This window comes from Bubalus bubalis, chromosome 2 (assembly GCF_019923935.1).
Source record: "Bubalus bubalis isolate 160015118507 breed Murrah chromosome 2, NDDB_SH_1, whole genome shotgun sequence".
Taxonomy (NCBI): Eukaryota; Metazoa; Chordata; class Mammalia; order Artiodactyla; family Bovidae; genus Bubalus; species Bubalus bubalis.
Window position 1 is genome coordinate 177,229,375 of NC_059158.1, and position 144,179 is coordinate 177,373,553.

General features: G+C 44.1%; 2 protein-coding genes and 3 pseudogenes across 8 annotated transcripts; 3 read left to right on the forward strand and 2 right to left on the reverse strand.

Moving 5' to 3' along the window:
• The first annotated feature begins 260 nt into the window (after window positions 1–260).
• Window positions 261–25,292, forward strand: DNAJC8 (DnaJ heat shock protein family (Hsp40) member C8). The gene is made up of 9 exons (XM_006049655.4): window positions 261–412; window positions 3,525–3,626; window positions 11,973–12,029; window positions 15,515–15,581; window positions 16,103–16,197; window positions 17,738–17,809; window positions 20,502–20,593; window positions 22,899–22,974; window positions 24,484–25,292. The coding sequence occupies exons 1-9, from the start codon at window positions 335–337 to the stop codon at window positions 24,604–24,606; spliced, it is 762 nt and encodes a 253-aa protein (XP_006049717.1). The 5' UTR covers window positions 261–334; the 3' UTR covers window positions 24,607–25,292.
• A 6,842-nt stretch (window positions 25,293–32,134) lies between these two features.
• On the forward strand, window positions 32,135–78,095 carry PTAFR (platelet activating factor receptor). 7 transcript variants are annotated; one of them, XM_025278617.3, is made up of 3 exons: window positions 50,479–51,080; window positions 64,857–64,970; window positions 74,897–78,095. In XM_025278617.3, exons 2-3 carry the CDS (start codon window positions 64,900–64,902, stop codon window positions 75,969–75,971), a joined length of 1,146 nt encoding a protein of 381 aa, XP_025134402.2. In that variant the 5' UTR covers window positions 50,479–51,080; window positions 64,857–64,899; the 3' UTR covers window positions 75,972–78,095. The 7 variants fall into 7 exon arrangements, with proteins under 7 accessions (XP_044793999.2, XP_025134402.2, XP_006049718.2 ...); XM_044938064.2 differs by lacking the exons at window positions 50,479–51,080; window positions 64,857–64,970 and adding an exon at window positions 32,135–32,158; XM_006049656.4 differs by lacking the exon at window positions 64,857–64,970 and having other exon boundaries at window positions 50,482–51,080.
• An 8,487-nt stretch (window positions 78,096–86,582) lies between these two features.
• LOC112582957 lies at window positions 86,583–88,129 on the reverse strand (annotated as a pseudogene).
• A 4,397-nt stretch (window positions 88,130–92,526) lies between these two features.
• On the reverse strand, window positions 92,527–94,875 carry LOC112582958 (annotated as a pseudogene).
• A 368-nt stretch (window positions 94,876–95,243) lies between these two features.
• Window positions 95,244–98,792, forward strand: LOC102389934 (annotated as a pseudogene).
• Window positions 98,793–144,179: the final 45,387 nt, after the last annotated feature.

The window sequence follows — 144,179 nt, forward strand, 5'->3', positions numbered from 1 at the left end:
GTGGGTTGCCATTTCCTTCTCCAATGCATGAAAGTGAAAAGTGAAAGTGAAGTCGCTCAGTCGTTGTCCGACTCTAGCGACCCCATGGACTCCAGCCTTCCCGGCTCCTCCATCCATGGGATTTTCCAGGCAAGAGTACTGGAGTCGGGTGCCATTGCCTTCTCCTCCAGCCACCTGGGGAACCCCAATTTAAAAGTTTCTTTAAAGGTATCTGGCTGGGCTGTGACCCCTTTAAGAAACGCAAGGAAGGGGCCGGGGCTAGAGAGGCGGGCCTGTAAGAATCACGTGAGGAGGCGCCTGCGCAGAAGAGTCACGTGGTTGCTGGGCCGGGGAAATGGCGGCTCCAGGAGAGAGCGGGGCTTCGGGTGGAGGAGGCAGCACGGAGGAAGCATTTATGACCTTCTACAGTGAGGTAAACACGGAGTGAGGAATGGCGGCACCGGGGCGACCCCGCCCGGGGCTATCCTCCCAGTGGGAGAAGGCAGTGATCCTCCTGGCCTGGACCGTTGGGCGGCCCCTCCTGTCTGGCCTTTTGGGCGGTGGGGGACTCAGGGTGTGTGTGTGTCTCCTCCTGATACTGCAGGGGGGATCCCCTGGAAAACTAAAAAGGGGCGGGGGTCTGACGTCTGTGAGGAGGCGTCGAGTTTGGCCAACGAAGTGCTTGGGCGCGCGCAGAGTTCCCCAAGTTCGCGTAGTCGGGTGCTTTCTGCGGCTGGGAGATTGGGTCTACCTGGGGGCGAGTTAAACGGCTTGGTCCCCGTTTGTATTCAAAAAGGAAGCACTCTCTACTTAGTCCTCTGTAGTGAGTTTTAGTAGTAGTTATTTCTACCATTCGAGAATGCGAGGCATTGTGCATCATGCCATGTAGGCACTGTCTCCATTTTACAGATGCCATACCTAGAGGTTTAGGGAGGTGAAATAATTTGTTCAGGGTCTTAGAGCAGATAATAGTTTGGTATCATGTTAGGACGGGAGTAAGTTTGGTTTGAGCCTCATTTACTGTCGCATCTCCATCGGGCCCTGCGTAGTAGTTACTCAGTATTTGTTGAGTGAATGAATGAGTGGATGAATGAATAAATGAAAGAAAAGGATGGTTCTTGGAGTCATAGGACCTCGGATTGGATTTTTGGATGGCTGTTAACATGACTGTGACTGAATTCTTTGAAGCCATTGATTTTTCTAATCAATTTTCACGTTTGTAGAACTAAGTTTATTATTAAAACAAGAGTTTTAATGAGGGTTAAAAGAAAGCTTCATAAAATATAAAGAAGAAGCTACTTTGTAAAAGTTAAAAACAAGGCTGAATGTGAACTTCTTTAGCTTGGCGTGGATTTGAGGAATGAATTTGCTCTGCACCTGGCTGTGATGTATTCAGAGTTAAGCACCATGTTAAATTCACCTTTTATCTCTGGTATTTGTAACAGTGCTCGCTGCATAGTTGGGCTTCCCTAATGGCTCAGAGGGTAAAGAGTCTTAACTGCAGTGCGGGAGACCCGGGTTCCATCCCTGAGTCGGGAAGATCCCCTGGAAAAGGAGGTCGCAACCCACTCCAGTATTCTTGCTCCGAAAATCCCATGGATGGAGGAGGCTGTCAGGCTACAGTCCATGGAGTCGAAAAGAATCGGACAGGACTGAACGACTTCACTTTTGTTACATAGTAGTTTATCCGAAATAATACATTTTAAAACAACGTAGTACATCCACTTATAGTCTACTTTCAAAATGCCTAATTCACTTTAAAGTGTTAATTTGCTGGTACCAGTGTTTTCTGGTGGCTCAGATGGTAAAGAATCTGCCTAGCATTTGCTGGTTATACAGAAGACTGGGGTTTGAACCCTGGGTGGGGAAGGTCCCCTGGCGAAGAGAATGGCTACTCTCCAATATTCTTGCCTGAAGAATTCCATAGACAGAGGAGCCTGGTGGGCTACAGTCCATGGGATCGCGAAGAGTCAGACACGACTGAGCGACTAACAATAATGGGTACTGAACAATTATAGGGGAACTTGTTTTAATTTCTTAGTTGTTGTTTTTTTTAAAGCAATCCTTGTTTGTTTAAATTTTAATGTCAATTTCATTTGTGAGCTGTATTGCACAGATGACTGTTTTTTGTTTTGTTTTTTTTTTGTGGGACGGAATATTTTCTCCTGGGGGCAGTGACTTATGACTGTTATGCTGTAGTTTGCTCTCATCTTAGCTACCCAGAGATTATGAACAGAAGGGTTTTCATGAAATGAGTTATATGCTCATGGGCTATGGGTTTCATATTAGGTACTGTACAAACATCATGGGTGTCTGATTTTCCCTTTTGTGGCCCCATTGAAATGAGGCATATCTCTTATGAAACTCCGGCAGTGCTAGAGCTTGCCCTGCAGACACCTTTTTTTTTTTTTAATCTACACATTCACTGGCATGGTTTGTTTAATGAGAGAAAATGCCTAAAGGAGGAGCATTTAATCATCATTCAACTAATGTTTGTTGAGCACCTGGAATGCACTTCGCCCTGTATTGTTTAGCTCCTTGGAGAAATGGTAGTTGACAGCAGAAAGAAGAATCCCATCTTCATAGGGCTTTCAATCTTATAGAGAAGGCTAAATAATGAACAGATGTACAATATAGTGTTAGGTAGTGGTAAGTGCTATGAGGAAAAATGAGACTGGGAAAAAGAGTATGGTGGAAGGTGCGGAGTGGTGTGCTGTTTTACAAGAGTTAAGAGGGAAGGTACTGAGAAGGATTAGCTTTTCCTGTTATTGAAATCCTTTCCAACACTGTTTTGGCCATAGAAATAAAGATAGTATATATAATATGCCAGAGGTTCATTCCAACTAAAATTTCAGTTCGACAGTGGCACCAAGGATGTTTTTCTGGGGCTAACCTGGTGCTTGTTCTCCTTGGTATCGTGTTCAGGTCAGGGATTTTCCTATTAGAGTTAGAAAGGTAGAGTTATTTGTTCCCTCCCACATATTTTTTAGGTGTATTTTTTTTAGTGTCTATTTCAGTGTAATTGTATTTTTCCTTTCTTAAAAAGTTGTGAATTAAGTTCGAACATTCACAAGTACATCTTCCATTGTTAGAGTAGAAACTCTTTGAAGGTAATAGCTGTGACATATTTATTTTTGAATCTTCTTGCTCCCTGCTCTGGAGTCAAACTGTTGGGGTTAAAATTCTGGTTTATAACTTGAGTGATTGGGCAAAAATCTGAGTGGTTACAAAAAAGTTGAGTGGTTACAAGTCAGTTGACCAAACTCTTAGATTTGTTATCTGAAAAATGTGGATAATGGTGGTACCTACCATAAGGGATTGTTGAGAGGAATAAACACCTGTAAAGTTTTTGTAATTTCACATTATATTAAAAGTCAGTAATTTGTAGCTGTTGTAATTATTCCTAAAGTGTTTATCAAAGTACCTTGAACATGTAGACACACAAATAAATGTTTGCTGACCATGTCAGTGAGTTATTGTTGAGATGACAATTTACAGTTCATTACTGAGCTTTACTAATGAGGTTTTTATTCCCTTTATTTTAGGTGAAACAAATAGAGAAGAGAGATTCAGTTCTAACATCCAAAAATCAGATTGAAAGATTGACTCGTCCTGGTTCCTCCTACTTCAATTTGAACCCGTTTGAGGTGAGCGTCTGATGTTAATGTGGCCTGCAGTAAGGAATTTTACCTAGCTGTGGGCAGACTTACTTCAAACACACACCTAATTGGTACTGTGCATAGTTGGAATTGAACTTGGGTGGCTTTTTTGTGAGCAGAGCTTGCTGTCATCTTTTAGTAACCCAGATATATATATAGATTTATTTTCAGGTGTGATGGAATAGCTGCTGCTGCTAAGTCGCTTCAGTCGTGTCTGACTCTGCGACCCCATAGATGGCAGCCCACCAGGCCCCGCCATCCCTGGGATTCTCCAGGCAAGATCACTGGAATGGGTTGCCATTTCCTCCTCCAATGCATGAAAGTGAAAAGTAAAAGTGAAGTCGCTCAGTCATGTCTGACTCCTAGCGACCCCATGGACTGCAGCCTACTAGGCCCCTCCGTCCATGGGATTTTCCAGGCAAGAGTACTGGAATGGGGTGCCATTGCCTTCTCCAATGGAATAGCTAGCCTTGGTAAATTTAGGGTCTTTGATTTAATTTATTTGTTAAAACTTTCCTGTTTCACCACGATAAAATAACTCAACAAACAAAAAATGATCATATGATTATAGACAGGCATGTACACTTTTGAATTTCCTTAGTTTTATAACTTCAAACATTTCCTGATGATAAATCATGTTTCTTATAAAAATTAGAAATATACAAACAGCAAGAATAGTTATGTATAATTCCATCTAAGAAAACACCTGTTTATTTAAAAAAATTTTTTTTTATTTGAAGTGTAGATTTTTTTAAAAAAGTATTATTTATTTATTTGGTTGTACTGGGTCTTCATTGCTGCAAGGGGTCTTTCTCTAGTTGTGGTGAGTGGGGACTACTCCTCAATGAAGTGTGCAGACTTCTTGTCATAGCGGCTTCTCGTTAGATTCAGTTTATGCAATGTTGACAAGAATAGCACAGAAGTGACACTGCATTCTCTCTGTCACTTGTGAAGTGGAACATGATTTTGATTTAGCCTATTACTAATGATGTTAAGTTGATCTCTTAAAGAAGTGCCTACTAGGTTTGCTTATGAAATTAACTTTTTCCCCCTTTCTAGGAACACTTTGAGAATGTGTGAATATACTGTCCTTGTTGAGGTTTCAGTTTATTCATTTGTCAGTGTAGACTTGGGGTTTCCTATTTTATTCAGTGGGTTATGATTCAATATTATTTATTCTGAAGCTCAGATATCCCAGCTTTGACCAGCAGGTTACTTTCAAGCTGGCGCTTGCCTTTTTTTTTTTTTTTTTTAATCATTCTTTGATTCATAGGCACTCTTGTACTTCTCTGAACCCAACCTTGAATTAACCATTTCTTTGAGGATCTCTTGAATTCCTTTTAATGAAGAATGATATTTAGAAGTCAAGATTTGGGTGCTGAGCATACCCATTGCCATTGTCATTACTCCCAGGCCCTGTTGGTAGATAGGGCTAAGGCGTGTGTGTGTCTATGTGTACACACACATACATGTATTACATAAAAGTTCAACCCAACACCAAAGGGTTTATTCTAGGATGTTTTTCTTCCATTGTTCATAGTTCCCTTCTCTGATAGCAGTCTGGCTCCTGTTATCTTAAAGTACTGGTATTTTATTTATGCATTTGGCTGCCTTGGGTCTTCATTGTGGCACACAAGATCTTCACTGTGTCGTATGGAATCTTTGGTTGCGTTGCATGGGCTCTCTAGCTGTGCCACGCAAGCTTGGTAGTTGTGGCACTCAGGCTTAGTCGCTCCTTGGCCTGTGGGAACTTAGTTCCCTGATCAGGGATCAAACCCTTGTTCCCTGCATTGCAAGGCAAATTCTTAACCAAGGTCCTCCCACTGTCTCAAATATATATGTTTACTTAATTGATCCCCGTGTATGAATCTGATCTCCCATCCCTTCCCTCGTGTGAATGCCCTCCTCTCCCTGCTTCACTCTCACACCAACCCCAGGTTGCCTCACTATGCAGAAACCCTTCTCCCCACCTCTGAACTCTCAACTCCACTGCCAGGTCACCTTCGCTATGGGTGTGGGTCTCACCTGGCTCTGCCCTCCGTGCCTGCCCTCCAGCCGCTGGGAACTGTCTTCATCCTTCCTGGGTCCAGCTTCCTCCCCACCAGGCAGGCATCCTTCCTGTCCTGCTGTGGCTTTGACACCCCGTGTTAGGCTACCTTCCTCTGGGAACACCCTCGTCACCTTTCTTGGGTTCTGACTTCATACTCCAGATCACTCCCTGCGTGGAGGTCCTCTTCACTCTGCTCATGTTCCAGCTCTCTGTGCCAGTAATACTTGGGCTCCTGGTCCCAGTTGGGCTGCTCTGTTACTTTGATGCCCTCCTCCATGGACACCCACCTCACTGTGCCTCGGCTTGCACACCCCATGCTAGGCTTGGGTTTCATGGAGATGTCCTTGTTGGGCTCTTGCACTCTATGCCCATCCATATTGGCAGTCTCACCCTGCTTAGATTCTGATACCATGGGGCAGGCTGCCTGTCCATAGAGAAGCCCTCTTCAACCCACTTTGGCACTTCCTGTCGAGTTACCCTTCTGTAGATGCTCTTCTCACCCAGTTTGGGTTCCAGCACCACATGACTGGCTGACACGCCTCCTGGGGTTCCTGTCTTCTTTGTCCCAGATAGACTCTGACGCTCTGCTTTGGCCATCTTGACTTCCTACCCAAAGTAGATGTCTACTTTGCTTGGTCCGACTTAACATATTTGAAAGAGAAGAAGAAAATGAAAAAGCTGAAACTTAATCATAACTAATCATTAATTAAGCATGACTTAACTGATCATTAATCATTTAGTTATGATTTTGGGGAGGACAGAGGGGATTTGAAAGGTGATAAAAGAATTTGACGGTATATCCATTCTGTTGTATTTTAAATTGAGATAGTATATATTGTGAAAAAAGTGAAAGAGGAGAGTGAAAAAGTTGGCTTAAAGCTCAACATTCAGAAAACGAAGATCATGGCATCTGGTCCCATCATTTCATGGGAAATAGATGGGGAAACAGTGGAAAAAGTGTCAGACTTTATTTTTTGGGGCTCCAAAATCACTGCAGATGGTGATTGCAGCCATGAAATTAAAAGACGCGTACTCCTTGGAAGGAAAGTTATGACCAACCTAGATAGCATATTCAAAAGCAGAGACATTACTTTGCCAACAAAGGTCCATCTAGTCAAGGCTATGGTTTTTCTTGTGGTTATGTATGGATGTGAGAGTTGGACTATGAAGAAAGCTGAGTGCTGAAGAATTGATGCTTTTGAACTGTGGTGTTGGAGAAGACTCTTGAGAGTCCCTTGGACTGCAAGCAGATCCAACCAGTCTGTTCTAAAAGAGATCATCCCTGGGTGTTCTTTGGAAGGAATGAAGCTGAAGCTGAAACTCCAGTACTTTGGCCACCTCATGCGAAGAGTTGACTCATTGGAAAAGACTCTGATGCTGGGAGGGATTGGGGGCAGGAGGAAAAGGGGATGATAGAGGATGAGATGGCTGGATGGCATCACCAACTCGATGGACGTGAATCTGAGTGAACTCCGGGAGTTGGTGATGGACAGGGAGGCCTGGCGTGCTGCGATTCATGGGGTCGCAAAGAATCAGACATGACTGAGCGACTGAACTGAACTGAACTGATACTGTGAAAGGGAATCACTTGATTGTATAGTTACCCGTTTATTCATTAAGATAATTCCTGTTTTCTGTGGAGATCTGATTGATGAGGAGTAACATTGTTGGGACTAGGGTGAATGCTAGGATTTTGCTCTCCTGCCAGTTAATGTGGTTCTGGAAGTGGAACTTACTGCTCCATAGCTCCTGTCCTGGTTGTAGGAAGTGTGTGTGAATGTGTAAAGAATACGGTAAGGTTGACACACTTGAGGAGGTGCAAGGTGGTGTTTAAGTGTGTAGGACTCCATGACTGTCCATTAGAACTTTTGTCTTTTCTCTTTTTTTACAAATACGCTGGCCACTTTATAGTATGATGTCATCATCATCGTCTTTTTAAATTGAAATGTAGGTGATGTACAGTGTTGTGCTCGTTTCAGGTGTATAGCAAGGTGATTCAGTCATGCATGTGTGTGTGTGTGTGTAAATATATATTATTCTTCAGATTCTTTTCCATTATAGCTTATTACAAGGTACTGAATATAGTTCCCTGTGCTATACAGTAGGTCCTTGTTGTTTATCTGTTTTGTATATAGAAGTGTGTATCTGTTAATCCCAAATTCCTAATTCATCCACCCTCCACCCTCATTGTCTCCTTGTAAAGTTGATTTTTGGCCCTAAGTCAGGATTAGGTATTCCTAGAAATTTAGGAAATCTTTCTGTTGAGGAAAAAAAAATCTTCCGTTTAGAAAAAAATCTTCAATTTAGGGAAATACTTCTGTTTCTTCATGCAACAACTCGAGACATCTAAATGAATCAGACTTTTCTCCAGAAGTAAGCAGACTGGTCTTTTCCTAGTAAGAAGAAGTGATGTCATAATAGCTGTCCTGTTGGCTGTAAATTGAAATGTGAGTAGTCGTGCGATGTACCATTTTACTGAGCAGCAGGTAGAAGAGGAACGCGGAGGGGTCTTATTACAGGAATTCTAATCCACAGGGCATTCCCTGCCCCCGCCTCCTGCCATCAGTGCAGCTCCCTATTTGGACGTATTTCTAACCTTCAGCTATTATCCGAGCATCTTTCTCTTATGCATCCTAAGAATGTTTCCTCCCCCACTTCCTTTCATAAGCTTAGATGAATCTGTGCTCCTGCTCAGTCCTGCCTTCTTCATGATCCTTTTTTCTATTTAACTTTAAAGCCCCAGAAGGCGGCACCACAGACTTTTGTTTTCTGTTTATCTTGTTTGGCACTTTGGAAAGAAAGATATTTGTCTCACAGGACTTGCACATTGTTCACAGGTCAGCGAGTTCAGATGTGACCTAAGACTGGATTTCTCTTTCAAGCAGAAGAGCCTACAGGTGACAGTTGCAGTTTATTTGAGTTCAGGAACTTACACTGATGTGAATGCCACAGTCAAGCATTCTCATTTCTGTGTGATGATTTATTCACTCGCTGAGGTCCAAGACTGTGGATTTGTCTTTGCAGCATCCCCAAAGCCTGAGACATAGTAGGAGCTCAGAAAAATCTCCCAAGAGTCTGAGCAGACCTGTGTGCTTCCTTAGAGTCATACTGATTGACACAGTATTTATCGTTTTGGTAAGAATTACTTGTGACTTGCCTCTTCCTTCCTTTGTGGACCTTAAATTCCAAGAGAACAGTAGTGAGCACCGTATCTGGCAATCCCAGTTGCTTATACATTTGTATTGAATGTATAAACTGGCTTCAAAGAGGTTTGGGCTGGTATAGGCCTCTTGTCTTGACTGTTTCATGGCTACATATGGCACCTCCAATGCTTAAAGATAGGAAAGGAGCTGGATTAGCTAACTTTGAAGGCACTCAGTGAATGTATGTTGCAGTGATCAGTGTATGTGTGATCTGAGTCTTGGAAAAATAACTTTTGGCGTGTGGTGTGGGTATGTGTATATTTATACATTTTTTGTTGTTGTTTAGTCGCTAAATCATGTCCACCTCTTTTGTGACCCCATGGATTGTAGCCCACCAGGCTCCTCTGTCCATGGGATTTCCCAGGCAGGAATACTGGAGCAGGTTGCCATTTCCTTCTCCAGGAATCTTCTCAACCCAAGGATCAAACCTGTGTCTCCTGCATTGGCAGGTGGATTCTTTACCATTGAGTGACTGGGAAGCCCTATATTTATACATACCTTTTTCATTTTTGCCAGATCATCTGAAAGTAAGCTGTAGACATTGATGCTTCATGCCTAAGTATCTTAGCATGCCTCTTCTCCAAACAAGAACATGTTTCCACATAACCACAACACTATTATCACACCTAGGAAAGACCACATTACTGCAATTCAGTAAACATCATCGGGCATAGAGTCCACACTCAAATAATTCTAATTGTCCTAAAAAAAAAAAACAAACAACAAAACCAAAACCCTCAGTTATAACTATTTTAGTTTTTAACCTGGGAACCAGTCAAGGTTTGTGAAATACATTTGGCATGATTGGTTCTAGACTGTAGCTTTATTGAGGCTTTTTTTTCTTTTTTGTGAAGGTGGGATGATTTCCATCCTTTCACATTCATCTGAACACCTTTTTGGGTGTGCTGGACTTCCATTTGTTTGCTCCAATGCATTCCTTTTTTTCAGAACCAGGAAAGGTAGGGTTCTCTAAATATTTGTGTGTGTACAGTTATCTCCCTTTGTCTGTAAATCTTATTTAGCTATATTTTTCCTTTTGAGTGACTCCCCCCACCCCCAGTTCCTTTCTCCCTTGGGGTGGTATGGTGGGGCACACTCATTCTTGAAAAGCCTTTGTTTAAAGATTTTGCTTTTCCCTCATCCCAGTTGTATGCCTGATATTTGAGAATGGGTATGCTCTTGTAGTAACCTTCAGAAGTCTCTTGAATGTAGGGGTGATTCAGCTTCCTTGTCTACCAATAACTCTGCTGCTGTAGGTGGGCTGTTTGAATGTTTGGACAGCTTGCTATAAATCTTGACATTACTTGTTGTCAAGTTTTTCTGAGACCCTGTAAGCATCTGACTAAGTTTGGCAGATTATTTTTCAGTTTAAACTTCTTTGGTATGTATTTTTCATTTCAAGATTTTTTTTTTCTCTTTATCCCCTTTAATGACTGATCATCAGTCTATTAACCTCAAACACACTTATTTCTGACCTCTGTCATCTTTCCTAACCAGGCATCTCAAGCTGTAATATGATTCAGATCACCTGGGCATCTTGTTGAACTCTTGATTCTGATTCAGTCACACTGATGTTGGGGCCTGCTCTTCTGAATTTCCAACAGACCTTCTCACCCTCTGCCCTTTAGCCCTTCCTTACGCCTTGAATACTAAGTAAATAAACAGATACTATGCTGAATCTATGGAGTAAACCGTGAAATCATCTGGTTTAATTGTATTTCTTATAATGAACTCTTCTTTAAAAAACTGTATTTATGGTAATTTAAAAAATGTTTTCCCTTATTTATCTTTGCATTTCTAAGTGTATAGCAGCATGTTCAGTAGGTGGTAGCTACTGTGTAAATGTTTGAATGAATCTACGTTGTGGTGGTGGGATCAGAATCCTTGATGAGGAATGTCAACACCGGGATACCCAGGGTTGGAGAAGAATGATAAAATTTGTTTTTAAACCGTATTGTGCCAAAAATAACAGATCTTCCTGCCATTTCGCTGTGCGCTAGTTCTGCTGAGCTGGAATCAGAGTTTCCTGGAGTGAGCCCCAGGCATTGCTCTCAGGTTGCCACTCCGGGTTGAGAACCATTGAGCTGTGTAAATTTTAACATGGAGCCAAGTCACATTTCTGAATTGAGGTGAAAATCAGGATATATTTAAAGTGATGAAAGGGAAGAACTTCCAACCAAGAATATGCTACCTGGCAAGACTCTTGTTCAGATTTGACAGAGAAATCAAAAGCTTTCCAAACACTCAAAAGTTAAGAGAATTCAGCACCACTGAACCAGCTTTACAGCAAATGCTAAAGGAACTTTTCTAGGCAGGAAACACAAGAGAAGGAAAAGACCTACACAAAATAAACCCCAAACAATTCAGAAAATGGTAATATGATCATACATATTGATAATTGCCTAAATGTAAATGGATTAAATGCACCAACCAAAAGACAAACTGCCTGGACGGATGAACACGTGTGCATGTACATGGATCTCCACTTACCACATCACTCTTCTTAAGCCTCCAAATTGTATGTAATAATTTTATAAATGTTTCCATTATGGCTTGAAGTTGTAATTATCTTTTATTTAGTTGATTGTGAAAACTGATAAACATCTTTTACTGTTGTTATAAAAAATCAGATAGTCTTGTGCGGGGGTGCTTTATTTGAAAATCGACAGTTTTCCCTCATTTAAAAAAACAAACAGGTAGCCAGCCTAATTATTTCCTTTTTGAGTTGCTATACTTTCTCCACATTTGCAAAGATAAGTAGAGGGTGGATGCTTTTCTTAATGAAAAGGAGTGAATGAAGGAGGAATGTAGCATTTTTCTCATGGTCTGGAAGCATGTGCTGGTTATAGGGTAATTTATTATTTTTCTGATGAAGTGAAAGTAACCACTGAATTAATTGAGAACCCTGAAACACTGTCACTGTTACTCTATTACAGGTTTACTCATTTCTGTTTCTTGAACATTTTTTAAAACTGTTCTAGAACACTGACAACTGTTAGATGCCAATTATAATTATTGGGGCTCTCTTAAACCTATAAATTCTTTTAATCTCTTTTACAATTTTGATTTTGATTCTTCCAGGTTCTTCAGATAGATCCTGAAGTGACAGATGAAGAAATAAAAAAGAGGTTTCGGCAGGTATGGTACTGTATTCCTGTAAGGGGTGGAGTTTGAGCCTTTTGAAAATGTGTTGAGCACATGATTTTCTTAGGATTTACTGTTACAACTTTTGGGTGAAATTTTAACCTTTTTTTTTTTTTCTTAAATTTTGTAATTCTTAAAAAAAATTACAGTGACTTAATCTTAAATAATTGAATGACCATGGCTTACCTATGATTGGAGAAGGAAATAGCAACCCACTCCAGTGTTCTTGCCTGGAGAATCCCAGGGACAGGGGAGGCTGGTGGGCTGCCATCTATGGGGTCGCACAGAGTCGGACACGACTGAAGCGACTTAGCAGCAGCAGCAGCTTACCTATGAATAGGATGAATTTAACATCCAAATAGAATCTCTCCAGCCCCTTAATTAAGAGCGGGAAGTACAAGGTAGAGTAGAAAGCTTTCACGGAGTCATACTGTACAGTACTTACCAAATCCCGTGGCTTCTAGGAGAGAACATGTTAAATGATTCATAGTAGTGATTTACTTTTAAGATCCCATTCCTCAATAATTCTGTCTTTTGTGAACCTATATGAATACTCAAAAGATACCTGATTTAATATAAAGAGTGCTTTCAGAAAGTTCTCTCAGAAAGGAGATCAAGACCTCTGATTATTGCTCATTCTAATATTTAATAACTCAGGCTGTAGAGTTTATAGTAGCCTTTTAAAACACCCTTCCAATCTGGGGCTTCTCTGTTGGATCAGACGGTAAAGAATCTGCCTGCAATGCAGGAGACCTGGGTTCGATCCCTGGGTTGGAAAGATCCCCTGGAGAAGGGAATGGCTACCCACTCCAGTATTCTTGCCTGGAGAATCCCATGGACAGAAGAGCTGGGTGGTCTACAGTCCATTGGGTCACAAAGAGTCAAACACAACTGAGCGACTAACACTTTGACTTTCAGACCAGTTTTGGCAGGTGAGTAACCCCCAGCGTTTTCCTCTATGAGCTGAATAATCATACTCCCTCTAATGTCTTTGGAAATTAAAATTTCTTTATATTTCATGTCTTTAAAATTTCTTTTTTCTTCAACTTACATCTTTTATATACTTTATTTTTAAAAAGTTTTTTTTTGGCCTCACTGTGAAGGATGGGGATCTTAGTTCCCCCACCAAGGATCAAACTTGCACCCCCTGCAGTAGAAGCATAGAGTCTTAACCACTGGACCACCAGGGAGTTCCCTGTGATTGCTTTTTCAACACAGCCATTGCCTTTCCATTGCTGACTCATAATTGTCTTCAGATCTATTATTAAGCCAAGGTGTTTTTAATCTTTGCCTACCCAGTCATTTCCCATGATATAACTTGATAGTTTTTTTTGGTTCCTGAGTTCTATTCTGCACTTATGTTCAGCGTTTGCCTCTTTTTCTAAAAATTCTAGTTTTCTAGTGTAGTACATTAGCAGTTTTCCCCAGTTAAATAAGCATTTATTCAAATTCATAGTCAAAACTTTTAGACTATTTATGTAACAATACAAAGAACTCAGATTTTTTATTTAGTTGTTAATAGGCCCTAATAACGGAGAAGGCAATGGTACCCACTCCACTACTCTTGCCTGGAAAATCCCATGGACAGAGGAGCCTGGTAGGCTGCAGTCCATGGGGTCATGAAGAGTCGGATACGACTGAGTGACTTCACTTGCACTTTTCACTTTCATGCATTGGAGAAGGAAATGGCAACCCACTCCAGTGTTCTTGCCTGGAGAATCCCAGGGACGGGGGAGCCTGGTGAGCTGCTGTCTGTGGGGTTGCACAGAGTCAGACACAACTGAAGCGACTTAGCAGCAGCAGGCCCTAACAGTTAAGAGTCTGTGCTGGAGCTGTATGACTTGAGTTTCAGTCTTGGCTGTACTTCTTACAGGCACTGTGAGCTCTGGCAACTTACTTTCAACTTTCTGTGCCCTGTTAGCTCATTTGTAGAATTCATGTAACACGAGTGACTACCTTGGGATTGTTAATAAGGATTTGAATGAGGTTACACACAAGCAGTTAGAATAGGTCTTTATGTGCTGTTGTTTATGTGTATTGGTATGCTAAGTTCTTTACTTGCATTATCTCATTTCATCTTTACAACTATCAGTGATCTAAAGGTATATAGTATTGTCCCACTCGCAGAGGAGGAAACTGAGGCGGAGATTAAGTGAACTGCTCAAGGTCTCACAGCTAGTTGGTGATTGCATTTGGAATTGGAACCCAGGGTTCTGGCTCCAGTAGTGCTGGGCTTAGGATTACATGCCCACTTGCTTTCCTGCCAACGCAATCCCTGTGTTCAAGCTGTTTCTGTCTTTCAGTGACAGGTCAGTGGTTCTGAAAGGGTCACCTGTGGAGGTTTTGTTTTTAATTTTTTAGTCATAAGAAGTTTTAATTATATTTTAAAAAGAAAGAATAAAACAGTGAGAGCCCATATATTCACCTTCAGTAGCTGTGTATTTTTGGCTGAATTGTAAATTACAGACACCATGATACTTAATAACTAAATACTGAAGCAGTTATCCCACCAAAGTAAAAGAGGACATTTTCTTTTTTCTTTTTTAATTGGAGTATAATTGCTTTACAGTGTTGTGTTTATGCTGTACAACAATGTGAATCAGCCATAAGTATACATATATCCCCCCCCAAAAGGACATTTTCTTGCATAACTGCCTGTTGCACCTAACAAATCAACACCAGTTCCTTTGTATAATATCATCTGATACCCAGTCTGTTGCTGTGCTATGCTCAGTCATGCCTGACTCTTTGCCACCCCATAGACTGTAGCCTGCCAGGCTGCCCTGTCCATGGAATTTTCCAGGCAAGAATACTGGAGTGGGTTGCCATTTCCTACTCCAGGGGATCTTCCCGACACAGGGAAGGAACCCACATCTTTTGTGTCTGCTGCATTGGCAGGCGGATTCTTTATCACAGAGCCACCTGGGAAGTCTGTGATACACAGTCTAGTAGAGATTTAAAAGAGATTTAAAAAGTACAGATGCCTGCGACTCATTCAGAAGGTCTCAGGCTGGAAAGTAGACCTCTGTATTCCTAAAAATCTTCACAAGGTTCAAGCATAGCTGGAACTGAGAGCTACTGCTTCGTATTAGAAATTCTTTCAGGAAAGAGATGATACCTCAGACCTGTTTAATCCTCTTTAGTGCTCCATACGAGAAACATAAAAGGAACTTGGTACTTTTCATTTTTCCCTTCCCTCACCCAAATTATCAGAGCATCTTCATGATGCCAGGCTGATATTTGTTCTCAACTACCTGTTTTCCACCTGTGTGCATTTACCTGTTGATATTTGAATTTTATTAAGGACTAATATAATACCTCTGGGCATTTTATGACGTTTATTAATTTTTTAAAAAATGCTTCTGGCTAACAGTTTTTGCCCTAGTGTCTTAGAGCTTTTGGTTTTAGAGAGGTGCAGTGCCGGTGAAGAGTTACTAAATGTTCCTCTTACTGAAAAACTAACTTTTCTCTGATTATAGTTGTCCATACTGGTGCATCCTGACAAAAATCAAGATGATGCTGACAGAGCACAAAAGGCTTTTGAAGGTATTTGTAAATTTACCTGCTTGTGAGTAACATTGTGTCAGTGCTGAGGACTAATTGTTCCTAGTCCTGGATCATGAAAAGAATGTTGTAGTTTTGTCTTCTGGTCAGGAAGAAGCTGTGGTTTTCAGAATAGTTGTCATTCAAAGCAGAATGTTACTGTTTAGAAATAGGCCTTAACTTTGCTTAGTTAAAACTTTTGTGTGCCAACAAAGACTACTTCTGCGTAGGCTCATTTTTTTTTTTTTTCCTTTGAACATAAAAAATAATTGGAAGAATTTGATCACTGAATTAAATCTAGATATGGTGTAATTAGCCTTGAGTGCATATTTAATTTTCTTCCAAGGCTCGCAAAGAAAGTCATTGCCGTAGTTGTATGTTTTTAAATTAGTGTAACAACAGTCAATAATTTAACAAAGTAGGGAATGCTTTTAGATGGCACAAGTCCATTTGCACTGCCTGAGTAGAGTTCAGACTTTGAGAGGGTGTTTGCAGAAACAGTTAATTTCAATGTTTTGCATTAGCTGTGGACAAAGCTTACAAGTTGCTACTGGATCAGGAACAAAAGAAGAGGGCCCTGGATGTAATTCAGGCAGGAAAAGAATACGTGGAACACACCGTAAGTATTTATAGTGCTGCTGTGTTTACAGGAAGTATTAGTGCGCCTCGGGCACCCTGCAGGAGGGTAAATGTTAGTGTTGCCATAGCAGCGCCTGCCTGGCCTGTCTGCCCCTGCGGTCTCCGCTCCTTTGCGGTGGCTGTGGTCATGCACAGTGCGTGCCTGAAGCTGGCCTTCACTCCTGGCGCTGAGGGTGCGTGGCCAAGACGCTGCACCTACCTCTTCCCCTAGCACTCCCGTGTGTGGAAAGCTCTTCTTGTCCTCTCAGCACTGTGCCCTGTTCTGAGAGTGGAACAGTAGAGCAGCCATGCTGCTGCTTGGCCCTGGACTGTTATCCTTGTCTCTCTGGAAGAGCTGAAACAGGGGCTTGAGAAAGTCGGGCAAGGGCATATGAGTACATTTTTACAAAAAAACAGGAGGAGGTACATGTCTGTGTTAATAGCAGGGTTGGGAAGGACTCAGCTGAAATGAATTCAGTTATAGCTGGCTTTATTTTTTTTGCAATACCTAAATCTCCTGAGTGGTAGGAAGTGTTAAGAAACTATCTTAACTATTTTCTAACTAGCTATCTTAAGAAAGGTCTTCATTTTAATTTTTCACCTGCTGGGGCAAAACTTTGAGGCTATTTTATAAGGGCAATTTCTATTGGGACTGAATATAGATGTGACGTTTTATTTGAAGAGCTTTGGTATCTGTAACAACTGTATAACCAATCATAGTGATGAGGCCAGTTTAGATGAAGGAAATGAGTAAAAAGAAGAGACAGACTGCCATAACTGTGTCTTGTTGGTCAGACGCTGGAATTCGAGGGCCAGATTCTGGTAGACACCCAGGAAAGGACCTGACGATTTGTCCACGAATTGTTGTAATAGTTACCCTTCCTCTGTATTTTGCCTGTAAAGGAGCCACCACTCTCAGGCTGTCTGACCACAGGGTGGCAGTAGGGCCTTTCTGAGCTTGGAAGGCACTTGGCGTTTTGCTGGACTGAATGGTAATTTATTGGAGTAAATGCCATTCTTATGTGAATGGATATATTTATTTTCTGGGGGGATCTCAATGGTGGCCAAAATGATGTGAAAATTGTTGGTTTAAGGAAGTTTCCCCGTAACAGTTACCCAGAATGCAGGTGTAGAAATGCCAGAAAACAGTCATATTTCATGCCACAAATTCTGTAGCTTCTTTAAAACTTGACAGATCTACTTTCTTTGCTGTAAACACATAACCACAAGCCCTGAAAGATACATGCATAATCTGTTCAATGTGTCAAAGACTCTTTGGATCTGGCCTGGGATGTGAGTTGGGGACAGCGCCCCTGTTTGTCCCCCGGTGTTGGATTTTAGATGAGATTGGAGAAGGGACCCTGGTTCCTTGTTTTCTTCGATTGCATTGCTGGTTTGGAGGGGAGGCAGGGGCTTATCTTTTTTCAATGCAGACTTTTTGTTACAACTGTAGAAAAGTGCACACATCATATGTGTGCAGCTTAATGGATATTCTCAAAGTATAAGTGCTCATTTTTTGATGGAAAAAAAATTCTTTTTAGGTGAAAGAGCGAAAAAAGCAATTAAAGAAGGAAGGAAAGCCTACAAATGTGGAGGAGGATGACCCTGAGCTGGTAGGTTTGAAACGGGAAAGGCCACGTCATCTCGTGTGAATGCTTCACAGCCGGTGGGTTAAAGAGAGGGAGTTGTGAAGACTGATGCGCGCATGCTGGAAGCAGTTTACCTTAAAATATTAACACGTACATTCATTCTGCCTTTTGAAAAATCCAGCTCTTTGGGGGACAGAGGACTACGGCTTTTCCTTTGAGGATGTGTCTGCTTGTTGGAGCTCACGCTTGACTTTATAAAACACACAAAGCATCGTCCATAGTTCCTGCTTTTAATTTCTCCTGAAGAACATTGCAAACTGCAGTACCTATGAAGCAGACCAAGAGCAGAATCCTAGATTGTTGTTTTCAGATACTCACCTGTACCTTGAATTCAACAGCAGTTATTTTTAGAGTCTTATGTTTGACTCTTTCTAAAGCATTCCACTTGGTTTTAAAAGAACCAACAAGGGCGTCCCTGGTGGCTCAGTGGTAAAGAATCCACCTGCCAGTGCAGGAGACTTGGGTTCGATCCCTGATCTGGGGAAATCCCACAGGCCTCGGAGTAACTAAGCAGGTGTGCCACGGCTACTGAGGCTGGAGCTCTAGAGTCCAGAAGCTGCAATTGCAGAGCCCACGCACAGCGGCTACTGAAGCCTGCGGGCCCTGGAGCCTGTGCTGTGCAACAAGAGAAGCCACCACAGTGAGAAGCCCGTGCGCTGCGGCCTGAGGGTAGTCCCTGCTCACCACAGCTAGAGAAAAGCCCATGCAGTAAGGAGGATCCAGCAAATAAACGCACCAACAAACATTTGTTTTTATAACCACATTCATCAATTTCTGTGATGTTTTAAATCACCTAAGTACAGTGCAGTTGCAGCTGGGATAGTCAGCTTGGGGAGCAGCCACAGTGACTCTGGGTGCACAGCTGTCTACCAGCTGTGGGTACCCGTTGTGCTTCAGGTTATAATATGCTTCTGGGGAAATGCCAAGCATCAGTCGATCCTGTGGGCTCTTCAGTGGGGATTGGTTAAGAGAGAGAGTCTACTTACATGTTTGTGTCTCATTGCCTCACTAGCCTGAAAAATTTCAGGTCATCTTAATCTTGCCTCAAGTTAGGTCAAGTAACTTGACCCACATGCTTATCTTAAAAGATTCATAGAGGGGCAGCTGTCTTGCTAGGGCTGCTTCCTATCAGCTTCTTCCATCAGCAGCTCATCCCTGCTTCTGTGTGGTAAAACTGCTTCTTGAGAACTGTTAGGCTATCTTTTCCGCTGAATTTTGGGTTTACTCCATTTCAGTATTGTAGTTCTTTCTCCTCAGCCCTACTTTCCCTTCTCTTTATCCTTTTTAGTCTTTTCTGAAGACTCTTATGTATATTCCTTGGTCCTTCTCTGTTGTTAAGAACCTTAACTTTTTTTTGGTTATTCCCCTCCCCCCACCGATTCTAAAGGAGCATATGCTAATGATAGAAAATTCAGAAAAAGCAGATAAATACAAAAAAATTAAAACCACCAGAAACGGTCCATCCAGGAACTTTTAAAAATACTGAAATATTCCTGTGGCTTCCATCACCTCTTTCATTGTCCTTTTTGGGGACTAGAGTTTGCCAGCATTGCTTTCCTTGAGCGCTGCCTGGCAGGTAACAGTGTTCGGAAGTGATAGTAATTTGAGGATTCCGTTATTCCCCTTTTTCTCTATATATCACCCTTTACTCTAGTGTTTTTGAATTTAGGATATAAACCCTCTGAAATCTGCATGATGGGTAATTTTTTTATATTTCTTTGTATATTGAAAATATACAAAGTGTTTATATTATGTTACAAATATAGTATGGTGTTACCTGTTTCTGTCAACGTGTGAGTCAGAATACAAGCTCAACTGCATGCAACTGAGACCCCACATGATGGTGGTTTGAACGAGTCGGTGCCCGTTCTCTCCCCAGTGTAGTCGTCTTTGGGAACATGGCTCCCGGACTGTGCGATTCAGGGCTCAGTGTCCTTTCTGTAGCTCTGCCACCAAGTCTGTCGACTTCATTCTCGCAGTCCAGGAGATGTGGTCACCGCTCACGGCAGGGTAGAAGGAGAGGCCAGGAAGGAAGAGGTGTGCTCCCTCCAAGAACATTCCAGAAAGTAGCTGCACTACTTTTCCTCACAACTCATTCGCTGAAACTTCAGTGACATGGCCACAACTAGCTACAGAGAAGCCTGGGAGATGCAGGCATTTATGCTGGGTGGCCATGTGCCTTGAGATAAGGGATAGTGCCAGAAGGGGGAAGAGATAATGGGGTGAGGATGGGGCTAACTAGTAGCTCTGCCTCAGTCGAGAGACTTCCGGGACCGGTCTGCTTGATGGCACCTGCGTGTCTCTAGTTGTACCTCAAGTGGTGCCTCACTCAGACTAATTATAAAATATGTGTACAAAGAAAAATTGGAGATTATTTTTGCAAGTTGGAAAGGGCCCTCTGAAATTTCAGTGGTTCTGATAAGCAGGTCGAGTTGCTTTTGTTTTCCTCATTGATGCTTTTTTACCAGAGCAAGGCTCCTCTGTATCATCCCCATGTGGAAGAGTTCATAGACGGATGTGTTATTTATCTCCCAGGAGAGAGCCAGCATCAGTTTTTCCTTGTTGGTCTAATTTGCTTTTGTCCTGGGCTCTATAAAAAAATTTAATTCAAATTGCTGATAAAATATTTTCTTTTTTTCTTTTTTTTTTTTTGTAGTTCAAACAAGCAGTATACAAACAGACAATGAAACTCTTTGCTGAGCTGGAAATTAAAAGGAAAGAGAGAGAAGCCAAAGAGATGCATGAAAGGTATATATTGGTATATTTGTTTAATGTTAATGTTAAGTCGCTTGCTCAGTTGTGTCCGACTCTTTGCGACCCTGTGGACTGTAGCCACGAGGTTCCTCCATCCATGGGATTCTCCAGGCAAGAATACTGGAGTGGGTTGCCATTTCCTTCTTAAGCCATGTCTAAATACCTAGATTAACCAAGATGGTCTTTGGGGATTTTTCTGATGAAGCAATTACTCTGCAGTACATCATTTAAGTACTTGAAATAGCAAAACTTTGGAATCACTAGGGTAAGGAATTCTGTCTGACTTCTGGGAAATGTTGAATAGGTTTGTTCTTAGAACGTTTATAATCAAGAGTGCTGTGTGTTTTCTTCCTGATTTCCTGGAGTGATGATGTTCAAGCTGGTTTTAGAAAAGGCAGAGGAACCAGAGATCAAATTGCCAACATCCGCTGGATCATGGAAAAAGCAAGAGAGTTCCAGAAAAGCATCTATTTCTGCTTTATTGACTATGCCAAAGCCTTCGACTGTGTGGATCACAATAAACTGTGGAAAATTCTTCAAGAGATGGGCAGACCACCTGATCTGCCTCTTGAGAAATTTGTATGCAGGTCGGGAAGCAACAGTTCGAACTGGACATGGAACAACAGACTGGTTCCAAATAGGAAAAGGAGTATGACAGGGCTGTATATTGTCACCCTGTTTATTTAACTTATATGCAGAGTACATCATGAGAAACGATGGACTGGAAGAAACACAAGCTGGAATCAAGATTGCCGGGAGAAATATCAATAACCTCAGATATGCAGATGACACCATCCTTATGGCAGAAAGTGAAGAGGAACCAAAAAGCCTCTTGATGAAAGTGAAAGTGGAGAGTGAAAAAGTTGGCTTAAAGCTCAACATTCAGGAAACGAAGATCATGGCATCCGGTCCCATTACTTCATGGGAAATAGATGGGGAAACAGTGGAAACAATTATTTTTCTGGGCTCCAAAATCACTGCAGATGGTGACTGCAGCCATGAGATTAAAAGATGCTTACTCCTTGGAAGGAAAGTTATGACCAACCTAGATAGCATATTCAAAAGCAGAGACATTACTTTGCCAACAAAGGTTCGTCTAGTCAAGGCTATGGTTTTTCCTGTGGTCATGTATGGATGTGAGAGTTGGACTGTGAAGAAAGCTGAGCGCCAAAGAATTGATGCTTTTGAACTGTGGTGTTGGAGAAGACTCTTGAGAGTCCCTTGGATTGCAAGGAGATCCAATCAGTCCATTCTGAAGGAGATCAGCCCTGGGATTTCTTTGGAAGGGATGCTAAAGCTGAAACTCCAGTACTTTGGCCACCTCATGCAAAGAGTTGACTCATTGGAAAAGACTCTGATGCTGGGAGGGATTGGGGGCAGGAGGATAAGGGGACGACAGAGGATGAGATGGCTGGATGGCATCACTGACTCGATGGACGTGAGTCTGAGTGAACTCCGGGAGTTGGTGATGGACAGGGAGGCCTGGCATGCAGCGATTCATGGGGTCGCAAAGAGTCGGACACGACTGAGCAGCTGATCTGATCTGAGGCCAGAGCCTTCTGTGTGCATGGTGGCTGCAATTTCGGTGAGGGTTTAGTACCGTGCAGTGCACTGTCTTAGAGTGTACTTACTGCCCTAAAGCATGATTTGTCTTCCTCATTGGAAATCTTAAGGCTGGGGCTTCCCTGATGGTTCAATGGTTAGAACTCCATGCTTTTCACTGCTGAGGTAGTCTGGTTCGATCCCTGGTCAGGGAACTAAATAAGATCCCAGAAGTCAAGCAGTGTGACCAAAAAAAATAAAAATAAAAAAATCTTGAGGTTAATTTAGTTTACATATTTTATAATGTTGATTGGTGTTCAGCAATAACTAGGTTTTGTTAGTTGGGATTGTGTGAAGTGGCTTGTTTGGGGATAGGGTTTTGTGCAGAAATCCTCTTGAACGAGAACTTTTGCTGTTGTGATGGTCACTGTCACAGAATTAAGGTGGCCTGGCTTCTCGGGATGGCTTTGTCAGGGTCTGAGCCCAGAACCTCCGGTTAGTGTTGGCTGGGCTTTGATGACCTGATCTGTCCATCTCTGTAACGGCAGTGCCTGTATTTTGCCCCACAGCCCTGCCCACGGTCTCATCTGCGTGTTTTAGAGTGAGACATTCGTGAAGTGCTCTGAGCCCTTTCCAGGAGAACCCTAGGAAGTTGGCTGACTTTGTATGCTGGCTTCTGTGGGGAAGATGCCTAACTTGTATGGTTAACACAGTCTCCAGGTACCATCTAAATCTTGTGGTTTGGTTTTCCTCCTAGGAAGCGACAACGGGAGGAAGAGATTGAAGCTCAAGAAAAAGCCAAACGAGAAAGGGAGTGGCAGAAAAATTTTGAGGTAAATTTCCAAGGTGACGGGGGACTCTTATTCCAGAGGGAGCAAGCTTCCCAGCTGAGAAACTTGATTGCTGGGCAGTCCCAGGACTGCCTGGGGCAGACTGTCAGGGAGATGGTGCGTGTGGGGAAGAGTAGGGGCTTTGGGGACCGAGTCCTGGTTCAGCCGCCTCTCTGCTCCGGAGCTTGTTGGCAGGGGTGCGACAGGCACAGCTGCCAAGTGGGCTCTAGACAGTGGTTCACACATTTAATTTAGGGATAAACGTGGAGCAGTGCCCCACTTAGAGGTCTGTGAGTAGAACCCGAGGTTCTTGTAACCCCTGGTGTCCTGCCTGCAGAGAGACTTCGGGCTTGATTCCTCTTTGACATCCTGGTTCATCATTCAGAGGCTCAGCCCAATTTCTTGAATTGAGCCACATTTGGTCTTATCTTCTGTTAACATTTAGGATTCAGGGTAGGGATAGGCTAACCAGAGATGCTGGCTTTGTTTCTGTCCCGCCACATGTGTGCAGAGAGAGAAAATGAGAGGGCCCCTCTGTAAGGGGGAAGGATTCCTGTGGTCCTCCCAGCACAGCTGGCCAGGCATTATGCTGGTTTCACACCTCCAGCCAAATTTTAAGGGGCAGAAGGAAGGTGTGGGGGAAAGAGGGACTGTACTGTTGGCCAGACAGGTGGCTTTGAGAAAAGGATGCAGCCTCTGAGCCCTGGTGTCTTTGTGAAGTGGCATGACACACCGCAGCTTTTTGTGAGGGTTAGAAATGTTGTTGTTGTTCAGTCACTAAGTTTTGTCTGACTCTGCATCTCCACAGACTGCAGCACACCAGGCTTCCGTCCTTCACTATCTCCCAGAGCTTGCTCAAGTTCATGTCCATTGAGTCGGTGATGCTATCTAACCATCTCATCCTCTGTCATCCCCATCTTTTCCTGCCCTTAAGTTTCCCTAGTATCAGGGTATTTTCTAGTGAGTCAGCTCTTCACATCAGGTGGCCAAAGTATTGGAGCTTCAGCTTCAGCATCAGTCCTTCCAGTGACTGTTCAGGGTTGATTTCCTTTAGGATTGACTGGTTTGATCTCCTTGCAGTCCAAGGGACTCTCAAGAGTCTTCTCCACAAGAGTGCTTCTCGTCAGCACAATTCGAAAGAATCAGTTCTTCAGTGCTCAGCCTTTTCGTTATGGTCCAACTCTCACATCCATACGTGAGGATTAGAAATAGCATGCACTGCTATTAGGAATAGCACTAAATATTTAGGCCAGAGGTCCCCAGCAAAGGATAGCCTCATTGTCATGAGTTTTACTTGTCTCCTCCTTCTTTTCAGCTTGTGGCTTCTTTTGTCTTCTAGGGGGTGGTATGACTCTTTCTTGGGCCCATGGAAGTAGGGGGAAACCTCTGCTTTGTTATACTGTGATTATTCCAGAGGACCAGGCCAGGTCAGCATACAAGGGGGATGGCAGAGCAGGTGTAGCCCTTCCTCTCTCCAACTGGTTTCCTCACCCAGACCCCTTTTGTGTTTAGGAAAGTCGAGATGGTCGCGTGGACAGCTGGCGAAACTTCCAAGCCAATACGAAAGGAAAGAAAGAGAAGAAAAACCGGACCTTCCTGAGACCACCAAAAGTAAAAATGGAGCAGCGTGAGTGACCGCCAAGGGTCACGGCCACAGAACCTTCCCCAACTGTCTCCCTCCTGCTTTGAAGGACTCATTCTTTCCTCCCATTTTCACCCCAACATAGAGTAGTATTTGCTTTTTAGTCCATTTTGTTTTCAGTACAATTTAATACCGATCAGAGTAATTCTTTTGTACATTGAAATGAGGGGCTCGGTTTAAACAGAAACCTCCCCCAATCCTCACCCCCCAGACCAACTGGGACCGGAAGGTGCTGCCTTCTCTTCCCACAGCCTGTAACTTAATGTTTTGTCCTTCACTGAAGTGTGATGGTTAGAAGCGTCGTGTGTGGTCCGTGGAAATCATCCAGTTCAACACACCACTGACACTGGTGTCGCCGTGACTCCAGAGGCGAGCCTGGCCACCTTAGGAGCCCCCTCGCCTCAGCTCCTTGCTTCTGGGCGTGGCGTCCTTCGAAGCCCCAGATCAGATGGGAAGGCCGCCGGCACCCAGAGTGGTCACTGGGCGCCCCGACGTCCCTGGAGTCCGGCATGTGCTTTCCCTTCTGACTGGCCAACCCGTGTGGCATGAGGCTCCAAGCCACCCGACCTGTTCACTTTCCAAAGAGCTAGCCGTGCTCCATCCTGTACCGTGGTGTCCTCGCCTGTCTGCATTTGTTAGTGGTAATATTCTGTATGTGTAATAAATTTTTATACCCTAACCACTCACGTACTATTGCTCAGGTATTATTCCACGGGTGGGTCTCTTGTTGGGCTTGGCCCAGCTGCAGAGTGCTTTGGATTTGGACAGACCTGGCTTCTGACCACTTACGTGCTGAGCCTTAGTTTTTTTCACCTGCAAATGGGAATATAGATCACTGGTAACTTGTAGGGAGGATTAGCTACAGCTTATATAAGGTGCTCAGCGGGTGTTGCCAGTGTTATTTCTGTGAGATGAAAATACTGATTCTTCTGAGGATTAAATAAAATAGTGTATGGATGCATCCTGTCAATGGTATATATACTCTGGTGTACTGCTGGCTGAGAGAGACAGGACTAGCCCTCGGGAGGGACAAAGGAGAAAGAAAGGTGACACCTGAAATGTGAAGATAGAAACTGGGTGACTTGAAGCTAGACTTTGACAAAGTTTTACAGTAAAGAGTTCCAGTAATCACCAAGGTATGATGTCTTGTAGTGTCAAGAGATCCTCCAACTTGTGACTTGCTTCTCTATGGGAGGGGACAGAAGCTTGGGTGTCTTACTGTCCTTCTAAGTACAGTTGAGCCCAAACTGCAGGTGATGAGACCACCAGGGTGGCTGGTGGGGTGGAGAGAGGAAACTGTTTAGTCACCCTGCGGAGTGACCCATCTGAGAAAATGCTGCGCCCCCTGCGCTGGGAACATCCGTATTGCCCCCTAGCTGGAGCGCCCCCACCTCACTCCAGGGTGGGTGTGTACTTGCCCACCCCTTCCCTGGAGGTTGTGTGGTGGTCACAGTTCAACTGGCTTTTGTAAGCTCGTGAGGACCAGGCCCTGTCTTTGTCCCCAAGGAGGCTGTGTCAGTGATCAGCTCCAGGTATGCTTGTGAACCCAACAAATATGCTGGCTTAGGAATAAAACGTGAACGCCATGGGCCTTTGGCACTGACCTCATCTTCCTGGAGCGTGTGGGTGATGAACCGGCATGAAAGGTTCGGTGCATCCACCCTCCAAGGAGGGGACCTTTGATCCTGTTCTAAGTAGTCAGGAGTGCTTCCTGGAGGAAGTGACCTTTTTGAAGTTGGACGCAAATGGGGCCTATCTTCTCACAGAAGTCTGGCGGCGGGCTGTTTCCGGGGTCGTACATGACCTCAGCAGTGCCACCGAGGAACCTGGCTCTTCCTTGGCCTCCCCTCTCTCCTCTCAGAAGCACTCATCACCTTACAGTTGCAGCGTGTCAGGCGGTGGTGGCAGGGCACACACCTGCCAAGCAGGTCGTTCCAGCAAAACTTTCCCCCGAAGGTGGCATTGGCCCAAAAGCGTACAATGTGGCCACCTCTAACTGTAAATCTGGGAAAACAGCAAAGGAGAATGGGCAGCCCGTAGACCAGGGCGTGCCCTTGGGACTGGATACCTACTATTTCCAGTAAAGTCTTGTTGGCAAGAAAGGAAGAAAGGCAGATTGACTGGCGTAGGACAGGACTTGAGGGGAAGATGTTTCCATCAGAGGGAACGGTGTGTGCAAAGCCCCGGAGGGAAGAGTGTAGAAAATTCATGGAACTGAACACCCTTTTGTCATGCTTGGAGCAGAGAAGTGGGGCGAGGTGAGACCAGAGAGATCAGAAAGTCATAATAAGAAATTTGGGTTTCAGCCACAACATCCTCTTTTCCCAGATGGACTAACGCCTTTCCATTTCCCTTCTGGCACAGGGTAGCCACAGACCCACTTGGGAGGTCAGCAGTGGTCCCAGCCCATTCCCATAACCCTGTTCAGAGCAATCTTTTCAACGATGACTTTTCCTGAGAGAGAGGTGTGCATTAGGCACTAAACCAGCTATGTTACTCAGGCCAGGCATGGCCATAGCAACTGGTCCAGCCCCTTCATCCGTGAATAGTGGAAGGGGCTCCTTGGGCAGGAAAGGCTGGCTGGAGGCACGCCAGGGTCCAGAAAGAATGGGAGGCTAGATGAACCACTTAACTCTTCTTCCTGCAGTTTGCTGTGAATAACGGGTGATCCCAGCACTGCCCATCTCCCAGCTTGCAGCTCACTGCTTGCTGCCTGTGGGCCACCCTGCACCGAGCCAGTTAGGGGTCGCACCCAGGCATTTAGGCCTTGGCTTCATCACATGTCAAGTGAGAACTATCCCTTTGAAACGAGGTGTAGCAATGGAATATTACTCAGCCATTAAAAAGAATACATTTGAATCAGTTCTAATGAGGTGATGAAACTGGAGCCTATTATACAGAGTGAAGTAAGCCAGAAAGAAAAACACCAATACAGTATACTAATGTATATATATGGAATTTAGAAAGATGGTAACGATAACCCTGTATGCGAGACAGCACAAGAGACACATGTATAGAACAGTCTTTTGGACTCTGTGGGAGAGGGCGAGGGCGGGATGATATGGGAGAATGGCATTGAAACATGTAAATTATCACATGTGAAACGAATCGCCAGTCCAGGTTTGATGCATGAGACAGGGTGCTCGGGGCTGGTGCACTGGGGGGGAGGTGGGAGGGGGGTTCAGGATGGGGAACACATGTACACCCATGGCAGATTCATGTCAATGTATGGCAATACCAATACAATATTGTAAAGTAAAAAAATAAAAAATAATAATAAATCAGTAAGATGGATAGCTGGTTAAAATAAATAAATAAATAAATAAAACGAGGTGTAGGACTTCCCTGGTGGTCCAGTGGCAGAGTCCTGCTGCCAGTGCAGAGGATGCAGTTTCCATCCTGATCCGGGAAGATCCCACCTGTTGCGTGTAACTAACCCTGTGTGTCCCAACTACTGAGTCCGCGCTCTGGAGCCTGCAAGAGGCAGTTACTGAAGCCCGCGTGCTCTAGAGCCCCTGCCCCGCAGCAAGAGAGGCCACCGTGATGAGAAGCCTGTGTATCGCAACAAAGAGTAGCCCCCAGTTGCCACAACTAAAGAAGGTCCGTGCACAGCAATGAAGACCTGGCGGAACCGAAAAATACATAAAAAATGAGGAGTAACCACTGAAAGCATCAGTCTGGACACTCAAAACTCCCCTCAAAATCCACCCCCCCAACCCCACGGCTGTGGACTCTTCGAGGCTGTCTGGGGCTGCCACAGATGGGCACCACCTTCTGCCCCTCTCAGACTCCAGGTTGGAGAGAGAGAGTGTGTGTGTGTGAGAGTGTGTTTGTGAGTGTGTGTGAGAGACTGTGTGCGTGAGACTGTGTGTGTGTGTGGGTGTGTGTGTGTGTGAGTGTGTGTGTGTATGTGAGTGTGTGTATGTGAGAGTGTGAGTGTGTGTGAGTGAGAGAGAGCATGTGTGTGTGTGTGTGTGTGTGGATGGGTCTGGGCCTGCCCTGGGTGGAACCTCAGTGACTCCTCACCCTAGCACATCCACCTCATCTCTCCCCTTGCAGGAGGTCACCGGCGCTTCTCACCAATGGGTTTGGGGATAGTGGGAACATATGGCCCTGAGTGTGGAGGAAAGAGCTCAGAAGGGGCTCAGGGTCACCTTGCTTTGTCCCTCCTTGGCTTTGTAATCCTGGCCAGTCCATTTTAGCTTCTCTGAGTTTTAGCTTCCTCTTCTTCTGTAAAATGAGGCTAAAAATACCTTCTGCGTCCCTGTTCCATGAACTCAAATGAGATCCTGTTTATTGGAAAACAGACCTTGCAAATGGGGGAGACAGACCTTGCAGGCAACAGGCCTGTGTTTGGCGTCAGGCAGACTGGAGCCTTGAAGCTTCTCTGAGCATCAGCTTCCTCATCTCTTAAATCTGCTGCCCTGAGGGTGAAGGAGATCAGAGAATCCACTGCCTGGCACAGTGGGGTGCAGGGTATTCTCCCCAAACCCTCCTCCAGGAGGGTGGTTCCTGCTCCAGGAATTGGGTGGAAAAGCAGAGGGTGGATGTTGCCTGGGAAACTTGTTAAAAAGCATTCTTTGGTTTCCCTGAAGATTTGGATTCAGGACTCAGGGTGGAGGAGACAGACAACTGGATCTTTAACAAGCTTCCGGGTTAATCCAGCCAGCATTGGAAACTCAGGCAGCGACAGAGAGTCCACTGGGAGGTAGACGGGGTGGAGAGAGCTTGGGGTTCCGCCAGAGATGTCAAAATCTTCGCCTTACACCTCTGGCTTAGAGCAAGTGAACCTAGCTAGAAAAAGCCTTTAGATAATCGGCCTCTCCTTGCCCTGGCTTCCTCCAGCCTCCCTCCAAGCCTGCTCTGCAACCACCTTCCTACCTTGGAATCATCTGGGTGCTTGTTAAAAATTCATTTCCCTGATTTCCCTAGTGGTCCAGTGGTTAAGAGTCTACCTCCCAATGAAGGGTACACGGTTTCGATCCCGGGTCCAGAAACTAAGATCCCACATGCCGTGGAGCAACTAAGCCCCTGAGCCTAAGCTCTAACCCGTGCTCTGAAATTAGAGAGAAGTCTGCAGGCCACCATGAAGGCCCAGCATAGCCAAGATAAAATAATAATGATAAAGTAGTCCTCGTCCCTCCTCACTCTAATAAAAAAAAAAAAATGCATTTCCTGGATCCCCTAACCAGCACTGCTGATTCAGAAACACTCTTGAAGTGGAATCTGAGAAACTGCTTTCCTTTTTTTTCAACAGTTAAAAACTGCTTTTCATTTTTAACAGTTTCTCCAATTGAGTCTGATACGGAGAATGGATTTGACTTCCAATTAGCAACACTAGGCAGGAACTTGGGTAAATAAAGTGGTTGTCACTTGTTCAGTCACTAAGTTGTGTCTGACTCTTTTCGAACCCATGGACTGCAGCATTCCAGGCTCCTCTGTCCTCTACTATCTCCTGGAGTTTGCTCAAATTCATGTCCATTGAGTCGGTGATGTTATCTAATCATCTCATCCTCTACCACCTCCTTCTCCTTTTGCCTTCAATCCTTCCCAGCATCAATCAGGGTCTTTTCCAATGAATCGGCTCTTCGCATCAGGTGGCCAAAATATTGGAGCTTCAGCTTCAGCATCAGTCCTTCTAATGAATATTCAAAGTTGATTTCCTTTAGGATTGACTGGTTTGATCTCCTTCCTCTCCAAGGGACTCTCAAGAGTCTTCTCCAGCACCACAGTTTGAAAGCATCAATTCTTCGGCGTTCAGCCTTCTTTATGATCCAACTCTTACATCTGTACATGACTACTGGAAAAACCATAGCTTTGAATATATGGACCTTTGTCGGCAAAGTGATGTCTTTGCTTTTTAAAGTGCTGTCTAGGTTAGTCATAGCTTTTCTTCCAAGGAGCAAGTGTCTTGTAATTTCATGGCTGCAGACAGGGTATGCAGTGATTTGGGAGCCCAAGAAAAGAAAATTTGTCACTGCTCCCACTTTTTCCCCTTCTATTTGCCATGAAGTAATGGGATAGGATGCCATGATCTTTGTTTTTTTTAATATTGAGTTTTAAGCTAGCTTTTCCACTCTTCTCTTTCACGCTCAGCAAGAGGTTCTTTAGTTCCTCTTCACTTTCTGCAAGAAGAGGGGTATCGTCCACATATCTGAGGTTGTTGATATTTGTCTTGGCAATCTTGATTCCAGCCTGTGATTCATCCAGCCTGGTATTTCCCATGATGCATAGAAGTTAAACAAGCATGGTGACAATATACAGCCTTGATGTAATCCTCTCCTAGTTTTGAACCAGTCGCTGTTCCATGTCGGGTTCTAAGTGCTGCTTCTTGACCCGCATACAGATTTCTCAGGGGACAGGTTCACTTACTGAGTTCCTATTATATGCCACGCGCTGTGTCAGGATAATGGAGGGAGTATGTGTGACTGTTACTGACCCAGGAAACTGAGGTTCTGAGCAGGCTCCAGCTGAAGGCCAGAGGCAGCAGTCAAACCTTAGTTTCATAGAGTTAGTATTTGAGAATGCCACTGCCCAGTTTTGCTTTCCTCTGTGGCCTGACAGCTTTGCTTCCTGCTAAGCCCCGTCAGATATTTCGGAAGGTCAGGTTCGGGACCGGGGGGGTGGGCAGTGGTGGTGAAGGTGGAGATAAAGAGTAACTCTCAGCACAGAATGTGCAAAGTTGGAGCCCAGGCAGAGTCCTAGGCTTTGACAGAACTGTGGTACTTTGCCATGGTCAGAGTAGACACTCCACAGAGCAAGGATCTTTCTTTTCCCTCAAACTGGGGGCTCATGAGGACAGACATGTGTCTTCTCTTACAAGGAGCTGGCTTCAGGAAGAAGAATTTCCTGTTCCCTAACAAATGGCATCCTTGAGGGCAGGCTGTCTCCTCCTTGGCTGGGAGCACTTGAGGGCAGGTTGTCACACCCAGTGGACAGTGGCTTCCTGTGGGCAAGACTGGCTGTGCATCCCCTCAGATGGGGGTATCTTCAGATAGCAGCTTTGGGCCTTTTCTAGCATCCTGGGGGTCACTGGAGTCGAGACTGCACCCACTGAAGCCTGGGCTCCTGAGACAGGGTTGGGACCTTTGTCAGGGCCCATCTTCCCCTGAGACAAGGGACCCAGTTCCTTCCTCCTCTGCCAGCCCAGGCCTAGCCCTCCCTCCCAGAGCAGTTCTGCACCGGATGGACCAGTCCAATGTTGTTGGCTGAGCTGATGTGCAGAGACAGAGAAAGACTCCCTGCAGGATGTGGGTATTTTTGGTAACCTTGGAGTTGGGGCCCCACCCAAGGACCTGGCGTCCTGGCCTTGTGCCCACCCAGTAGTGCCAGCAGCCAGGCCTTCCCTAATCCTTTATCCACCACTGCTCACTGGGGATTGGAGCGTAAAGTGAGTCATGCACCTGGGTCTGGGCCTGCCTTCTGCCTCCTCCCAGTTCCCGGCCCCGTTTCCTGAGTCCCCTGAGAAGCCGGCAGGATGGTGGCCCCCACCGCCCCCTCAGCCTCTTTGTCACCTCCTGGACCACTGTCCCTGCAGTTTCTCAGGTAAGAGGCTGGTGGTCTGGGTGAGAGGGTCAGGTTTGGCTGCTTTGTCTGGCTGCTCCTCAGGATCCTTGAGGCTGGTCAGGCTCTGGAGGGGCCTGCGGAGCTGGGTTACATCAGATTTCCCTCCCCTCAGCACCCCCTCATGGACACCCAACAGCCTTATGACTCACAGACAGAGGACACATCCTTTCACTCCTCACAGACATTTATCACACACAGTCACCAACAGACATGGCATTTCCTCACACACTTGATAGAAAACACAGCGTCATCCCACACAGACACCATCCACGGCCCTTCACAAATACACATCGTACGACAGACCCTTAGCATCTGCTGACTCAACCCGTGACTCCTCACGACACACAACACACACGCTGTCACAGTTGACACAACAGTCCCTCATGGGATGTATATCCCACAGAACGAAATACATCCTTACAGACACACAACGTGTACAATAGCACCAACTCATAACATGAGGGCTTCCCTGGTGGCTCAGAGGGGAAAGAATCTGCCTGCAATGCAGCAGACCTGGGTTTGATCCCTGGGTCGGGAAGATCCCCTGGAGGAGGGCATGGCAACTCACTCCAGTATTCTTGCCTGGAGAATCCACATGGACAGAGGAGCCTGGCGGGCTGCAGTCCGTGAGGTCGCAAAGAGTCAGACACGACTGAGCCACTAAAACTTTTACTTTCACACAACACATGAACCCTTGCAGGACGTAAGAAGCCCAGACATGAAAGACCCTCCACTCCTCACTCACAGCAAACTAACCTACTCCACACAGACACATGCACACATATATAGAGATCACTGCAATCACACACACATATCCTAGAAGCTCCTCACACCCCCAAACAGGGCCCCGAGATCCTTGGTGGCACTGCTCAGCTAAGGCGGGGGCTGGGTCCCAGTCAGCAATGCTATCCCCACTTCTCGCCTCCCACCTTGGGCTCTGCTTGTGCGCAGGGGCAGGGAGGGGGCAGCCAGGAGCAGAGCTGGGGGTCCTGGCCACATCATGGAGCATGATGGGCTGGGGGGACGCCTCTCCTGGCTGTCTGACTGCTGCTTCCTGATGATCCTGGGACTCTGCACAAGCTGATATTAAAAAATCTAGCTAACATTTATCACATGCCTACCGGGGGTCAGACACCAAGCTCACTGCTTTCCTGAGTACTATCTTATTTAATTATGTGATACCTTTATGAAGTAATACAATATTTCCCTCATAGCTCAGTCGGTAAAGAATCTGCCTGCAATGCAGGAGACCTGGGTTTGATTCCTGAGTCGGGCAGATCCCCTGGAGAAGGAAATGGCAACCCCCTCCAGTATTCTTGCCTGCAAAATCCCATGGAGAGAGGAGCCTGGCAGGCTATAGTCCGTGGGGTCACAAGAGTCAGACACGACTTAGCAACTAAACTACCACCACCTTTATGAAGTAGATAGATACTGTATTATAACCCTCATTTTGTAGCTATGTTTCCATAGATGTTCAGAGAGGTTAAGAAACTTGCCTGATATGCCACAGCTAGCAGGCAGCAATGGAATTTAGATCTAGGTAAGTCTTCAGAGAAGGTAATGGCACCCCACTCCAGTACTCTTGCCTGGAAAATCCCATGGATTGAGGAGCCTGGTAGGCTGTAGTCCATGGGGTCGCTAAGAGTCGGACACGACTGAGCAACTTCCTTTTCACTTTTCACTTTCATGCATTGGAGAAGGAAATGGCAACCCACTCCAGTATTCTTGCCTGGAGAATCCCAAGGACGGGGGAGCCTGGTGGGCTTCTGTCTATGGGGTCGCACAGACTCAGACACGACTGAAGCAACTTAGCAGCAAGTCTGAGTGACTAACAGTTTCACTTTTGGAGAAAGGAATGGCTACCCATTCCAGTATTCTTGCCTGGAGAATTCCATGGACAGAGGAGTCTGGCGGGCTACAGTTCATGGGATTGTGACGAGGCAGAGATGACTGAGCCACTACCACTTCAACTCTGACCTCAGACTCCATCTCTTTTTTATTTATTAAATTAAAAAAAAAGTTTTTATAAAGAGGTCACAAAGGAGCCAGTTAAAAGTTCGGTAGATATGAAAGAAAGAACGCACAGTGAAATGATTCCCTCTTATCCTTGTTCTCAGAACACCCGATTTCATTCTCTTCCCCAAACAGGGATTGAAACCGGGTCCTCAGCAGTGAAAGTGCCTAACCACGGGATCGCCAGGAAATTCCCAGCCTGGCTTTTAACGGGGCGGTCTAGCAGGGTGAGCAGTGGGGGCTGGAAAACGGAGGGCTCCTTCCAGCCTAAGTCCTCTCTTGCCCTAAATTGTCAGGGAGACCCGCTCCCTTGAGTCCCCTGAGCCTGAATCTTCTCCCCGTATCTCACCCCTGGGGGCCCTGCCCCACCCCTGAGGCTTCCTTTCAGGATCCAGTGCAGGATGAGGTGACCCCTCTTACAAGCGAGGGGAAGGGGAGCAGTTCTCACTGCTGTCCAAGTTGTGCCCAGGCTGGAGATGGGGAGCCCGTGGGACTCAGCCCTGACCAAAGGAGGGAGACAGAGAGAGAGAGGAGACAAGGGAGAGGAGTGAGGAGAGTCAGGATCCGCGGCCAGGCACGGACCCGCGGCCAGGCACAGTCCAGGAATTAGCTCCAGACCTAATTCCACGATGAGGTTGGAGGTGTCATTCCCGCTTCATAGATGAAGAGGCTCAGGGGACCATGTTAAGAGGCAGAGATGGGATTCAACCTCCCAAAGTTTGAGGGAAGGTGAGTAAGTGGGAGAGTCAGAGAGAGAAACTGAGGCTATGATGAGGAGTCATGGAGGTTTCAGGATGGCTGAGCATCAGGGCTGCCATCCCCGGGATGGTGAATGAGCCTGCCTCCCCAGTGACTTACAGGCTCTGAGGTCTCTGGTTTTGTAGTCATCCCCCTCCTCCAGTGATTCTTTCTCTATTCTGCCCATTTGCACTATTTGTCTAACCTTGTCCTATTTTTTTTTTTTTTTTTTTTGGCAGTACCGCTTGCGGGGCTAACTTGACAGATCTTAGTTCCCTGAAAGTGAAAGTCGCTCAGTCGTGACCGACTCTTTGCAACCCCATGGACTATACAGTCCATGGAATTCTTCAGGGCAGAATACTGGAGTAGGTAGCCTTTCCCTTCTCCAGGGGATCTTCCCAACCCAGAGATAGAACCTAGGTCTCCTGCATTGCAGGGGGATTCTTTACCAGCTAAGCCACAGGGAAGCCCAAGAATACTGGAGTAGGTAGCCTATCCCTTCTCCAGGGGATCTTCCCGACACAGGAATCGAACTGGGGTCTCCAGCCTTGCAGGTGGATTCTTTACCAACTGAGCTATGAGGGAGTATTAAATCCAGGCTCATGGCAGTGAAATCTCCAAGTCCTAACCACTGGATCACCAGGGAATTCCCCATCCTATTTTAATTACTGTAACTTTATTATAAATCTTGATATACAATTTCCTTTTTTCTTTTTATTAATTATTTTGGCTGCGCTGGGTCTTCGTTGCTGAGTGGACCCTCTTTAGTGGTGGGAACTGGGACCATCTCATTTTGGTGGCTTCTACTGCTGAAGATGTTGGGCTCTGGAGCACAGGCTCAGTAGTTATGGCCTACGGGCTTGATTGCTCCTTGACGTATGAGGTCTTCCAGAACCAGGGATCGAACTTATGTCCCCTGCACTGGCAAGTGGATTCTTAACCACTGAACCACCACCAACCGCTTTCTTGACTTCTCTTTCTCCAAATTATCTCTGCAAATCCTAGGCTCGGGTATATTTATAAATACCTATTACAAAATCCTGTGCACCTACTGCTGAGTTAACTAGAATATTGAAGATATAATAGAAGCCTTCTGTGTATCCTTACTAACCCTGCTCCCTCCCTCTCTCCCCAGACGTAATCATAACCTGAATCTGTCTTTATCTATTGATGCATCTGTATTGTGCCCACCAATAATAATAATGTTTAAAGTCTTAGGAAACAGTATCATGTTATATACATCCTTCTGCAGCTCGCTTTTTTAGTTTAGTATTATGTTTATTATCCAGGTTATTACATGTAGCTCTGTTCATTTTAACATATGTATAGGATTACACTGATGTACAGGATTACATTGAGAAACATACAAATATTAATATCTCCAGTGCGAACCTAAGAAGAATGTGCACATTAAACTTTAGTATGAAATTAATTTCCAAAATGGTGGCGCCATTTGTCATTTCTTTTTATCGGTGTAATGAGGGTTTCCACTGTTCTACATCCTCCTCAGTACTTGGAACTGGCAGACTTTCATTTTTTCCAACATGGTAGGTTTGTTTAAACTTGAACTCCCGATTTTTCTGAAACCATATTTTTGACCATATTTTGACCATATCTTTTGACCATTTTTTATGTTTGTTAGCCTTCAGGCTTTTTCTTTTGTAAACTGCCTACTTCTTTCTTTACCCATTTTTTCTATTGGGCTTTTCTTTAAGTTACTGGTTTTTAGGAATTACTATCATATTATGCTTGAAAATCCTTTGATACATATGATATAAATATCTTCTCCCGGTCTGTGACTTATCTCTTTACTACTTTTATAGTATCCTTTGAAGTATGCAGTTTTTAACTTTAGATGATCGCATTTATCCAGTTTTTCTTGTTATAATATTAATAATTTCTATGTCTTAATTTTTTCTTTTTTTAAAGATTTTTTTATGTGGGTAATTTTTAAAGTCTTTATTGAATTTATTACAATATTGTTTCTGTTTATGCTCTGGCTTTTTGGCTGTGAGGCATGTGGGATCTTAACTCCTTGACTAATGATCAAATCTGTACAATTTCCCTGACCCTTAGCTCATAAAGATATTTTCCTCTATACAAAGTTTTTTATCATCATAGCTAGTTCTTTATGTCAATAGAAGTTTAATTCTGGATATGGTGTGAGGTAGGAATCTAATTTTGTTGTATTTTCCCCCTAATGGATAGCCAATTATTTTCACAAGTATCTACTCTGCTGCTGCTGCTGCTAAGTCACTTCAGTCGTGTCCGACTCTGTGCAACCCCATAGATGGCAGCCCACCAGGCTCCCCCGTCCCTGGGATTCTCCAGGCAGGAACACTGGAGTGGGTTGCCATTTCCTTCTCCAATGCATGAAAGGGAAAAGTGAAAGTGAAGTCACTCAGTCGTGTCCAACTCTTAGCGACCCCATGGACTGCAGCCCACCAGGCTCCTCCGTCCATGGGATTTTCCAGGCAAGAGTACTGGAGTGGGGTGCCATTGCCTTCTCCGAGTATCTATTCTACTGATCTGTAATGGCAACTCTGTCATATATATCAAATTTCCATGTTTATGATCTCTTTTTGTGATCTCTCTTTCCAGTATCTCTATTCTATTCCTTTTGTCTATCTGCTTGTCCCTTTGTTAATACTACCCTGTCTTACTACTATAACATTATACTAAGACTTGTTAAAAGATGCTTGCTCCTTGGAAGAATAGCTATGTCAAACCTAGACAGTGTTTTAAAAGGCAAAGACGTCACTATGCCGACAAAGGTCCATATGGTCAAAGCTATGGTTTTTCAGTAGTCATGTATGGATGTGAGAGTTGGACCATAAAGAAGGCTGAGCGCTGAAGAATTGATGCTTTTGAACTCTGGTGGTAGAGAAGACTCTTGAGAGTCCCTTGGACTGCAAGAAGATCAAACCAGTTCATCCTAAAGGAAATCAGTCCTGAATATTCATTGGAAGGACCGATGCTGAAGCTGAAGCTCCGGTACTTCAGCCACCTGATGTGAAGAACTGACTCATTGGAAAAGACCGTGATGCTGAGAAAAACTGAGGGCAAGAGGAGAAGATGGCAACAAAGGATGAGATGGTTGGATGGCATCACTGACTCAATGGACATCAGTTTGAGTAAACTCAGAGAGATAGTGATGGACAGAGAAGCCTGGCATGCTGCAGTCCAGGGGGTTGCAAAGAGTCAGATGTGACTTAGCAAATGAAAACAACAACAACATGAGATAGCAGAAATTCTATCATGTGTCTATGTTCTTGTGTGCATCAAACTTGTGTTGGCTAGTCTTGGCTCTTTACTTTTTCATCTGGAATTTTAGGAATTTTAGGATCAGCTTGTAAAGTTCCTTGCACAACTCTATTGGGATTTTTTTTTTTTTTTGGAGTGCTTTACATGTTATTTTTACCCCAGCTTTATTGAGGTATGATTGACAAATGTAATTGTAAGATATTTAAGATGTACATCATAGTGATTTGATATATATACATTGTGAAAGTACTCCTAGCAAATAGTTAATTAATATCTATTTGGATTTTGAGTGAACTGGCACTGAGCTTATTGATTTAATTGGGAAGAACTTACATCTTTATGATACTGACGATTCCGTGAATGAATATTTTGCATTTACCCATTCATCTAATTCTTCTTGATTTCTTTTTCATTTATTTTTGCTCTGATTTTTATGATTTCTTTCCTTCTATTGACTTTGTGGGGTTTTTTGTTCTTCTTTTTCTAGTTGCTTTAGGTGTAAGGTTATATCATTTATTTGATGTTTCTCTTGTTTCTTGAGGTAGGCTTGTATCAGCTTTCCTCTTAGTACTGCTTTTATTGCATCCCATAGGTTTTGAGTTGTGTTTTCATTGTAATTTTTTCTAGGTATATTTTGATTTCCTTTTTGATTTTTTCAGCATCTAGTTCTCATTTAGCTATTTTTCAATAATTTTATAATTTCCTCCATTAAGACTCAATACATCTTAGGCCAACATAGTTTTCTTGGTATCATAAATTGGGTCTTAAAAAATGACATTTTCTGTTTGTTGCTTGTTTATAGGAACATGATTGATTTTTTTTCTTTTTGGCCACACTTCATGGGTTGCAGAATCCATGTTTTCTGACCAGGGGCTGAACCCTGGCCACAGCAGTGAAAGCACTGAGTCCTAACCACTGGATCATCAGAGAAACTCTGGAACATAAATGATTTTTATTATTGATTTTATATCCAGAAATCTTACTGAGGTCTTTTATTGATTCTAATAATTTTCCCATGGAATAGCTTTAATTTTTCTATAAATCATATTGCATGTGAAAATGATTTGCTTTTCTTTTTCAATCTTCATAACTTTTTTTTTGTCACGTATTCGTCACAACAGAGTTAAGTACTTATGATATTCCCAGTTTGCAGATTCTGAAACAAGTTTGAAGAGGTAAGTTGGCTTTTCCAAATTCAAACAGAGACTTGGTGGCAGTCAAGGTTTTGAACTCAAGTGTCTTTGATTCTAGAACCCATGCTCTTTTCTCTGATGCTCTTCCTCACACATCCTCCACCGATGGGTGAGGAAAGGATTGTTCCCAGAAAGAAAGTGTCCACATCACTCTGAGTGAAGGATAGCTTGAGAGAGCAGAATGAAGTCACCAGAGCCTTTATAACAGGTGTGCAGGGCTTCCCTCGTGACTCAGTGGTAAAGAATCTGCCTGCCAATGAGGGAGACACGCATTTGATCCCTGGTCCAGGAAGATGCCGTGGACCGACTAAGCCTGTATGCCACAACTACTGAGCCTGTGCTCTAGATCCCACGTGCCACAACTACTGAAGCCCGCACGCGTAGAGTCTGTGCTCCACAGCAAGAGAAGCCACTGCAGTGAGAAACCCACGCACCTCAACTAGAGAGCAGCCCCCGCTTGCCACAACTAGAGAAACACCCGAGCAGCAGTGAAGGCTCGGCACAGTCAACAACAAATAAATAAATAAATAAAATTATTTTAAAAAGGAGCCGTGCAGGACTGAACTAGGGTTTAGGGTATATAGAGTTTAATGTATCTGGACTCTAATTCCTGTTTCATCTACCAGCTATGTTGCTTTGGATAAGTCACATTGTCTTTTTAACCTTATTCATTCGTTCAGTAAACTTAATCAAGGAGCACCTGCCATGTGCCAGGCAGTGTTCCAGGTAATTGGATACAGTACTGTAATCAACAAACAAATCCCTGCTCTCAAGGAACTTACAACCTAGTTGGGGACATAGATAATAAGCAAAGTAAACAAGTGAAATATACGATGTGTTAAATGTGATAAGTGCTGTGGAGAAAAATAAAGCAAGGTAGGAGGGCCTAGGCATGTTAGTGAATGGCTGCAATTTGTTTAAGTAACTGGGGAAGCCTTATTGAGGAGGTGGCAACTGAGTAAAGACCTGAACTCTGGGTGTCTGGGGAGGAGAATTCTAGGCCGAGAGAACAGCTGGTAAAAAAGCTGAGGCAGGCGCATGCCTGGTGTGCTGCTGGAGATCAGCAAAGTGGTCTGACTTGGGGGTGGGGGAGTGAGAAGTTGGAGATGAGTTCAGGTCTTGTATGCCCTTGGGGGCATTTTAAAGGACTTTGGCTTTTAAAAAGATAATTTTATTTATTTATTTTTTGGCTGCACTGGGTCTTTGTTGCTGTGAGTGCGTTCTCTGGTTGCAGCACACAGGCTTCTCACTGAATTCTTTCTCTTGTTAGAGCATGCAGGCCCTAAACACAGGCTCAGTTAGTTTCAGCACACGGACTTAATTGCCCTGAGGCATGTGGGATCTTCCTGGATCAGGGAACAAACCCATGTGCCCTGCGTTGGCAGGTGGATTCTTAACCACTGGACCACCAGGGACATCTAGGACTTCAACTTTTGCTCTAAGTGAGGTGGAAGTCACTGGTGGGTTTTGAGCAGAGGAATGATATGATCTGACTGATGATGACATTTAACAGGCTCAACTGCACTACAGTGTTGAGAACACCCCACTCCAGTACTCTTGCCTGGAAAATCCCATGGACGGAGGAGCCTGGAGGGCTGCAGTTCATGGGGTTGCTGAGGGTCGGACACGACTGAACGACTTCACTTTCACTTTTCACTTTCAAGCACTGGAGAAGGAAATGGCAACCCACTCCAGTGTTCTTGCCTGGAGAATCCCAGGGATGGGGGAGCCTGGTGGGCTGCCGTCTATGGGGTTGCACAGAGTCGGACACGACTGAAGTGCAGAACAAAAGAGGTGTGATGGTGGAAGCAGGGAGAACAGTGAGGGGCCACATCCAGGTGAGACATGATGGTGGCTTGGACCTGAGCCGTGAAAGTGCAGATGGTGAAAGGTGGTCAGATTTTGGACTGATTGATCAATCTAGCAATCAACTATCATCATTTAGAGTTTAAGGTAAATTTATTCATTGAAAATATTTGGTTGATGAAGGAAACTTTAAAATCTCTTATAAACCCAAACATAAGGCCACTCTTCAAATAAGCAATCCCTTATTTTCCTGATGACAAGATTCCCCAAAGATATTTTTTTATTTTTTGGCTTCACGGTTTGTGGGATTTTTAGTTTCCTGACCAGAAACTGAACCCGGGCCAGAGCAGTGAGATGGAGGAGTCCAGAGGGTCCACTGGTCCACAGGGAATTCCCTCAAAAGCTTTTTAAGGCCAGCTTGAATATATAAACTCTTTGGAATGAAGATGACATAAGCCTGAGTTTCTCAACCTCAGCACTGTTAATATGTTGAGCCAAATACACTTTTGTTGCAGGGACTGCTCTGTGCCTTGTAGGTTGGTTGGCAGCCTTGCTGGCTTCTGCCCACTAGATGTGAGCAGCACCCCAGTCCCCCACTTCCTGCCACCTGTGACAACCAAAGATGTGTCCAGACACGGACACATGTCTTTGGAAGGGAAAGTAGCCCCTGGTGAGAATGGCTGCTAGAGTCAAATGCCTATTTACAATATTTAATTATTTTTTATTTTGGCTGCACTGGATCTTTGTTGCAGCTCCTGGGTTTTCTACTGTTGCTGATCTAGAGCTCCATCTCAGTAGTTGGGACATAGGCTTAATTACCCCCAGGCATGTGGGATATTCCCAGATCAGGAATTGAATTTGTGTCTTTTGCTTTGGCAGGTGGATTCTTAACCACTGGACCACCAGGGAAGCCCTAACTTATTCTTTTTAAAAATTATTTAATTTTTTATTGAAGTATAATTGATTTACAATGTTGTGTTAGTTTCAAGGGTACAACAGAGTGATTCAGGTTAATTCATTCTTTTAGTTACTGACATAATCATTCTGGGCAATAATTTACTATTTTATATATAATGCTCTTTTACACGCTCAAATATCATGAAACTAGTTTAGTCACATCTTTTATATACGTTATTGATGTCAGCATCTTTACTGTTATTGTTCTTTTCTTTCATTTAACAGAATATTCCCAGTTACATAATTTTTACCTCAGATATGCAGATGACACCACCCTTATGGCAGAAAGTGAAGGGGAACTAAAAAGCCTCTTGATGAAAGTGAAAGAGAAGAGTGAAAAAGTTGGCTTAAAGCTCAACATTCAGAAAACGAAGATCATAGCATCCGGTCCCATCACTTCCTGGGAAATAGATGGGGAAACAGTGGAAACAGTGTCAGAATTTATTTTTTTGGGCTCCAAAATCACCGCAGATGGTGATTGCAGCCATGAAATTAAAAGGCGCTTACTCCTTGGAAAGAAAGTTATGACCAACCTAGATAGCATATTCAAAAGCAGAGACATTACTTTGCCAGCAAAGGTCCATCTAGTCAAGGCTATGGTTTTTCCAGTGGTCATGTATGGATGTGAGAGTTGGACTGTGAAGAAAGCTGAGCGCCAAAGAATTGATGCTTTTGAACTTCGGTGTTGGAGAAGACACGTGAGAGTCCCATGGACTGCAAGGAGATCCAACCAGTCCATTCTAAAGGAGATCAGTCCTGGGTGTTCTTTGGAAGGACTGATGCTAAAACTGAAACTCCAGTACTTTGGCCACCTCATGTGAAGAGTTGACTCATTGGAAAAGACTCTGATGCTGGGAGGGACTGGGGGCAGGAGGAGAAGGAGACAACAGAGGATGAGATGGCTGGATGGCGTCACCGACTCGGTGGACGTGAATTTGGGTGACCTCCGGGAGTTGGTGATGGACAGGGAGGCCTGGCGTGCTGCGATTCATGGGGTCGAAAAGAGTTGGACACGACTGAGCGACTGAACTGAACTGAACTGACCTTGTATGAGATACAGCACTTAATGTCCTAAGAAGATGCTATCATAGGAAAAGTCCATCCCAAGACACAATTATGTTTTTAATGGCTTCAGGACAGTTCTTTTTTTCACTGTTGTTCTCATCTCTAAAATTCAAACAAATATTGAATTACATTAAAAAAAACAAACAACAAAAAGCCCTTTCTTATAAAACATTAAAAATTCATGCAAAAGTACACCTAAGTTATAATGGATCCCCATATTCTTGACAGGAGAGTCCCATGGATGTAGGAGTCTGGTGGGCTACAGTCCATGGGGTCAAAGAGTTAGACACAACTTAGTGACTGAGCACACTACATTCAAGGTATCAACACACTCTAAGAGTAAGGAATTATCTAAACTTTGATATATGCATTGCTGCTGCTGCTGCTAAGTCACTTCAGTCGTGTCCGACTCTGTGCGACCCCATAGACGGTAGCCCACCAGGCTCCCCCATCCCTGGGATTCTCCAGGCAAGAACACTGGAGTGGGTTGCCATTTCCTTCTCCAATGCATGAAAGTGAGAAGTGAAAGTGAAGTCGCTCAGTCGTGTCCGACTCTAGCGACCCCATGGACTGCAGCCCACCAGGCTCCTCCGTCCATGGGATTTTCCAGGCAAGAATACTGGAGGGGGGTGCCATTGCCTTCTCCGGATATAAGCATTAGCCACTCATTAAATTATCGGCTTACAAAGCCACATCCTCCTTAACAACATAAACTTTAAAAGCAGCACTAAAACAGTGTTTTTTTTAATTGCATGTCATTTTGCTATATGTAGACTCAAGCTTTGGCTCTTTTAAAGTCACATAAGCCTGACTAAGGGAACAGGACCAAACTTTTGAACCATACGTTGAACTAATTTGAGACTATTAGCTTATTAGCAAAATCAGTATGAACTTGGGTGTTATACTTAAAGAAAAAGTAAGTTAGGACATGTGGTCTCTACACTGGGTATCTGGAAACTTCCAGGGTGTCTCAGCATTGTAGCTGTGTATCATTGCTATAAGAGTTGAACAGTGAAGAGTATTTCAGTTCAGTTCAGTTCAGTCACTCCATCGTGTCCCACTCTTCACAACCATGGACTGCAGCAAGCCAGGCCTCCCTGTCCATCACCAACTCCCGGAGTTTACTCAAACTCATGTCTGTTGAGTCAGTGATGTCATCCAACCATCTCATCCTCTGTCGTCCCCTTCTCCTCTTGCCTTCAATCTTTCCCAGTATCAGGGTCTTTTCAAATGAGTCAGCTCGTCGCATCAGGTGGCCAAAGTATTGGAGTTTCAGCTTCAGCATCAGTCCTTCCAATGAATATTCAGGACTGATCTCCTTTAGAATGGACTGGTTGGCTCTCCTTGCAGTCCAAGGGACTCTCAAGAGACTTCTCCAACACCACAGTTCAAAAGTATCAATTCTTCAGCACTCAGCTTTCTTTATAGTCCAACTCTCACATCCATATATGACTACTGGAAAAACCATAACTTTGACTAGATGGATCTTTGTTGGTAAAGTAATGTCTCTGCTGCCTAGCTTGGTCATAACTTTTCTTCCAAGGAGCAAGTGCCTTTTAATTTCATAGCTGCAGTCACCATCTGCAGTGATTTTGGAGCCCCCGAAAATAAACTCTGCCAGTGTTTCCATTGTTTCTCCATCTATTTGCCAGGAAATGATGGGACTGGATGCCATGATCTTCGTTTTCTGAATGTTGAGCTTTAAGCCAACTTTTTCACTCTCCACTTTCACTTTCATCAAGAGGCTTTTTAGTTCTTCTTCACTTTCTGCCATAAGGATGGTGTCATCTGCATATCTGAGGTTATTGATATTTCTCCTGGCAATCTTGATTCCAGCTTATGCTTCATCCAGTCCAGAATTTCTCATGATGTATTCTACATATAAGTTAAATAAGCAGGGTGACAGTATACAGCCTTGATGTACTCCTTTCCCAATTTGGAACCAGTCTGTTGTTCCATGTCCAGTTCTAACTGTTGCTTCCTGACCTGCATACAGGTTTCCCAAGAGGCAGGTCAGGCGGTCTGGTATTCCTATCTCTTTCAGAATTTTCCACAGTTTATTGTGGTCCACACAGTCAAAGGCTTTGGCATAGTCAACAAAGCAGAAGTAGAGGTTTGTTTGGAACTCTCTTGCTTTTTCAATGATCCAGCAGATGTTGGCAATTTGATCTCTGGTTCCTCTGCCTTTTCTAAATCCAGCTTGAATATCTGGAAGTTCATGGTTCACATATTGCTGAAGCCTGGCTTGGAGAATTTTGAGCATTACTTTGCTAGTGTGTGAGATGAGTGCAATTGTGCGGTAGTTTGAGCATTCTTTGGCATTGCCTTTCTTTGGGATTGGAATGAAAACTGACCGTTTCCTGTCCTGGGGCCACTGCTGAGTTTTCCAAATTTGTGGCAAATAGAGTGCAGCACTTTCACAGCATCATCTTCTAGGATTTGAAATAGCTCAACTGGAATTCCATCACCTCCACTAGCTTTGTTCGTAGAAATGCTTCCTAAGGCCCACTTGACTTCGCATTCCAGGATGTCTGGCTCTAGGTGAGTGATCACGCTATCGTCATTATCTGGGTCATGAAGATCTTTTTTGTATAACTGTGTGTATTCTTGCCAGCTCTTAATATCTTCAGCTTCTGTTAGGTCCATACCATTTCTGTCCTTTATTGAGCCCGTCTTTGCATGAAATGTTCCCTTGATATCTCTAATTTTCTTGAAGAGATCTCTAGTCTTTACCATTCGATTGTTTTCCTCTATTTATTAGCACTGATCACTGAGGAAGGCTTTCTTATCTCTCCTTGCTGTTCTTTGAAACTCTGCATTCAGATGGGTATATCTTTCCTTTTCTCCTTTGCCTTTAGCTCCTCTTCTTTTCTCAGCTATTTGTAAGGCCTCATCAGACAACGCTTTTGCCTTTTTGCATTTCTTTTTCTTGGGCATGGTCTTGATCACTGCCTTCTGTACAATGTCATGAACCTCTCTCTGTCCATAGTTTGAAAATGCATTGGCAGGTAGATTCTTTACTGCTGAGCCACCAGGGACCACCAGGGAAGCCCTATATATTTTGTATATGTCTGTAAAAGATAAGAATTCTTTTAACATAATCGTGAAATCGTAGTATGAAAAGTATTTACATATGTAAAAAATGTAAACCTCATCAGGAATATATAATAAACATTCTTGTCATTTAACTCATGGTGGTGATTTAACTTTCTACTCAAAAGTTCTAAGGGCTTCGCTGGTGGCTCAGACAGTAAAGAATTTGCCTGCAATGCAGGAGACGGGTTCAATCCCTGGGTTGGGAAGATCCCCTGGAAAAGGGAATGACAACTCACTCCAGTATGCTGGCCTGGAGAATTCCATGGACAGAGGAGCCTGGCAGGCTACAGTCCATGGGATTGTAAAGAGTAGTCAGACACAACTGAGCGAACTTCACTTCACTTCACTTCAGGTACCATTAACCAACACTAACAATTATTAACCCATTTTTTTTTCAGTTGAAGTATGTCTCATTTTATTCTGAAGCAAACCCCAAATACATAATTTCATCTGTAAATATTTCATGTTGTTGTTATTTAATTGCTAAGTCGTGTTCAATTCTTTGCAATCCTATGGACTGTAGTTTGCCATCCTCCTCTGTCCATGGGATTTCCCAGGCATGAGTACTGGAGTGGGTTGCCATTTCCTTCTCCAGGGGATCTGCCTGACCCAGGGATTGAACCTGCATCTCCTGCATCGGCAGGTGGATTCTGTACTGCTGAGCCGCCAGGGAAGCACTATATATTTCATATGTATCTCTAAAAGATAAGAATTCTTTTAACATAATAGTGAAATCATTAACCTAACAATCCACATTAATTCCTTAATATAGTTGAATATCCAGTGTGTTCAAATTTCTGATTGTTTTGTAATTCCTTTTTCTTTTTTTGCTCCTCTCTCATTTGTTTGAATTGGGATCCAAAAAAGGCTCACACACAGCAATTTGGTTGCTATGTCTCTTAATTCTCATTTAATCTGTAGGTTCCTCCATCATCATTTTCTCCTGTATAAGTTGTTGGAGAAGCCAGATGGTTTGTTCTGTGCATTCACTACAGTCTGAGTTTGCTGTGGATATCCCTATGATCTGTTCCTTTTCTGTATATTCTGTAAACTGGTAATTGAACTTGCTAATTCTGTTTCTATTTCCTTGGCAAGACTGTTGCATAGGTAGTGTGAACTGAGCACGCACAAGCACAACTTTATTAGGAAAGTTTCCAAACACACAAGAAGAGAGGAAAGTGTAATAAATCTCTGTATACCTGGATTAGTTTCACACAGCTGCTGTAACAAATGACCACAAACTTGGTGGGTTAAATAGCACACATTTATTCTCGTACAGTTCTGGAGGCTAGAATTCCAAAATCAGTTTCTTTTCTTCTTTTTTTGGACTGAACGACACAGCACTCCTCAACCAGGGATCGAACCTGGGCCCTGAGCAGTGAAACCTCAGAGTCTTAACCACTCGACAGCCAGGGAATCCCCCTAAAATCAGTTTCAATGGACAAGGAGTCAGCGCTGTGCTCCCTCCAGAGGCTCCAGGGAGGAGTCCCTTCCTTGCCTCTTCCAGTTTCTGGTGGTTGTGGCATTCCTGGGCTGTGGCTGTGTCACTCTGCCTCTATGGCCACATTGCCTTTTCCTCTTCTGTCTGTATCCAATTTTCCTCTCTTACTCAGATATTGGTGACTGCATTAAGGCTCACTTGGATAATCCAGGATAATCTCCCCATCTTAAGCGTATTAATTTAATGATACTTGCAAAATCTTTGTCATGTAAGATCAAATATACAGCTTCCAGGGATTCAGTTCAGTTCAGTTCAGTCACTCAGTCATGTCTGACTCTTTTCGACCCCATGAATCGCAGCACACCAGGCCTCCCTGTCCATCACCAACTCTCGGAGTTCACTCAGACTCACGTCCATTGAGTTGGTGATGCTATCCAGCCATCTCATCCTCTGTCATCCCCTTCTCTTCCTGCCCCCAATCCCTCCCAGCATCAGAGTCTTTTCCAATGAGTCAACTCTTCGCATGAGGTGGCCAAAGTACTGGAGTTTCAGCCTCAGCATCAGTCCTTCCAAAGAACACCCAGGACTGATCTCCTTTAGAATAGACTTGTTGGATCTCTTTGCAGTCCAAGGGACTCTCAAGAGTCTTCTCCAACACCACGGGACCTATTTTTGTGGGCCATTATTCAGCCTACACAATCCCCATCCCCTAGATTCAATATTCTGCCTCTCTCTCTTTTTATTTTCTTTGTTCCTTTCATCCTTCTCTTCCCTTCCCTCCTTTCCCCTCCACTCCTTTCTCTCTCTCTCCTTATTTTACTGTAATATTTTAAAGCAATTCCCTGTAATTCCATCCTTAAATATTTCCATATATATGAACATTTTCTCATGTAACCACACCCTCTGCAGTGGAATCACCAAGTCTTAACTACTGACTGCCAGGGAAGTCCCTGAATTTGATTTCTATGTCTCTTAAGTCTCTTTTAACTTAGAGATTCCTGGATTAAAAGTCCTGTCTCCATTCCCCATACCCCGCTCTCTCCGCATGTAGTTGATCTGTTGAAGGAACTGCATCAGTTCTCCTGTAGAATGTCCTGATCCCACATTATGGATTTGACTGATTGCTTTCCTGAAATGCCTATTAATTTGTTCCTTTGTCACCCATATTTCCTACAAATTGAAGGTTGGAGCTAAAGGCTTGATTAGGTTCAGATTTGGAAATATGTTAAAGCAGAACAGACAGAATTGGTAACAGCATAGATGTAGGTGTGAGAGAGAGGAGTCAACCTCGGTTTCCTCATCTGTAAAATGTGGATAATAACCTCTGCCTACCTGCCTTGATTACTGATCATCTCAGAGAGGTGCTGAACTGTGACTGCTCCGTGCACTTACACGAGGGACCTCTGAAAGCCAGGCATGAGCCTGGGGTCGAGCCAGCAGTCCTGTAGTCTGCGGTCAAGGTTGAGCCCAGAGGCCCCTCTGTCCCTCCTGGCATGGCGGCTCCTGGAGTGGTGGCTGGGGGGTGGCTGAGAAGGTGAAGCCAGGCTGGAGGAAGAGGGTCTGAACTGGGGAGCAGAGTTAGGACTCGACTCAGGTAGACAGTTTTCGTGACAGTTAAACGCGATGAGCAGACCACCACGTCCTTTTGTGTCTCAGGCACTCAAGGCTCAAAATGCCTCCAAGGGAGACGAGGAGGGATGACCAAACGGACCTAGTCGAAGCCTGTCCTAGGAAGCCTGGGCTGCATCTTGGGATCTGAGGAGAGTGTGAATGAGCAACCCTGGGCAGGTGTGAGCTAGGGGGTGTGACAGATGCAACACCTGAGTCTGTGAGTGTGTAGGTGAGTGTGTGTGTGTGTGTGGGTGTCTCTGTATGCTGGTTTGTACTGAGTGTGCAAGGATTGTGTGTAGGTGGTTTGAGTGGGTTCGCCTGCATGTGATGGGCTGGAGTTGGGGAAGAGGGACAGATTTTTGGCTCCAGGTCCTCAGGGCTGAGCCACATGTTAGAGGTGTCTTGTCCTCTGAGATCCATTTTTGGCTTAGATAAGGAACAGTGGGGTGGGGGTCCCAGTGAGTGGGAGGGGCCAGTCCAGACCACCATGGTGGAGTTGAGGCTAGACCATGCATGGGGAATCAGGAGCCCGATCTCCTAGCTCTGCTGGGCACCTGCCCGACTGTGGGGCCCTGATCCTGTCTAGGCCTGTTCCACCCCCCTGCCACCTATAAGGAGGCTGTTGGGTTGGCTGTTGACTGAAGGGCTCACTTCCTTAGTGTCCACTGCAGCGCCTGGGGCCTGCAAGCTCAATAAACGGTTATTGGTTGAAAGAAGGAGTGGATAAATGGACTGGAAACTGAGGCAGGGAGCTCGGGCCCATCCCTCACCTCGGTTCACACACAGTCTCTGACATGGGACTCTGACACAAACACACGCTCACTCAGTCTTGCTTGTGTTTACTTCCTCAGTTGCCCACACCTGCTCACCCTCTCCTGTTCCCACTCACTCACTCGCTGCCAGATTCCTGCCTGGGGTCTTATGACCCTTCCTCCTGTGCCAGCCCAGCGCCGCAGGGCTGTGTGCCCATGGGTTGCTTGGTCTTGGCGCTCCTTGGCCACCAGGGGGGCCCAGCCCGGCCATGGCACTGACCACAGCAGTTCTTAGGAGTTCCTCCCTTCTCATCTTCTTTATTTTCCAACTGCCTCTCCTTTTCCTCGTTTGCTCCCTTTCTTTTGTATTGTCTCTCAGGCATACACACACACACACACACACACACACACACGCACACACACACACACGCACATACACACACACGCACACGCACGCACACACACCGGCCCTCTCACTATCTGTATCATCTTTTTCTCTGTCACTCCCTTGGGTTTTGTCCTCGAATCTCCTCATCCCTCTCATCTGTCTCTGTCTGTTTACATTTGCCTGTCTCTCTGTGGGCCTCTCTCTCTCTCCATCTCTTAGCCCCTCTCCCCTGACTCTCACATTCTCCTTTCTCACTCACAGCTCCTCTCGCTCACACTCGTGCTAGGCGGCGTGTCTCTCCCCCACCTTACTCTCTCCCGGTGGCCGCTGTCCACACCCCACCCTGCCCCTCATTCTGCGAAAAACCTCCGAGCGGCACCCAGGGCCTGGGTGACCCAGCTCGAGGTTCTGTAGCATGTCCTTTCCGCTGACGGGCCCTGGGGTCACGGCATTTCCTCCTGGGGGTGACTTGGCAGTGATGTGCGCTATTTCCTTACTTCTGCAATTACAGACAGCACAGAGCCCGCAGCTGCCGGTATGCTCAGACCTTGCAGCGGCAGCCACTGCCCCTGGACAGGTAAGGGGGTCCCAGCCCTGGCCCGGCTGTGGGGAGGTGTGTGACAGCGTCCCCAGGAGATCAAGGTCCTGCCCCTAGACTCCGCCTGAGCAAACGTGTGCTTCTGTTTTTAAGGGACAGTTCTGGCATCTTCCCCAGACCCGAGGCTCTCATTTAGAAGGAATTCCTCGTGACTAGACATTCCCAGGGAATCCGCTACCCCCTCTGGTTCTCTGAGGTCAAGGCAGCTCTGAAGTGACCTCAGAGACCTCCCTGGGAGGTGGTGGTGGTGGTGATGAGACGGGGGCTGCCTAGATCTCGGGGGCCTAGGCGCTGTCTGCTTCAGTGGCTGTGTGGCCTTGGCCATGTCACCGCCCTGCTCCTCCGTTTCCTAGAGTGTCACACGAGGCTAGAGCCGTCTCCCCAGCAGGAAGGTCAGGAGGCAAAGGGTCAGGTACCGGGCTGGGTATCTAGGAATTGACTAGGTGCTGGGTTCTCCTGCGGGGGTGATGAGGAAGATAACACGGTTGCTGATACAAGAGTCCTGGCCCACAACCTGTTCCCGCCATCAGGTCGCAGGTGGTAGGGACGGATCACAGGCTGGGAGCCCCTGTCCTTGCTGGCAGGAAGTCAGATGTGGGCATGGGGAACGGCGGCTGCTGCTCAGACTTTTGCTTACTTGTGAAGAATGAGGGAACCTGCAGAGTTGCTACCCAGAGCATTCAAGCAGCTCTGATTTAACCCTTGACTGAATACACAGCTGTTCCAGGTGCTTGGCATGTGTGTGTGTGTGTGTGTGTGCGCGCGTGCATGTGCGTGCGTGTGTGTGTGTGTAGGCGTTAGGGAAACGAAAGATACGTCCTTGCCTTTAGGTACTGACAACACAGTGAAGGAAGGAAGCCCCGAGAGAGTTGAGACTGAGCCTGAAGTGGGCAATGGGGTTTTGGCATCAGCTCTTGCCTAAGAGCTGGCACCTTGGGCAATTCAGGAGCATCCCTTCCTTCCTTACTGAGGTTTAAGTACTGACCTATGAGTTGGCGGGAGAGGGTGAAGTAAGAGGCTGGTGGGAAAGTGCTTTGTCAATAGTAAGCTGGTGCGCAGACATGAGCCAGTATTACTCCTGGTACCAATACTGTTATTCTTACTGTAAATGCCTCACAGAGGAGGGTTTGTTTGTTCCTCATTTTATCCTTACTATTCACGTGGAGTTTGGCAAGTCATACAGTCTTGGAACATGAACTGAATGGGGAATGAGAAAGTAGTGTGTTGTACTGGAAGAGGATGGACAGTGAGCCTGAGGTCCAGCATCTGGTTCCAGCTTGGCTCCTGATTCTGTGCTCACTTGGGGCAAATCCTTTCTCTTCTCTGGGTCTCAACTTCCCCATCTGTCCAATGAAGGTTTGGGTAAGAAAGCTACAGTCTCTGCTGTGTGTAGGCTAAGTCGCTCAGTCGTGTCCGACTCTTTGCGACCCCATGGACTGTAGCCCATCAGGCTCCTCTGTCCATGGGATTCTCCAGACAAGAATATTGGGATGAGTTGTCACTTCCTTCTTCAGGGGATCTTCCCCTTCAGGGATCTAACCCACGTCTCTTGTGTCTCCTGCACGGGCAGGCGGGTTCTTTATCACTAGCGCCCCCTGGGAAGCCCATAGACTGGTCTACAGTAGTAATGTCGAAATGGGCCTCCAGCAGTGAGTTTCTGCTCTGGATTGATGGGGGGTGGGGCCGGTGTGACGAGAGGCTGGGATTCTTCCTGTCCTTTTATAGAAAGACTTTTACGGAATGCCCTCTTCCTCCCTATCCTAAGCCTGCAAACTCGCCCTTGTTGACAAGAAAGAGCTGCTTATTTTTTCTGGTGAAGTCCCTTCTTTCCCATCCTGGTCTCTGCCTCCCCATGGATATAGGGGGCACCAGCTAAGCTCTGGCCTGGGGACGGGGAGAATGTGTCTGGTTTCAGAGTGGAGCCCGTTCTCAGAAGGGTATCTGCTTGGCCCCCAGTGCAGCCATGTGTCTGATCAGCAGCTCTTGGGTTCCTTGGCAGGTGGAGGGGAGAGAAACCTCTTCTATGTCTTTGTGTGTGCATGTGTGCCTGTGGGGTGGACTGGAGAACTGGCTCTGGGTATATATTTCCATGTGTGCCTGGAGTGTGGCCAACTATGGGTGGGCCTGTGCAGCCCAACAGTTCCCAGAAGCAGGATCATCAACCAAACCAGTTGAGAGGTTGGCACTTCATTCTTCCCTCGTGTCTTCAGCCAAAGAGAATCCAGAGCCAGTGTGTGTGTGTATGTCTGTAAGATGTAGGGGGAGGAGAATTTGTGGGGGGGAAGACTATCATTTAGTAGCCCCTCCCCACCTGTTTATTCCTATAGAAGGGGGAACTTCAGGATCTAGGTTTGGCATTGAGCTCATCTGACTGATGTGAGAAGAGTGTCAAAAATCTGTGCAGCGCCCTTCACAGTTTGTAAAGTCTATTTTGATTTTCTAAGTTCTTGACTGTTTACCAAAGCCTTTGTCACTCCCAACAATCTTCCTTTTCATAGCAGTGTTTCAGCTTGTGGGGGAGGCGCGTGCAGATGAAGATCCCAAGGTTCAAAGCTAGGGAGAGACTCACTCAAGATGGTTAGGGGCTTGGCTGAGGCCAGAGCCCAGGTCCCCTGATCATAATTCCTAATCGTATTCATGTTTCTCTTCAGCCACCCTTGGTTGCTGCTTCTAACGGAAGAGAGCTGGCTGCTTTGGTTCATGGCTGATTTGTTTGCTCATTCATTCATGCAACAAACATTTTCTGAGGGTTGGGGAGGAGCTCCCAATTACTGAGCAATAACCAGGTGTATCAGTTGCTTCATTTTGCACATATAGCTACCCTGAGAGGAAGGTTTTATTGTCACTACTTTTTTGCAAATGAAGGAAGAGAGGCTTTGAGGGTCAAAGATCAGCTGGGAAAGAACAAAGCCAGGTGCAAATCGGGGTCTATGTGACTGCAGGGCCTGCACCCTGTACCCTACATTTTCCCTTGGGCCAGGCCCTGAAGATGTCAGAGTGGTTCCTGGTATAACAGAGGGGTGTGCCCTTGCTGCGAAAGCCCAGAGGAGGAAGCACCTCCCCATCCTCCTTGCCCTGGCTGATTTCCAGGAGGCAAGGAGTGCGGAGGATGACTCACAGACGGATATTATCTGCGTATCTGGAAGCCAGAAGGAGAGACCCAGGCCAGGCTCAGGGTCCCCCAACCCCACGGGGATGTCCTAGGCCAGATGAGTCGAGACAAGCAGAGACTGAGTCTCATCAATGTAATATACGTACCTGGGACCAGCTGGACCCCAAGTGAGAGAGAAAGCTGGGAAACTTTGATACCCAGGCCACCTCCCACCCCCCATCTCTGGGGCCCTAGACCCTGTCCCTACCTCTCCCCAGACAAGGAGCTCCGTTCATTCACCAATGAACGTGCCCAGTGGGGTGCTAGCCTCCTTGAACTGGAAACCAAGGGGAGCCTAGTGCAGAATTCCCCAGAGATCAGGAAACTTGCTCCTTTCCTTTGCCCCTCAACTCCCTCTGCTTCCTGGACAAGTGGTAATGAAACCACTCCATGAGGGGGTAATTTTTGGAGGATATGAGCAGAGGCACAAAGGCATGCGCAGGCCAGGGTACAAGTATCAAGTGTCAGAGGAGGCCAGATTGGGTGGCAATTTATTTCTTGAGGATTTTAGAGGTTCAACTGCCTTCAATCTCAACTGACCTCAACATTGTGAGGTCAATGTTGATATCATTTCCATCTGATAGATGTGAAAACTAAGTACTCACAGAAGGGCAATGATTAAACTATGGTATTTTACTGGTTCCAGGAATCTAAGGGCTAGGAGTGGCTGAGGCTGGTGTGAGAGGGTTTAGAAGTGAGGGATGAGGGACAATGTGACTCTGTGTGTGTGTGTGTGTGTGTGTGTGTGTAATGCCCGAGGCCCTATACCCAGAGAGTTCCCAACCCGGAAGGAAGGTGATATCCACAAGAGATATGGGAACCAGAGGTGGTTCCCATACTCCTTCTGGGGTAGAGAAGTATGACTAATAGCCAACATTCATTGAGCTCTTCTTATGGATCAGGCATTTCCTATTCAATCCTTACAACAACCTTATGTCATAGGGTTAGGGTTATTTTTTTATTTTATTTTTTTTACAGATGAGTAAACGGAGGCTCATGGAGGTAAAATTAATTGTCTTGAACAAGGATTCAGTGCAGTTCAGTTCAGTTCAGTCACTCAGTTGTGTCCATCTCTTTGCGACCCCTTGGACTGCAGCATGCCAAGCCTCCCTGTCCATCACCAACTCCTGGAGTCCACCCAAACCCATGTCCATTGAGTCAGTGATGCCATCCAACCATCTCATCCTCTGTCATCCCCTTCTCCTGCCTTCAATCTTTCTCTGCTTCAGGGTCTTTTCCAATGAGTCAGTTCTTTGCATCAGGTGGCCAAAATATTGAAGTTTCAGCTTCAGCATCAGTTCTTCCAATGAATATTCAAGACTGATTTCCTTTAGGATGGTCTGGTTGGATCTCCTTGCAGTCCAAGGGACTCTCAAGAGTCTTCTCCAACACCACAGTTCAAAAGCATCAAGGGTTGGCTGATAGCATTTTGTCAACTGTCCCCAGTTGCCGTAAAATGATATGACTGGTTCCCAGAAGTTTTCAGGGTTTTATTTTTTTTAATATATTTCTTATTATTTATTTGGCTGCCCCAGGTCTTAGTTGTGGCATGCAAACTCTTGGTTGCCACATGTGGGATCTACTTCCCTGACCAGGGATCAAACCAGTGCCTCCTGCATTGGGAGAGCAGAATCTTAGCCACTGGACCACCAGAGAGGTCTTCAGGGTTAATGATATATCTGGAAGCCTTATCTAAATGGCTTCAAGCTGGGAAGAACTTGGGATGAGCTTGATGTGAGCGGTTGCAACGACAGTGCTGCTATTTTGACATTTGATCTGATCTAATTAGCAGATGGTCTGGACTTCCTGTAAACACAGCTTTTTAGAGCTGTTGGTCACGAGTATCTGAAACTGGGCTACATTATTCACTGAGTCTTTGCATCATGCTGGGAACTATGTGCTTGCAATATTATGAGCTCCATATACAGTGGAAGGACCTGAGGCTCAGAGAGTGATAAGCTTGACTATGGTCGTGACACCAGGACGTGACCAGAGGCAGAGTTTGAATGGAGGTTTGTCTGATGCCAGAGTCTGTGATCTTAACCACTGTCCTTTCGCAAATGCTTTCTATCCTCTGTCTCACTGGATGCTCACGGAAAGCTCTATAGGGTGGATCTGTTATTGTTCCCATTTTATAGATGAAGTCCAGAGAGGTGAAGTAGTTTTTACTAACTGTTGCACAGCTATTAAGTGAAAAAGCTAAGCCATATGATTCCAAGTTAAAAATATACAATGTATTTTCAAATCTGCCATTTATGAGGCCCATTAAAATTCTTTGTGATAAAAATATGTAAGACGGATTTACCCTCTTAACGATTTTTAAGTATTGTTAACTATATACACATGTTGTACCACAGATCAGTAGAACTTTTTTGTCTTGCATGATTGAATCTCTGTGCCCAATGAACATCAACTCCCTGTTTCTCTCTTCCTCCAGCCCCTGGCAACCAATATTCTTTCTGTTTCTATGAGTTTAATTACTTTCAAAACCTTATATAAGTGGAATCATTCAGTCTTTTTTGCGATTGGCTTATTTCACTTATTAATATTCTCAAGTGTCATCCATGTTGTAGCACAGGACAGAATTTCTTTCCTTTTACAGGCTGCATAGTATTCTGTTATAAGTATATTAACATTTTACCAGATTTTGTTTATCCATTTGTCTGTTGATGGACATTTAGGTTGCTCCTGCCTCCTGGCTATTGTAACTAGTGTTTCTGTGAACATGGGTATACAAATATTTCTTCAAGATCTTGTTTACACTTTTTTTTTTTAAAAAGAAATATACCCAGGAATGAGATGTCTGGGTCATACGGTAGTTCTATTTTTAACATTTTGAAGAACCTTCATACTAATTTCCATAGTGACTGCATCATCTTACATTCCCACCAACAGTGAGTACACAAGTGTTCCAATCTCTCCACACCCTCACTAACACTTGTCACTTTCTGTTTTTATGAGCGAGGCCGTCCTAATAGGTGCTACCTCGTTGGAGTTTTGATTTGCATTTCCCTGATGATTAGTGATGTGGAGCATCTTTTCATATGCCTTTTCCCCACCTGCCCCTTGACAATTTTTTAACAAATTTGTTTTATTGAGTTATAGTTGATTTATAATATTGTGTTGGTTGCTGCTCTACCACACAGTGATTCAGTTATACATATATATATATTCTTCTCCATATTATTTTCCATTATAGTTTATCACAGGATATTTTTTTCACTGTCCTCTGTTTCCCTCAGTATATCCCAGGAAAGTGAATATATTTCCCTATGCTATCCAGTTGGAGAAGGCAATGGCACCCCACTCCAGTACTTTTGCCTGGAAAATCCCAGAGACGGAGGAGCCTGGTGGGCTGCCGTCTCTGGGGTCGCACAGAGTCGGACACGACAGAAGCGACTGAGCAGCAGCAGCATGCTATCCAGTAGGACCTTGTTGTTTATCTATTCTCTGTATAATAATTAGCACCCGGTAATCCCAAACTCCCAATCCCTCTCTCCCCATCTTTCCATACGCTTCTTGGCCTTTTATATCTTTGGAGAAATGTTTCTTCAGGTCCCTTGCGCATTTAAAATTTTTGTTGTTGTTGTCATTATTGAGTTGTAAGAATTCTTTATATATTCTGGATATTAACCCCTTATCTGGTATATTATTTGCAAATATTTTCTACAATTCTGTAGGTTGTCTTTTACTCTGTTGATTGTTTCCTTTGGTATACAGAAGTTTTAAAGTTTGATACAGTTCCAAATGTCTCTTTTTGCTTTTCTTGCTTTTGGTATCATACCCAAGTAATCATTGCCCATTCCAATGTCATGAAGCTTTCCCTCTAGAAGTTTGATACTTTCCAGTCTTATGTTTAGGTCTTTAATCCACTTTGAGTTACTTTTGTATGTGATTTAAGATAAGGGTCCATCTTCCTGGTTTTGCATGTGAATATCCTGTTTTCCAAATATCATTTGTTGAGATTATCTTTCCCTTATTGTGTAGTCTTGGCACCCTTGTCAAAGATCATTTGACCATATATGTGAGCATTCATTTCTGGGCTGTCTACTCTGTCCCATTGTTCTGTATGTCTATCTTTGTGCCGATACCACCCTATTTTGATTATTGGACTTTCTAATATGTTTTGAGATCAGGAAGTGTGAGGCCTCCAGCTTTGTTCTTCCTTCTCAAGACTGTTTTGACTGTTGTGGGTACTTTGAGATTTCATATGAATTTTAGGATTTTTTTCTATTTCTACAAAAAAATACCACTGAGATTTTAACAGGGCATTAAATCTGTAGATCGCTTTGGGTAGCATGGACATTTTAACAATATTAAGTCTTCTGATCCGTAAACTTAGTGTGTCTTCCCATTGACTTGAGTCTTCTTTAATTCCTTTCAGTAATGTTTTGTAGTTTTCAGTGTATAAGTCTTTTGCCTCTGTGGTTAAGTTTATTTCTAAGCATTTGATTCTTTCTGATGCCATTGTAAGTGGGATTGTTTTCTTCCTCTTTTCTTTTTTCAATTTTTATTTATTTCTTTACTTATTTATTTTTGGCTGTGCTGGATCTTCGTTGCTTCACGGGCTACTCTTGAGTTGCAGCGTGTGGGTCTCTCATTGCGGTGGCTTCTCTTATTGCGGAGCACAGGCTCTAGGGTGTGTGGGCTTCAGTCGTTGTGGCACGTGGGCTTAGCAGCTGTGGTTCCTGGGCACCACAGCACAGGCTCAATCGTCGTGGCACACAGGCTTAGTTGCTTCGAGGCATGTGGAATCTTCACGGACCAGGGCTGGAAATTTGAGTCCCCTAGATTGGCAAGCAAGTTCTTTACCACTGGAATACAAGGGAAGTCCCCTGGGATTGCTTTCTTAATTTCCTTCTCTCTTAGGCCCATTTTATCTTCTTCTTTTTTTATTAATTATTTTATTGAAGGATAATTGCTTTACACAATTTTGCTGTTTCCTGTCAAATCTTAACATGAATCCACCATAGGTATACATATATCCCCTCCCTTTTGAACCTCCCTCCCATCTCCCTTCCCATCCCACCCCTCTAGACTGATACAGAGTCTCAGGACCCTTTTAAAATCTTCATTCTACCAACAGGGAGACAGAGACCCAGAGTCATGGAGTGAGTTTAGTGTTTGAACCAGAATTTGCTTCCAACTTCACCGCTGCCTGGCAGGAGTGAGATGGATACAGAGTGCACTCTCCTTTCCATGGTCCCATTCAATTCCCCACTTTGGGGAGCAGAGGGAAAAGAAGTGCCCCAGGTCAAAGGCATCTTGCAGCCTCTGAAGCACCTGCTCTCGGGCCATAGGACAGGTCTGTGAGTGGAGGAGTCGGCCACAGAGTGGTTTGCTTCCAGCAGGGGCCACAGCTTGGCCTGGGAGAGACAGGCTGGGCCTTGGAGTTCAAAATCTCATCGGCCATTTCCCAGTTGTGTGACTGTGGACAAGTCTGTTTCATTCTCTGACCTCACTTCGTTCCCTGGAAAAATGGGCATTTTGTAAAACTCACTTTGTGAGGCTGATTTGAGAAGGAAATATGATCATGGGTAAGAGGTGTCTGTTCATTTAATTAGTAAACGGTGCTCAAGGCCCTCAGCTTAGGTGGGTGGCTCCCACCCCACCCCCCAGCCACATCGTCCCCCACAGAGCATGGTGTCCTTGAATCCAGGCAAGAGTGCCTCCTCAGAGCCTGGGTTCCTCCCACACTCCCAGGCTTGCGGGGCGGTGAGGAGTTGCTGAGGCATGGAATGTGGATGAACTTAGATATGACTGATTTTTAGCTTATAAATATTTAGACGCTTGTACTCTGGACCCCAAATGGCCCCACAATATTAGGGGCCAGTCTGACTGGTAAACACAACTCTCCAACCCACAGTCCGCACTGAGGAAGTACCCAGCACACACTTCCTGTTGCCCAGATCTCAGTGGTTCCTCCCCTCTAACAGTCCAGCTGAAGACAGGAGCCTTTTCTCCAGGTCCCCTAGGGGCCAGATTGTTGGCAGACAGATGAGACTGGTACCAGTGGGAGTTGGGACTGAATAGTCTGCAGGGCAGAGGGTGGGAGATACAGATGTTAGAATTCTTCTTGTCTTCACGAATATTTATACCTTCTTGGCCCAGCTTCAGCTAAACGTTGGGCCTGAGCTTGCTGCCTGGACTTGATCATCAGGGTGGCCCTGCCCGCCTGTTAAGTTGAGTGGTTCAGAGTTGCCTCCTTCTCCCTCTAAATGCTCATTCACTTCCTGAGTTGTTGAAAGCTTTGTTGGCATTAGCCCAGTGCTGTGTCTGGAGCTGGCAGGAAAGGCAATATGTTAGAGACTCTGAGGTCACTGGTGATCCATAGTCCCCTCCCCTGTCTTCAAGTGATTGGAGACACTTGAAGTGATTGGAGACACTTGGAGACCAACAGTGAGAGAAAGTCACTTCAAGTGATTGGAGACACTTGGAGACCAACAGTGAGAGAAAGTCCTGACCATTTGTGGCAACTTTGTATGCTTATTTTTGGAACTTTTGTAAGGGTTATAAGATTGTGCAGATGAAGAAATCCAGGCTCAGAGAGGTAAAGTCACTTGCCCAAGGTCACACAGTAAGCAAATGGCAGAGTCAGGTAACAACCCAGGTGTTTCTGACTCTAGAGGCCTTTTCTGCAATCTGCTATATCTCCCCCAGGGAGACTGGACACCTTTTGTTTATGCCAGTTTCCTCTGAATAATCATCAGGGCATGGTCATTCATGCATTCGATCCCCTGTGTCTGACACTGAGAAAAAGGAGATAAAAAAGATCTAGTCTCTAACCTCAAGAAGTTCTCAGCCTGGTGAGGAAACAGCCACAGAAATCAATATTTACAACATGTTATGCCGACAAATGTGCTCAGTACCATGTCAACCCAGGCAAGGCGGCAACTCGTTTTGTCTGGGGCAATCAGAAAAGGCATTCCAAAGGAAGCCGTCTTTAGATTAGGTCTTCAAAGATGAGTAAGATTTTCCTGGGTAAAGCGATAGGCAAAAGGCATTCTCAGGAGGGGCCGTGGCATGTGTGAGGGCACCGAGGTCTAAGGAGAAATCGTTTTTAAAGAAGCAGCAAGAAGTTCAGTGTGGGGACTTCCCTGGTGGCCCAGTGGTTAAGAATCCGCCTTGCAATTCAGGGGACGCCGGTTCGATCCCTGGTCGGGGAACTAAGATCCCACAAGCCATGGAGCAATTAAGCCCTCTCACTGCAACTACTGAGCCTGTGCGATGCAACTAGAGAGTCTGTGCCCCACAGCGGAGGATCCCAAGGGACGCAGTGAAGATCCCACGTGCTGCAACTAAGACCTAATGCGGCCATATTAGGAAAAAAAAAATCAGTGTGATTAGAGTAGAGGGCAAGGGATAGTAGAGGCTGGTGAGAGAGGAGGTGGGAAAGGAGCTCGCCCTTGGTCCTGGGCAGGGCGGAGCCATGGAAGGTGATAGAACAGGCAAATATGTGGCTGGCAGTGTGTTGAGGCATAGTACTGCTCAAAATTCAGTGTGCATATGAATCACTGGGCAATCTTGTTAAAATAGATGCTGTAACAGCAAGTCTGCTGTAGAGTCAGCTTCTGCCTGGCTAACAACGCTCACAGGTGTTGCTAATAGTGCTGGTGCATGGACCACAATTTGCATCGTGAGGTTGTAGAGGGCTCACCCTGCCTTCTCTGGAGGCTGCTCTCAGGGGCCGGCAGCCACTGTGCTGCTTAGTTACTGGAGAGATAGGCCTCCACCATCCTCTTGGGTCAGCCCTCTTTCAGCTCTCATCTCACAAGAGTTGATCTTATTGGTTGCTAGATATTTGCTTACTAGACAGATGTTTATCAGGCTCTTACTCTGGGGACTTCCCTTGGGGTCCAGTGGCTAAGACTGTGAGCTCCCAATGCAGGGGGCCCGAGTTCCATCCCTGGTCAGGGAGCTAGATCCCACATGCCACAACTAAAAAATAAATAAAATAAAAGCCCCCCTCTGGCCAAGTTTGTGTTAGGTGCTGGGATAGAGAGAGGGATTGGAAATGCTACTTTCTGGTCCACGTCACTACTGTCTCTTGCCTCTGAAATAGTCTCTCTGCTTCCACACTTGTTCTTCACCATCTATTCTCTGCCCAGCAGCCAGAGAGAGTTGGATTATGCTGCTTATCTGCTTGACATAGTCCAGCAGTCCTCCAGTGCTTATAGAATAAAATCCAAACTTCTTACTGTGGCATAAGAGAGATCTGGGGTCTGTTGCCTCTGATCTCATGCTTGTTGTTGTTGTTAAGTTGCTAAGTTATGTCTGATAACTTTCTTTGCAACCCCATGGACTGTGGCGTGCCAGGCTTTCGTGTCCTTCACTAATTCCAGGAGTTTGCTCAAACTCATGACCATTGAGTCAGTGGTGCTATCCAACCATTTCATCCTCTGTCATCCCCTTCTCCTCCTGCCTTCAATCTTTTCCAGCATCAGGGTCTTTTCCAATGAGTCGGCTCTTCACATCAGGTGGTCAAAGTATTGGGGCTTCAGCTTCAGCATCAGTCCTTCCAGTGAATATTGATTTCAATCCTAAAGGGTTGATTTCCTTTAGGATTGACTAGTTTGATTTCCTTGAAGTCCAAGGGACTCTCAAGAGTCTTCTCCAGCACCATAATTTGAAAGCATCAATTCTTCAGTGCTCAGCCTTCGTTCGTTATTAGTCCAACTTTCACATCTGTACATGACTACTGGAAAAACTATAGCTTTGACTATATGGACCTTTGTTGGCAAAGTGATGCTTCTGCTTTTTAATATGCTGTCTAGATTTGTTACAGCTTTCCTTCCAGGGAGCAAGCGTCTTTTAATTTCATGGCTGCAGTCACTGTCCACAGTGATTTTGGGGCCCAAGAAAATAAAATCTGTCACTGTTTCCACTTATTTCCCCTTCTATTTGCCATGAAGTGATGGGACTGGAGGCCATGATCTTAGTTTTTTGACTGTTGAGTTTTAAGCCATCTTTTTCACTCTCCTCTTTCACTTTCATCAAGAGGCTCTTTAGTTCCTCTTCGCTTTCTTCCATAAGGGTGGTGTCATCTGCATATCTGAGGTTACTGATAATTCTCCTGGCAACCTTGACTCCAGCTTGCGCTTCATCCAGACTGGCATTTCCCACAATGTACTCTGCATATAAGTTAAATAAGCAAGGGGACAATATTCCACCTTGATGTACTCCTTTCCCAATTTTTAACCAGTCTGTTAGTCCGTGTCTGATTCTGACTGTTGCTTCTTGACTTGAATACAGGTTTTTCAGGAGACAGGTAAGGTGGTCTGGTACTTCTATCTCATGAAGAATTTTCCACAGTTTGTTGTGATCCACACAGTCAAAGGTTTTCACATAGTCAATGAAGCAAAATAGATATTTTTCTGGAATTCCCTTGCTTTCTCTATGATCCAGCAAATGTTGGCAGTTTGATCTCTAGTTCCTTTGCCTTTTCTAAACCCAGTTTGTACATCTGGAAGTTCTTGGTTTATGTACTCTTGAAGCCTAACTTGAAGGATTTTGAACATTACCTTGCTAGCATGTGAAATGAGCACAATTTTAATGGTAGTCTGAACATTGTTTGGCATTGCCCTTCTTTGGGATTGGAATGAACACTGACCTTTTCCAGTCCTGTGGCCACTGCTGAGTTTTCCAAATTTGCTGGCATATTGAATGCAGCACTTTCACAGCATCATCTTTTAGGATTTGAAATAGCTCAACTGGAATTCCATCACCTCCACTAGCTTTGTAGTAATGCTTCCTAAGGCCCACTTGACTTCACACTCCAGAATGTCTGGTTTTAGGTGAGTGACCACACCAACATGGTTATCCAGGTTATTAAGACCTTTTTTGTACAGTTCTTCTGTGTATTCTTGCCACTTCTTCTTAATCTCTACTGCTTCTGTTAGGTCCTTACTGTTTCTGTCCTTTATTGTGCCCATCCTTGCATGAAATGTTCCCTTGATATTTCCAATTGTCTTGAAGAGATTTCTAGTCTTTCCCATTCTATCCTACTATTCTCATTTCTCTGGAGACACTGACCTTTCAGTTCTTTGAAACTGACACCTTTACTTTCGGCTTAGAGTACTATGAATTTATTCCCACTGCAGGCCCTTTGCACATGATACCCTATGCCTGGAATACATTTCTTCATCTACATTTCCTCCTGATTTGTTTCTTGTCACTTTTGAGATTTTAGCCATGAGAAGATACAGGTTTTGTAGGACTCTAAAGTTTATACAATTTGGGGGGCCTTCTTTAAATGAAAGATACGAAATTATAAATATACAATTAAGAGCAAGGCCTTAATATACAATTAAGAACGACCTCAAGGCCTAGGAAGGGATCTTGAAGTTTATCCTTCATTGGCTTCACAGTAGATCTGCATTTGGTTTCATTTATATGTCACCTCCTCTGAGAAGCCTTCCCTGGTTACTCTATTTTAAGTAGCCCCCATCCAATAACCATCACGTCACACTTTTTATTTCTTTTGTTGAATATATCACAAGTTGAAATTACCTTGTTCTTTTATCTCTCTACTTATTTTTGTCTGTTTTCCACATCTATAGTATAGCTCCTCAAGAGCAAGAATCTTGCCTGTTTTATTTCCACAGTGTCCCCAGCACGGTTCTGGGCACCCAGTTGGGTGTCAGGTGAATGAATGGACATGGTCTTGGTCTTCTGGGAGCTATGGCCCAGTGCTGGAAGTACGCACACAGGCAATTTCAGTGAGTTTTGGGAACCCAGGGGATGGGCATTAACCAGGCCTAGGGGGAGAGGAAAGGGTATGAAAGGGTCAGGGAGGTTTAGGAAAAACTCCCTGGAGAAATGGAGGCCTTAAAGGATGACCAGTAGTCAACCAGGCAGAGAGAGGGAGGGAAGCAGGAATGAAGGTGTGGATGGATGAGTCCCAGACCCCAAGGAGACTTGACTGGTTACATTTTGGGTTATTTCAAGGGTTCTGTTGATGCGAAGGGACTTCTGCGCACCATATTCGGGACGAGGGCCAAGGGAGTGGGAGTCATCTGGGGACCTGGAACTAGAAGGAAAGAAGCCGAAGCAGCAAGAGTCTGGGTGGTGGGAACTGGAGGCACCAGGGACGAGGCTCCAAGCAAAGGCAGGGTGTCCGCCTGAGACTTCCACACTGACTCTGGCCCTGTGTCTGGAAGAACGAGGCCTACTTCTGCTTGGCCTCTTGTGGGGCCGTGTGGACTGGGAGGATCTGGGGTTGGACAGACCCAAGTACGCGTTGTCACAGGTTGGGTTCCTGGGAAGATGCTTCTCACATGAGATTAGCCCACAGGTGTGTTTTTCCTGGAATATTTTTAAGCAACACCGAGATATTGTATAATCCTACCTGTAAATTATTTTTGTTGTTCAGTTGCTAAGTTGTGTCAGACTCTTTGTGACCGCATGGACTGCAGCACGCCAGGTTTCCCTGTCCTTCCCTGTCTCCCGGAGTTTGTTCAAACTCACATCCATTGAGTCAGTGATGCCAGCCAACCATCTCATCTTCTGTCACCCCCTACTCCTCCTGTCCTCAATCTTCCCCAGCATCAGTGTCTTTTCCAATGAGTTGGCTCTTTGTATAAATACTTTAGTTTGTGTATATAATAGATGAGGAATTAAAATCTAAAACTAGAGACATCCCTGGTGGCCCAGGAGTTAGGACTATGAACTTCCACTGTAGTGGGTGTGGGTTCAATCCATGGTTGGTGACCTAAGATCCCAAATGCTGGGCAGTGTAGTTAAAAAAAAAAAATCTAAAAATATATAACCAATATATCAAAATTACAACCTCACAAAATTAACATCAATTTCTTTTCTCTTTCTGGCTGTGCTGTGCAGTTTGAGGGAGCTTAGTTCCCTGACCAGTGTGGAATCCTAACCACTGGACTGTTAGGGAATTCCCAGCATCAGTTTCTTAATTCCATCTAATACTTTGTATTGGAGTTCTCCTAGTTGTCTAGCAAATATTTTTTCACAGTTTGTTTACATCAGGATACACACAAGGCCCACACACAGCATTTATTTGCTCAGCTCAGATTCTTGAACGAGAATTTGATGTTCCACTTCCTTGCCTCTCATTCACGCCTCCACTCGTGCTTAGGAAACTGCTCTCCCTCTGATCACGCGGGATAGATGTCCGAGTGGCCTGTGCAATGTTTGCTTTTTTGTCTGCACTGTACTGGGTCTTGCTGTGGCTTTTCACACCATTGGCCACTTTCCAACACTCTTGAAACTGTCTTCGCGTGAGGACTCCAGTGTGGTCCTCCCCTGGTCCTTCTCCTATCTCTTGACCACCCTGTCCCTACCTCCTTCCTAGGTTTTCCCTCCTCCTCTGACTTCTCTTTTGATGTTGGGCTCTTCAGGATCCTCCTGGGTGTTTCTTAGGTACTATACCTGTTACACATCCTGCATGATATTCCTCCACCCCACCCACACACTCTTCCTCTTCAGTGTCATCTCTGTGAAGACAGACTCTACCCAGCTCTAATCATCTGGGTCAGAAACCTGGCCATTCGTGTCTCCTCCCTTTCTCTCAACCACTGTGCCTTGCATCACTAAGTTCTGTCCATTCTACCTCCAAATCATTCTCACAGCCATCCATTTCCCTATGATCTGCCATGGTCCAAGCCTCCTCCAGCTCTCCGGACAATTGCAGTGTCCAGAGATCTTTTTCACCATCTTTTTCACCATCTCTCTGCCTCTGGCCTGAAGCCCCTCCAATTTGTTCTGTACACTATAGTCAAATGGATGTGAGAGTTGGACCATGAAGAATACTGAGCACCGAAGAACTGATGCTTTCAAACTGTGGTGCTGGAGAAGACTCTTGAGAGGCTCTTGGACTGCCAGGAGATCAAATCAGTCAATCCTAAAGGAAATCAAACTCGAATATTCATTAGAAGAACTGATGCTGAAGCTGAAGCTCCAGTACTTTGACCATCTGATTTGAAGAGCTGACTCATTGGAAAATACCCTGATTCTAGGAAAGATTGAGGGCAGGAGGAGAAGGGGGCAACAGAGGATGAGATGGTTAGATAACATCATTGACTCAATGGATGTGAATTTGAGCAAACTGCAGGAGTTAGTGAAGGACAGGGGAGCCTGGTGTGCTGCAGTCCGTGGGGTTGCAAAGAGTCAGACAAGACTTAATGACTGAACAACACAATGCTCAAAGTCATCTTCCATAAACATGAAATAATACATACATCAATGACTCCCCGTTTTTTGTAGAATCAAGTACAAACTTCTTTAGCCTAAAATTCAAGACCCTACTTCAGTAAACTGATGATGCTTACTTTGTAGGTCCTGTCTCTCCTCACCACCACCCCCTCCCCTTAGTGAAAAGTGAAAGTGCAAGTCGCTCAGTTGTGTCTGACTCTTTGCAACCCCCTAGGCTATACAGTCCGTGGAATTCTCCAGGCCAGATTACTGGAGTGGGTAGCCTTTCCCTTCTCCGGTTTTAGCCAAACCAATCTTCTCAAGTTCCCCGAGAAGAAGGCACATTCTCTACTTTCTTCCAGGTCTCTTCCTCTCTCCCAGCTGCATCAGGCTAACTCCTTCTCTTCCTTCAGCCTAAGCAGGAGTTGTTCTGGACCCTTCAGTCTGGGCCATGGGCACCACTCAGAATGACCCTGACATCTAGAACTTCCACCATAACACTTATTCAGTTGCTAAGTTGTGTCCGACTCCTTGTGACCCCATGGACTGCAGAGCACCAGGCTTCCCTGTCCTTCAGTTATCACTTATCTGTTTTTGCATTTCTCTCTTGAAAATGTCCTGTTAGTCCCTGAAGGACATAGACAAGGTCTGTTTTCAGAGGCCTCAGGACTGCCCAGCTGTGAGCTTGTCCAGTGAAGGTGTGAGTGAGTGACCGAATGGGTGAGCTGTGCTGTGAGGTGGTATGCCCCATTCACATGGTGAGAGTAATTTTTGAATAATCGATTAATGCCCAAAAAACCCCATCCCACCCCTAAATCCATGACTAAAAAATACCAAAGTTTTCAATGAAGTCTGCATAATAGTGCCAGGCAGGGCCATACTAGAGTCTGAGGCAAAAGGAAGATTCAGTAATACTGATTTGGATTCTTTAAAATTGCGTTAAAATGTTATTTGTCTGGATTACTGAGGTTTTTGGTGCTCCCTTAAATTTTGTACCCAGGTGAACACCTCACAAACTTTACCGTAATTCTGATCTGGGAGGGAAGACTTCCTCAACAGGCCTGGACAGGCGTGGTACAGGGGTCAGGGCCCAGGACAGTGTCCTGGGTGGAGTCCTTTGTCTGGAGAAAGATCATTCTGGAGTTTTCCCTACCCTGCTGGACTGGAGCCTAAATCCAAGAAGAGGAAGGGACTTGGTTGGGGAGAGGGGTTGGGGCTGGGGGGTGGTTAGGGATGCAGCTTCCTTAAAGACCCACAGTGAGCACCACACACCACCCAGTCCAGCTGTGGGCTGCCTCCCTGCCTCTCAGACCCCAGGAACAGGGTCCCCTAAGGCATGAGGGTTTTGTCCAGCAGGAAAAAGAATCAAGGGGAGTCCCAGATGAAGGGGCATCTCAGGCTCACCAGAAATGAAGGGAAGGAGGTGGAGCTGACATGATGGAGCATCGATTTTCAAATTTTCTAGTTTTGGGATCTCTTTATATTCTTCAAAATTATTGAGGGCTCCAGGGAACTTTTGTTTACATGGGTTATATCTCTCAATGTTTACTCTATTCAAAAGCAAAAATGACATTCTAAAACATTTTGTTTTTAAATATGAAACCAATAATAAACTCAGTTCATGTTAACAAAAATCATGGTTTGAGTAGAAAGTAACTAAAGTTTTCAAAACGTAAACAATTTAGGGAAAAGAGTAGCATTAATTCACATTTTTCTTTTCCAATCTCTTTAATATTGGGTTCAATGGAAGACAGCTGGGTTCTCACGGCCACTTCCTTATTCAATCTATTGTGATAACACTGGGTTGAAGCATACGAAGAAAATTGGCCTTCCCACAGCTATTAATTTGTAAAGGGAGAAATATTTTAATGGATTTTTTCAGACTAATTGATGATATTCTGTCTTAAAACATTACTTATTTATTTATTAACTTTTTAACCGCACTGGATCTTTGTTGCTGTGAGCGGGCTTTCTCTAGATGCAGTGCGTGAGCTTCTCCTTGCGGTGGCTTCTCTCTAGTTGCAGAGCACCCGCTCTAGGCACTGCTCTGCAGTTGTGGCACACGGGTTTAGTTGCTCCGCAGATCTTCCCAAACCAGGAGCCAAACCTGTGTCTCCTGCATCGGCAGGTTAACCAGTGGACCACCAGGGAAGTCCCTTGTCATCTGTTAGCCCTGCAATATATTGGTCTATCTTGTCCTTTGAATCTTTTACCTCTGTGTAACTTGGAAACATCATGTTTTCCACTTTTGGAAAACATTGGTTCACTGAGATATATAGGTCTTCCAAGTATTCACCTTTCATTATGAGGTATTTGAAGGACAGGGAAGCCTGGAGCATTGCAGTCCATGGGGTTGCCAAGAGTCAGACACAACTCAGCGATGAAACAAGAACAACAATTATAAGGTGTAAAAATTGCATTTATTAATGTAACTACGAAGCTCATCAGAACATTCTTTAGGTGTTGGAAAGCTGTCAACCTCATGCTGGCAGATACAATTTTTCAAAACTTCTAGTTTTCTCTTGTTAAGTTCAAGTTTTATCATTGGCAACAAGAATGCGTCATTTGTTTTCCTTGATGAGACAGTTTCACTTTATTTATATTTGAGAAAAAGTCTGCCAAATACCCAAGTCTCTGAAAACACCGTAGTTCGCCAGTCATTTTTTCAAGTGATAACGGTAATATGAAAAACAGCTCAGCTCACAACTCAAACAATGGCACAATGGTCTTTTTCTGAAGACAACCACTGTATTCCAGTTTGCAGCAGCGATGTTTCCTATGTATTTCCCATTCTGATACACAGATTATTAAAAAGATGTGTAGGGACTTCTCTGGTGGTCCTGTGGCTAAGACTCAGTGCTCCCAGCGCTGGGGTCCATATTCGATTCTTGGTTGGAAAACTGGATCCCACATGCTGCAACTAAAAATTCCACATTCCTCAAATAAGATTCCAAATGATGGAACTAAAGATCAAAGATCTGGCATGCCACAACTAAGATTCAGGGTAGCCAAAAAAGAAAAATATTAAGAAATAAAAATTTTAAGAAATGAAAAAATTAAAATAAAAGAAGTGTACTTAAGATTTAATAAAATAATTTCCTTTCTTTATCAAGGACATTTAAAAGTGACATTGGCTTCTTTTTTTTTTTAACATGGAATGCATGGCGGTGAAGAATATGGCACCTGTCACAGTTTGGTGTCTCTGCCTTGATTGGTGCTAAGGAATCAGCAGTTTTATTCACCCTTTTGTAACATTAGCACAAATGTCAACACAGTGAAAAGGACAAATAATGTCTTGGTATTATTATGATGATCGTTTTGACCTCATGGATCCCCTGAAAGCTCTCTCTTGTCCCTCATTTACATGGACTACTCTTTGTGAGTTATTATCCTGTACCTTTGAAATAAAATGGCAGGATAGGTCACCTTTAGGAGTGGGAAAGTTCTCAGCTGAGTAGAAGCTAGCAATTTGCCGCTGAGGAAGCAACTTATGTATGTGTGAAACTCATTCACTTCACTGCATACTTGAAACTAACACAGCATTGTGAATCAACAGTACTCTGGTAGAAATTTAAAGAATTATGTAATTAAAATCAACTATGTAATTTACTCATTGGAAAAGACTCTGATGCTGGGAGGGACTGGGGGCAGGAGGAGAAGGGGACGACAGAGGATGAGGGCTGGATGGTATCACTGACTCGGTGGACGTGAGTCTGTGTGAACTCCAGGAGTTGGTGATGGACAGGGAGGCCTGGCGTGCTGCGATTCATGGGGTCGCAAAGAGTCGAACACGACTGAGCGACTGAACTGAACTGATGTAATTTACAATTTCACTGGAGGGTGAGTTTTTTGTTTTTAAAGGAATCACAATGATGTATTTGAATAATGGAACCTACATTTATTCAGCTAACATAGACAAACCACCACCATACTAAATGGAGCAAAGAACAAAAAGTTTCTCAATCAACAAAATTCCAGTTACAACCATTGATTTCTTTAAATTCACCTGGAAGTATCCCTAGACGTCTTCAAGTGTTTCCAATGCTCTGGGGCTCCTTAAAGGGTGGGTGTACTTAACAAGGCTAACCCATTCCTTTAAACTTCTTTTTTGGTTTTGAATTTAGTTATTTTTTATTTTTGGCTGTGCTGGATGTTCATGTCTGCGCGGGTTTTTCTCTAGTTGCAGAGAGCAGAGGATACTCTCTAGTTGAGGTGTGTCGGCTTCTCATTGCTCTGGCTTCTTTTGTTGCAGAGCACAGGCTCTAGATCACAGGCTCAATAACTGTGGTGCATGGGCTTAGTTTCTCCATGGCAAATGGGATCTACCCAGACCAGGGATCTCCTGCATTGGCAGGTGGATTCTTTACCACTGAGCCATCAGGGAAGCCCCCTCTTCTTTTTATTTATTGATTCATGGTGCTGGGAATAGAATAGAATAGACAAAGTCCTTGATCTTGTTTTGCTCACAGTTAAGTGGGAGAGGGTGGAACAATCATACAAGCAAGAATATGATGACAATCGAGCTACGATTTACGAAGTCCAGGGAGTTTTGAGATGCGACCTGACCTGACCTGGAGCTGACTGAGAAACTCCGTGAAGGAGTGAAATGAAGCGAAGGTCTGAAGCAAGAGTTGGAGCTGGCCAGGTAGAAGTATATGTGGATCCGGAAGAGCGCTCCAGGCAGGGGCATGGGTGTGCATGCAGCCGGCTCAGGCAGGAGAGTCCTGGGTGGGCTTGAAGACCCACCTGGGAAGTCCATTTTGGCTGGAGCCCGGTGAGAAGGTAGCACGAGATGAAGGTGGAACTGCAGCCAGACGTCAGGTCAAGGGTCATCAAATGGCTGTTTTTTTCCATTCCTGAAACTCTTTCTTGCCCTAGTCCTAGACACACACAGATCCCTCTGCCTGGAGCACTCTTCCTCGGCTCCTCTTTCAGGCCTCAACAGAAGTGTTACTTTCTTTCAAAGTAGATCTCTTTTTTCCTTCATATCAACACCCCATTTTCTTTGTATAGCAACTAAGTTTGTTTACATTGCCTTTGTCTGTCTCCCCTGTGAGACTGTAGGTTCCCTGAGGGCATGGTCCTGTCTGTCCTGTTCATCCTGCCTCTCCTGTGTTTAGCAGTGAGCCTGACATGCAATTGGAGTGCAGAAATATTTGTTGGATAAATGTATGAATGAACCAGATTTGAGATTCTGGCTCCATTCCATAATGCTGTGTGACCTTGGACAAGTCACATGACCACATTATACTCTGTAAAATGGGGATTTTATTTCCTATCTCAAAGGGAATTTGTGAGACTCAAAGGAAGTACTGATTGTGGAAGCACTGAGCAGAATGCCTAGCTTCAAAAGAGGTACTCCTAAGTGTTTTGGTTTTTTCTGGTGGGGGTGGGCAGCATGCAGGATCCTACTTCCCTGACCAAGGATTGAACCTGTGCCCCCTGCATTTGGGAGCATGGAGTCCCAACCACTGGATTACCAGAGAAGTCCGCTCCTAAGTATTGTCTTCCTTGCTTCTCGCTGTCAGTTCCCTACTTTTTTCTCTGGACTGTGATACATGTATGATGAGCTTCAGGCCTTGCTTAATCCCAACTGAGTCTCTTGCCATCCCGCCCCCTCAGCTGCAACACAAACATCAGAGGTGCTTCCAGGCTTATGCTATGGCACCATAGTAGGAGGAACAAGAGTAGAGGAGAGGAAACACTGGTTTTGATGGAGAGTGGATGGGAGTGATGAACTGTCGAAAATGGACCAGACTTTGATTAGTGTGATTATGGCTAGCTTTAATCTTCTTTAATATACAGTTGAATCTTGAACAACTCAGGAGCTAAGGGAGGCAACCCTCCACGCAATTGAAAATCTGCTTATAATTTTAGTTGGCCCTCCCTCTATGGGGTTCCATATCTGTGGATTCAACCAACCATGGATTTTGTGGTGTTGTAGTATGTATTTAATTTTTTAAAAATCCATGTATAAGTGGACCCACACAGTTCAAACCTGTGTTGTCCAAGGATCAACCATACTTTAAAAAAAACTTTCTGTTTTTAAATTTTAGGCCTTTAAAACGGTTGCAAAATAGTATAAAGAGCTCATGTATGGACGTCACACAACATTCTCAATTCATAAACTACAGTACAGTGATCAAAACCAGGACATGAACATGGATACCGAGTTATCTAAATTATAGACCTTATTTGAACTTCACCACTTTTTCCCGCAGATACCAACCCAGCATCCCATGTCTCACTTAGTTGTCCTATGTCTCCTTAGTATCCTCTGACCTATGACAATTCCTCAGTCTTTCCTTTCTTTCATGACATTTTTTATGTGGCTGCACTGGGTCTCAGTTGTGGCATATGGGATCTAGTTCCCTGACCAAGGTTGAAACCCAGGCCCCCTACAATGGAAGTGCGGCGTCTTAGCCACTGAACCACCAGGGAGGTCCCAGCCTTGACACTTTTGATCATTTATTTTGTGGAATGTCACACAATTTAAGTTCATCTGATGTTTTCTCATGACTAAATTGAGATTCTGCGTTTTGACAAAAATACCACTGAAGCGATGTGTGCTTTTCAGTACATCATACCAGGCGTACCTGATGTTGTTGTGTTTTGCTAACGATGATGGCTACTCTTGATTGCTTTGTTAAAGCAATGTCTTTTGGGTTTCTCCACTATGCTTTTATTTTAAAATTATATTAAAAATTTTTAAATTACTAAAGCAAAACATGCTCCTAAAAAGTTCAAACAAACAAAAAGTATAAAGTAAATATCCTTCCCACCACCTCTACCTCACCTTCCTAGAAGTTACTTACTTGTCAACACTTTGAGGTATTATCATTCTAGACCATTTTCTATATAATATACACATATATAATGAGTTCATACCAATTTTTTAAATTTTGTTTTACTTAATAATATTATCCAGGGACAACTTTCCATGTCAGTACAATCAGATCTAACTTGTTCTTTCTAATAAATAGCTGCTATTTCGTTCTCTGGGTGACCCTAATTTACACTTCTGTATTTTCCAGATTTTGTATGAGCACGTAAATTATTTTTTTAACATAGGACAGTTTATCATCAAAATTTCTATCTCAAATTTCATCAGTACAAAAATATTCAAATTTTGTCAGAAAATTAAAATCATTACAATTTAAGCTAATATTTTAAATTTTATATATTTCATCACCAGGAATAGATTACCTAAAACTTTAAGTCAAAATGAGATCAAGGATAAAAAGATATGTTTTAAAATGAAACAAGAGAAAAGAAACTCCACTGCCACTGATTTTATTGAATATCAGAGGCCATTCATTTTAAAAACACACCATTATTTTATGTAGGAAGAAAAAACATTGTCAATTAATTGGAAAATGCGATCAATTTTAGAATTTTTAAAGTGTGCAAAACAGGAGTCTTGAACAGAGTAAATAAGATAGTACCATGTTGGCCCTTCATTGACCAGAATCCCTATGTGGTCTTTCAGGAACAGACAGGATCCTATGACCAGCCTCTACTTCCAGCACATAGAGATGGAGCCAAATAATTCCTTTCGTGTGGACTCCGAGTTCCGATACACCCTCTTCCCAATTTTTTACAGCATCGTCTTTGTGCTGGGGGTCATTGCCAACAGCTACGTGCTGTGGGTCTTTGCCCACTTGTACCCTTCCAAGAAATTCAACGAGATAAAGATCTTCATGGTGAACCTCACCATGGCTGACCTGCTCTTCCTGGTCACCCTGCCCCTGTGGATCGTCTACTACTACAACCAGGGCGACTGGATTCTTCCCAAATTCCTGTGCAACCTGGCTGGCTGCTTCTTCTTCATTAACACCTACTGCTCAGTGGCCTTCCTGGCTGTCATCACTTACAACCGCTTCCAGGCAGTGACAAGGCCCATCAAGACTGCTCAGGCTACCACCCGCAAGCGTGGCATCCTTCTGTCCCTGATTATCTGGGTGTCCATTGTGGGCGCAGCATCCTACTTCTTCGTCCTGGACTCGACCAACATGGAGCCCAACAAGACCGGCTTGGCCAACATCACACGCTGCTTTGAACATTACGAGAAGGGCAGCATCCCAGTTCTCACCATCCACATCTTCCTGGTGTTCAGCTTCTTCCTCGTCTTCCTCATCATCCTCTTTTGCAACCTGGTCATCATCCGCACGCTGCTCACGCAGCAGGTGCAGATGCAGCGCAATGCGGAGGTCAAGCGCCGGGCGCTCTGGATGGTCTGCACGGTCCTGGCTGTGTTCATCATCTGTTTCGTGCCCCACCACCTCGTGCAGCTGCCCTGGACCCTGGCCGAGCTGGGCTTCCAGGACACCGACTTCCACCAGGCGATTAACGATGCACATCAGGTCACTCTCTGCCTCCTTAGTACCAACTGCGTCTTAGACCCCATTATCTACTGTTTCCTCACCAAGAAGTTCCGCAAGCACCTCACCGAGAAGTTGTACAGTATGCGAGAGAGCCGGAAGTGCTCCCGGGCCACCTCGGAGACGGGCACGGAAGTGGTCATGCAGCTCAAAGATGTCCCTGTCAAATCCGTCAAATATTAGTCTAACTGTTGGAGCCAGGCCCGGAGGCTTCTTCTCCATGGACATCATCGACTGACCTGAGGGGTGGGGGAGGGAAGGGGTGTCTACCATGGTCCTGGCACCTCCTCCCTGGGCACTGGTGGCCGGTTAGGTATGGAGGCTACCTCACCAAGGTGGGGGTGCTGGCAGAACCAGACCGCTGGGAAATTCAGAACTTAAATGAGCCCCTTCAGCCACCTTTGGACACATGCCATATAACCTTGGCTGGCAGAGTCATCCCAGTGTGATGGCTCTGGAAGGGATGTCAGGACCAGGGGGGCAGTCCTTGGGAGCAGACCCTGAGTCACCCAGTTCACGCCACCAAGCTGGCAGTCCCAAATGAGTCAGGCCCACAGTTTTGGCCCACCACTCCTGTTATCACTGAAAAGACAGAGAAGGGCTTTGGGGAAAGGGATGCTCCCCTGGCTATGGCACTATCTTTGGGATAGACTTCTGAGCCGGGAATATCCCACCCAGTCTCCACTCACAGGCACAAGGTCTTTTCGACACTTCCTAGGGGAGGGCCCCAGGTGGAAGGGGAGCCACTTCCACCTGGCTTGGTGGAACATTTTCCTAATTCATGTATAAACCTCTACTGAGTGGTGACCAGCGAAGATACAACATGCATGGACCAAAAACTAGGACAGGGAGCCTTTCTCCTGAATCAGATGCGTCTCTTCCACCGGCCTGGGGTAGCTCTGGGACAGCGGGAGAAACTCAACCGCCACTTCCACTGTCTGTTTCAACAAGGAGCTCTGAGAAAGTAACTCCTGTGAGGCAGCCACCCACTGTGGGCGGGCAAAGCCCGTCAAAGCCAAATTGGGGCCCTCCAGGCCACTGTGATGCCTGGAGGCTTCCATGGGAAATGACACTCAGGCTGAGAAGTGCCTGAGGGTAGGTGAGGCCTCCAGGGCAGAAGGAGCCTGTCATCTCCCCTCCCTGCCTCACTTTCTGGGAGGCCCCTCTGATTTAGCTCCCAGGAGGTGAGGGGAGCAACTATAATCCCTAGGGAAGGCAGGCACTTTGAACTCTGAGTGCAGAAGAGAGGGGGAAACTTCTCTTGAGGACCTTTGGATGTCGGATCCTCCTCTCTCACCCTGAGCACCTGCAGTGTGAACCCAGCAGCCTCAGACTCAGGGGCTTGGAGGAGCCTGCCCCGATTTCCAGAAACCATCCTCCCTTCCAGCCAGTGTCCCTGCAAGGCTGGGATCCTGGTTTCCGGCACACTGGACTGATTTTCATAAATGCCTCTCAAAGGGCCAGTGACCTGCTTGGTACAGTCGCCATGGGCTGGACTTAGCAGAGATGACCATGTGAACAGTGGAGTGGATTTGAACTTTGGTGTCACACAGACCCGGTTTCAAGCTGTGGCTGTGTCACTTCCTGCCAAAGGACTGCGAGCTGGATTTCCTACCTCAGAGTTGTTAGGAGGATCCGATACCTCTTGGTCAGGGTGACTGCTCCTCCCAGAGTCTCTCTATTTTTGAGACTTTGTTCCCCCTAAATCTTCCAATAGGGGATGAGAGGTGAGTGTCTGGCTCTTGTGGGGCCAGACAGGTTCTCGCTCGGGAATAAGCAGCAAAATTCAGGGATGCTCTTTCAGGTTCTGCAGGCCACTCACTTGAATGCATATAAACTCTGGAACTGTGAGTGTGTATGTGTGTCTACGTGTGTGAGGTGTGTGTGCCGCCAGCACAGCAGGGTGGGGAAGGTATCTGCATGAATGTAGTAGAGATAATAGCTTTGCTCAGAGAGAAGAGATGTGCAGAGTCAAGCAGAGACCAGAGGGGACCCCAGGGACCAGCTGGCTCCCCGCCTCTACGTCCAGCCCTCTTGCCCAGCCCTTCTCGAGGTTCCAATCTGCGCTACTTCCTTTGGGTCCTTGTGAGATTCCCTTGTTAGGATACACTTTCCTGTTTTGCTCAAGTTCATTTGAATGAGTGATAATATTGATTACTTTGCAACCAAAAGAGCTCTGAAGGAGATAAATACTTGTATGCTAAAGCAGTGTTTCTTGAATTTCATCCGTTTGTGTACCCATATCATGAATTTTGCAAGATCCATGTACCATCTGTATGTTTTGCTCAATAAATATTTTTCTCTGGATTGAGTCACTTTTTAAAACTTGCGCCTATTTAAAGATCTAAATTGTAAATGAAGGTGAATGCCACCTGGCACACATAGAGGGTAAACATAAACATAAAATGTCAGTATTAAAGTCAAAATATTCTTGGCGTCCTATCTACAGTCACCTCACGTGCCCCATGACTTGCAAGGCACACTTTAGGAGATGTGGCTGTGATGTGTATAAAGCGCACGGGGGTCTGCATTTGCTAAGTGCTCAATAAAGAGACAAATGTTTTTGAGGTGATAGCTTGTGATTGCCCCCTTGCTTCTCACAGAAAGTTGCCCCAACACAGAAGCCAGGACCTCACTCCCACCAAGGAGTATTTCAGGTTGTAGTTCATGCTATGACCCTGTTGATCATTATCTCATACTCTGAACACAACCACCTTCCCCCACTGACCCTGTGACCTCTACCTGGTTGTGACCTTCTCAGATGCTTTCTCTCTTTTTGATCTAGCCCAGAACTCCTCCTCCAGGTAACCTTCCTAAATTCCTCCAGATAAGTTAATTGACCTAGCAGCACTTTAGGTCTAAGACGGTGCAATTTTTTTTATACCTCTTACTCCTTGGAAGAAAAGTTATGACCAACCTAGATAGCATATTGAAAAGCAGAGACATTAATTTGCCAACAAAGGTCCATCTAGTCAAGGCTATGGTTTTTCCAGTGGTCGTGTATGGATGTGAGAGTTGGACTGTGAAGAAAACTGAGCACCAAAGAATTGAGGCTTTTGAACTGTGGTGTTGGAGAAGACTCTTGAGGGTCCCTTGGACTGCAAGGAGATCCAACTAGTCCATTCTGAAGGAGATCAGCCCTGGGATTTCTTTGGAAGGAATGAGGCTAAAGTTGAAACTCCAGTACTTTGGCCACCTCTTGCAAACAGTTGACTCATTGGAATAGACTCTGATGCTGGGAGGGATTGGGGGCAGGAGGACAAGGGGATGACAGAGAATGAGATGGCTGGATGGCATCACTGACTCGATGGATGTGAGTCTGAGTGAACTCCGGGAGTTGGTGATGGACAGGGAGGCCTAGCATGCTGCGATTCATGGGGTCTCAAAGAGTCGGACACGACTGAGTGACTGAACTGAACTGAACTGAATAACTATTGAAGTTTATCCATTTCAATGTATTCTTTCCTACCCTGGGGGCAGTAACTGAATCTCCCTCTCTTTTTTCTTTTAAAGATTGAAGTATAGTTGAAGGAATTAAATCTTAATCATCAGTGTATCCACATTTCCCACTCAAGGTCTAGAATGAGCTGTCTAAAAAGCATCCTGCTTCCCCAGAGTGTAACATGAACACACACTGAAACATACATGCACTTGTTGTGAGAGAGTTTTAGAAGACTCTCTAGGGACACCTAAGAAAGGAATTTAATGTATATTTTCCCAAAGTTATATTAATATATCTATATTTTTAAAAAGATGTCAAGGATTTTCAGAGAATCAGAATTTTTGGAGATGGGAGGGTCCAATTCCTTCATCTTACAGAGAGGAACATGGGGCTCAGAGGGGCTACACGACTGTAGAAATTACATAGTGTGGAATGCATTACTTGCAATGGTAATAGGATTATGGAAAAAGCTGAGCTGTAATTCTTTCAATGAAATATCACCAATCAGGATTTTCAAGCCATGTTGCACATCAAGAAGTCCTCACCCTGCCTTTCCCCCTGATCTCAGTCTTGACCCCAGGGAATTACCAGTGATCTCAGAGAACACTGGCTTAGGGAAGACCTGGCCCCTTACCTCACCCAGATGAGTCATAGCCAATAGAGCACTAAGGGCAGGTCACAGCTGACTACAACTGGGCACAGCTGTGCCTATTTTTGCTCATCTCTGTTATATCTGCGCTTAAGACCTGAGGCCACAAGCAGATATAATGAAACCCTCTTGTAAAACACTTGTTTGTTTGTTTTTTTTAATTTTATTTTTTACTTTACAATATTGTATTGGTTTTGCCATACATCAACATGCTTCCGCCACGGGTGTACATGTGTTCCCAATCCTGAACCCCGCTCCCACCTCCCTCCCCATACCATCCCTCTGGGTCATCCCAGTGCACCAGCCCCAAGCTTCCTGTATCCTGCATCGAACCTGGACTGGCGATTCATTTCTTATATGATATTATACACGTTTTAATGCCATTCTCCCAAATCATCCCCCTCTCCCTCTTCCACAGAGTCCAAAAGACTGTTCTATACATCTGTGTCTCTTTTGCTGTCTCGCATACAGGATTATCGTTACCATCTTTCTAAATTCCATATATATGTGTTAGTATACTGTATTGGTGTTTTTCTTTCTGGCTTACTTCACTCTGTATAATAGGCTCCAGTTTCATCCACCTCATTAAAACTGATTCAAATGTATTTTTTTAATGGCTGAGTAATACTCCATTGTGTATATGTACCACAGCTTTCTTATCCATTCATCTCCTGATGGACATCTAGGTTGCTTCCATGTCCTGGCTATTGTAAACAATGTTGTGATGAACATTGGGGTACACATATCTCTTTCAATTCTGGTTTCCTTGGTGTGTATGCCCAGCAGTGGGATTGCTGGGTGGTATGGCAGTTCAGACTTGGTATTTCTGTAATACAAATCATGATTCCCCTGACATATATATTTCAGTTCAGTTCAGTTGCTCAGTCTTATCCAACTCTTTGCCACCCCGTGAACTGCAGCAATCCAGGCTTCCCTGTCCATCACCAACTTCCAAAGCTTACTCAAACTCATGCCCATTGAGTCGGTGATGCCATCCAACAATCTCATCCTCTGTCGTCCCCTTCTCCTCCTGCCTTCAATCTTTCCCAGCATCAGGGTCTTTTCAGATGAGTTAGTCCTTCACATCAGGTGGCCAAAATATTGGAGTTTCAGCTTCAGCATCAGTCCTTCCAAAGAATATTCGGGACTGATCTCCTTTAGGATGGACTAGTTGAATCTCCTTGCTGTGCAAGGGACTCTCAAGAGTCTTCTCCAACACCACAGTTTAAAAGCATCAATTCTTCGGTGCTCAGCTTTCTTTAGAGTCCAACTCTCACATCCATACATGACTACTGGAAAAACCATAGTTTTGCCTATATGGATCTTTGTTGGCAAAGTAATCTCTCTGCTTTTTAATATGCTGTCTAGGTTGGTCAAAGGCAATGCCAAAGAATGCTCAAAATACCACACAATTGCACTCATCTCACATGCTAGTAAAGTAATGCTCAAAATTCTCCAAGCCAGGCTTCAACAGTATGGGAACCGTGAACTTCCAGATGTTCAAGCTGGTTTTAGAAAAGGCAGAGGAATCAGAGATCAAATTGCCAACATTCACTGGATCATGGAAAAAGGAAGAGAGTTCCAGAAAAACATCTATTTCTGCTTTATTGACTATGCCAAAGCCTGACTGTGTGGATCACAATAAACTGTGGAAAATTCTTCAAAAGATGGGAATACCAGACCACCTGACCTGCCTCTTGAGAAATCTGTATGCAGGTCAGGAAGCAACAGCTAGAACTGGACATGGAACAACAGATGGTTCCAAATAGGAAAAAGAGTACGTCAAGGCCATATATTGTCACCCTGCTTATTTGACTTCTATGCAGAGTACATCATGAGAAACGCTGGACTGGATGAAGCACAAGCTGGAATCAAGATTGCTGGGAGAAATATCAATAACCTCAGATATGCAGATGACGCCACCCTTATGGCAGAAAGTGAAGAGGAACTAAAAAGCCTCTTGATGAAAGTGAAAGAGGAGAGTCAAAAAGTTGGCTTAAAACTCAACATTCAGAAAACAAAGATCATGGCATCTGGTCCCATCACTTCATGGGAAATGGATGGGGAAACAGTGGAAACAGTGTCAGACTTTATTTTGGGGGGCTCCAAAATCACTGCAGATGGTGATTGCAGCCATGAAATTAAAAGACGCTTACTCCTTGGAAAGAAAGTTATGACCAACCTAGATGGCACATTCAAAAGCAGAGACATTACTTTGCCAACAAAGGTCCGTCTAGTCAAGGCTATGGTTTTTCCAGTGGTCATGTATGGATGTGAGAGTTGGACTGTGAAGAAGGCTGAGCACTGAAGAACTGATGCTTTTGAACTGTGGTGTTGGAGAAGACTCTTGAGAGTCCCATGGACTGCAAGGAGATCGAACCAGTCCATCCTAAAGGAGATCAGTCCTGGGTGTTCATCGGAAGTACTGATGCTAAAGCTGAAACTCCAGTACTTTGGCCACCTCATGCAAAGAGTTGACTCATTGGAAAAGACTCTGATGCTGGGAGGGATTGGGGGCAGGAGAAGAAGGGGATGACAGAGGATGAGATGGCTGGATGGCATCACCAACTCGATGTACATGAGTTTGAGTGAACTCCGGGAGTTGGTGATGAACAGGGAGGCCTGGGGTGCTGCGATTCATGGGGTCACAAAGAGTCACACACGACTGAATGACTGAACTGAACTGGGGTTGGTTGTAGCTTTTCTTCCAAGGAGCAGGTGCCTTTTAATTTCATGGCTGCAGTCACAATCTACAGTGATTTTGGAACCCCAAAAAATAAAGCCTGTCACTGTTTCCCCATCTATTTGCCATCAAGTGGTGGGACCAGATGCCATGATCTTAGTTTTCTGAATGTTGAGTTTTAAGCCAACTTTTTCCACTCTCCTCTTTCACTTTCATCAAGAGGCTCTTTAGTTCTTCTTCACTTTCTGCCATAAACATGGTGTCATCTGCATATCAGATTATTGATATTTCTCCTGGCAATCTTGATTCCAGCTTGTGCTTCATCCAGCCCAGCATTTTGCATGATGTACCCTGCATATAAGTTAAATAAGCGGGGTGACAATATACAGCCTTGACATACTCCTTTCCTGATTTGGAACCAGTCTATTGTTTCATGCATGGTTTAACTGTTGCTGCTTGATCTGCATATAGATTTCTCAGGAGGCAAGTAAGGTGGTCTGGTATTCCCATCTCTTTCAGAATTTTCCAGAGTTTGTTGTGATCCACACAGTCAAAGATTTTAGCGTAGTCAATGAAGCAGAAGTAGATGTTTTTCTGGCATTCTCTTGCTTTTTTTATGATCCAACAGATGTTGGCAATTTGATCTCTGGTTCCTCTGCCTTTTCTAAAACCAGCTTGAACATCTGGAAGTTCACGGTTCACATATTGCTGAAGCCTGGCTTGGAGAATTTTGAGCATTACTTTGCTAGTGTGTGAGATAAGTGCAATTGTCCAGTAGTTTGAACATTTTTTGGCATTGCCCTTCTTTGAGACTGGAATGAAAACTGACCTTTTCCAGTCCTGTGGCCATTGCTGAGTTTTCCAAATTTGCTAGCATATTGAGTGCAACACTTTCACAGCATCATCTTTCAGGATTTGAAGTAGCTCAACTGGAATTCCATAACCTCCACTAGTTTGTTCATAGTGATGCTTCCTAAGACCCCTGACATAATTACCAGTAAACTCTCCTCCCATCTACCCAGTCATCTGTCCATTTGTCCATCCATCCATCTACTTATACATGTCTCCATTCTCCCATCCATCCAGGTAACCAGTGAACACCTATGGAATACCTATTTTGGTCCAGTAGTTATGCTAAGCAGTTTTTAATCTAATATCTCACTATAGCTTCACAACCTGCTTGAAAGGTAGGTGACTCAATTCAATCCCCAAGGAAATGAACAAAATATATATGGATCCAAGCTGACTAAACAGAACAGTGGATGCCTCCCAACTACTTGTCCCAAAAGGAAGGGCCCTACTTTTTGTGAGCCCCAGATATGTGCTTGCCGCTTTCATAGATCTTATCTCACTGATTCTTCACAACCACTGTATAGATTTATTTTCATGTCCATTTTCTAGATGGGGAAATTGAGGCTCAGAGGGCTTCAGGGATGTGTAAGTGTACCTGAGCTACTCAGTGGCAGAGTAATGTTCAAACCCAGATCTTCCTGAGTAAATATGGGTCTCTTCCTTTTTCTCCTCTCCCCATGTGACTGCACCCTGGCCCAAGCCCCTCTAGGCACTGTCCTAGCTTTGACGAGTGCCAGGGTAGGCATCTCATGAGGGGAAGAGGAGCTGGTGAGGGCCCTGCCCTTCTCCCCTGGGGCTTCTGTGCTCCCTGTGTAGGTGAAAGCTCCCGTAGGGATGACTTTCCTGGGCTGAGGCTGCTGTGGTCCGTTAGGGAGGGCACTCCTGCAGTGAACGCAGTGTTCCAAAGAGCTTCTGAAGCCAGAGTGCCATTGTCACTGGAGCTAGAAGGCGATCTGGATCCTGATGTTTCTGCAGGAGGAGGGAAAGGGGTGAGTGAACAGTCAACAGCTGCTGAGCACAGACCATGTGGCCGGCACTGTGGAGGGAATGTCAAGTCCTTACCTATGGATGGAATTGACTCTGTCCTCTGCATGCATTACTTTCCCCCCAGATTTCTGTATGGCTCACTCCATTGCCTCCTACAAGACTTTGCTCAAATGTCCCCTTCTCAGTGAAGCCTGTGTTGACCCATTCATTTAAAATAGAATCTGAGAGAGTCAAGTGCTTCCCCAAAGCCACTCAGTGATCAGCTGGGTCATGACCAAAGGCCATGCACTTTCCATTCTGCTGCGCTGACTTCCTCTGTCAGTATCCTTCATGATATATAATGTGAAGGCTCATATCTTCCTATTTTCCGGATAAGAAAAGCAAGTATCAAAGCATGAAGTGACTTATCCAAGGTCACATAGCAATACCTTGGTAGAACTGAGAGGCATAGACCCCTTTTCTCACCTCTGTTTTTGCAAGATGCTTCTCTGGTCCACTTTTCCATCTGAATGCCCATCATTTTCCTTCATCACCATTCTCCAGGCCCAATCCCCACAATAGTTCTAGTGTGAGCAACACATATCTTTGACTTTTATGTTCCCTTCGAAAATGTAGTGTTATTTTCCATGCATATTGATTTTAAATTTACATAAAAGGCATGATTTACATAAATTGGGCTATGGTCCTCATTCTGGTTCTCATTTTTTATTTTTTCCCAATCAGCATTGCTTTGTTAAAAACGTACTCGTTTGGCTGCACCGGGTCTCTGTTGCTGCATGCGGTCTTCTCTAGCTGCCGTGAGCTAGAGCTACTCTCTAGTTGTGGTGCGTGGAATCTCTCGTTTTGGTGGCTTCAGTGGTTGTGGCACAGGGGACTAGTTGCCCTGGGGCATGTGGAATCTCCTGGACTAGAGATCCAACCCATGTCCTGTGCATTGGCAGGCAGATTCTCAACCACTGGGCCACCAGGGAAGTCCTCAGCATTGCTTTTATGATGTAACCTTGTTGAAGTGTGTTTACCTGGCTCATTGATGTAAACATCTGCCTGGCTCACCTCCATCAGGTGAATCTACATTTTTCTTATCTGTTCCCCTGACAATGGACACTTAGGTTACTCCTAAGTGTAAGGACATTTAGGTTACTCCTAAAAAAACTCTTTTTTCTGCAAACAATGATTTGAGGAGAGGCTTCCAGATGTTCCCCTATGAACCAGTGTCAGAATTTCCCTGGAATGTGTACCCAGGGAATAGCTAGGTCATAATCAGTGCTAGGTCATAAGCTACACCTAAACCTAACTGGGTGAAGAGCTGCCAAGTCAATTCTGGAATGGCCTCACCAGGCTATACACCCACCCATGGTTACAGGAGAGTTTCTATTTCCCCAAATCTTCACTCACACTTGGCATCGTCCAACTTCCAAGCTGCTCATAAGTATAAAGTAAAATCTTGTTTTTAGTTTGAATTTCTCTCAGATTACTAATGGGCGGTATTCTCGGGCTTCCCTTGTGACTCAGCTGGTAAAGAGTCTGCCGGCAATGCGGGAGACATGGGTTCTATCCCTGGGTTGGGAAGATCCCTTGGAAAAGGAAAAGGCTACTCACTCCAGTATTCTGGCCTGGAGAATTCTATGGACTGTATAGCCCATGGTATTGCAAAGAGCTGGACATGACTGAGCAACTTTCACTTTCTTTCTTTCTACTAATGGGTTTGTAATCATGTTCTCTTTAGTCATTTGAGTTTGTTAATTGCTCAGTCATGTCCAACTCTTTGTGACCACATGGACTGTAGCCTGCCAGGCTCCTCTGTCCATGTAATTCTCCAAGCAAGAATACTGAAGTGGGTAGCCATTCCCTTCTCCAGGGGATCTTCCCAACACAGGAAAGTTTGCATTGCAGGCAGACTGTTTACTGTCTGAGCTACCAGAGAAGCCCATTCATTTGAGTTTGAATGCAGATAATTCCAAGTCCAAAGAATACACAGTGTCATATAGTGATCAGTAAAGTAGCCTCAGGGTCCATATGAAGTGAAGTGGAAGTCATTCAGTTGTGTCTGACTCTTTGCGACCGCATGGACTATACAGTCCATGGAATTCTCCAGGCCAGAATACTGGAGTGGGTAGCCTTTCCCTTCTCCAGGGGATCTTCCCAACCCAGGGATTGAACCTAGGTCTTCTGCATTGCAGGTGGATTCTTTACCAGCTGAGCCACAAGGGAAATCCTTGTGGGGTCCACATGGCCAGGGTTCAATTTCTGCCTCTGTTTCTTCATCTGAAGATGGGAATAATTTTACTGTGAATGTAATAGTGTGATTTTGAGGATTTAAAGCTGCTTAGAACAGTGCTTGGCACAAAATAAATACTTAGTAAAGGCTATGTCCTGCCCTGATAGAGTGTGTCGTTCTCCACAGCCTCCTTTTCCACTCTAGCCCACAACCCCTTCTCCCTGGCTCCTTTTCATGAAGTTCATATTGCATATTCATATGAATTTTCCTTAGAACTGTGAAACTGTGGAAAAGAGTATTAAAAACAAGGTCCAAAATGGAGTCACTTATGCTAAACCCCAAGTCACCAAACCAAGACCTAATACCTAACTTGATTGCAGTTTTAGCATCTCCCAGTAATGGAATCTTAAACCAGTCCATCTGAAATCACCTAATTAGCGAGGTCATCAGCCTCATATACCCCTGCCTTCCCTGGCTCCTAAAGGAAGATGAACTTGCCACTACCAGTCAGTTTTTTGTTAGTAAAACTTCCTTGTCCTCCCTTTGACCAGTAAAAATCTTTCATTTTGTACTGCTCCTTTTTGCCCGTTAGATGGGACGTTGCCTGACTCATGAATTATTGAATAAAACTAATAAGATCTTTAAATCTACTTAGTTAAATTTTGTTTTTTAACAAGAAGAACAGAGTGTGATTAGTCTGACTTTCTTTTTATATAGATTCCCGGGTCATTCTAAAATACATTCAGAGATGGTTTTTTTTTGGTCCAACAAAAGTTTTCACATATTTGTTATTGAACCGCATAGACCGCTAGTGAGGAAACATGAACCATGAGGAGCCAAGCATCCTGTCTGTCCCATAAGCTGTTCAGACAGTTGTGATATGCTCAATACCGTGATTTGGTTAGTTAACATGCAAGTGACCTTAACACAGCATAAACGTGTGCCACTTCATATGTGAGGCTTCTTATAGACCCAGCTTGGTTCCTCTCCTGTGTCTTCTCTTGGAGTTGTACTTGGTATTATTACCAGTTTTCATTCAAATCCATTGAGGAATGGGATGATTCTGCTTTTGTTTTCTGGCCAGGAATCGCTTAATCCTGAAAGTCTTGTGAGAAGACATGGTGAAGAGCAAATTCAATGGTACACAGGATGGCAGAGAAGAGAAAAGAGGAGCTCGGAGAGGTTTTTAAGAAGAACTGCCACATACATGAGTCAGGGGTTTTGGCCTTTGGAAGGAAATGATGAATCAGTTCCTTAAAAGAAAGGATGAGGCATTAAAGGACACTGTCAACAGAGTTAAAAGGCAGCCCATGAGAATTGCCTGGTGGTCCAGTGGTTGAGACTCTGTGCTCCTAACGCAGGGGGCCCTGGTTTGATCCCTGGTTCCACATGCAATTAAGAGTTCAAATGCCACAACTAACAGATCCTGCGTGCCGTAAGTATGAATAAAAGAACCCACGTGCCACAAGGACGATCGAAGATCCTGAGTGCTGCAACTGAGACCTGGTGCAGCCAAATAAATAAATATTTTTTAAAAATGAAAATGACTCTTTTCACAGGGTCTGTCTTAAAAAAATAAAAGGCAACCCATTGAATGGGAGAAAATATTTTCAAATCACATATCTGATGAGGGAGTGATATGCAGTATATATAAAGAGCTTCTACAGCTCAACAATAAAAAACTAACAAGTCATTTAGGAGATGGGTAAAGGACTTGAATAGACATTTCTCCAAAGGAGATATACAGATGGCCAACACGCATATGAAAAAAATGCTCAGCATCACTAATTGTCAGGGAAATGCATATCTAAACCAAGATGACATGAAAACAGAAGATAACAAGAGTTGGCAAGGCTGTGGAAAAATGGAATCCTTGTGCATTGCTGGTTGGAATGTAAAATAGCACAGTTGCTATGGAAAACAGCATGAAGTTCCTCAAAAACTTAAACACAGAATTACCCTATGACCTTGTAATTCCAATTCTGGGTTATTTACCCAAAGGAACTGAAAGCAGGAACTTTAATACCAAAGTTCATAGCAGCATTATTCAGAATAGCCAAACATGGAAGCAACCAAAGTGTCCATCGAGAGATGAATGGATAAACAAAATGCAGGTGTATACAAAACCAGAGGATATTATTCAGCCTTAAAAAGTATGTTACATGCTACAGTATGAATGAACCTCGAGGACATTACAATAAGTGAAATAAGCCAGTCACAAAAATATGAATACTGTTTGATTCCACTTGTATAAGGTGCCTAGGGCAGTAAATTTGTAGAAAGTAGAATGGTGGTTATCAGGGTTGGGGGAGAGGGGCATGGGGAGTGATCATTTGATGACTATGGAGGTTCAGTCTGGGAAGATAAAAAAGTTTTAGAGATGGATGGTGGTGATTATTGAACAACAGTGGAAATACACTTAATGCCACTAAACTATACACTTAAAAATGGCTATGATAGTACATTTTATGTGAACACATACACACACATACCACTTGGGAAAATGGGAGGATTGGGTAGGAAGAAGTGGGGTGAAATGAGAGAAATTCAGACTTTCAAAGGAGCGTTTCTCACGGTGTGCTCATCATGTTCAAGGTGGGGTTGCCTGCTGTGGATTCAACTAACTCTGCTTGAGTTACTCTGTGTGAAAGGGCTGAGTCACTAAGATTCTATACACGTGATATTCTTGCAACATGTGACTATCTGAGGCAATGTGGCCTCGTGAAAAGAGAATGAGTGTCCTTCTTTCATTCCCAACTTTTAGTGACTGCCTTTCGGTAGCCCTCTGCCATGTGCGGTGGGAGCAACAAAAGAAGTCTCTGCCCTCACACTGTAGCAAAATGGCAGATGTGTTAAAAATGCAGTGGCGTGTTATGCTTGCTTTTCAGAGCTAAAACCTGGTCATCTGGCTTATGAGAGCCCACCGGGAGCATCTCTTCCCAGCTCTGTGTTCAGAGACGTCACACTGCTAGCTTGACTGGGTATTTACAGCACAGAAATCAGCAAATGCTACAAATCTTTTGAATCTCAGCTCTGTCACTGGCTGTGTAATCACTTAGGTGAATCACTTAGCCTCCCCAGCCTCAGTTTCCTTATTTGTAAAATGGCTATAGTAAACGTCGGTTCTTTTCTGTCTCCTAGGAAGAGAACAATTTGACACTTAGGATGCTTCATTGCTTGCTCCTGGATGACAAGAGGCCTGTCTCTCCTCAGATTAACAGCTGATACCTTACCTCACCCCCTCAGTTGGCACCAATGCTGCCCCAGACTGCCGCCGTCCCTGAGATTCTCCAGGCAAGAACACTGGAGTGGGTTGCCATTTCCTTCTCCAACGCATGAAAGTGAGAAGTGAAAGGGAAGTCGCTCAGTCGTGTCCGACCCTCAGTGACCCCCATGGACTGCAGCCTTCCAGGCTCCTCCGTCCATGGGATTTTCCAGGCAAGAGTACTGGAGTGGGGTGCCATTGCCTTCTCCGTAGGGTTGTCCACAGAGGGCAGTAACTTACAGTGCCCGTGGGGTACACACTTATTATGTACCCAGTGGGCACTAAGGAGCGTGGGGGGAGACTAGTAATGGAGGAGATGATAACTGCTTTGGTAGTTCATTGTCTCTTTATTTTTGGCTGTGCTGGGTCTTCGTTGCTGCGGGGGCTACTCTCTAGTTACGGTTCATGGGCTTCTCATCACCGTGGCTTCTCCTGTGGCAGAATGCTGGCTCTAGGTGCGTGGGCTGCAGCAGTCGTGGCACGTGGGCTCGATGGCGCGTGGGCTTCAGTAGTTGAGCCACAGGGGCTCATTAGTTGTGGCTTTTGGGCCCTAGCGCGCACAGGTTTCAGTAGTTGTGGTGCATGGACTTAGTTGCTCTGCAGCATGTGGAATCTTCCCGCACCAGGGCTTGAACACATATCTCCTGCACCGGCAGGTTGATTCTTATCCACTGCACCACTAGAGAAGTCCCCATTGTTTCTTTTTTTTTTAATACATTTTTAAAAATTGAAGTCTGGTTGATTTACAATGTTGTATTAGTTTCAGGTATACAGCAAAGTGATTCATAAGCTAAGCTAAGTCACTTCAGTCGTGTCCGACTCTGTGACCCCATAGACGGCAGCCCACCAGGCTCCCCCATCCCTGGGATTCTCCAGGCAAGAGTACTAGAGTGGATTGCCATTGCCTTCTCCATATATATATATATATATATATATATATATTCTTTTCCATTATAGGTTATTATAAGATAATCAATATACTTCCTTGTGCTATACAGTAGGTCCTTGTTGCTAATCTGTTTTTGTTGTTCAGTTGCCCAGTCATGTCCAACTCTTTGCGACCCTATGGAGTGCAGCACACCAGGCCTCCACATCCCTCACCATCTCCCTAAGTTTGCCCAAGTTCATGTCCATTGCACCCGTGGTGTCATCCAACCATCTCATCCTCTGACGTTCTCTTCTCTTTCTGCCCTGTGTTAGTTTCTGCTGTACTATAAAGTGAAACAGCTATATGTACACATATATTCCTTTCCTCTTGAACCTTCCTCCCGCCCACTCTCATCCCATCCATCTAGGTCATCACAGAGCACCGATCTGAGCTCCCTGTGCTATACTACAGGTTCCTACTAGCTATCTGTTTTACACACAGCAGTGTGTATATGGCAGGGCTTCCCCAGTGGCTCAGCAGAATATGCCTGTAGTACAGAAGACCCAGGTTCAATCCCTGGGTCAGGAAGATCCCCTGGAGGAGGGCATGGTGACCCACTCCAGTATTCTTGCCTAGAGAATTCCACAGACAGAGGAGCCTGACAAGCTTTAGTCCATAGGGTTGCAAAGAATCAGACACGGCTGAAGTTAGACACAACTCAGCATGCATGCACAAGTGTATATATGTCAGTCCTAACATCCCATTGTTTCACTGTTTATACTTGATCCCATGGCCTGCAATATCATGGATGTTTTACAACAACTGAATTTTATCTACAGTAGCGGCCAAAAATTGTTGAGAAAGGCAAGATGAGGCATGGGGAAGAACTCTGGCCTTGGAGTTAGATCTGGATTTGTCTCCCAGTTGTCATCACTAGTGGTTTGGCCTTAAGTAACTGACTGCCCAAGTCTGAACTTCAGTTTCTCCAACTGTAAAAACGGAGATGATGAAAACTATTGCATAGATGTGTTAGATGGCAAGGGGGTTACAATGGAGACAATACCATTTGGCAATCTGTCAAGAACAATTATATGAACAATTATATGTGAGCACTGATATTGCCAGTTACCTAACATCTATTCTCTCCCTAGTCCAAAACAGAAGAACCCCTATTTTATCTGAAGTAACGATGCATCCAGCTCAGAGATTACATTTCCAGGGCTTCCTTGGTGGTCCAGTGGTTGGCAATCCACCTGCCAATGCAGGAGACACAGGTACGATCCCTGATCTGGGAGGATTCCCACGTGTTACCTGGCAACTAAGCCCATGTGGCACAACTGCTGAGACCATATGCTGCAACTACTGAAGTTCTCAGGCTTCCCTGGTGGTTCAGTTGGTAAAGAATCCACCTGCAATGCAGGAGACCCCAGTTCGATCCCTGGGTCGAGAAGATCCCCTGGAGAAGGGAAAGGCTACCCACTCCAGTGTTCTGGCCTAGATAATTCCATGGACTGTATAGTCCATGGGGTCACAAAGAGTCAGACACGACTGAGCGACTTTCACTTTCACTGCAGCTCTCATGCCTAGAGCCCATGCTCTGAAGCCACTGCGATGAGAAGCCCGGTGCTGAAACTATAGAGAGTAGCCCCCACTCGCCACAACTAGAGAAAGCCAGAGAGCAGCAGTGAAGACCCAGCACAGTCAAAAATAAATAAATAAATCTTGAAAAAAAAAAAGTAGTAAAAAAAGAAAAAAAAAAAAAAAGTAGTAAAAAAAGAAAAAAAAAAAAAGACTACATTTCCTTACTGCTACAGGCAGCCAGCCTTCTTTCTTTTTTGAAATTTTGATTCTTTATTAGAACTGTTTAGAACCAGCCTTCTGACTAGGTTTCAGCCAATGAGGTGTCAGTAGAAGAGTTGAAAGGACTTCTGGAGACGTTACTTCAAGGGGTTGACTCAGTCAAGTGAGCCTCTTTTGCTTTTCCCTCCTTTCTCTTCTTGCCTGGAATCTGATGCTCCAACAGCTGTATTTGGCCTTGAAGTGACCTTGAAAATGGAGCTCTTTGCCATGATGGCAGAACAGAATGATACGAAGAGCCTGGGTTCGTGATATTGGTGGCGTACTATTCCTGCCCTTTTCTGCCTACCTCTGGACCACTTTTATTTGATAGAGAAATACAATTGTCTCTTGTTTAAGCTTCTGTTATTTTGGATTTTCTGTTACACGCAGCTAAATCTAACCTGTATGAATACTGTTGAATGGAGCTGTGGGAGACACGAGGGGAGAGGGACCATCTCATGTGGAGCACTTGCCTTGGGCTCAGATGGTTTACATATTTACGTGGTGTCAGGGTTCCCACTTGACTTCTCAGCATTTGACTTTGTTAAGCATTCCTTTCTTCTTAAAACTCTCATCCCCGGCTTCTGCGACCTCACATTTCCCTGGTGTGTGTGGGGTCTCTCTCTCCCTTTTGAGTTTATATGTGTTTTGTTTTAGACAAACTACATGAAGTATTTTTTCCTCTCAAAAACAATGCCTCCACTTCAAACAAATCAGCATCAAAATAAATGAAGAGCTCAAGATGACATCAGTCCCAGTGTTTTGTGGATGAAAAGCAGCAGCTGGTCAGTTATGACAACAGGTGATGGTTCCAAAGTCACTGCCAAGTTTGTTAACATTTTCCCACTTGTAAGCCATTCTTAAAATCATATATGGGGGGGTCACACCATCCTCATGGTAGTTCAACAGAGAAACCATGCCATCTGGATTCATGTTTTCGCTGATAAAAAATGGACAATTTTTAAAAATGTATTTATTTACTTATGTGATGTGCTGGGTGTTCTCTGCAGTGGCTTCTCTTGTTGCTGAGCACGGGCTGTAAGTGCTCTGGCTTTGGTAGTTGCAGTTTGCAGGGTCTTGAGCTCCTACTGAGTAGTTGTGGCATGTGGGATCTTCCTGGAGCAGGGATTGAACCCATGACCCTTCCATTGGCAGGTGGATTCTTAACCACTGGACCACAGGCAAGTCCCAAGAACTGATAGGTTTTGAAGTCAGCAAGGATGTACTTGATTTGCTCTGCAGCTCCTGTCATATAAAATGTTTTACTCTTTCTGGTCTCTGTTCTTCAAGTTTCCCTTTGATTCAGTCAGTTCAGTTCAGTCGCTCAGTTGTGTCTGACTCTTTGATTGACTTCATGTCATCTTTGATGTACTTCTTGTAGGCTTCTTTCATAAAGGTGGTTTCCTGCAAGTGATGGTTCATGACAATAGCGACATGAGTGATTACTTTACTTTCAGTACCTTAGCCTTCCAAGCCTTCAGTGAAAGCATTTCCACCAATGAGTGATTCATCAGTGTTACTTTTGTCCTGTTGATCACCTTCCCCTTCACCTCCAAACACAGCCCTCTGCAACCTCCCAGATCTTGTAGATGTTGGAGAACATCTCATGAGGGCTGATGTGGTCCTGGCAGATGATCATGATGGCAACTGGAGGGACATGACTTTGGTGCTAGCTTCCTAGGAGCCTGGAGCTCAGAGTAAGCACTGTGTGTTGGCAGGTAGATTCTTAACCACTGGACCACCAGGCAAGTCCCAAGAACTGATAGGTTTTGAAGTTAGCAAGGATGTGCTTGGGGAGGGGGGGATAGGAGGATAAAAGTGTGGTATCTCTTTTGATTATCAAGTGACAGAAACTTTGACTTCTACTGGCTTCAACAACATCAAAAGAAGAGCCCAGGATTACATGTTTTTACCCAGTTGAATAGAGGGATTCAAACAGCGAGATTTAAAATACTTAACAATTGGCATTGTGTTGTCATTGAACAGATGTCAGAGGAGGTGTCCTGGAAGTCTCCTGCTGGACCAAGCATTAACTCTTTAGTTACTGGATCATAGGGAAGTTCAGGGGTTCCAGAAAGGTGACTAGGAGAAAGTGGGGGAATGATTCCTGTCCCCAGGGGGTTCTGGGAAACATTTACTTCCCAACAGAAATATTTCAACAATAATCAGCCATTCCAATGAATACCAGATAAATAACAGCCCTGTGTTAGGACCTGGTTCAATTCAGTTCAGTTCAGTTGCTCAGTTGTGTCTGACTCTTTGTGAGCCCATGGACTGCAGCACACCAGGCTTCCTTGTCCATCACCAACTCCCAGAGCTTGCTCAAACTCATGTCCATCGAGTTGGTGATGTCATCCAACCATCTCGTCCTCTGTTGTCCCTTTCTCCTTGTGCCTTCAATCTTTCCAAGCACCAGGGTCTTTTCCAATGAGTCAGTTCTTCACATCGGGTGGCCAAAGTATTGGAGCTTCAGCTTCAGCATCAGTCCTTCCAATGAATATTCAGGACTGATTTCCTCGAGGATTAACTGTTTGATCTCCTTGCAGTCCAAGGAACTCTCAAGAGTCTCCTCCAACACCACAGTTCAAAAGCATCGATTCTTCGGTGCTCAGCTTTCTTTATGGTCCAACTCTCATATCCATACATGACTACTGGAAAAACCATGGCTTTGACAAGACGGACCTGGTTACTCTTTTTTCTTTTTTTCTATCTCTCAGCTGTACTATCCCATATAGACTATGTTCTCAGATAGTCTCTCTCCCCTGGCTGAGGGATGGCTGCCCAATGACTCCCAGGGCTATGTTCTTCCTCATTCACATTCAGCAAAGAGAAGTGAGGCTCTTTCCCCAGCAACCCTAGCATGAAGTCTGAGATTTGCTCTGATGGAGCTGGCGGAGATCATATGCACAATCTTGATCGATGAATGTGGCTTGGGGAGGCTTGGAATGGGTGAAAGACTGGCTTAGGCAAGGTCTCCTACTCCACCACTGGAGCCTCAGCTTAGAGATAGCTTCCTTGGAGTAGGTAGGCTTAGAGTGGGGCTGCTATCCACCAGAGAAAAACTGGGGTACTGTTGTCAGAAGAAGAGGGGACATGTAACATGTGATGGCTTGTTATAGCAATAACAGGAAACTGCAAACACAGTGGCTTCAAACAACACAAATTATTCTGTTATAGTTCTGGAGGTCAGAAGTCTGAACTGAGACTTCGAGGCTGAGATCAAGGTGTTGGCAGAGTTGTGTTCCTTCAGGAGGTTCTGGGGTGAATCCCTTCCCTTCCTTTTTCTAGCTCCTGGAGACTCCCTACTTTCCTTGGCTCATGGTCATATCACTCCCACTTCTGGTTCTGTGGTTACATTTCCTTCTCTGACTCTGACCCTCCTTCCGCCCTTACATAAGGACCCTGTGATTTCACTGGAGCCATCTGGATAATTTAGGGTAACTTCCCCATTTAAAAATCCTTGACTTAAATATCTGCAAAGTTCCTTTTACCATGTAAGGTAACATATTCACAGAGTCCAGGGATTAGAACGTGGACATCTTTGGGCCAGAGGAACAGGGTGAGAGGTAGACATTATTCTGCCTATCACCTAGTGGATTCTGGATGGTAAAGGTAACAAGTGTCTATTATCTCCTTTGCCTGCCACCTCTCTGACTACTCTTTTCTATCTTTTGTAGATCTATCCTCTTTTACCTGACTTTGAATATTGGGTTTCTCAGCTTTCAGCTCTAGACCTCTTCTATCCTTGCTGTATATTCTCTCCCCAGGCAAGCTCACTGAGTCCAGGGCATGATTACCAACTATGGTTACATATTCACATCTCCAGCTCAAATATCTCTGAGTCCAGACCAGTATATCTAAATGTCCATTTAACACCTCCACTGGGCTGTCTCAATGGCCCACCAAATTCAAGATGTCTAAAACCTTGCCAAATCCAGCCCTAAGTCAGTAACTGGAACCACCAACCCTCCAGTTATGGGAGTCAGAAACTTAGACAATCATCCTTAATTCCTCCTCCCAATCCAATCCTTAACTGAGTCTTTTCATTTTCTTTAATACATGTTATCTATTTCTTTGACTGCAAGGTCTTGTCAGATCTGCACTGCAGCATGTGGGATCTTTTAGTTGCGACAATTTTACTCTCAGTTCCAGCATGTGGGATCTAGTTCCTTGACCAGGGATCGAACTCAGGCCCTCTGCATTGGGAGTGCAGATTTTAGTCACTGGACCACCAGGGAAGTCCTCTTTTTTATTTTTTAAATTACTTGATTGAATTTTATTTGTAGTAACAATAATCATTAAAACCAAACAAAAACAAACAATACACAAAAAACAAAACAAAAAAATCCTCCACACTGAATGGGAATAATACCCATTTCAAAACCCTTTGAAGTTTGATTGAGCTTTTTCAATTTCACCTTCTTGATCTTAAAAACATCAATTTCTCTGTCTACTCACCTTTCACTCCAAGCCACCACTTTGGTCTAAGCTCTTGTCTGGACTTCTGCATTGGCAGCCTAAACTAGTCTCTGGGTCCATTAGGATTCACCTCCAGTTTGTTTTCCACACCATTGTCAGGGTTTTTTCCAAAATGCAAATCTGATCATTTAACTCACCCACTCAGAACACTTCACTGGCTTTCCATTGCCCTTAGGAGAGGGATCAAAATCCTTCCCATGGTATCTCAGGGTTTACAGGGTCTGCTCCCTGTCTGTTTCTCTCATCTTGCCTCCCTTCAAGAGTCTATTGGGTTTTCTGCATCTATGGATGCCGCTGAGAAAGCATCATTGACGTCTTCCCCCTCTCCACTGCCATCATGTCTAAGTCACAGTCTCCCAAAGAGCTGGAACAGCTGTGGAAGCTCTTCATTGGAGGACTGAGCTTTGAAACAACTGATGAGAGTCTGAGGAGCCATTTTGAGCAATGGGGAACGCTCACATTCCCCATTGTGTGGTAATGATGGATCCAAACACCAAGCACTCCAGAGGCTTCGGGTTTGTCACATATGCCACAGTGGAGGAGGTGGATGCGGCCATGAATGCAAGGCCACACAAGGTGGACCGAAGAGTTGTGGAACCAAAGCGGGGTGTCTCAAGAGAAGGTTCTCAAAGACCTGGTGCCCACTTAACTGTGAAAAAGATTTTTGCTGGTGGCATTAAAGAAGACACTGAAGAACGTCACCTGAGAGATTATTTTTAAAATAATGGGAAAAAAGCCTGGGAAAATTGAAGTGATTGAAATCATGACTGACCGAAGCAGTGGCAAAAAGAGAGGCTTTGCTTTTGTAACCTTTGATGACCATGACTCTGTAGAAAAGACTGTCATTCAGAAACACCACACTGTGAATGGCCACAACTGTGAAGTGAGAAAAGCCCTGTCTAAGCAAGAGGTGGCTAGTGCTTCATCCAGCCAGAGAGGTTGAAGTGGTTCTGGAAACCTTGGTGGTGGTTGTGGAGGTGGTTTCAGGGGGAATGAGAGCTTTGGTCATGGAGGAAACTTCAGTGGTTGAGGTGGCTCTGGTGGCAGCCGTGGTGGTGGCAGATATGGTGGCAAGTGGGGGTGGTTATAACGGATTTGGTAATGATGGAAGCAATTTTGGAGGTGGTGGAAGCTACAGTGATTTTGGCAATTACAACAATCGATCTTCAAATTTTGTACCTGTGAAAGGTGGAAACTTTGGAGGCAGAAGTTCTGGCCCCGATGGTGGTGGAGGCCGATACTTTGCCAAACCATGAAACCAAGGTGGCTGTGGTGGTTTCAGCAGCAGCAGTAACTATGGCAGCGGCAGAAGGTTTTATTTACTGCCGGGAAACAAAGCCAGAGAGGAGAGCCAGAGAAGTGGCAGGGAAGCTACAGGTTACAGCAGATTTGTGAACTCAGCCAAGCGCAGTGGCGGCAGGGCCTAGCTGCTACAAGGAAGACATGTTTTAGACAATACTCACGTGTATGGGCAGAAAACTCGAGGACAGTACTTGTGACTAATTGTGTAACAGGTTATTTTAGTTTCTGTTCTGTGGAAAGTGTAAAGCATTCCAACAAAGGGTTTTAATGTAGATTTTTTTTTGTACCCATGCTGTTGATTGCTAAATGTAATAGTCTGATCATGATGCTGAATAAATGTCTTTTTTTTTAAGAGTCTATTGGTCTATTGGTCTCTCAATGCACAGATTGGGAGAAAATATTTGCAAATAATGTGACTGACAAGGGATTAGTCTCCAAAATTTACAAACAGCTCACGAGGCTTAATAGCATCAAAACAAACAATCCCATCAAAAAATGGGCAGAATATCTAAATAGACATTTCTTCAAAGAAGACATACAGATGGCTAAGAGGCACATGAAAAGACGTTCAACATTGCTAATTACTAGAGAAATGTAAATTAAAACTAAACGGAGATGTCACCTCACACCAGTCAAAATAGCCAGCATTTTAAAATCTACAAACAATAAATGCCTGAGAGGGTGTGGAGAGAAGGGAACCCTCCTACACTGTTGGTGGGAATGTAAATTAGTATAGCCAGTATGAGAACAGTATGAAGTTTCCTTAAAAAACTAAAACTAGAGCTACCATCTGACCCTGCAATCCCACTCCTGGGCATATATCTGGAGGAAAATATGGTCCAGAAGGATACTTGCACCCCAGTGTTCATTGAAGCACTTTCCAATAGCCAAGACATGGAAGCAACCTAAATGTCCATCAGCAGAGGAATGGATAAAGAAGATGTGGTACATATACACGTATTTTCATGAGATATTACTCAGCCATTAAAAGGAATGAAATAATACCATTTGCAGCAACATGGATAGACCTAGAGATTGTCATACAGAGTGAAGTAAGTCAGAGAAGGAGAAATATTGTATGACAACCCTTATATGTGGAATCTAAAAAGAAATGATACAAATGAACTTATTTACAAAACAGAAACAGACTCACAGACTTGGAGAATGAACTTATGGCTGCTGGAAGCGGAGGATGGATGGGGCAAGGGATAGTTAGGAAGTTTGGGATTGACCTGTAAATATGGCTACATTTAAAATGGATAACCAGCAGGGTCCTCCTGTATGGCACACAGAACTCTGCTTAATGTTATGCGGCAGCCTGGATGAGAGGGAAGTTAGCAGAGGGTGGATACATATATGTGTCCGGCTAAGGCCCTTTGCTGCACACCTGAAATTTTCACAGTATTGTTAATTGGCTAAACTCCAATATAAAATAAAAAGTTTTTTTTTTTTTAACAAAAAGAGTCTTTTGGTCTTTTACTTCTTTTTCCCCCCTCAAATTTGCCATATTCTTTCTCATCATTTAACCATGGCATATTCGGTGTAGTCTGCTAGACCTCTAATTCATCTTTCATATTTCCCTGGACCCTTTTCAATCTCTTGGACTAGATCAAATTCTCCCATTGTAAACTGTCATTGATTTCCCTGATAGACTGTGTATTTCACCTAGGTAATGCTAACACAATTCTAATTTTCCATTTACTTGTCTATTCATTTGATTAATTCTTGTTCTCCTCCACACAGCCACTACCAGTCTGTAAGCTCCAGGGGAGCAAGGTCTCTGTGTCTGTTCACCATGAAATCCCAGCCCCTTGCTCTGGAGGCAGTTCTTATCCCTTAAAATCACAGACACACATGCTCATCCTTGGATCAGGACACTAAGCTTTGTTCCAAAGTCATATAGCCAGCAGGTGGATAAATTCCAAATCTGACTCCCAAACCTGTCCTTTCTTCTTTTCACTCTGCTGTCCTTTCAGGTGGGGGAAGGGTTGGGATTGTGCCATTTTGGGTGTGCAGTTCTAGAAACTTCATCTGCTTCCTGAAGTCTTTGGAAATGAATCTGAAAAAGGCTGACAGCTGGCCTGAACTCACAGGGGTGGCGGGGTGGTGGTGGGAAGTTCTGCTTTCCCTTTTTCTTCCTTTTATATTTGGGTTTCCTCCCTACTGTTTTTCTCCTTCCTTTCCTTTCTTCCTTCCCATTTTCTGCTCATTGCCAGACTCTCTTCAGGAGGGCAGTGACACAGAGGTGAATCAGACAGAGTCTCTGCCCTCAAAGAGCTCAAAGTCCAGTCTGTTAGAGTCTTGGTCAGTAAATAAATTCCAATCCAGTTTCATTTCCTCTTCTGTAAAATGGGCATTGTTCTTACTACACCAGAGTTTTTGGGTGCATGTACCTACACTCACTCTGGATTGAAATTTATTAGAAGGACACTGGATGGATCCCAGGATTGAAAAGAAAGCAGGAGAACCAGACCCAAAAAACAAGAGGGTGGGCAGCTAATGGAGCCAAGGAACTTGCTTGTGAGGACAATGCCCCTGGCACTGTTCCCACTGTGACTATCCCAGTTGTTCCCTTGTCTTTGCAACTGTCCCCCAAAATTCAAAGACCAGGTGGGAGCATCCCAGGAAGCAAGCATGGGTCAGTCACCTAGCCCGACTCCAGCTGCCTAGCTGTATGGACAGGAGGGAATTGCCCCCTGTCATGGAAGAATGGGAGTTGCCACTCAGAATCCCTGACACTGCTGCTCTCATTTCCCTGTGGTTCTTGGGTGACATCAGGGTCAAAGGATCTCTTGAGAGGTCATCTACCCAGCCAGTGTCCGGACAACAATCAGCTCTTAAGTAACAGGACTGGAACTTGAATTTGGGTCTAGCTGGCAGAGTAGCAGTTAGACCTTTTGGATGCAAGCAACAGACACCACCTCTGCCAGTTTTCAGCAAAAGAGAATTTACTGGAGGGATGTGGTCGAGCCTCAAAGATTTATAGGTAGCTGGAGAAGTAAGTTAGGGGCCAGACAGGAACCAAAGGAGAGATGGAGGGTGTAGGATCGGGGGGAGACACAGCGACACTTGAGTACTGCCACCGCCAGCGTAATGAATGACCTCTAACAAGATCTCTTATCTTGGCTGCACTGTCTCTTAATTCAAATTCTCAGGAGAATGTGTTTGACAAGGTGAGTTTCCATCATGGACCTATCCTCCAGGGTGAAAAGAAGGATATGGTTTCTTTAGCGGCATGGGTCATTTGGAGTTACTTTTCCATCAAGGTCACAAAGAAAATTAATACATTGTTGAGGGGTATATCAGTTATCTATTACTGAAAGGATAGTGCATAGCAAACAATCGCATGTTTCCAAAGCAAGCAACAATAAGCATATACATCTGGTGGTCAGCTAGGCAGCTCCACTGATTTCGGTTGGACTTACACGTCTGGGGGCTTCCCTGATAGCTCAGTTGGTAAAGAATCCGCTTGCAATGCAGGAGACTGGGTTCGGTCCCTGGGTTGGGAAGATCCCCTGGAGAAAGGAAAGGCTACCCACTCCAGTATTCTGGCCTGGAGAATTCCACGGACTGTATAGTCTAGGCACTTTCACTTTCACTACAGGTCTGGAGATTGCCTGGCTATTGGCTGATTTAGTCTGACCTTGTCTGGGAGAACTAGACTCTCTGGTTCTGTTCTCCCAGTGGGTTACTTCTGATATGTTCTCCTGGGTAATGGCAGAGGCAGAAGAGGAGGCAAAGCCTATCACACAAGTGTTTTTTAAGGCCCGCCTTACATCACATTTGCTAATATCCTAGTGGCCAAAGCAAGACACGTGACTAAGACCAGCATCTGAGTGAGAGCACTGTGACATTTCATGGCAAAGTTTGTGGATACAGTTGGCTCTCTCTCCATGTCTGTATGTTCCACATTCACTGATTCAACTGACCATGGATCAAAAATGGTTGAAAAAAGAATTCCAAAAAGGAAAACTACTTACATAGCATTTACATTGTATTTACAAGTATTTAAACAGCATTTACAATGTATTAGAGATGATAAGTAATCTAGAGATGATTTAAAGTATAGCAGAGGATATGCATAGGTTGTGTGCAAATACCATGCAGATTTTGGTATCTGAATTGGGGGTACAGAGTCGTGGTTGTCCTAGAACCAGTCCCCAGCAGATACTGAGGGAAGACTGTACTGGGAAAGGTGAAGAATTGGTGCCATTTTTGCAGTCCACTGGGAAATGTCTAAAAGGAGCCAATGTCTGTGACAGACATCAAAGTCCACGTTCTTTCCATGTTCCACACCATCTGGGGCACCAACCAAAGATGTTTTTCTCCAAGATGGACCTCTGTCCTTATTCAATTGTATCACTTTGAACATCAGTTTCATGAGAACAGGGACTTCTATCTGTTTTATTCGCCTGTAACTCCATTGTCTAGAACAGTTCCTGATGCGTAGCAGGTGCTTAACAAATACTGGCCAAATGAAAATTACCTTGTAAACTTACCTTATGCATCTAACCAAGGTTTTTAGTTTTGTGATGAGGCTGTGTACTATGGAGTAAAGGACTTAGATTTGGAGACAAACCAACCCGAGTTTGTATCTGGGCTTCATCCTTTACTACCAGTGATATTGGGCAAATTATTCAGTCTTCCTGAGCCTTATTTCCCTCTAGCAGAAACCATCTGGGTGGCTTTTCAGTGCAACTTCCCCATTTTCTGGTAATTGTCCCTCTCATCTTCACATATTTCCTGTGCTGGGGCTTCTATATTTTGTGACCCTGTCCCCCTCCTCCAACCCTAACTCAGCTGATTGGACAAAGGGAATGGATTTGAACTAAAATGGGCCAATCACAGTCTGTCAGGAATTTGGAATTTCAGTCTTAGTCTGATTGGCCTCTTAAATGGAGGAGACAGGCACACAGGAGCTGGCTATGGCCATTTCACACCAGAGACAGCTGGTCTACAGCAGGAGAGACAAATAAAGCCCTCGTTCAAGATTATTTCTCAGGCCTAGTCAGCTATAAAACAGCTGGCTAGGCAGCTGGGGTAGTCTCTGGTTCCAGACTGAACCATGATTCAGATTCTGGCTCTATCACTTACTAGCTGAGCCATTTCACTTCTCTGTGTCCTGGTTTTCATCTGTAAAACGGGAATGATATTAATACCTACTTAATGAGGTTGCCATAATGATTAAATAAAAGTGCATAGAAGAATATATAATACCTGGAGAGTACTAATCCACGTGTATGTATTCCAGATCATAGTTTCTGATTCTTAAAATTAATACTGCTTTTTCACCTCAACCCACCCCCCTTTCAGGAAGCACTCACTTCAGTGGATTGCTGATTCCAGAGCAAAGAATCTGAACGAATACCACTTTCACATGTGAAACGGGGAAAGTTGAGAATCTTCGAGTTCTTAGTGAGGATTCAATGAGATGAGTACAACTCTTGGCATACTGTAGGTATTCGGTATTTGCAAGCTTCTCATCCTTCCTACTCTGCTTTCCTCAGGCTCCAACTGGGGCCAAGCATGGGAGACAGTGCTTCTCGTGTGGATGGTCTTGGCCACAGCTTGATTTGGCTCCTTTCTAAGGTGAGCCGGATCCTTTCTTACAAGATTCTTAGAACCACTGATCTCGATACCTCATTCTGCGCTGAGATGCATGACTCAGTGATCCTGAGGTGCCTCCCCCCAGAAGACTTCATCTCCGACACACTCTAGATTTTTTTCCTGTGGAGGAAGTGACCCAGGGCACAGCAGCTCTTGGTGGAGGCAGGGCTGGTGTGGGGAGCATGAGTAGACAGATAGGAAACTTACCTTGCTATATGTCCTCTGCTGGTACCATCTCTTTCCTGGTCTTTGGGAGCTACATGTTGCTGTTTAGTTGCTAAATCATGTCTGAGCCACTGGACTGCTGGGAAAGTCCCTAGAAAGAGCTTCTTGATTCGTGTGATGGTATTCCAGGGTGAATAAGTCCATGACAGGAGGGTTTTCTTCCTCTCGGCCGGCTTCCTCAGCCCTCCCAGCTCCACCTTTTGAGGCTCCTAATCTATGACCACCCAGCTCAGCACCTGCGCCAAGGCCAGCAAAGGCAGAGTTATGGGAAAGTGTGGTGGGAGGTTCTACGAACACTTTTTTTAAAAATTGATGCATAGTTGCTTCACGGTATTACGTTAGCTTCAGGTCAGCAAAATAGTAATCCAACAGTTAAATCCACTACACAATGGTCACCACAAGCCCAGTAACCATCTGGTACCATGCAAAATTATTACACTATTTTGACTATGTTTCTTAGGCTGCATATTACTTCCTTGTGGCTTATTTATTTTCTTAATATAATTGGAGGTTTGCATCTCTTAATTCCTTTCATTTATTTTTGCCCAACCTCCCACTCCTTCCTGGCAACCATCAGCTTGCCCTCTGTGTCAGCAACTCTATTCCTGTTTTGTTGTGTTTGTTACTGTATAAGTGAGATCATACAATAATTGTTTTTCTCCGACATTTCACTTAGCATAATATCCTCTAGGTCTGCCCATGTGTTGTTAATGGTAGAATTTCATTTTCTTTATGGCTGTGTAATATTTCACTGGAGGAGAGCATGGCAACTCCAGTATTCTTGCCTAGAGATTCCATGGACAGAGGAGCCTGGCAGGCTACAGTCCATAGGGTCATACAGACTTCAATACGACTGAAGCGACTTAGCAGAATATTCCATTGCATATATATATACTACATCTTTTATTATCTATTCTTCTGCTGATGGACATTTAGGTTGCTTCCATATCTTGGCTATTATAAATAGTGTTGCAATGAACCTAGGGGTGCACACATCTTTTTAGGATACTGTTTTTATTTTCTTTGGGTAAATACCCAGAAGTAGAATTGCTGGACCATATGGCAGGTCCATTTTTAATTTTTTGAGGATCCTCCATACTGCTTTAAAGTGGCTGCACTAATTTACATTCCCAACAGCAGTACATAAGGTGGTCTTCTGCATCTATCTGCCTCTGGGTTGGGGGTGGGGGAGGAGAGCAGCAGGAGGGCGATTCCCCTGAGGTGAGTCAGCAGTTGTCTTCATCCCTGATCCTACTCCTTCTCTCCTGTGGGGGTAGGGGGGAAGTTGTGGATGTGGAAAAGGCCATGAAGTTGGCAGATGCTGCTGGGGATCCATAAATCCATGGTGCCGCGGGCTTCTCCTCTTGCTCATTGGCCCCAGTCCTTGACTGGGATTCTGCCTCCAATTCCCTACATAGTTCTCCACTTGCACATGAACATAGCTTCAGACTCTGCATATTACCTTCTCCTTAGTTGCACCAATCAAGCATCTGCCAAGGCCACACCAAATTCCTCACCCCTCCTTGGATCCCAGACCTGGCACTGCCTGACTTCTGGTACTGAATCTGTCACTGGAGCTGGGTCCATGTTCCCTAGGCCCGTCTGCCAAACATCCACCCCACCAGCGTCAGCCCAACATTTCACAAGCCTGAGTCCACCACAGTGGTTATATTCTGAGTGTCTGTCAAACAGATAGCCTGGGGAGGAAGTGTGGGTCTTAGAATCAGATACCCTGGGCTAGGATTCTGGGCCCATTATCACTTGTTTGCTGTGTGACCTTGAGCTGGTCACCTCCCCTCTCTGAGCTTCAGTGTCCATATCTGCCAAAGTGCCTAACGATGCCCTAACTTGGAGTTGGCAGGTTCTAATGAGATGACCTATCTATAGACATCAGCATAATGTGGAGGCTTCAGACAGTGTCACTGGCAGCCGCTTCTCCACACAGCTCTGTAGAGAAGAAAGGAGCTGTATCATTGTTCAGTTCAGTTCAGTTCAGTCGTTCAGTCGTGTCCGACTCTTTGGGACCCCATGAATCACAGCACGCCAGGCCTCCCTGTCCATCACCAACTCCTGGAGTTCACTCAGACTCATGTCCATCGAGTCATTGATGCCATCCAGCCATCTCATCCTCTGTCATCCCCTTCTCCTCCTGACCCCAATCCCTCCCAGCATCAGAGTCTTTTCCAATGAGTCAACTCTTCGCATGAGGTGGCCAAAGTACTGGAGTTTCAGCTTTAGCATCATTCCTTCCAAAGAAATCCCAGGGCTGATCTCCTTCAGAATGGATCTCCTTGCAGTCCAAGGGACTCTCAAGAGTCTTCTCCAACACCACAGTTCAAAAGCATCAATTCTTTGGTGCTCAGCTTTCTTCACAGTCCAACTCTCACATCCATACATGACCACTGTCCTGCCCCTTACCCCTCAGCTAAGTCATCCCTTGAAGAAGCATTTCTTAAGCCTCTTATCAGATCAAGATAGCAGCATGGTGCTGAGGGTTGGGTCTGGGAACAGGAAGCTACCATGGAGCAAAGGGTCACTAAGTCAGAGACCTGGCAGAAGCAGCTGGTAAAGCATGTGATTCCTGGGGGGGCCTATGGCCTGGGTGGAACCCCAGCTTTAACTCTGTTGAGCTCTGCATGAGCCACAGTATTTCTTCCAGCCTCAGTTTCCCCATTTGGTATATGAGGGGTAAAATAGTATATATCACATCGGGCTTCCATGGTGGCTCAGGTGGTAAAGCGTCTGCCTGCAATGCAGGGACCCAGGTTCAATACCAGGGTTGGGAAGATCCCCTGGAGAAGGAAATAGCAACCCACCCCAGTACTCTTGCCTAAAAAATTCCATGGACAGAGGAGCCTGGTGGGCTACAATGGGGTCACAAGGAGTTGGACACTCACTCACTGAGTGACTTTACACTCACCTAGAATTTTTGCTGTTTAAATTCTGGCTACGCTGGGTCTTTGTTGCAGCGTGTGGGCCCAGTTGCCCCATGGCATGAATGACCTTAGTTCCTGGGCCAGGGATCAAACCTGAGTCCCCTGCATTGGAAGGCAGATTCTTAATCCCTGGACCACCAGGGAAGCCCCGAGAATTTAATGAGGTAATCTGTGTGGTGGGTATAACATGGGACCTGCCCCAAAGGGAGCACTCAAAACACCTTTGACAGGTAAGTCATTTTCAAGTTTTTGCTACTTTATTTTTTGTCTCTTTATATGATTGAATTAGGATAAAGTTCCAGGAGAGGAATTACAGCCTCCTAAAACAGACCGTCAAATTGCTTTTAAAAGGGCCAGGCTCTTTCAAAAAAGCGGCCCGAGCCCTCTGCGGTCACGAGGTGGGGCGGGGAGGAAGGCCGTAGGGGGAGGTGGGGAGGGCAGGAAGACGGGGGTTGGGGAGTGAGGGGTGTTGGGGTGGGGTAGGGGGATAAGGGGTGAAGGGGTGGGGAAGTCGGCGGAGTAGCGGGGCTGGAGGGAGGGAACAGGTGGTGAGAGGAAACGCGGACTCGGTTGAGCAAAGCCTCCACAGCACCACCTCAGCTGGGCCGCGCTTCCTGCGCTGCAAACAGCAGGACTGGGGCGGCGCTGATCCTAGGGACGCTGCAGGTTAGCGCTGTGGAAGGCCGGTGTAGACCGCGCAGGCCCAGTGGATCTCCAGGCACAAGGAAGGCTGTCTCTAGAAAACTCCAGTGCTAACCCAACAGGGAAGACCTCAGGATGCACGTGGATCTCCCAACTGCGCTATGAAACCAACAATAACTCCAGTTTCCTTCTCCATTTCAAAGAATGGGACAGTCACCACCTTGAAACCTATAGCAGCCTTTAAAATGACAACATCCGGGGTCTCAGTAGATACGACTTTGATCACCTTAGTCTACAATCCAACATAACAAGTGTTTCATTGTTGTTGTGCAGTGGCTAAGTCGTGTCTGACTTTTCTTCCCCATGGACTGCAGCACCCCAGGCTTTCCTGTCCTTCACTATCTCCTTGAGTTTGCTCAAACGCATGTCCATTGAGTCGGTGATGCCATCCAACCATCTCATCCTCTGTCGTCCCCTTCTCCTTCCGCCTTCAATCCTTCCCAGCATCAGGGTCTTTTCCAATGATAGACATCCCAAATGTCAATCAACATCCACAATGACTGCAACCCACAATAGTTAGATGACATTTCTTTCTTCATTAGTAACAATTACAGCAACTATTAATTTTAACGAAAATAAAGGATTGGAAATTCCCTGGTGGTCCAGTGGTTAGCACTTGGCCTGGATTCAATCCCTGGTAAGGGAATTAAGATCCTGGAAGCCATGTGATGGGCACCCCCCCCAAAAGGATTAAAATTTGATACTGGCAGCTTTGTTGGTGGTATTCTATTAAAATATGGAATTTAATCTGTGCTTTACACTGGATACAAACTGTACTGTTCACGAAGAGACATTTATTACAGATCCATCTGTGAATGTGTTGCCGTCATTTAAGAAAATCCAAGGAACAGTGGAAAGAAGAAAGGTTTTGCAGCCCAGTCAATTAATTTAGTATTCTCTTCTTGAAAATAGTATCAATAGGCCACTGCATATAATGTACAATGTATTATAGGATTTTTTTTTTTTTTGGCTGCTCAGCATGTAGGATCTTAATTTCCCAAATTTCTGGCCAGGGATGGAACTCTTGCCCTCTACAGTGGAAGTTCAGAGTCCTCACCACTGTAGCTTAGCCAAAGAATTCCTGAAGTTTAATAATATATGTGTTTTGTTTCGAAACAAAATTTTGACAAATTTTGTTTCGAAACAAAACACATATCCCCAAAACAAAAACAATCCCCACCGCCGCCACACACACAAACAAAGCAATTAAACTCAGAAACAATACCTGGGCTTAACTCTGTTAGAAAGTTGTTGGAGAGGCTGTCTTTTTATTAATAACTTCTTTGGAGCCTTCAATGGCAGTTGATATAATTATCTTATTTCTCTGTGTAATTTCAGTAAATTGCAATGTTTAACACGCTAATGTTTTAAAGACTTAGTTATCAGTTTTAAATAACAAGTTGGATTATTTACTACTGTGAGAATATTGTCACCACTGGCTGTTGCTTCATTTCATATTTAGCTGTTAATTTTGTATTTGGCAAATATTTTAAAGACGTGTACAGTTGTTTTCTATATATGGAAATGTTACAAATGATAAAATGTAAACAGACTGATACAATTCCCTGATGGCTCAGTGGTAAAGAATCCGCCTGCCAGTGCCTGCCAATGCAGGAGACTTGGGTTCAATCTCTGGGTCAGGAAGATCTCTGGAGTAGGAAATGGCAACTCACTCTAGTATTCTTGTTTGGAGAACTCTTTGGAGCCTGGTAGGCTACAGTCCAAGGGGTTGCAAAGAGTCAGACATGAATTAGCAACTGAACACAGCAAACAAGGAAAAAAAACAAAAAAGACCATTATATCATTTCTAAAACTTCCAAAACAACATTTAGAACTCTAAGCCATAGATGAATGCTTTGTTTATCAAACCAGGGTTTGTGGGGCTCCCCTTAGGCTACTGGGCTTTCCTGGTGGCTCAGAGGGTAAAGCGTCTGCCTGCAATGCAGGAGACCCGGGTTCGATCTCTGGGTTGGGAAGATCCCCTAGAGAAGGCAATGACACCCCACTCCAGTACTCTTGCCTGGAAAATCCCATGGACGGAGGAGCCTGGTGGGCTGCAGTCCATGGGGTTGCTAAGAGTTGGACACGACTGAGCAGCTTCCCTTTCACTTTTCACTTTCATGCATTGGAGAAGGAAATGGCAACCCACTCCAGTGTTCTTGCCTGGAGAATCCCAGGGACGGGGGAGCCTGGTGGGCTGCCGTCTATGGGGTCGCACAGAGTCGGGCACGACTGAAGCGACTTAGTAGCAGCAGCAGCAGCATGGGGTCACAAAGGGTTGGACTTCACTTAACTTTCTTTCCTTAGGCTGCTACACCTACAGGATGAAAATGCTGCATTTTCATTCATGGTCCGTTTTACTCAAAGGTTTGGGGAGACAGCATTTTTATACTAAAACACCAATGTATTTTGGAATACATTCTTATGAAGTTTTAAAGCAGAAAATTTTGAGGCAGGAAGCATTCTACTGCCTTCTTTGGGTCTTCAGACTGCTCCTCTTCCTCGCTTGCTGAAGAGGAGGCACTTTCAGGAGTATTATGTTAATGGGGAGAAAAAGTACAGTATTGTAAGGACACTGGGACCAGCCAAAGTATTTTGCAGTGTTTCCAGTTTTATAGTTTATTTTGGAGCATTGAAAACTCAGGGTCAAATTTTGACAAAAGAAGTATTTATTCACACTAAATACTAAACTAGTGTATCTTCTATCTTAGGTCATGTCCAACTCTTTTGCAACCCCATGGACTGTATAACCTTCCAGGCTTCTCTGTCGATGTAATTCTCCAGGCAAGAATACTGGAGTGGGTTGCCATTTCCTTCTTCAGGGGATCTTTCCAACCCAGGGATTGAACCTGAGTCTCCTGCATTGCAGGCAGATTCTTTATTGTTTGAACCACCAGGAAAGTCCCATGGTTAAAGCAAATCACACTAATTTCTGATAGCTTAACAATGAGCTAAGAATCCTAACGAACCTTCACCTATGTTTAACACGAATTAAATGTGACTCGTGATCACCTTTTAATTTTCACAGACTGCCATATATCAAGAATTTTTATATAAAAGGATCATTTCTACTCACTGTGCATTATGGCTGACTGCGGTGATGAATATAGGTGATAAAAATTATCCCAAATATGGATATGATAGAATGCATGTGACACATGTAGTATGGAGGAAATAATATGCAACACACATGGTTTCCTTAGTTTGAAAGGAAATGTGACTAATAAGTAAGTTGCCCAAACTGATCTTTCAACCATTGCTTTCACTTATTTGCAAAATATACTTAAAATATATTGCAGAATAATGTGGGTGTCCGAAATCACTGTGGATGGTGACTGGAGCCATGAAATTAAAAGATGCTTGCTCCTTGGAAGAAAAGCTATGACAAACCTAGACGGCATGTTAAAAAGGAGAGACATCACTTTGCTGACAGAGGTCTGTCTAGTCTAAAGCTATAGTTTTTCCAGTAATCCTGTATGGTTGTGAGAGTTGGACCATAAAGAAGACTGAATGCCAAAGAATTGATGCTTTCGAACTGTGGTGCTGGAGAAGACTCTTGAGAGTCCCCTGGACGGCAAGGAGATCAAACCAATCAATTCTAAAGGAAATCAATCCTGAATATTCATTGGAAGAACTGATGCTGAAGCTGAAGCTCCAATACTTTGGCCACCTGATGGGAAGAACCGACTCGTTGGAAAAGACCCTGACGCTGGGAAAGATTGAAGGCAGGAGGAGAAGGGGGTGACAGAGGATGAGATGATTGGATGGCATCACCGACTCAATGGACATGAGTTTGAGCAAGCTCCGGGAGATTGTGAAGGACAGGGAAGCTGGAGTGCTGCAGTCCATGGGGTCGCAAAGAGTCGGGGACACAGCTAAGTGACTAAACAACAACAAATGTGGGCCTTTTAAATTTAACTTGTTTGTCTCCTGCATTCTTGATATTTTAGTACTTCAGGTCAGTCAGAACATGGTGGATAGGGCTGCAGTTTTCTTGAATGCTTGTTTCTTTAGCATTTTAAAGATATAAAACCACTTTTAAATGCTAAATGTCAGTATTTCCCTTTAAACTTTCTGTGGTTTGGGTTTGAAATAATCTTTTTTCTCTGCATATAGATTGTATAATTTGTTACTTTCAAATATCTTTTTTTTGGTTATCTGCAAAAATTAGGGAAAACAGAGATGCAAACTAGAATTTCACTTTAGAGCACATTTTCTAAGCACCACTTTATCTTCCTAATTATGTTTATTTAAACAAACGTTCTATTCTGTTTGCATTCTTTGAGAATGTGTTATTTGAAGATAAAAAACAATCTAGTTGTATGTCTAAATATTAGGCAAAATCCAATCTATGATTTTAAAATGTCCTAGATGATCTATAAAATTAATAATTCAAAGACAGATAAATGAGAGTTGGCAGTATATTATAATGGTAATTTTTTATTTTTAAGGAAAAAAATTAAAGCAAATTCTTGTTACCTTTTTTATTATAATGACCAGCTTTGGGTATTTCATTGCTACTGAGATCTATTTTTAGAATAAAATTGTGTTCTCCGTTTTAAAAAAAAATGCTTTTAAAAGGACTAAGTCAGTTACAATGTCACCAGCAAATTGTGTAAATACTAGTTTTGTCACACCTTTGCTGGCACTAACCTTTATAATTACTTTAAGTTTTTACTAATATTTAAGGTATCTCATAGTTGACTTAGTTTTTTTTTTTCCTTTCACAGCATAGGTGAACAGGGTGTGCCGGTAAGTAAACATTCATCAGAATAGAGGAGGGATCGTTTTTTGGAAGAGGGAACTTCAAAAGAAGAAAACAAACACACACTTTGTAGATATCTTGAAAATTGAGGATGTTGTTCTTCCTGTCAATTGCAGCTACTTCTTTATTCTGAGACATCCGTTTCTGTATAGCTTGTTCAGTTCCCTAGGCTTTGACACTTGTAGATCTGGAATGTGGAAGTACCCTGAATGATGATGACGATTTAACAGCTTGGGATAAACTTTTGATGCACTGTCACATCAACTTCTATGTCTCTTTGAATATGCATTTTCTTATATGATAACTTTCCAATTCGGAGGAGCAGCTTAAATTTCTCTGGAAAATTATTGAAGATGATGAGACTCAGTTTCTCCATCTGTAAAATGGAAGTGGGCAGTTGGGATGAGGTTGTCTTCAAAGAGCAACGTCACAAGTTTGCAAAGACCCACAAGGACTTGGTTGGCAAAATACGTCTTGAGAGGAGGAAGATTTAATTCAAGAACAAAATAATATCGTGGTTCTTAATGTCCTGCTTGTTTATTCCAGGAAATTTTTGGATAACAAGGAGTTAAGTAACCAAGAGAAGGGAAGTGGAACTAGAATATACCAGAAGTCATAGGTCCTCTGTCCTCCACGCCAATCACATCTTTAAAGATACTGAGAGGAACTCTGAGTCGCCTACTGTCCAGAATCTGAGAGTTCAATCTTATTTAACTTCCCAAGAATTACTGTTTGCTCCATTTCAACAATCCCTTGTTGTTGTTGTTGTTGTTTTCTCCTTCATTGAATTTATCATTTACATTATTTTGCCTTCTTTGGCATTTTTACTTGTCACTATATGTCTCCCTTACTAGAATATAAATTATATGAAGGCAAGGAATACATCTGTCTCATTCATTACTGTATTTTCAGTTTTTGGAAGATGCTAGATGTTCAAGAAATATTAATGGAGTAAAAGGTGACCCTAGTGGGCTGGAGAGGTGGGCTGCCATGCCTCTGGTTATGACATTCATTTCCTGTCTAAAAATGGTCCTCTACCATATGTAATTGATTCTGGAATCTATGTGCTTAGCCATTGGACCTCTCAGCTATGCAAAGGAAGACCATGCAGCCATTATATACACGTGGCAGAAGAATATTTATTGACGTGAAAAAATATTCACAATATGCTGGTGAATGAGAGCCTCAGGTTTCAAAATACAGCACGAACCATCCAGGGTGATTGGGAGGGTTAAATGAATTAAGACATGTGAAGCACAGAAAACGCTGTCTCAGGACTTCCTGGTGGTCCAGTGGCTAAGACATTGTGCTCCCAATACAGGGGGTCTGGGTTTGATCCCTGGTCAGGGAACTAGATCCCTCATGGTGCAACTAAGATGCAGCACAGTCAAATAAACAGATACTAAATAAAAGGAAGAAAACAGGGTCTAGCATATGGCAAGTTCTGGATAAGCGTTGCCCAAGTAGTTGGTGAGCCATCTCTCATCTTCACGGACTCTTAAGGAGAAATCAGGCCCCAGGCTACAGAATGGAGAAGCACCCTGCTGTCAGAGGACTGCCTCCCTAGGCTTGAAATAATGCCTGCTGTCCCTCTGCACCTCTCTCCCTTCCACTCCAGGCTGGTCAGATGGGGAAAACAGCAGTACAGACAACAACTCTTTCCAAGGATGTTGTTGTTCAGCCACTAAATTGTGTCCAACTCTTTGTGACCCCATGGACTGCAGTATGCCAGGCTCCCCTGTCCTTCACTATCTTCTGGAGTTTGCTCAGATTCATGTCCATTGAGTCGGTGATGCTATCTAACCATCTCATCCTCTGCCACCCTCTTCTCTGCCCATCCTCTCCAGCAATATCTCTCCATCAAATCTTCTCCCCTTTCTGCATTCTGACAACCTTTTAATATCTTTGATCTGGCTGAGAGGTCTAAAAATGGGAAAGCTGGTTCAATACTTTTCTGCTGTAACTTCTACATAGGAGGTAGCCTCATGTTCAGTTTGGGATAGAATAACAGTGGAAACAGTGTCAGACTTTATTTTGGGGGGCTCCAAAATCACTGCAGATGATGACTGCAGCCATGAAATTAAAAGACGCTTACTCCTTGGAAGGGAAGTTATGACCAACTTAGATAGCATATTGAAAAGCAGAGACATTACTTTGCCAACAAAGGTCCGTCTAGTCAAGGCTATGGTTTTTCCTGTGGTCATGTATGGATGTGAGAGTTGGACTATGAAGAAACCTGAGCGCCAAAGAATTGATGCTTTTGAACTGTTGTGTTGGAGAAGACTCTTGAGAGTCCCTTGGACTGCAAGGAGATCCAACCAGTCCATTCTGAAGGAGATCAGCCCTGGGATTTCTTTGGAAGGAATGATGCTAAAGCTGAAACTCCAGTACTTTGGCCACCTCATGCGAAGAGTTGACTCATTGGAAAAGACTCTGATTCTGGGAGGGATTGAGGGCAGGAGGAGAAGGGGATGACAGAGGATGAGATGGCTGGATGGCATCACTGAGTCGATGGATGTGAGTCTGAGTGAACTCCAGGAGTTGGTGATGGACAGGGAGGCCTGGCGTGCTGCGATTCATGAGGTCGCAGAGTCGGACATGACTGAGCGACTGAACTGAACTGATCTATGCACTGACATCTCTGTAGAAACAGAGGAGAGGAGAAACCTCACGTCAACATCCTGTTACATGACTGCAATTATGACCTTGGGTTCTGGGAGGCCCCTGAGTTCTCATAATAAATTTTTGCCTTTTAGTTTGAGTGGGTTCCTTCTATTAATACTTGCAAACAAGTAATTGCTCACCAAGGGACAGATCAGAAAGAAATGATAACGGGGTATTCCTCCTAAAGTGGGCAGGAATAAGAAGAACCAGAGCACTCAGAGAGTCTGAGTCAAAATCCCCCACAAGTTCAAAGGCCTGAAATTGGGCAGAACATGGAAGTCAGAGTACAGGGTCAGGGCCAGGAGCCCAGAGCTGAACTGCAATTAGAGAGGAGGAGGTCAAACTTGAAGTGAGGTGGTGTCCTGGGCAATAGCCCACTCCTGCTTCTCAGTTTTGCTTTTTGGACTCCGTAGTCTGTGATGTGTAGTTGGCTTAAAGATACAAGGACAGGGACAGCAGCCACCAGTATCTCCAGGCCTCTGACTTTTGTTTTTTGTCAAGTTATTTTGGAGTGGAATTATAGAGCCAGAAGGTTTGACTTTTGGTATCAGCCACCAGTGACTTTATCCAAAACGGTGCTAATTAATCCCGCCATGAGCCACATGTGAGTGTATCTGGGCGTATGAAAGGGCAGAGTTACAGGCAAAGGACGGCCCAGGATGCCCCAGCAAGTTTATGCCATGTTTTTCTTACTTCTTTGGACACACCACACAGCATGTGAGATCTTAGTTCCCTCACCAGGAATCGAACCCATGCCCCCTTGCAGTAGAACCATGGAGTCTTAACCACTGGACCACCTGCGAAGTTCCAACTTTATAGCTTTAAGGGGAGGACCTGCTGCTGGTGGAGGAGCTGAAGAAGAAACGAGTGGAGGGAGACAAGGTGCTCACCCAGCAGTCCGGCATTCCTGACATTATTTCGGCTTCCCTCTGCTGTGGATCCCTGATTCCTCCTTTGATTATTCCCAGTTCCTGGGCTGAGTCCTGTACAGGCTAGATTTTTTTCTAATCACATAAGGCTTTCCACCTTACCTGCTGGCCAGTACTCCATGAGGAAAGTTCACTGATTCCTGCCCGTCTTTGCCTTGCCAGTTGAAGTGGCTCCTTGGAGCTGCTGAGCCCATTCTAAAGGGCCTGCTGGACTCTACTTGAAGGTACTATCTGGCTGGGCACCCCACGCCTAGTCTAGTCTCTTAACTCGGGGAGGAAGAATAGAAAGATGGTTAAAAAGCCCAGGACCTGGAGTCAGACTGCTTGAGTTCAGTCCTCTTGTAATGATCTGGGTAACTCAGGGCAAGCTATGAACCTCCCCGGGTTTCAGTTTTCTTTTCCACAGAATGGGGATGAGAATAACAGCACTTAACTCATAGGGGCGTCAATAGGGTTAAACTGAATTCACGTATACAGAGCCAGGGACGATAAACTAACTACAAGAGTAAGATGGACAGTCCTGTACAACAAAGAACCATCCCACCTGTCATGACTTGTGGGCAGGTTGGAAAAGAATTTCTAGACAAGAGGCAGAGTGAGAGGAGAATGAAGTTTATTAGAGTGGGAGACACTGTTAGAACAGTGGGCCAGCTCAAGGGAGAGTCGACCCCCTTGACAAGCTAGTAACTGAATTTTATAGCCTGGAGACAGAGAAAATTCCTACTGGAAAGGTGGCATTAGGTGATTGGTTAGGATGCTATAGGGTAGGTATGTAACCTAATATGGGCTCAGGGAACGGGGAAGGTTTAGATCCTGAGGCTCATGGCAACAGTTGCTATGGGGCTCGGTCAGTTTCACAGATTTTCGTCCTGTCACCTTGGTACAGGGCTCCACACCTGTGACCTTGGTACAAGGCTCCACACTTGTGACCTTGGTACAGGGCTCTACACCACCTAAAATGCCATCAGTGCTCCTACTTGAGAAACCCTGGCTAAGAGCATGGAACTTGAATGCTTAGGTTGACTCACAGATCTACCATTTACTAGCTTTGTGATCTCAGACACTTACTGAACTTTCTGTGCCTCCGTTTTTTAACCTGTAAAATGGGAGCAAACTATGATTTGTAAAATGAGAAAAGTGACAGCTTACTTTATAGGGTTGCCCTGAAGTTTAAAGGAGTTAATATGTACAAAGCTTTTAGGACAAGGCCTGGAATAGAATCAGCTCTACACTTTAGCAACTATTATACTGTGCCCTTATCCAATGTTGTGAACATAACTGGGGGTGGCCTATGGTATAAGCATTTTTCTCACATGAGAAAATAGATCTCTGCTTCCTTTGAAAGTTCTCGGGAAGAAAAATTTCCCTCGGGAGGTTGTTAATTAATTCCTATGTATATTACTCACGTGGGAAAACACTTTCTGAAACACAGGGAAAATGTAACTGGTCATGTTCTAGATGGTGGTGAATTGACCAGTCTAAAGAGCCAAGGTGTCTTAGTTAGGAACAGTTCAGTTGCAAATAACAGAAGCCTTCTCATACATTAGCTGAAGCAAGAAAAACATCATGGGGGTGGTCAAAAGGGGGGAATCTGGGTGAACACTTCGAGTTAGGAAATAGGTCTCATGAGGAACTAGAAACAGGAACTGGAAACTTCTAGATAGATCCAGACTACCACTCTTGCTCACCACTCCTTCCACACCACCCTGGCAGAGCCATCACCAGCTCTCGCCTGGACGGTTGCAACATTCTCTCTTCGTCCTCCCAGGACTCACTCTTCACACAGCAGCCGGAGTGATCTTTTAAAAGTGTAATAAGATTGCATTGTTTCCCTGTACAAAGTCTTTCAGTGGTGTCCCTTTATACCTGAGGGCAGGCATTTGCCCCTCTGCTGTATCCCTTGGGTGCAGTACATGGTAGGGGCTTAACAAAAGTCTTGGGCTTCCCTGGTGGCTCAGACGGTAAAGCGTCTGTCTGCAGTGCAGGAGACCTGGGTTCAATCCCTGGGTGGGGAAGATCCCCTGGAGAAGGCAATGGCAACCCACTCCAGTATTCTTGCTTGGAAAATCCCATGGACGGAGGAGCCTGGTAGGCTATGGTCCATGGGGTCTCAAAGAGTCAGACACGACTGAGAGACTTCACGTTCACTTTCAATAAATGTGTTGACTGACTGAATGGAAAGGCACCAGTGTTCAAGGCAGAACCCCTCTCTCCTTCTCCCTCTGAGGCAACAGAGTTTCTTGTCACTCTTTGTGAATCTTCATGGCTGTCTTGGGGTCTCACCATTCCCATTCACATGACACAAAATGACCATCCAGTCTACAGCTATGTCACCTCTCAGCTTCAGCATCACCTGTCAACATATCCCAGAGTCCAAAGTTCTGGAAGAGAGAAGGTTCAACTTGGCTGAGGGGATCCACCCTATCCCTTCAGTTATGGCCAGGGACCGCTGAAGCCCACTCCTACTGGAAAGATGTTTTTAGAAAAGAGGAACATGGGCTGGCAGACCAACCTCAAAGTTATGTTCTACCTTTAGGGCAAGGCTCAGGACTGGGGAATCCCCAGTCCTCAGGGAGTCCAGTACTAGGTTTGGGTGGGCAATTACACCTCGTCAAGAAGATCCCAAATATTAATACAATCCAGGATATGAAATACATATAATAAACTAGCCACAATCTTTACGAACAATTGAACCACATGCCAGGCATAGTTCTAAGAACTTTATAAGTATCACTTCTAGGTATCAAAACATATGATCTTCCCGACAACATTATGAAGAAGGTACTATTATCCCCATTAAACAGATGAGGAAATGGAGATGCAGAGAGATGGTCAGTGATGGAACCAAGATTCTAAGCCTTCCGACCACCAACTGCACCTGTTACTTCACCAGCTGAACAATAGAAAGACATAATTCCCTTCTTACAGTGAGGAAAATGAGGTTCAGAGAGATAAAGTTAAAAAATGTACATAAAGCCACCTGGCTATAAAGTAACAAACCCTTGATTGCAACAGATCTACAACTCTTAGGCCAAACTTCCTCCATCATCCTGCCTATGACAGTGGAAAAAAAAAAAAAGCAGCTTTATTGAGATATAATTCACATTCACCTATTTAAGGTGTACAATTCAATGGTTTCTAGTACAGTCACAGATAGGTACAACCACCACCAAAGTCAATTTGCCCACTATAACTTTCTGCATAAGGTAACTCTGTCCCTGAGAAGGGAAGTGACTAGCCAATAGTGTGTAGTTGGCAGAACCCAGACTACTGCCACAACCATTATGACAATGTTTCTGGAAACCCCCACGTGAATAAGTGTTTGTTAGAAAAATGATGGCTCATTGTCGTGTGATGACATGGACAGCAGAGCTGGGAGGAGACAGGACAAGAAAGCCCCTACCCCATGGAGACAGGAAAAGAATGCCCCTACCCTATGGAGACTGTGCAAAGCCTGAACTCTGGGCTCTGTGACCTCCCCTGCCTTGCCTATTGTCTTGCTTCTCTTCTTTATTCCTCTGACAGATACCTACAGTCTTAAAAGCCTCAGTTCAAATATTTCCTCCTCCAGAAAGATTTCCCTGATTCATACTCCAGGTTGGGCCAAATGCTCTGCCATGATGCCAGCTGGACAGCTTTCTTTATCTCAGTAGTATAGCTCTTCTCTATCTTGGCCCCTCTGCTCTCTTCCCCTGGTGCTAAGTGCAATGACTTTGGACCCAAAAGGGCATGGATTTAAATCCATGCTCTGCCATGTCCTACCTAAGAAACCTCAGGAAAGCACATAGTAGGCCCTCTACAATTCTCAGGTCCTTTTACCCTTCCCTTCTGGTTTCTCAGAGGGTGCTTATTAAGCCTTAGTTTGACTTGGAATCCCAGTGATCATGGCATCTAGTCCCATCACTTCATGGCAAGTAGATGGGAAAACTGGAAACGGTGACAGACTTTATTTTCTTGGGCTCCCAAATCACTGCAGATGGTGACTGCAGCCATGAAATTAAAAGACGCTTGCTCCTTGGAAGAAAAGCTATGACAAACCTACACAGCATATTAAAAAGCAGAGACATTACTTTGCCAACAAAGATCTGTCTAGTCAAAGTTATGGTTTTTTCAGTAATCATGTATGGATGTAAGAGTTGGACCATAAAGAAGGCTGAATGCTGAAGAATTGATGCTTTTGAAGAAAGGTGTTAGAGAAGACTCTTGTGAGCCCCTTGGACTGCAAGGAGATCCAGCCATTTCATCCTAAAGGAAATCAACCTTGAATATTCATTGGAAGGACTGATGCTGAAACTGAAGCTCCAATACTTTGGCCTCCTGATGCAAAGAGTTGACTCATTAGAAAAGACCCTGATGCTGGGAAAGATTGAAGGCAGGAGGAGAAGGGGCCGACAGAGGATGAGATGGTTGGAAGGCAGCACCGACTCAATGGACATAAGTTTGAGTACTGGGAGTTGGTGATGGACAGGGAATCCTAGCGTGCTGCAGTCCATGGGGTCACAAAGAGTCAGACTGAGCAACTGAACAAAAACAACCCTCAGGCTAGCCTAAGAAATAGTCCATTTTTCACTGTTACTCTTGTTTCTTTGGTGTTATTTTTTCTCACAGGCTTTCAAAGTAGTGATTCCTTCAATTCTCCAAGTAGTCCTAACACTTAGCAGGTTTTACTGAGGCTTTAGTGAAACAGAAGGAAAAGTTCAGCACAGTAGCACACCAACTTAAAGTTATTTACAAGACACCACTGTCCTAGAAGTTCATGGACCATTACCGCCAAGAGGAATTTCTTTCTGGCTCTATCCCTGCTTGGGAGTCAGCCTCACTCTAGCTTCATTCTAGTCTCCAGCAGTCTGTTCTGAAACTTTTCTTACTCTATGCTGCTGCTGCTGCTGCTAACTCACTCAGTCGTGTCCAACTCTGTGCGACCCCACAGATGGCATCCCACCAGGCTCCGCCGTCCCTAGGATTCTCCAGGCAAAAACACTGGAGTGGGTTGCCATTTCCTTCTCCAATGCATGAAAGTGAAAAGTGAAAGTGAAGTCCCTCAGTAAGTGTCCGACTCTTCGTGACCCCATGGACTACAGCGTTCTAGGCTCTTCCATCCATGGGATTTCTTCTCTGCTCTAGATTAAGCCTCAGGGTAAAACTGACCCACTGAATACTCATTAAAGCACTCTTTGAAGGAAAACCCTGGTTGTCCAGTAGTTAAGACTAGGCACTTTTACTGCCATGGGCCTAGGTTGAATCCTTGGTTGGGGAGCTGAGATTCCACAAGTTCCTTGGCATGGCAGAAAAAAAGGCTCTTTGAAACAAAGGGTACATGACAATTATAGAGTTCTTTTTTTTTTTCTTTAGCAAAATTAAATTATTCAATTGGGCCCCCTTTCCACCAATTTTGGGAAAGTTAAAGAGAATAAATAATTCTTAAATAAATAATTCTTCTGTTCCAAGCATTATTCCAGGGATTAGGATCCCTCCCACCACTTGCAGCTACACAATCACTAGTTGTCTCCATGTGTTTGTATGTACACACACACACACACACACACAGGCCATGGCACGACACATGCAGGATCTTAGTTCGCCGACCAGGGATTGAACCTGAGTTCCATGCAGTGGAAGCGCAGAATTCTAACCACTGGACAACCAGGGAAGTTCTATATTTTCTAGTAACAATTTTATTTGAGGTAAAATTCACATATCACAAAACTTACCATTTTAAAATGACTAATTCTGTGGTTTTTAGCACATTCATGCAAAGGTTGGCAACCATTGTTACTAACTTCAGAACATTTTTATTACCCCCCAAAAAACCCTGTACCTGCTAGCAAATTCCTATTTCCCCCTTCCCCAGCCCCTGGCAAACAGTAATCTTAACAACTGATCTTAAGGTAAAACATTCAATTTTTACTATTAAGTACTATTGTGCTATCTGTGGGGCTTCTGTAGATGACATTCATCAGGCTAAGAAAGAGCCCTTCTATTCCTAGTTTGTTGAGTGTTTGATTTTGTTAAATGTTGGATTTTGTCAAATTTTTTATGCATCTGTTGAGATAATCATATGTTTTGTCCTTTATCCTGTTAATATGGCATATTACATTGACTGTCATATAAATATGAGCATGTTTTTAACACACTCCATGTTGCTATGTTAAATCATCCTATTGGCTTATAAGCTCAGGTGGTTGAACCTAATTTAAAGAAAATTTGATAGATAACAATACAGAGTTACACAATTATATGCTTGGCTACTTAGGTTATCTTTTTTTTTTTTTCCGCCATAGTTTTTCTGAAGGAAAATGTTCACTGTGAAAGCATATAAAATATACTGCAAAAACGTGTTTAGTCTTCTTACAAACTATCTGTTTGGGGCTTCCCTGATAGCTCAGTTGGTAAAGAATCAGCCTGCAATGCAGGAGACCCCAGTTTGACTCCTGGGTCAAGAAGATCCCCTGGAGAAGGGAAAGGCTACCCACTCAGGGATTCTGGCCAGGAGAATTTCATGGACTGTATAGTCCACAGGGTCGCAAAGAGTCAGACACGACTGAGCGACTTTCACTATCACTACACTATCACTATCTATTGATGTCAGTCTCTCTGCGGCTGAGAAAAGCCACAGCACGCATGATGACAGGTTGTCCTGGGCAAAATGGTCCCCAGTGCAGTCTACTGCCTCCATGGGGCTTCTGTAAGTCACCAAGGCATCTGTGGAATATATTGCTGGCCTCTAGGGGGCAGGAGTCTCCTGGCTAGAAAATAGAATGAGGCTTGAATAAAGATAGCCGTTCAAGAGTCCACATTCTCCTTCCGTCTTTTCTTTTTAAAAAGTTCTGTCTTCTGGGACTTCCCTGGCAGTCCAGTGGTTAAGAATCTGCCTTCCAATGCAGGGGGACACGGGTTTGATCCCTGTTTCGGAAAACTGATCCCACAAGCTGTGGGCCGATTAAGCTCGTGCATCACAAATACTGAGCCTGCACACTGCAACTAAGACCTGACACAGTCAAATAAATAAATAATTTAAAAATTCTCTTCTGGAACTTTCTGTGCTGAGAGAAGTCGTTGTAGCAGATCTTGGGTCAGACGGAGAGAGCGGTGCATTCAACTTGGCCAGTTACTACAATGAGGACATCTATTTTTGTCTGTCCATTGTTCTTTCCTTTGGGGAACTTCTCTCCCACCCCCACCCTATGTGACACTCACAGGGCTGCCAATCATAGGACTACCTCTCTGACCACAGGAGTGACTCAACTCTGAGTCAACTAGACTTTCTCAGGACTTTGCAACCTTGAGAAGAAACACTTGGGGATGGAAGGTAGTTGGTGCTGAATCATTTGATGTGTTTACCTGGAAAAGTAGTTCTTATATGTGGTCCCTGGACCACCAGCATCAGCATCTGGGAACTTGTCAGAAATACAAATTCCCGGACCCCACGCCACATCCTCTGAATCAGAAATTCTGGGTGGAGGCCCCAGAAATCTGTGTTTTAACAAGTCTTCCAAGTGATTCTGACCTAGAAGAGATTAGATATTTCTGCTAGTGGGATTCCCAGTTGACTTGGCTCTTGTCCTTTCCTAGAACTTGGCTGTAAGATCTTCCATGGATGCTTTGATATCCTCGGCGTCCTTCTAATAAATTTCTTTTTGGTTTTGCTGTATTTAAGAGAGCCAGAGTTGCCTTCTGTCCAGGTTGCCTGCTTACAAACCTAAAGACTCTGACTGATGGCCATCTCACCTGATTCAAAGCTTCACAGACCCTTCTTCAACCATGGATCTTTGCATCATATACAAGGTTGCACTGTTCAGCTTCATCTTGGTATTTGTGTTTAGCTGCAGCCCCAATTCTAGCCAAAACAGAGCCCAGCAGGGCTTCTGACCGAGCTCCATCAATGCCCTGCCTGTTATAGTTCAGTTGCCTCCCCCAATAACACAGGCTTTTGTATTTTCCAAGAACTCTTTATAAAAACCTCTTCTCCCATTCCTGCACTTATTTGACCCCTCTCTTCTTTCATCTTAGCTCCTAACTCCCTTTCTAACTATTAATGACAACCATTAGTATCATGCAGTTTGTTTTCTGTATTAGTTGAGGAACAGAATAGCTGTTTTAATAAAGAGATTAAAAATACAGAATACTTTAAATATATATGTCTTTTTAATAGTTGTTGCTGTTTTATCTCTTTAAGCCTCTGAGTGGATCAGAGTGAATTCAGAGGTGAGTAAGTGGCTCTGCCCCAGGTGTCACTGAAGGACACCAGTTCCCTCTATCTTGTTGATCTGCCTTTTCCTAGGACTTTGTTATTTCTGTTTTCCTTTGTTTGTTTGTTATATATATTTTTCCTAGGACATTGCTGAAACAAGCTCTCTATTGCTACATCTACATTCCCAGCCTGTGGGAAAGGGGGCAAAGAGGAAGTAGATGGCTAACAATTTCCTTTTAGGACATGATGTAGAAGAAGTGATGCTCATATCCATTCTAGTCAGTACCACTGACTTTCAGTACCACCAAATGTCCGTGTAACTCAGTCAATGAGAGAGTTAGAGAAGTATACTGGGGGACTTCTGGGAAAGCTTTTGCTTTCCTAGTAAAGAGTTAGCCGTGACTGGAGCTTCCCCTTAGCTGTTCTTCCTTCTTTGGAAGTGCATGTGAGGCCTGGAGCTGGGGCAATCATCTATGACTATGGGGTAGCGAGCATGAGGGAAAGGACAAAATTCCTGCAGTGGTACTGAGCCGGAGAGAACCAAGGCCAGAGCTTGCTTTAGCATCTTGTTATGTGAAAACAAGCAAACAAAACCCCCAGAAACACATACCTGCTTGTTTAAGCAATTTAAAATGTTCTTTTCACATCTTTTTTGATCCACTTCCTAGAGTAATGAAAATAAAAACAAAATAAATAAGCGTGACCCAGTTAAACTTAAAAAGTTTTACGTAGCAAAAGAAACCATAACCAAAATGAAAAGACAATCCACAGAAAAAAATATTTGCAAATGAAGCAACTGAGCAGGGATTAATCTCCAAAATACAGAAACTGGTCTCATAGCTCAATATCAAAAAAACAAGCTGCCCAATCAAAAATGGGTGGAAGATCTAAAAAGACATTTCTCCTAAGGAGACATATAAATGGCCAAAACCACATGAAAATATGCTCAATTTTTAGAGGCATGCAAATCAAATGGACTTCCCTGGTGACTCATACAGTAAGGAATCCTCCCGTAATGCAGGAGACCTGGGTTCGATTCCTGGGTTAGGAAGATCCCCTGGAGAAGGAAATGGCAACCCACTCCAGTATTCTTGTCTGGAAAACTCCATGGATGGAGGAGCCTGGCAGGCCCCAGTCCATGGGGGGTCACAAAGAATCAGATATGACTGAGTGACTTCACAAATTAAAACTATAATGAGGTCAGAATGGCCATCATCAAAAAAAAAAAAATCTACAAAAAAAAATAAATACTAGAGAGGGTATGGAGAAAAGGGAATCCTCCCACACTGTTGAATGTAAATTAGTACAACCATTATGGAGAACAGTATGGAGGTTCCTTAAAAAACTTAAAATAGGGATACCATATGATCCAGCAATCCTACTCCTGGGCATATATCCAGAGAAAACCATAATTTGAAAAGATACATGCAAAATGTGCATGGCAGCACTATTTACAACAGCCGAGACGTGAAGCAACCCAATGTCCATCAACAGAGGAATGGATAAAAGAAGATGTTATACATATATACAGTGGAATATTACTCAGCCATAAAAATTAAATAATGCCATTTGTAGCAACATGGATGGACCTAGAGATTGTCATACTGAGTGAAGTAAGACAGAAAGACAAATATGTGATATCACTTGTATGTGGAACCTAAAAAAAAAAAGAACTTACAAACTTATAAAACAGAAACAGAGTCACAGATGTAGAAAACAAACATATAATTACCAGTAGAGAAATGGTGTGGGGGAGGAATAAATTGGGAGATCGGGATTGACATATACACACTACTGTATATAAAATAGATAATTAGTAAGAACCTACTGTGTAGCACAGGGAACTCTACTCAATACTCTGTAATGACTATATGGGAAAAGAATCTAAAAAAGAGTGGATATGTGCATATGTATAATGGATTCACTTTATTGTACACCTGAAACTAACACAGCCTTGTAAATCAACTATACTCCAACAAGTTTAAAAAAATTGGTTTATCTGAACCTCATGGCCATTCAAAACTGATGAAATCCTCCAGACTTTTTCTATATGTATAGTTACTTTGTAAAAATGTGAACTACATATACTGTTCTGTAATCTGTAGATGTACAACAAATACTGTGCAATATTATACGGTATTAAAGTAATTGATGCTTTTGAACTGTGGTGTTGGAGAAGACTCTTGAGAGTCCCTTGGACAGCAAGGAGATCCAACCACTCCATCCTAAGGGAAATCAGTCCTGAATATTCATCGGAAGGACTGATGTTGAAGCTGAAACTCCAATACTTTGGCCACCTGATGTGAAGAACTGACTCACTGGAAAAGACCTTCATGCTGGGAAAGATTGAAGGTGGAAGGAGAAGGGGATGACAGAGGATGAGACGGTTGGATGGCATCACTGACTCAACGGGCATGGATTTGAGTAAACTCCTGGAGTTGGTGATGGACAGGGAGGCCAGGTGTGCTGAAGTCCATGGGGTTGCAGAGTCAGACACGACTGAGCAACTGAACTGAACTGAAACTGAAAATAATGTTCAACATTGCAAGCATCTTTTCCTGTCACTTAGTATTGTTCCATATTTTTCACTTTTATGACAACAGATTATCCACTGCAGAACCATAGCATAATGCACTTAATCAACCTTTATTTATCACTGGACATTCAGGTAGTTTACAGGTTAGCTGTTTTTGTTTCTGAGGGGGAGGTTTGCTATTATAAACAATTCTATAGAATACTCTTGCAACTAACTTACAAACTTCTGAATACATCCTTGTTATTATTTTTCTGATTATTTCCTTAATTTTCTAGAAACGAAGTGATAGGTGAAAGGGCAATAAATAGCACTCTCTCTTAAGAAATGTGATACCCTTGCCTTTGGTTCCATTTCTGTTACAGCGAGTAACCAGTCATTCATTTATTCATTATCCATTCTCTTAACAAGTTTAAGAGGCCTGGGCTAGTCACTGAGGAGTACTAAGATATGAATAAACTATGCTCCCCATCTTCAAGGCACTCATAAGGGTCTGGCAGAGACAGGCAGGACAACAGGCAGTGACAAGAAGGAATAGGAGTGATATTTGTAGCTGGCAGCTTCTGACAGGCTTCCAAATGATCCCCACCTCCTGCTATTTATGACCTTGTGTGACTCCCTACTTATGAGTTCGAGCTGGACCTAGTCAGTTGCTTCTAATGAGTGGAATATGACCAAAGTGCTGGGGTGTCACCTCTGTGACTAGGTTACAAAGGACTGTGACTTCTGCTTTGCTGCCACTCTCTCTTTTGCCCTCTAATCTGCTTGCTCTGATGAAGCCAGCTGCCATGCTTGCTGGCTGGAGAGGTCTACATGGCAAGGAACCGAGGGAGGCCTCCGGCCAGCAGCTCTTGAGGAACTGAGGCCTCAGTCCAACAGCCTGAGGAACCGAATCCTGCCAACAATCGTGTGAGCTGGGAAGCTGATCTCTTACAGCTGAGACAAGATGAAACCATGCCCGGATGCCTCATCTACAGTAAGATAATGAGTATGATTTTAAGCCACTATATTTGGAGAAATGTATTATACAGCATTAGACAACTAATGCACAAGTGGAGTGGTCCATATAAACACTGTGCGTGAGTGACAGGTGACAGGTGACAGGTGAGGTGAGGCCCGGAACCACTGTGGCAGGGGAAAGCTGTACTGGTGAGATGTCTGAGGAGAGAGCACGCTGGTGTTGTGTTTTGCAGGCTAAAAGGCATTCGTTAGGGGAAGAAGGCGTTGCCAGGCAGAGTTTGCAGAACAATCAAGCTTTGGGACCATTTCCCAAATCTGTTAACAGCTCACCTGTCACACCATCGACTAGAGGTAAATTTACTTGATAGAGGTGAAATCAATAGAGCTTCAGGGTCCCTCACCTGAAGTCCAGAAAGGACCCTACTAGTTTTGTGGGAATAATTTAGCATTCTTTTAAATTTAACTTTATATTTATTTATTTTTTTGGCTGTACCACGTGGCATGTGGGATCTTAGTTCCCCCTAACCCTAACCCTGACCCTAACCCTAACCCTAACCCTAACTCCTAACCCTGACCCTAACCCTAACCCTAACCAGGGATTGAAACCACACCCCCTGCGTTGGAAGGCAGAGTGTTAACTTTTGGACCACCAAGGAAGTCCCTTGCATCCTTTTTCATAAAGAAATTCCCCAACTTCAGGTTACTGCCTCAGTAGACCTGCCAAGACCCATCCATTGCCCTGTCCCAGATTCATCCCTCCCAATCTATACCATTAATCTTCTACTATGTTTTTTTTGTTTGTTTGGCTTCATCTCTTTGGAAACAGTTTTTCAGCAGCCCTACCTTCCCCTCCTGCACCCTGCCTTAATCCAGGTTCTGTAGTCTTTCCTCACAGGGCCCTTTGCTCTAACTCTTTAATCATCTTTACTGCTGTTTTTTAAGTCTATCAGAGTTTTCCCTTAGGCAGTGGTGCCCAGAACGGATGTGTTTTTCTAAGCAGCAAGTCTAGTTCCCCACCAGATGGCATCTAAGCAGGGCCACTTTGGGGCTGGCTGAGTCCCAGGACCACCTCTCTTTCCTGTGTTGCCCCATCCCCAACTGCAGAATGACTGAGTTTCAGAGAAACAAAAGGTGTAAGGAAGAGGTAGAAGGTGCCAGAGGAGAGGGGGAGCCTTGCTATTTTCTTAGGGGTGGGACCTCTCTGTTAGGATCCTCATGGCAGTATTTTAAGATGGTGATGGGGACATCCCTGTGGTCCAGTGGCTGAGAATCTGCCTGCCATGGAGACACGAGTTAAATCCCTGGTCCGAGAAGATTCCATATACTTCGGGGGCAACTAAGTCTGTGTGCCTCAACTACTGAAGCCCAGCAGAGCCAATTAAATTAAAATTTAAAAATACAGTGATGGTCTGCTTGAGGAAAGGAAACTAGCCTTATCCTTGCCTACTCTATGCCAGGCACATGGGTGTTACTGTTGCTCTCTTATGGATTCCTCATTACATCCCTGCAGATTAAGAGCCAGACTCTTCATTTTATAACTGAGGAGATTGAGGTTCAGAGGTGAGAAGTAGTGTGCACACCTCATGGCAAGCAAGTGCAGGGTCAGGCCCCACTGACTTGAGGCCTAGGCCTCAAGGGGCCTAATCACCTACATTCAAGTTTTAGATGAAAACTGCTGGACATTGCAACAAAACTCTACCTGTGTGTGTTAGTTGCTCAGTCATATCTGACTCCTTCTGACCCCATGGACTGTAGCCCATCAGGCTTCTCTGTCCATGAAATTCTCCAGGCAAGCATACTGGAGTGGGTATCCATTCTTTTCTCTAGGGGATCTTCCTCACCCAGGGATTGAATGCGGGTCTCCTGTGTTGCAAGCAGATTCTTTATCATCTGAGCCACCAGGGAAGCACAAACTCTACCTGGAAATAAATTTTATAAATAAAAATGTCAGGCAGCCTAAATTCTTGTTCCTGAAGAACACCCAGCAGTGAACTGGGACAAACCCGGATTTGTATTCAATTCCAGAGAGAAAAAAAACAATTGACAAGAGAAGGCAAGAGATTTAGGCCCCAAAAAATCAGGGTTGAAGGCTGGACAGATTTCAATGTGGGGATAACAGTGAAAGTAAGAGAAAAATAACAATTATTGTTTATAAAGTGCTTACAAAGTGCATTGCACTGTCCTAGGTGCTTTTTATAGGTTAGTGCATCTTATCCTCACAACAGCTCTACTTTAAAGGTAGGGTTATCATTCCTAACTTTAGGTTAGAAGCCTGAAGATGAATAAATTTACACACGGGTGGACAGCTGTGACAGAGGAGGCAATGGCAACCCACTCCAGTACTCTTGCCTGGAAAATCCCATGGACAGAGAAGCCTGGTAGGCTGCAGTCCATGGGGTCGCTAAGAGTTGGACACAACTGAAGAAAGCTGAGCGCCGAAGAATTGATGCTTTTGAACTGTGGTGTTGGAGAAGACTCTGGAGAGTCCCTTGGACTGCAAGCAGATCCAACCAGTCCATTTTAAAGGAGATCAGTCCTGGGTGTTCTTTGGAAGGACTGATGCTAAAGCTGAAACTCCAGTACTTTGGCCACCTCATGTGAAGAGTTGACTCATTGGACAAGACTCTGATGCTGGGAGGGATTGGTCAGGAGGAGAAGGGGACGACAGAGGATGAGATGGCTGGATGGCATCACCGACTCGATGGACGTGAGTTTGGGTGACCTCCGGGAGTTGGTGATGGACAGGGAGGCCTGGCGTGCTGCGATTCATGGGGTCGCAAAGGGTCAGACATGACTGAGCGACTGAACTGAACTGAACTAAAGCAACTTAGCAGCAGCAGCAGGCAGCTGTCATGCAGGGACTTGAACGGTGGTATATCTGGCTCCAAAGCCATTGCTTTTATCCATTCAACTTTACCAGGTAAAGGCGAATGGGAGCAGAGGAACCTACTTTCTGTGGATGAAGTTAACACCCTAAAGCAGGGATTGCTGCTAAGTCATGTCAGTCATGTCCGACTCTGTGCGACCCCATAGATGGCAGCCCACCAGGCTCCCCCATCCCTGGGATTCTCCAGGCAAGAACACTGGAGTGGGTTGCCATTTCCTTCTCCAATGCATGAAAGTGAAAAGTGAAAGTGAAGTCGCTCAGTCGTGTCCGACTCCTAGCGACCCCATGGACTGCAGCCCACCAGGCTCCTCCGTCCATGGGATTTTCCAGCCAAGAGTACTGGAGTGGGGTGCCATTGCTTTCTCCGAAGCAGGGGTTAGTAGGTGCGTTAACTTGGGAGGGTGTGGCACCCAGTTCTTGTGGGTAGCAGAGGTGACTCAGGAGACCCTTAAGAGCCAGGAATTGAGTGCTGTGGAAGATGTCCACAGAGGAAGCTCCTTGGTCCAGAGTGGGTAGAGAGGGGTGCAGTCTTTCAGTATCCATTGACTGGTCTCTGGATTGGCTCAGGAACTTGAAGGGGAGGGGATTAGGCCTGTGGGATGCAGATCTGAACCAGGAAGCTGGAGCTCACTAGCCCTCCTGGTGTTACTGCCCCTGAGCTGTAGTCACATGTCTGAGTTTGGATTCTGCTCCTCTTCCTGAGTCTTCAACTTAGAGATTTAACAATCTTGAGCCCCAGGTTTCTGTAAAGGGTGGATAATCAGAGTATATATAGTCAAATAACATATAATGATTTTGCTGTTGGGAGAATCCAGTGAGGTGATGGATACGAAAAACTAACACAGTGCCTGGGGCTGTGGGTGGTTGGTTGGTAAATGGCAGCCATATTATCCTGAGATTCCATCCTTGGCTGATGGAATCATCATTTTTCTGCTTTCAGCTTGCTTTCATTCCCATTGCTTACTGAATTTTTTAACTTGTTTTTATGATTCACAGCTCATTTCATTTCATAACTGCAACTTGTCTCTGGCCTGGAAGATACTAACCATCATATAAAAGCAGTAGCTTTTTCATGCTAGGAATTTTCTCTATGTTATTTTTCTATGAGATTTTTTTCTTTCTTACTTTGTAGACAAAACATTGGATCAGTGTTAAAATGGTTCACTGGTCAAAAACAGTGACCAATTTTGGTTTTCATGATAACAACAACAATAACAATATTTTATTTGAAAGAATGGAATAGCTCACTGAGTCAAAAGTTAAATGTCAAGCCTCAGAAAAAGCACACAGGCTAGCTCTAGGGATTTGGGAAATAGGAAGTGATGAGCAGTACCTCCAGGTGCTATCAGATGTGCCTTGGGTTAATCTACCCAATGTGAAATTCTTACAAGGTAGCATTTGATTGACTTGGCTTGTGCACCTACCCCCTTGTTCTGGGAGGGAGAGGATCCTTATTTACAGATTGAAATTTAGAATAAGTAAGTATACACCAGGGGAGGGTAATGCCCCAAAAGCAAATGCAGGTACTATTACAGGAAGAGGAGTTTGGATGCTGGGTAAGTGCAAACAGCAGGTGTTCCCTAAAAAGGCCATTTTCGCTGTGATGAAATATCAAGATTCTGGATTTTTCAAAAATAGGCAGGATAGTTGAAAGAATAAAACAATGAGCACTTATCTACACTTTAAATTCAACACCTGCTTCCATTTTGCTACATTTGCTTACATTTCTCCCTGCATTTTTAAAATTTTGTGAACTATTTGAAAGCCTCAGACATCATGGCCCTTTGGGCTTTAAATATTTCCTGTATCTCCTGAGGATAAAAACACTGGTGTACATAAATGCAATACTATTACTGTAACCAAAAGCGGGGTTCTGCTGCTCGCCGCTCAAAATAGCCACTATAGAGGGCAGGTTGGTGGAAAGGAAAGTTTGCTTTATTTTGGATGCTGGTAACCCTGGGAGAGGGGTGGGGTGGTGGTGGATGCCTGTCCAAAGGCCAGCTCCCCCCACCACACACATAATCAGAGGGCAAGAGCTTTTACAGATGGAGGGAGGGTCTACATGTAGAAACAGTACAGTCAGCTCTGACAGTCATCTTGAAATTGGTCATCGGTGGTCTGACCAGCATCATCTTGATTGTTTAACTGTATTTAAGTACAGTTAAACTTCAGTTCCATGATTGTTTGTTCTCATTTCCTTGAGGCGAATTCTTGGAATTGTAGCAGCTTATATCATGACTACAATATGGTCATCATGTAGTTAGCTTCTTCCACCTGATGGAGGTTTCTATCTATAAAACAGCTCACTGGATATGGCTCAGAATATTATCCATAACCCTTGAGAAGGAACTAAAGGTCCTTGACTATGCCTAATGAGTACATTACTATTCATATTATTTGGTCTCCTTTGACTATTTTCCTTTGTTTCTGAAATTCCTTACTTTTCTGATTAAACTTATTCTTTGGCTAAAGTTTTTCCACCCACAAAAGGCAGGCAGAGGACATAAGGGGCAAAGACCATAGGGTCCTGCTCTGTCTCATTATCAGACCTAAGAAAGTTAATAAATATTCCATAACATCATCTCATTGCAAATTCATGTTCAAATTCCCTCAGCTGATACAAGAATACATTTTATAGATTTTTTTTTCAGATCAGGATTGAATAAAATGTCACTCATTATACTTGGTTTTAGGATCTCTTTATTCTCTTTTAATTTAGAGCAATTCCTCTATATTTTTGGATTTTTTTTCATGTCATTGACATTTTAATCCAGGCTAGTTGTGTTACAGAAAATTTTACATTGTTTCCTCTGAAATGCTTTTTTTTTTGTATAGCATTTTTTTTATTTTGGTAAAATATACATAACATAAAAGTTGTCATTTTAACTGTGTTTCAGTGTACAGTTCAGTGGCATTAACTATATTGGCAAGGTTGTACACCATCACAGCTAGCTATTTCCAGAACTTTTTCATCATCCCAAACAGAAACTCTGTACCGATAAACGTAACTCTTCACTCTCCTTTCCCCCAGCTCCTGGTAACCTCGGTAGCCTCCATTCTACTTTCTGTATCTATAAATTTGCCTATTCTAGGTGCCCCCCAAGTGGAATCACACATTACCTGTCCTTTTGTGTTTGGCTTATTACTTGGCATAATGCTTTCAAAGTTCCTCCATGTATCCGAATTTCATTCTTTGTATTGCTTTTTAAACTTAATCTGTTAGAACTTTCTATTTAATTTTTTTATAAGATAACTTTTTATAACTTTTTAACATGAAGGAATATTTTTAGATGCATTATCAAATTTAAGAGAATCTGCCTAAACTTTTATACTGGTCAAGTTAATTTAGATCCAGATTAGTGGGGTCAGAGTCAGGTGGTTAGTTTATCACCAAACTGGAATAAAATTAAACCTTCTATAACAAACATAATTTACAGCTTAGATTAATAATCACTTGTTTTCTACAACAAACAGTTTTTAAAACGTAGTTTTCTATATTAAGATTTATTAGCTTCAGGGCTATAAGCACTTACTGAAATTATTAAAATAAACATTCCAATATTACACAAAAGCTGTTTGTCTTTTTAATTAAAAGATACAGACAGTCTATTTTTATAATTACATGATTCAGAAGTCATATGGATCTGTTAAATTTTATGGTAACCCCTATGTAAAAATTCATTAGCCTTCTTCCTTATCTTTCTAAACAAAGGAAGATAAGCCTTCTTCCTTATCTTTCTAATCCAGTGCTTGGCATCCTCTAATGCACTTGGATTAATAGCTTCTCGTCTTCTCAAGTTTCCTGATAAAGATCAGGACTTTAGGATTTATTATCATTTTTGTTTCTGTATCTCTAAACTCCTGAAAGCTTCATAATGTACCTTCTATATCTTCATTCTATTCTGATTTTTAATCACTTATATAGATATGTATCTATAATAATTCTAAGCCACTTTATATATTTAGTCCTCATACAACCCTCTAAGGGCTTTCTTCTTCTCTCTCTGTTTCCCCCTCCTCCTCCTTCTCTTCGATAAGTATTCTTGCAAATTTCCATTTTACCAGATGAGAAAAGTAAGACACTGAGAAAAAAGTACTGATACTTGACCTGCCCAAAGTCACACAACAGTGGGAGAGCCAGGGAGTTCAGAGAGAGCAGACACAATCTCCTTCCAGAGCCTTTGTTCTTAACCTCTACACATTCTCACTGCTGCTGCTGCTAAGTCGCTTCAGTCATGTCCGACTCTGTGCAACCCCAGAGACGGCAGCCCACCAGGCTCCCCTGTCCCTGGGATTCTCCAGGCAAGAACGCTGGAGTGGGTTGCCATTTCCTTCTCCAATGCATGAAAGTGAAAAGTGAAAGTGAAGTCGGTCAGTCGTGTCCGACTCTTAGCGACCCCATGGACTGCAGCCTTCCAGGCTCCTCTGTCCATGGGATTTTCCAGGCAAGAGTACTGGAGACACATTCTCACTAGAGTTAAAAAAAAAAAAAGCAAAGTTTACAGATACATATAACATAGAAATGAATAGTCTCTTTAATCCTACTCACAAGAAATATTCATTGCTAACAGTTTATGTTTTAGTTTCAAATCTAGAGTACAAGTAACATAACTAACAACATTCTTGGGGGAAAGGATAACCATAATTAAAAGCAAAAAATTAATCCATTTTCTGGTTGGCAGGAAGCTTCCAAGAGGCTTCAGTTTGATCCAGGTCCAGCTCTCCAACTGGACAGGCCTAAGGGGTGGGGATGACTCAGCTTGGTTGTGGGCAGCTGAAAATGACCCTCACAGCAGGTGGCCACCTGAACAGGAGGGGGACCACAAGTGGAAACAGGGGACCAAACTGGGTGAGATTAATGTTACATAGGGTGAAAGCAGGGGCATAAACCAGGTATCCCAGGCAAATCTAGCCAGAAAGAATGACCCAGCAGCAATAAAACAAGGGACTGGATGGATCTAGTGTTGCCCATGAAGAGAGTTCATAGTTATGTGGAGTCCCAAGGCTGTGCCAAGACAGCTGCTACTGGACATCTGTTCCAGAAGATACTGTCTCAAGCATGTTAGTCAAAATAGAAAGGCATCCTCGTAGACGAGTGTTGGACACAGCAGGGGTATGACCATGAGTGGGAATCAGGCATCTGGAAATTGTTAGAGAGGGAGCCATTATAGATAGCACCAGAATGGGTGTACACAACAGTTCTCAAATATTTTTGCTTCAGTACTTAGCACTACTAAAAATCATTGAGGACCCCAAAGAGCTTTTGTCTATTTGGGTTATAGCTATTAATATCGTCTTTCGTAGAGATTAAAACAGAATTTTAAAATGCTATAATTTTAAAAATGAAGAATATACCAGCACATATTCCATGAGCCATCAGGGCAATGATGGCATCACAGAGTCTCTGGAAAACATGTTTTTGAGAGAATAAGGGTAAAAAAGTAAAATGCTGCATTAATATTATCATCATTATTGTTTAAATGGATTTTAATTACTTTACAATGAGGTGTTAGTTTCTGCTTACAATGATGTGAATCAGCTGTATCTATGCATATATCCCCTCCTTCTTGGACCTCCCTCCCATGTCCCTCCCATCCTGCCCAACTAGGTCGCCACAGAGCCCCGAGCTGAGCTCCTTGTGCTATACTGCAGGTTCCCTCTAGCTATTTATATTACGTTATCTATATTAGAGTATTTATGTCAAACTTGATCTCCCAATTCATCTTGCCCTCCCCTCCCCCCTAATCCTGTGTCCGCACATTTGTGTCACTGTTCTGCCCTCGAACAGTAGTTTGATTTCACTTACTCCTTGATAGGGGCTTCCCTATAGCTCAGATGGCAAAGAATCTGCCTGCAATGCAGGAGACCTGGATTTGATTCCTGGGTCAGGAAGATCCCCTGGAGAAGGGAATGGCAACCCACTCCAGTATTCTTGCCTGGAGGAATCTCATGGACAAAGGAACCTGGGGGGCTACAGTCCACGGGGTAGCCAAGAGTTGACCATGATTGAGTGACTAACACTCCTCCTCCTCCTCCTTCTTGACAGAGTCTCAGAAAGCTCCACACTTTAAGAACAGCTAGTCTAGATACTAGATAGCATCTTATATTTGTGTAGTACTGTATAGTTTATGAAGTGCCTTGAATCAGGAAAAGTATTTTCATTCTCATTTTATAGCTTTAAAGCACACTACTGGGAATTCCTTATGGTCCAGTGGTTAGGACTCTGCACTTTTACTGCTAAGGGTGTGGGTTCGATCGCTGGTAGGGGAACTAAGATCCCACAAGCAACAAAAAAGCAAAGAAAAGCACACTCCTGTGGAGCAGGGAAGGGACTAGGCTGGTCTGTCTCTCAAGATGAAATGCTGAGGTGGTACCCTGAGATCCTTCGCTTCCGTGATTGCGCTCCCCAAGCTTCAAGTGATTCCTGGGACTTACTCTCTGCTCTAACACTTGGCATTCTGCTTTTGGCTTTCTCTCTGCCAGGGGCCAGATCAGGTTCACCCTGTGCCTAGGAAGCTGTAGAGCTTTCTGGGAGGAGTCAAAGGCAAGAACATCAGATGCTCAGATTTCCACTTGAGGGATACTAACGTAACAATCAGATAAATAGGGGCGGGGGTCTACCTAGAAGGCAGAGATAGTGGGAACTGAGTATTTCTATTTTAATATCATACCTTCTCAGTCAGTTTTTAGCATAGGCAACAGAAATCTTTCTAGGTGTTTAGGACAGTGAAAGTGAAAGTATTTACCGCTGAGTTGTGTCCGACTCTGCGACCCCATGGAGTGTAGCCCACTAGGCTCCTCTGTCTATGGGATTCTCTAGGCAGGAATACTGGAGTGAATAGCCATTCCCTTCTCCAGGGGATCTTCCCAATGCAGGGACAGAACCTAGGTCTCCTGCACTGCAGGCAGATTCTTTACCACTAGCGCCAATTAGTTTCAGGAAATTGAATGCTTACAAAATCATTGTAAATCATTGAAAATCTGGAGAAGAGAGAATCAGAGGTCAACTCAGGAATGACTAATTTTAAGAACATATCTCTACAACTAAGACTCAGGGGTCAGGGGGTCAGAAAGCTAGAACTGAGTAACTCTGCCTTAGTGGCCACTGTGGCAGCCATTGCCTTTCCAATTCATGGAGCTGGAGACTGGAAGCAAAAGATTGCTGGAGAAGTCCAGGTCTCCAGTGATGACCCTACTGGCCAGTAGACATGGTCAAAGCTCAGGAAAATGATCTCTTCCTCATTTCCATCTTATAAATCTTACACAAGTGCATCTAATTGGGAATACCTAAATTTCATCCAAAATCTGAGTTGTAAGGGAGCCTGAGAAACGCCATCTTAACATTCCCACTTCTGCAATATGGGAAGTCTCACTAGGAGAAAGTGGGAATGGATGTTGAACCCCAAGTGAACATACTCTACAAACACAAAATTTTCTGACTATGTCTTGCTTGGAATGTGAGCTCTGTGAAAGTAGAGGTTTTTCTCTCAATTTTTTTCTGCTGTGTCCTCAGAGTCTAGAATTTACAGAGTAGTTACTCACTAAACAGGTAGATACACATCAAAATGAATGTTTGCTCAGGAGCTCTTTGAGTGACCATCAAAAAGCTAACCATAGTAGCAAGAGGTCCAAGTTACTGTGCCAATGTCTAGGGGCTCAATTGCGTTCCTTGAATCTAGATGAGCTTTATGATTGCTTTGACCAATGGGTACAAGTGATGCTGTGTCAGTTACCAGGCTGGTCTTAGGGGACTAGCAGCTTTCAAGACCTGTCTCTGCCATGTAAAAAGTTCAACTACCCTGATGGAGAGACCATGTGGAGAGGCTCTGGCACTACACGGAGGGCAGCTGTACCCAGGCATTCCCACCAAGTGCCAGGCATATGAGTAAGGCTGTGTTGGACCCTCTTGACCAACTTGCCAGGTACAACGTCATCAACTAACTCTGACTGATGCCATATAGAAGAAAGGAATCATCCAACTCAGGCCTGCCCAAATTCCTGACTCAAAACTTGTGAGATATGATACAGTGGTTGCTTTAAACCACCGAGTTTGGGGATAGCTTGTTACATAGAAATAGAAAACCAGAGTACACTTCAAGTGTGATCTTAATGAATACATAGCTGCCTGCAGTAAAGATGAAGAAAATGCTCCATTTACTTCGCTGCCAAAATCTTGGCTCCCTGTGCACTAATGACAAATAGAAATACAGAGACAGAATCTAGAGGCGAGAGAAAGAGTAGCTATATTTCTTTGCCAGGCAAAGAGGGAATACAGCAAGCTAGCACCTCAAGAACTGTGCCCTACCCTCTTCCCTGGAGAAGAGGGAGATAGTCTCAAAAGTAGGTGATAAGTCTCAAAGTAATGAAGGTCTTGCATTTCTTTCATCCTGCAAATTTACAGGCAAAGCTGGCATCAAGTGGCTCAGCAACCTGGTCTTGTGTCCCTGAGGTTCTCAGCCTATGACCTTCTTTCTGAAATGAAGAATGCTGCAAGGGAGAGTGGTGGTGGTGGTTTAGTTGCTAATTTGTGCCTGGCTCTTTGTGACCCCATGGACTGTAGCCTGTCAGGCTCCTCTGTCCATGGGATTTTTCAGGCATGAAGACTGGGGTGGGTTGCCATTTCCTTCTGCAGGGAGTCTTCTCAACCCAGGGATCAAATGCGTGTCTCCTGCATTGGCAGTTGGATTCTTTACCACTGAGACACCAGGGATTTCCCACAAAGGAGAGTAGGGGAAGGAGAATGCCGGGTGCAGAGTATAATTCATAAGGAGTGAGAGAGGAATTAGTTTTATGAAGGACAAGTCTAGCTACAAGTGGATTTTAGTGGTAACAGCTGAAGAATAACCAAGATTTGCTTAACTCTTTCAGGCTTGTTTATGCTGTTTCCCTAGCCTGTTCATTGTTTCCTTATTTTCTTTGTTTATTAGAAAAGTCTCATTTCCATTTTTGCTGCAGCACAGTACCCACTGCTAGTTCACTCCCTTCATTTCAATGGAGAAAGGGAATCAAGCATTGTTCTCATCTGGCTGAGGACAAAGCTTCAGTTTTATTCCATTTGACAAACATCAGTTGTTTGGCCCGGGGCATATCTATCTCCTACTTCAAAATCTCATGTAGATTTCCAGGGCTGTAGTTTAAATTCTGCCTGGTGAGGTGTCCTAAAACACCTGAGTTTTGTTCAGAACTCATTCTCTATAGTGCAACAGATCTTGAGTGTTTCCAAATGATAATGATTTATTGGGGAGAAATATGAACAATAATAGTAACCATGTGGAAAAGATGTCTGTGGTTGAACTGAAGATAATATGTGCAGGAGGCTGGAAATGCTTTGCTCTAAAGATAGCAAAGGTTACTGCATATCTTGGAAATGTGAATTTATCCCACTCCAAAGGCTTGTTACCTGTGTAAATTTGGACAAAACAGTGAAAACGACTCTAATAATGTCCACTCAGGGCCTAGTAGGCATAAAATGACCCACATCGTTATTACAGTAATGACTAGATTACTGTAGATTTCTTTTTAAAAATTAATTGTTGTGGTAAAAACATATAAAATTTACCATCTAAGCCATTTTAAGGGCTTCGCCAGTGGCTCAGTGGTAAAGAATCACCTGCCCATGCAGGAGGCCAAAGAGATGTGGATTCAGTCCCTGGGATGGGAAGATTTCCTGGAGAAGGAAGAGGCAACCCACTCCAATATTCTTACGTGGAAAATTCCATGGACAGAGGAGCCTGGTGGTCTACAGACCATGGGGTCACAAAGAGTTGGACACGACTGAAGCACACGCACAAAACCATTTTAAGTGTGCTGTGCAGTGTACACTTAAACAGTTGGTTTAAGTGTATTGATGTTTTTGTGAAACAGGACTCCTAAATCTTTTTATCTCACAGATTTGAAACTCTATACCCATTAAATAATTCCCCTTTGTTCCCTCCCTCCAGCCACTGGTATATGTAGGAATTTGACTACTTTAGAAAGCTTAGATAAGTGGATTCACAGTATTTGTTCTTTTTGAAGAACAATTTGACTAACATTTCACTTAGCATAATGGCCTCAAAGTTCAGCCATATTATATAGCATGTGACAGAATTTCCTTCCTTTTTAAGGTTGCAGAGTATTCTAAAGTATGCACATGCCATATTTTGCTTATCCATTCATCTGTCAATGGATATCTGGGTTGCTTCCACCTCTTGGCTATTGTGAATAGTGCTGCTATAAACACGAGTGTGCCAATATCACTTTGAGACCGTGCTTTCAGTTCTTTTGGCTATATACTCAGACGTACGATTGCTGGATCATATAGTAGTTTGATGTTTAATTTTTTGAGGAATGGCTATACTGTTTTCATAAGCAGTTGCACCATTTTACAATCCCATCAACTGTAGATTGCTTTTAGAGGCTCAACTATCATGCACACAATAAGGTATTGCCTTAAGCACCTTAAGAGAAATAAACAGAAACAAAACCTAGACTATTATCCTCTAAGATCAACCAGGAGGGTTTAATTTGATACCTATTCAAAACACTGATTCATTATGTCTTTTTTAATGGAAATATATAATTTAGAGACCTTATTTTTAGATAGTTTTAGTGTAATTAGGTTTGTGTTTTGATTTACAATTGGCTTTTGTTTAGAAAGACACGGCTATGATACTTTTGGACTATTTTAATAGCTTTCTTTTGTGTTAAAATTTGAATGAAATATTTCCAAATCTACAGAAAGAGTATCGCAAATATCTAAATAGTTATAACTAGGCTTGAATAAAACCATATTTTTGATATATTTCTTGAGATCTGTCCCCAGGAATAGTGCAGTAGGGCAGGGAATACAACTCAACAAACTTTTCCAGTCTTGCTGACCATCACAGCAAGCAAAATTGTCTGAATTCAGAGAAAAGAAACTTGTAAGCAAATGAATCCATACTTGCTCTGCCTGTTATTTGAGAGGCATCCTGGACTCTGAAGTCCTGCAGACCTGGACTAAACTCCTGGATTTGCTTCTTGCCAGTTGGGTGGTCTTGAGCAAGTTGTTTAACCTACCCCTGCCTCAGTTTCCTCATCTATAAAATAGAGATAATCATAGTATTTCACAAGATCACCAGCAGGATTTAAAAGAGAAACAGGAGTATTTATATTTACTGTGTATGGTAAGTAACACATAGTAAAGCTTCAATAACTATTAGTAAATATTTGTTTTGTTTATTGAGTACCTACTATACGCCATGAATCTTTCCCAGCATCAGGGTCTTTTCCAACGAGTCAGCTCTTGGCAAAAGAAGGGGGCGGTAGAGGATGAGATGGTCAGATAGCATTACCGACTCAATGGACATGAATTTGAGCAAACTCTGGGAGATAGTGGAGGACAGAGGAGCCTGGCATGCTGCAGTCTATGAGGCTGAAAAGAGTTGGACATAACTTGGTGACTGAACAACAAGTCACACTTCTAGTGCTGTGCTGAGAATTCAGCAGTGAATAAGAGTGAAAAAGGACCCCTGAGGAGCTTACTTTCCAGTGACAGACAATAAATAAACAAGGTCATTTCAGACTGTGATAGGGACCCTGGAGAAAAGATAAGGTATGGGAAGGGAATGCAGGAGCTGCTTCAGACAGGAAGAAGGGGTCATGGGTGCGGGTGGGGGGAGGGGCTGTATGAATCTTTCAGAGGTGTTATTTCACCGAGAGAAACAGAAGAAACCATTCATGGAAGGTTCGGAGAAGAGAGTTGGAGAGAGCAGGAATAGTATTTGTTTAGTCCCTGAGGCAAGAAGGCTAGTTTTGTACAAGAAGCAGAAAGAAGAGTAGGATGGCTGTATGTGAGGGTTGTTGCTGTTGCTCAGTTGCTAAGTCGTGTCCGACTCTACAACCCCATGGACACCACACTCCTCTGTCCTCCACTATCTCCCAGAGTTTGGAAGTGGAAATTCAAGAGTAACGGAGGCTGGAAATGACATCTGAGAGTTAGGAAGGGAAAGCCAACAGGGCCTTGCTGACCATAGTAAAGAGCTTGGACCTTATTCTTAGGGGACTATGAAGACATTGGAGGGTTTTTATTAATAGTAGGTCCAGCACTCAAGTACTCTTGCCTGGAAAATCCCATGGACAGGGGAGCCTGGTGGGCTGTAGTCCATGGGGTCTCACAGAATCGGACACGACTGAAGCGACTTAGCAGCAGCAGCAGCCAGCACTCTTTGCTCTGGGGAGGAGTTGGTGTGCTTTCCGATAGCTGTGTTATAGAGTTGCGTGGTGCATGTAAGTTCAATCATGTCTGACTCTTCACAACCCGATGGGCCATAGCTCCCCAGGTTCCTCTGTCCATGGCATTCTCCAGGCAAGGATACTGGAGTGGTTGCCATTTCCTCCTCCAGGGGATCCTCCCAACCCAAGGATCGAACCTGAATCTCCTGCGTCTTCTTGCACTGGCAGGTGGATTCTTTACTACTGAGCCACCTGGGAAGCCCCACATTTTGGAGTTATGTGTAAATATATGCTTTAGGAAGAACTTCTCTGGGAATACCACATTGGTTACTCATGGGCTCCCCCCTGGTGGAGTTGGTGGCTCAGCTTGTATGGTTTTGGATGAGCAAAAGCAAAGTAAATGAGCAATTTATCCTTTAAATCAACAAACATTTATTGGGTGCCCTCAACATGCCAAATTCTCTTCTGGTGCTGGCGTTTCTTCTGAAATACATCTGTGAACAAAACAGGAGCTCACATTCTGGTGAGAGGAGAATGGGGAGAGGAAGACTGAGGGGTGGGAGTAGAGATGTTAAACTAAATTCACTAGCAAATTGTTAGAATAACTGTTATTATAGAATAATTAAGTGAGGGAACTGGGCTAAGAAATTCAGGAAGGATGGTAATGCTTCAATTTTAAATACACTGTCTGGGAAAGTTTTCATTTAGAGGGTGACATCTGAACAAAGATGTAAAGGTAGCGAAAGTGTGAATGATGCTGTTATCTGGAGGAAGAGCATTCTAGGCAGAGGGATCAGCAAGCACAAAGACCCAGAGTGTATGTGCCGATTAGAGAAATAGCAAAGAGGCCAGTGTGTCTTGAGAGGAGGGATAATGGAGAAAGTCAGAGATAAGGTTACTTGTACTGGGCAGTGTCAAATCTTGAGGGTCCTCTCAGCTTATATAAGGATTTTGATTTTCATTTTAAAATAGAGATCCACTGGAGGAGGGACCTGGTATGATTAAGGCTTTAACAGAAGCCCACTGCTGCTGTGTTAATAGATCCTGGAAGGGCAAGGATATAAAAACAGCAAATGGTCACACATTGACTGTAGCTTGTACAAACAGAGGCGGGAAATAGTCTGAATCTGGACAGATTTTTAAGACATATTCTGCAGAATTTACAGATGAATTAGGTGTGCAGTGTGAGAGACAGGAGTCAAGGATTTCGGTA

Bases quoted from the DNA above. Each gene is read 5' to 3' on its own strand.
- PTAFR (XM_025278617.3), top strand. From the start codon at position 64,900: ATGAATGGACATGGTCTTGGTCTTCTGGGAGCTATGGCCCAGTGCTGG. The intron at 64,971-74,896 runs GTGAGTTTTGGG...GTGGTCTTTCAG, and splicing joins TACGCACACAGGCAATTTCA to GAACAGACAGGATCCTATGA.
- DNAJC8 (XM_006049655.4), top strand. From the start codon at position 335: ATGGCGGCTCCAGGAGAGAGCGGGGCTTCGGGTGGAGGAGGCAGCACG. The intron at 20,594-22,898 runs GTATATATTGGT...TTTTCCTCCTAG, and splicing joins GCCAAAGAGATGCATGAAAG to GAAGCGACAACGGGAGGAAG. The intron at 22,975-24,483 runs GTAAATTTCCAA...TTTTGTGTTTAG, and splicing joins AGTGGCAGAAAAATTTTGAG to GAAAGTCGAGATGGTCGCGT.